This window comes from Ciconia boyciana, chromosome 9 (genome assembly GCF_034638445.1).
Source record: "Ciconia boyciana chromosome 9, ASM3463844v1, whole genome shotgun sequence".
NCBI classification, from domain to species: domain Eukaryota; kingdom Metazoa; phylum Chordata; class Aves; order Ciconiiformes; family Ciconiidae; genus Ciconia; species Ciconia boyciana.
Window position 1 is genome coordinate 32622396 of NC_132942.1, and position 144179 is coordinate 32766574.

Sequence of the window (144179 nt, forward strand, 5' to 3'; positions counted from 1 at the left end):
TTACTTTCACACTGGAATAGGAGGTGAGAGCTGATGTGACCAAGACCATGCAAACAGGCTGAGCCAAGAGCTACCAGACCCGCCTTCGTGGGGACACATACTTACCCTGCAGAACCTCAGCTCTGAGGTTCAAAGCAGCTCTCTGCCTCATCACCTTCTGGGCCCATTACCGCTGCTGGCGCGGTTCTCACTGCCTGCTGTAAACTCAACATTAGTCAGTTAATGGGATCTTAGGATTGTTCTGCCTGTACGATTCTTGTGCACTCTGGAGTCAAGGGGTCAATACAGGGAACCCTCTTCCACAGCGGAAGGATCTCACCAAAACCCTGCAAACCCTCCAGTTAATGGGAACTATAGCAACGAGTTAAGCAGGATCACGGGCACCGTGGTGTGCCGCCATGGTGCACCACCCTAGCACCCCGCTCCCCACCCTTACTTCAAGGTCTCTGTTGCAGTTCTCATGCTCCTCCAGAGGACCGAGCCTGGGAGCCTCTGTGATGCCATTGGGAACGGGACCTTTAGGAAGTCTGCGCTGTGACAGTGACTAGCAAAAACCAGAATTTTCACAGCCAAATACTCCAGGGTTCATGTGAGCAGCAGTTACACAGTCGTTTGTGAGAGGTGAGCACCACTCCAAAGGCTGCGCAGGTAGAGCTGCTACAGGTGCAGACTTGAAGGTGATAAAACTGAACAAAGAAATGCACCCTCCTGAAAACCAAGCGATTATTCTTTACTTTCAATTCACCAGTCTTTGCAAAGTGGCTGCTGCTCAGCTCACAAAACCCACTTGTCCTCCAGTGATCATGAGGGTGAAACCGCCCTCCTCTGCCTGATTGTGTATTTCCTCCCTGTAATTAAATGTGACATGCAGCTGCAGTAAATATTTGTGCAGTCATAGCTCTCATACGATAATCACCAAAAAACAACTTTGTCAGGGAATGTGTATGAATTCTAGTCTAGTGTGTAGCTAGGCTGATATTTGTAATCTAATACAAATTCATTAAAGCCAGGAATTTAACGTACTAAAAGCAAAAAATGAAGTTACCCCTACTTTTAATGGAAAAAGATAACTGTGTTAATACTGAGGCAGCCTTGATAGGCTGAATTTAAGAAATAATCTGATTGCCGCTAGATGGCACATCTCAATTACTAATCCGTGTTTGAATTCAGGATTGCCTTTTTTTAAAAAAAAGATATTCCCTCTTTGCTAACATAACACTTCATAATTATGCTTGCTTTCCATTTTTAGATCAGACAGGTTAAAAAAACACATAGAAAAAAAGAATTTTTAACTAAAAATACACCATCTGCCAGTGAAAATGTAGCTTGATTCTGTCACATCTACAACCAAACCAGGTTAATAACCAGCATCACAGATGGTTTCTTTATATAAATATGTACATCTCCCCACAGTGACTCTTTCAGCTGCTTCCCAAAACTGCTGGCACTGCATCACCTCGTTTCCTAGGCAATAGCTGTGCCTTACACGCAGCCTGGACGTTATGCAGCTGGAATGGATTTCAGAAGGTGCCATCCCCTGCCTGTGGCTATTTCCAATACCAACAAGGGATGCAGCGGTGGACAGCCATGTCTCAACCAAAGAACAGCAAGAGATGGATATTAATACATTCTCGTGCAGCTGGTCTCTTCCTCAGATGATCAAATCTGCTGAAGGGTTCTTTTAACTTGCCCAAATCCCTGCATAAGGCTACATACCAAATATCGTGGTGACCTCGATATGATAGCACAGGGCTGTAGTCAGAGAAATAGAGGTGGAACTTGATCTTTCTGCAGCATTCAACAGTATGAACTGACAGAAACCACTAAAATACAAACAACAAAACCATGGAGGGGTCCCATACTAATTCTCCCTCAGCAGCTATGTATCAGGGTCTCCTCAATCAGATTTCATTATTTCCTAATTCTCATATGTCCAAACTCACTTGAGATGACCCCTTGAGCTGGGTTCTGTTCTTGTTCTATTACCACCAGTGAAACGTGTTTCAGACCCAACTGCAAACCCATTGCTACCACTTTGAAAATAGGCACCTGCCACCTTCCAAGGAGTTCCACGAGCATCAAACCTGTTAAATAATGATACAGAGAACAAACAGGATTCAATTCACTTCTTCCTGGTTCTACTTCAGTCACCTAAAAACCTGTGGAAGTTAAATTTATTATAATGACTAAGAGCATGAGACTCTGGCACAGAGTCTAAAGCTTCTTGGGAGCTCAGGGGCAGCGGGGTTTAACATAAGCTAGACTGGCCCATGCAGAACTCTGAACTACTTGGACCAAACTTCTGTTGGTACCCATATGACACAAGCCCCCTTCATATGACAGTGAAAGCTGAAAGATCATAATTAAAATAAGTTTATAATTTCTAAGTGTATAATACAAAGCATTTGAAAGAAATGCCCTAAGAAATAGAGTAACACAGAGTCCAGGACTAGGACTCACATAGTTTAAGCTCCACTCATGGCTATGACACTTGATATGAGTGATGAAAAACAATTCACTACCTATGTTTGGGCTCAAATTTATGAATACCTGTAAAATGGGAGTAACAATAGATGTCTGAAACCACTCTGAAATCTGATAATGATCTGTTTAAATACTGGATACTATTATAAATTAATTGAACCCAACATCTTTCGTATGGTCTGCTTTACAATCAGATGTCAAGTTCTTTCATGTCTGGGTTCAAACAGCTGATTATAAGATGGCAGGCTCCATCCTACCGTATCATTCAATCATCTGCTGCTGTTAGCAGTGTGTTATTTTGGAAAGAGTGAATTTAATTTTTGAAATAACCAGAAAATTGCAAATAAAAGTAACTACCTTCATAAAAATAGTATTTTAAAATGGATATACAGAGTATGTAAAGTCATAAAAAGCCAGTTGGAGTGTGTGTAATCTGTCAATGAAACTGAACAAACACTGATTTCAGGCTTGGCATTATGAAACTATGACAGAGTAAGGAGTGCCCACTTACCATTCACTTCCATCTGTCTTTCACGTCACTGAAAAAGTGTTTTCAAATGATGAGAAGAAAAATCACTACCCTGCACTCCAGGCAGGACAGTACACTGAATTAATTAATGGCAAATTGTACCTGCAGAAGTAAATTAATCAAATGTATACAATAGCAACTTCTGAGTTTAAAGCTTCACCATTTAGAACTCAACTTCCAGAAACCTCACCGCACACACACAGATAAATCTTTATTTTAGGGGAAAAATGAAATTATCAGAGCAGTTTCATTTGTTTTTACATACAAAAGGCGGCACACCTGCACATTTTTCTACTTACGAACTTGTCTTACAAGTGCCTTGAAACAAATGGTGAACAACTGACCGGGATATTCGACAACACTGCATTTGGAGCTTATCGTGTTAACTGCAGCCGGCATGTTATCCCACACAACCACCACCACTACTGCCAACTGCTGTTGGACCAGTACAGGGCTGCCTTCTTCCTCAAATTTCAGTGCCAAGTTCTTAAAGAGTTCATTTACTTTAAAGCAAAACACAGGCCACTATGATGCTTCTCACAAATATTTTCATGAAAACAGAGGACCAGGTGTTCAGATTCAGTCAAGAAACCAATGCTGAAATGACAACCCTAATCCTAGGGACAGTACAAAAATGGCAGATTCAGCTTCCCATTTTTAATTTTTTTTTAAAAAGTGTATTCTTGCCATGCCCATTCTAGGACACCAGGAACTACTAATTGTGCACAGTTTGTTTACCTGTTGCTTTAGATCTTGTTTAGGCATTGGCTTCACTTCTTATAGAAAGGAATAACTAACTCAAGAATTACAATTAAAATGCAACAAAGAATAAAGTAAGGATTGAGATCTTTGAGTTCACAGTAGAGTAACATACTTTCTTTTGCAGGACTGAAACAGACAGTAGGTAAAATTCTTCAAAGTGCCCTAGCTACTTTGGCACCTATATGTCATTCACAGAAGAAAATAAAAGCACTTACACAAACTGGATTACAGTTCCTAAATAAAACACAAAGACTTTGAAAATTTTAACTAGTAATACATTAGTGTAAGAGAAGCATAATTCCCTTCAATGATTTTGAATTCAGTCCTAGTGCAGAGTAATTCAAAATTACATAGCAAGTCAGTGTCAGGATAATGCAGTCATCTAATACTATCCTTACAAAACAAATAAACAAAAAGCCCCTCCAACTCCAAAATCCAAAATAATACTTGGATCTGCCTACATTCATAGTTAGTACTGATAATTGCTATGTTGAAGAATCACAATTGTCAGGGTAAAATTCATTACACTGTAAAAAGCCTGCTCTGGAAAGGTTTATTCTCCACACTGTATATCTGCTCTTAGCTCATTGGTGAAGTAATTTCTCAGCACTGCTATCAACTCGTGCTGGAGACTAGCATTTCCCATTACAAGAGCAGTCAGCTGAACAATATCAGTCCAGTCTAAGCACCTGAGAATACCAATGGCTTCATCATAGAGTTTCTGCTGCTCAGCAGGAGGCAATTCCAATAAAATCTGAGCGACTGGCTTGAACTGTCCAGCAGACATCCAGGCACCAAGCAATCCACCAACTGCTCCTCCTAGAAAAGAGAGAGATGTTGCTCTTTACCAGTTAATGTTAAAACCTGAAATTCCATCTACAGCCTTCATCAACAATGTTCCCACCTTTATTAGAAAACAATGCAGAGTTGTGTATGTGTCTACTTTAACTGGGCTTATACGCGATGTTCAAAGCACCAAGAAGGATTTTTAAAGCTTTCTACATCCACAGCAATCACAAAGGAACTCTACACAATCAAAGCTAATAGCTTCAAGTTAGAAATCAGAAAAAAAAATAAGACTCCTTAGGGCGCTGGTCTCTTTACTAAAGCTCTACTACTAAATAAAACCATGCCCAGGGAAAACATCTGGCCTTATCAGTGCCATTAACACATAATCTCTTACTAGAGATTCCCAGAACGATCCAAGCTTTCCACTTCTAAAGTCTACCCCTCAGAAGGTGCTCGCAGAGACCAAACCCACCAGCTTTGTGGGGTTAGACACATTCATGCTTTCATCAACCAAATCAACACCCCACCTGCACCGCCCACCCCAGCTGGCCAAGAAATGCTCTGGTAATCAGTGGTTGTCATCAAGATAACAGCAGAGGGATCCTCTACAGCTAACGTGATGGTGGCTGCTGAGAAACCAGTGCCACACTCCTACGCAGTTGTTTTCTTTCAGAGAGTTACCAGTCTAACTTGCACCGCAGGCTCCCTGACAGGAATTCACCTGACCGACACCGCTGCCCAGAGACACAGACAGACAGACAGGAAGGAAGGAAAACCCTCACAATGGAGGGGCATCAGAACCGACTCTGCCTCCAAAATTCCCACCCCAGCGACTGGTCCTAAAAAGTCATTTATGCACTCACAGGGATGCAGTTTTTCACTAGACAAAAAAATCCTTAATTTGCACATTTTACTCAGTTGGCAATTCTTCCCGTGATACCACAGAAATACTTGAAAGCCTACGATGGCTGAATTAATCTTCAAGAACTTTTACGAGGACATCAATATCTGATTTAGGGGCACTTAATGCAAAAGCCACTAGAAGCATTGATGTCTGAGTTCCTAGTTTATTGAGACAAGATTTGTTACATGATCACACTTTTTCCCCCCAAGTGACACATCCACAATCCACTCTTCTCAGAGCAAGTCGTCCTTAGATCGCACTATAGGCTGCGAGTTTCTCCAGTGACCGCTGCAGATGGAAGGTAATTCATCCTCTAATTCTTGGTGCACGGCAGTGATAAAGACAATCCCTGCTACCCAGTCCCACACCTATCCAGGCTGTTTGTGCAAGTGAAAGTGCACCTGATTGCAAATGTTCCTGTAACTGTCCTAAAACCCACTAAAGACCCTGGGTCATTTACCTTTGCAATTTTTAAAGTTCAATGACAGTCTTCTGATTTAGTTGTACTGTAATCAGGACATGGCTTTTGGTATACTTAGTACTTATTATTCTTATTATATATAGTTATTATACTTATTGTTATATACTTTTGGTATATAGTAATAGGTATACTTGTTCCAGTGCCTTTATCAGTGGCTGAAGAACACCGAGCTTGACTGGGAGACATTATGAAAGCTTAAACAAACGCTTAAACAAAATGAGAAAACACATCCAAGAATAACTTCAGTGTTTCTCATCATCTCACTCAAGAATGAGGCCACTTACACTTTTACTTCTGATTTACAGCTTACAAATTTCTTACAAAAGCTTAATTTCAATTCTTTGTTCCTGATAACTTCAGTCATAAGTTTGTCAAAATATTATTTTTTGCTATTAATTAAGCTCTGTAACAGGAGTAAATACACAGCTTCATTTTACATTTTCTGTTATCACTCATCACATATTATTTGCTTATTTTTTGTAACTCAACCTTGCTAACCCTCATGCAGGCATACTGGTGTTCACTCCAATACCAATAAGCCCGTGAAATTGCTGGAACTGCTCACAGGAATAAGGAGCATTCAAGGACCAAGGCCCACATGACTTCAGTGATAAGGCAGCTTTCAAACTAGACAACTCTAAATTCAGGAGACATAGAAGAGACAACTCTCTACTATTAGACTCTGGCCTTCCTGTCATTTTCCATACAAGGAAAAAAAGCAAAGTGACAGGGAATAATGAATTCCGGAGGAAAAAAACAAGTTCACCAAGTGGATAGCAGGTACTTTTAAAATACAAAAATAAACATCATTTTTAATAACATCGTTAGGAAGATGATCCTGTCCCTTGCTAAGGCTGACTAAGAATACTTATTCACCCTTGCTTTACACCCAAATTTTTTTTCTTCTGTGCCACAAGGTACCCCCGGACTGCCACCATCGTGTCTCGTGCTCCTTCGCCCTGCCTCACCCCTCTCCTCTTCGCCCCCCCAGCGCTGGGCAGAGCCCGCACTACCGAGCTCAGAGCCTGTTACTTTGCTCTCTGTTTCGTCCCACACCTCAGACACTGGTGCACCTCAGCAGACAGGAAACAGGGCTCTACCCACCAAAAGCAAATGATTTATTAACAGCTTGTTCAAAGGGTTTCAAAGGTGCCGCTATCTCAGCCTCAGACCTCGGGATGGCTTCCCATTTGCCGCACAAGAGTCAAAGTCAGCAAGGTCACTATCACCCTCGAAGGAAACCCTGACATATGCCTTCCTGATGCACACCTCGTTTCTAAAAAGCTGACATATAAAATGCCATCTTATTAAAGCCCAGCTACATGAAATCCCAGCACTGCATGCCCCTTTCCTTCAATCCATATGTACTCCACAGACTTCCTAGTTTCTTCCCTCAGGGAGGTAACTACACTTCTTGTTCCTAAAGAAACACACGCTTACCTACAGCGACTCCAGGTGGACCTCCCATCAGACCCCCAACAAATGCTGTTGCACCCACCACCAGTGCTCCTCGACCAGAGTGTTTGACAGCAGCTTTTATCCCCTTCTTCTCACAGAGATGGCAGAACAGTTGCATCACATCATTAATATTGACAGGCATCTTGGCGAGTTAAAGTCCTGAAAAAGACGTTTTAAGTTATCTTTTGATCGCTGCAACAGGGACTAAATTTTGCTGCTAAACAAGTTCAGGTGTCTGTGAGACTACAAGGACAGAGGCACAGTCAATACGCAAAAAAAAAAAAAAAATCACTTTCTCTTTCATTTCTGGGAATACCAAAGCTATTTGCAAACAGCTAAAGGTAACTGAAACTGCAAATGAAACCTGAAATAGATCAAAAAAAATCTGGTTTTATGACAAATTCAGAAGACCAAACAAGGACAAGTACCAGCAATGAGAGACTTAAGAAAGTTTCTATCTAATTCTACAGTACATTGCCTTTGCCTCAAGCAATTGCAGCGTGCATTCAGCATCACGCACAGCTCTGGGAAAAAGACAAAGCAGAGCCTCACTCTACTGCAACTAGCAGATTATAATTGACAAATTTATCAGGTATTTTCTCCTTGTCCTAATTCTTGCCACAAATCAGTTGTTTGTTTTCACATATCAGTTCTCCCCGTTTTGTTATATGCTTAAACACTTCCACGCCAATTTCTGAAGGCGGGAGGTTCTCTGTAGCAAGCAAGAAGAGCCTGAGGAAGGGAACAGATTTCAGAAGGAGTTGGAATAGAGACCTGGGACTGGGAATAAACGGGGAGCTCTGGAGACAGGGCATCAGAAATGCAGGGGTGTATGTGTACGGCGGTCGGGACTCAGAGCAGACACGCGAGACAACTCTCGTGTACGAGGAGGCAGAGAGATGGGACCTCAGCCCCCTTACACACAGTGACAAGCCCCCAGCATGGGGCAGATACCTGCCCCCGAGAACAATCCCTCTGAGACCAAACCTTTTCCACCTTGTTCACTTACTGTTGCTGCCTATCTAAGCCCGCTCATTTCCATAGAGGCCCACAGAGAGCGTGGCTATGCATCGCTGCTGCTGCGGCCACTGCTGACAAAAAGGGAAGCACGGCATGCCCGGGTGAAGGTTCCAGCCCCCAATCCTGCAGGCACGGGAAGCCACGCTATTGCACTGAACACAACCCTGAGAAGAGGCACATGAACATGACCTAGTTAAAAAAAAAAAAAAAAACAACCACCTAATACAGGGCACCTTTTCGGAATTTCTGCATATTAACTATTCTTCTCCCCAGGTGGCTTGCCTTGTCACAGCAGGTAACTCAGGAGGCATAACAGAAGCAAATATGTGCCTCAGAGTTGCAGGTGCCACCAAGTGTAGTGAGCAAGGAAAGAGGCTGCATGAAGAAACAGCATGGCTTCTCTGCTTTAAAAAAGGAAAGATTCTACCTGAAGAAAAAGATTTTACCCCTTATTTTGCACCTAATGTTTGACTGCTGTTAAGCCAGCCACTTGAATCAAGCTTTTTAGAAATGGTTACTACGCTCTAACTTTTCCAGGCACCCATCCTGCAATCTCAGAGAGATATCTGCAAAAACACCGACCCCTCAAAATTACAACTGAATTCAAATGCAGCTCTGCTTGAGTACAGTGTTACACAATGTCAAGCACTGAAAAATCCATCTTTGGCTTTCCATTTGGCAAAGCAAGTGGATACTTTTGACTTTAACAACTATTTTAATGATAGGAGAACAGACAGAGATACTGAAAATATCCTCATGTTGCAAAAATAGGTTCAATACTAGTGAACGACACTGATTCAGACCAATGAGATCAGAGGAAAACCCATAAAGTGAAATTAAGAAATGACATCCCCATAGCAGAGTTGGAGGAGTGTTCAGTAAATAAGGCCCGAGGACTTAGCGCTGAACAGCGAGAAAAAGCTTGCTCATTAAGCAAATACCCTCCATTCTGCACACCAAGTGAGGAAAGGGCTTGCAGGGCAAAAAGAAGAAAGTATTCAATATGATTAAAAATATAATGACATACACACAGAAGGCACAGATTTATTGTCGCACATGTAACGTTAGCACTATCGAACAGATGAGTGTTTTGTTTTCAAGCCTCTAGAACACTTTTTATCCCAGTGCGTGTGCAATACTTTCTCAGCCCAAGTCAACTTGTCTTCAAGTCTTTCTTGAACAGATCTCCTCAGTGCAAAGTGAAAATGGAGTGGTATCACACAATTTTTCATATTAAAAATTAACTACTGTGAAAGTGAAAGCTTTCTTTTGCGCTAAAATGGCTGACTCCAACTCATCTGTGTCACTGCAGTATGCAAGCACTGCTGACGCTAAACAAAAATCTGGGGTTTGGGAAGGCACCACATATACTCCATAGCTGCAGAGAGGCACAGTAGGAAATTCATCAAATAGTTGCATTTCTCTCACTACTTCATTCATTTCCATGCCAGTCTAAGGAAAACATCAAAGCTCTTCATTTTACCACTACTGCTTTTGGGTTTTTGGCAGGCTTATGACACAGCAGTGTATCAGAACGCCAGTGCATGCTGGTTAGTGACAGCAGAGTGACACACTCTGCTTCCAGAGTTATATATTATCTCATTTAATACGATTCAAGCTCAAAGTAATAAAGAAATGGCTGCTCTGCTTGTCCTAGAGCAGTAGGAAAAAACACCCCAAAATATACAACTGGTATTTGTTTTTACCTTCTTAACAAAAGGTGAGCAGATTGCCACTCAGAGTAACATTCACACCAGCACCAAGAGGCCTTAAGCGCTGCAGGATTCAGTTCCTCCTCTCAGTGCGACGGGAATTGATTCATGCTTGTCCTGCACTTCCTTAGCATGACCTCGGACTAACCCAACCGCCTGAGTGCTGAAATGAATTTGCTGCTTCCCTTTGGGCCAAATCCAGCGAACGTCTCGTGCAAAGCTCTTCAGTATGAAGGCTCTGTGGCATGGACAGAAAACGTAAGTTGGAGAGAGCTGACAACACAATACGGCTCTCGTTGAGAGTAATATAATCTGTTTTCCCCCAATCAACCTGACTGATTTCCACAATTTCCTAAACCAATCCAACTGTAATATACGTGAAATGATATTTTGTGAGCTGAAGCATCAGGTTTCTGCAGTGCATAGAAACTGGCTGTCCACAGAAAGGCACACGCACTACTCCATCCACCACACTGCCAATACTAGGAAATCGCCTTATGGTGACGTGGCCATCTCGAGCACTGCAAAGGTGATCAGCTAATCTGGGGTTTCTCTGAATAAATAAAAAACTCTTTCACGACTAGATTCAAAGTGCAATTGGCTTAAGGGTGAAAAAAACCCAGACCATAATGAAAACAGGAATCACACTGCTATCTGGTGGCATACAAAGTGTAGCAAGCACACAAATTCACAATAACGTATTAGTCTCAAGATAAAGTAGAAATGTACTCGAACTCAAGCAAGTTGAGTATTTTTTCCATAGTAAATTATTTTACTGCTTTACTCCCCTCATAACTTCCCCAAAGGGAATTTCCACTCGCAAAGTTAACACTTATTTGTGGTTTTTGGCTTGGTTGAAGAAGGTCCCTGGCACAGCAGAGTCATTCCCGCTTCATCCTGAATGTGAGCGTCACACACAACATTCTCAAAGACATTACAAGGAGCACTCATTTTCTCCCAGCTCTTACAAGTATTTCTATGATCTCTTAGCATATTCACTATATTTTAAGTCCTGTAGTGAATACAGTAGCTGATGCACAGCACATACAAATTTTTTTTAAACTGTACATATAGAGCACTAGTGGGAGCCATTAAAATGTAAACCATGTATTACAACACATACACATAAAGTAATCCCAGAGATTCCTATATTCAGCACAAAGACACAGATGAGTGGACCAACGTTCCAGAGACCTTTTATAAAGTCAGACTATTACAAATTTCTTTGGCAATTTCAGGTTCTGATGAAGAATCAAGGCACTCAAGCAGACAATCTTCAGTGAGCATGTATTTTTTTAACAATACATTACAGGCCATGAAAGCAGGATATTTTAACAGTACATTAGCAAGTTGCCGCACAGAGACGCCAGAAGGAGTTTAACCTGCTACTAGGATAAGCAGCCCCAAAAGAAAAAAAACCCCAAACAAACCCCCAACCTCCCCCCCCCCCAAGTCAGCAGACAGACAGCTAGCTTTAGGCTGAGGAAATCAAACAAAAGGCTTATAAAGCTCTGCAGCTGCAAACCTCTAACACCTCACAGACTGCTAAGGTCTGCAGGAAGCCAACTGCAAGAATGCAGAGCTCAAATGTGGCTGATGCGGTTGACATCAACGTAAGGATCAGAACCACTGGGCGGGCAGAATAGGAAGATAAGCGTATTTGAAAAGGCCAGTGAACTACAAAGGATCAAGAATCCTACTCCAGATTAAAAGGACCTGTAAGTTTTATGTGTCAGAGGCAGAACCAGAAGACAGACAAAAATATTTATAAACTTTGATTGTCTAACTGACCAGTAAACAAATGTGCAATTTGATGCCAGCAATGAGTTATTCTCTGTGGAATCCACCCAGACGTTAAGAAACACTAGGAATGTAAAATACTGGATTTGCACTAATGAGGGACAGAAATGCCAATGACTTCCATGAAATGGGGCCCTGCCTTCAGAGTTGCTGAGCCTCCACAGCTCCTACTGACTTCACATGGCATTGAGAATATTCAGCACTTCAAGAACAAAAAAAAAAAAAACACAAACAAAAAAACCCCCCAAGAGTTTTGGAAAATGAAGCTGCTGAGAAATCAAACTTCATTGTATAACAGACCTTCCTTTTTTGTTCTACTGCAATTCAGTAGCTGTGTTGCTCTTCTCTTTGTGGTCTCCCCAAACACTCACCTGAGATGTTAGACTTTGTACTTCTGACTAAATTAGATGATGCTCTCTCTTTCACCCCAGGGACTGGGGAGCAAAGTGAGCAACGATACTGCTCTACCTATCCAAAGAGAACGATGGCATCATGTGTTTGTATCTCATCTTTGAGCCTACAACCAATGGGTTTTACTAAAAGGTACATTCCTCTCAGAACTAGTTTATTACTTCTTAAGAAGAAAAATGCCATAGAAAGAATTAAAACAACAAAAGAATCACATTGTGCCCAACTCACTGAAAGTCCTTTTAATGCAAACAGCTGGAAAGGGTCCCCACATTCATCTATGGCATGAACCTCACTTCAGCTCTTTCCTATTTAACATTCCCATCTCATTATCCTACCTCCCCCTTCACAGAATGATGACTTTAGACAGGCAAAAGCCATTTTATCCCCTGGGTTCACTGTCCCACTTATATAAAAAAATGCCCTCCCAAATGTCCATGCAGGAGATATTCTAACCAGTACACAGCCTGGCCCACAGCTGAGCTGTCCTCACTGCTCCTTACAACCTCCTATTAACAGAGTATACACTTCACTAGACATCTCTACCATGTGCGCGTTCATAGAACAAAAGTCACCTACAGGACAAATTCCAAACCTACCAAGCAATGAAGGCATAGGTCTAACTCCTCTTACCAGGAGTCAACTTTATCTTGGTGGACACCACACAGTGATAAGCAAGAACGTGGGGCGAGAATCTCCATACAACTGTTAGAAAGCAGACACATGAACTGTGTAGATCTTCAAACTGGAACTTCAAGACAACAGCAAATACTGCTACAAGCAGAAATGCCCAGGAGATAACGCAGGACAGTTTCTTCTGTCTCAACTGTACAGCAACAGCTCTATCGGTACTGCAACTTTTTATAATAAATATGAGATCAGCACTGGAGCAAAAACAAATGAAAAGTACTCAGCAACTGAGGCAGACTAAAGAACACAATTTCACAAACAACAGCGTGCACAAAGATCTGACTTGATGATTAAACAGGCCAGAAGTCCATTAACTATTTCAATAATAGCTGGTGGGTGGGCATGGAATCAAGATATTCCTATCCGCAAAGCAGCACTGTCTCATCACTGGTCCATATGCACACTGGTGGCTTGAGTAGCATTTCTGCTCCTAAATCATCACTTTCTGAAAATCCTACCCTTAGAGCCCAGCCTAGTATTTAAAATCTGCAAAGCAGGTGGCTTGATTTAAATCATGATTGGCATCAGCAGCCAGTAAAACTTCATTTAAATATACCAGTTTTAAGTCTGCTCTGCATTTGTAATTTTCAGTTCTTTTCCTAAGGCAGGGTTCTTTCCTACTTATTGGTGTGAAGATTAAAACATGTTGATTGCCACTCGTTATCTCTGTATTTGGTACTCTTCTCTCCCAACCACGAGGATTCACTACATCTACAAATATTTATTATAAGAATATAATCATGCTGCTGACTATACAAATCAAATGCTCATTTTTGTTTGAGTTTCAATTATATTAGAAGATGGTAAGAAACTCGTCTATTTGCTAGACAATCTGAATTCAATTGAAAAGCATAAAAGAGCATTTTAATATTGTTTTGTAAGAACTGTGACCTTAAGAGTATTGCTTACTTTCTTCTTTTGTGTATTTATCGAAGCATGTACATTTATCAAAGCATTTAATTGGTTTATTTAACAAAAAGAGGCAATAAATTTACTCATTATATAAACAAACTACTTCGAGGAACCAAGGAGCTGATTTTACAAGGCTCTTGTAAAATGCAGGTAAATATTCAGTGGGAATGATCTCCTTCCATCGAGATTAAAGGAAATTTGGGGCCCAATCTGTCTATGCGCTTAGGATATCCCGCTTACCTGGACTGGAAAGTTACTAAGTGTCTGCGAAAGACTGGCTGCAAGTCCTTCACCCCTTCAAACTTTTTTAGACCTACACAATGTCTTTTTAATTTATAAATTATGGGTGGAAGTTTTTTTTTTCATTTCCTAGCCAGCTTCTCCATTTTGAAAGCAATATTTGAAAAAGAAGGAGCTACAGGTCGCTTGCATCAGCTAGCTGGTATTGAAGCCAAAATGATCAGACTTTTGGTTAAGAATGAAAAAGAGCTGACACTTGGAAAACACATAAACAGCAAAGCTTGTTCCCCTGTAGAGATACCTGGCGCAGCACATTGCAGTGATATCTTCGAAACCTGAACTAAGCTTGAAAATTAAAGATGCTTTCCCAGACGCACTACAAAAACATAAACTTCAGCTCATTAAAATTAATCAATGTTCTGAATATTTTAAAATTTATTAAAATCTTTATGACTAAAATAGGCTGAGCATAAAATGTAATTATAAACTCTTTCAAACAGCTGAAATTTAAATTACACTTCAGATATATTTTTTATTTATTTTCCTACAACGCCAATTTCAGGTTTACTATTGCTGAAACGATGACACAGCCGCAACGGAACTCGGGGAAAAAAGAAATCAGAAGTTAAAGAAGAGTTCGACCCCCTCTGAAGGTTTTCAAGGCTCTTCTCACCGTATCCACACAACGCCTCAAATCCAGGGGCGGCCCCGCAGGCTGGCCCGGTGGTGGCCCGCCGGGACGGGGCCGGGGCCGGGGCCGGGGCTCGGCACGGCCCCAGAGGCCCGCCGGGCTCCCCCGCGCCCCTCCCCTCCCCTCCCCTGCCGCCCTCCCGGGCCCGCTCCCCACAGCGCCCGGCTGCCGCAGCCGGCCTCTTCTGGAATCTTCCCGGCCGCCGCAACCGCAAACCCCGCTGACGCCGGGCAGGGGTCGGGGGGAGCTCCCCGGCACGCGGAGGGGACAGCGGGGCCCGCCCGGCCAGGGGCACGCAGCGCCGCGGCTCCCGCCCCCTTGGGCAGAGCCGGCGCCAAGCCCCGCCGCGGCCCTTCCCTCCCTCCCTCCTTCTTCCGCCCGCCTGCCTCAGGCGGCAGCGCGCCCGGCGCACCGGAGGCCGGCAGCACAGGGCTGCGGCGCCGCCGGGGAAGGAGCGCGACCCGGCGGGCGACCCCGGCCCGGCCCGGCCCAGCCTCCTGCCCTGCCCGCCCCGGGCCCGCGGCGCCGCTCCGGCGTCGGCGGCTGCCCCGCCAGTGAGCGCCGCGCCCGCGGCAGCCCGCCCTCACCTCCGCGCCGGCCGCGGCACGCTGGGAGCGGGGCGGCGGCAGGCCTCGGGGAGCGGGCGCGGCTCCCTCCGCTGGAGCCGGCCTCACCGGCGGCTCCCGCGCTTGCTCCGTGGAAGAAGCGCGCAGCCCGCCGCGGCGTTCGGCGATTGGGGATGGTGTGCCGCCGCCCCTTCCTCCCGCCTGCCCCCGCGGCGGCACCGCGAGCAAAGCCGGGCCAGGCCCCCGAGGCGGGCGGTGCGCGCCGGGCCGCGGGGCTGGCGCCCCGCCCGGGCCGGCCCAGGCCGGAGGTCAGGCGCGGGGTAACCGCTCCCCTGGAGCTCGGTGCTCGCTCTGGAAGAGCACAACACGCCCCGGGGAGCATCTGCCGCTCCTGTGCGCGGAGGCGGCCTTAGCGAGGGATACCGCAGAACGCCGCAGCGTTTTCGGGTACAGGCTGCTGTGGAAGAGCAGGTCCCGATGCCAGCTGAGCTACCGCAGGAGGAGGAAGAAAGGGAGTGCTTACCACAGAGTGCTATTAGGACATGCCCGGCCCTAATCTGAGAATATTTTTTGCACACTTTTCATCCATGTTTATTTCAGTCATCGGCTCGGTGAAGCGCAGCGTTGCTAGTCTGGTACAGCACCATATGTAATCAAACAAGCTATGCACTGAAGCAGCGTTAAACAGCTGTGTCACATATGGCTCCCGAAATATCACACGGTTTCTTAACACCAGTGCAATCTTGAAAAGCTACTGCCTAATGTTAAAAATGCTGCCGTTTCCCAAGAACAGATTATTAACAGAGGTTTTTGGTTTTGTCGGCTAAGCCTTTATTATGATTTCATTTCTGATTTAAGGTAAACCTTCTCCCCTCAGTTCCTTGTTGAGAAGATGAAAAAGCAGGATGAGGAAAAGAAGGAGGAATATAACTCACAATTTTTGTCCCTTTCCTGTGGCTGCACTGGGGACTTGTTAACCTCCCCATGCTTTATCCGATGACATAAAATATCTCTCTGTGTAACAACTCAAAATGTTACAGGTCTACTGGTGCTCTTGATTTTTACGATTTGGATGTAAAAAGCAAATGTAATTCCTAAAATGAGCAAAGAACCAAAATGCCATGTACATTTTAAAAAGTAACACCCCAAATTCCAGCTGTAAGGAGCTTTCCAAGGAGCAAAATTAAAAGCAAAGAAGGCTGCCAACCATCGAAGGAGGGAATTTTTGTCAATCTATCCCAAACTGAATCATTACTTCACTACTCTGGTTAAAAATAAACACAGGTTATTAGGGCTACATCAGCAGGTATTTATTAGGTCTATTTTTTTCTATGGTAGAAGTTACTAAAATGAAAATGCAAGATAACAGTGCAGAGTGTATCCTTTAAGGATGTACGTGCTGCTGTAAATCATACTACACTCTCAGAGAAATTCTGACTTTGTTGAAGTCAGTGGGAATCTGGTTATTGTTATCAGCCGGATTAAGACTTGATTCTGTACGTAGTTACCAGCCCGCATCTGGTAGCATGTCTGTTACTCGCCTTGGTGAGCATTAACCAAGACACATGAATCGGCACACCAACATTCCACCAAACATTCTGTGAGTCTGGGCTACGTAACAGCGCAGAAGTCCTATTTTCGGTCTTCCTGAAGCAGCAAGACCTGCAACAGATTTTCTCCTGACCACGTTTGCTACCCGGCGGGCTCCATCTGGTGGCTTCGCACACCTCGCCATCACAGGGCTTCGGCTACAAGCTTGCCGTTCGGCAAAAAGTCATCCTAAAAGCGAGAAGGGACAGCTCTCCTGGCTGTATTCTCTTGTACAGGATCGAGTCTTCTGGCTGGATCTGTCACTAATTCTAGCGTGTATTTATGCACATTTCAACATCCACTCTTAACAAATAATTAGTACCTGAGATAAACGGTCACGTGCTTTTTAAATTCTAGGAGTGGAGTGAGAGCAGTTCAAGGTGGTCCTGCTGCAAATCGGATCCTGCCAATAATCTCACTGTATTCGCTGCAGTATGCTGGGCTCTTACAAGTACTAGATGTCATTGCTGTTGCTATATCGTAGTTCTCTTTGTCCCCTTTATCAGCATTGATTCACTATTTAATTTCCTTTATCAGGATGTTTTACATCTTTTTCGTCTTCTGTAGAGTCCTATATGGTTTAGTAGGCATGGAGGTGTTGGGTTGACGGTTGGGCTAGATGATCTTAGAGGTCTTTTCCCACGTTAATGATTCTATGATTCTATATAGGAACTCTATACTTTTACAAATCAAGAGCAGAAAAAAAAAGTTCCCTTTCACCTCCAAAAATCCTCAAGTCACCTGTCAAAAGCAAGAATCAGAAATCAGCTACAGCAGTGGTGCGTTGGCATTCTGGTTTGGTGAGCCACTTGGCAGATTTCTGTCAAGTCCTTCCCTAACATACAGCAGAACCCAGAATAACCACAAGCCGGCTCAGCATGGCCTCAGCATGCTGGGTTCACTGCATATTTTCACAGCTTTTGACATACTAGGAGATAGGCCAAGGGGTGCCAGGAACGATTTCAGCTGGAGATGGACTGTTTTTACCAACAGAATGACTCATTCTGGCTTTCAGCCTGCTCCTTATGGGGTCTCAAGAAAATGCCCATCAGGAACAGGCTCAGTCTGGAGGAACTGTCCAGAAATACCTGATGCAATTATCTGAAATACCTATAGCCTTCACAGGAAACCATGACAGATTTTTTTTAAGACAAGGCACTTAATCTTGTTGGACAGAAAAAAGCTTGTTTCTCTACATTTTCTTCTGCGCCAGATTCCCAGAGAAAACACAAGGATTAGGCAACTGTATGACAGACTTAGTTTCATCATTTCATCTAGTTGCACTTTTTTTTTTTTTCTTAAAATCTTTAAATTTCTTACTATCACAATGGCAGGAAAAAAACATTCAAAACTTGAGGCATGCACAGGTAATACAGATCCATTTGCCTAAGTTTGCAAGGCACCTAAAAATACTCTTGAGATTTCCCTTTCGTGTCAGTGTGTTAACTTGGATATGGGTGAGGATGGTTTAATTTACAACATTACATCAAAGCAAGAAAAGAAGAAAAAGGAAGAAATGCCATGTATTCCCCAGAATGTGTGATGGGAGTGGTCCACAGACAAGAAAGGGGATGGAAGATGTTACAAAGCAGGCTTCTAATCATATGCAAGTTCAGGAGGGTAAGAGTTCCCCCAGAAGTCTGGGAAACCCTATGCTGCAGTGAAGAAAAGCTGCTTTGCTTATCCCTGACTAATGTCTAGGGCTCTAGACAACCTACATCTCTCCCTAGATACTATAAAACCCCAGTATGCATGCTCTTATAGGGTCACGGGAACAACAGCATCTGTTCTGAAAGAATCTGCCACTTCTGCTTCATATTATATTTATAATTTGAACCTTCCCTTCTTGACAACAATACAGTTTTATAACTTCTGAGTTCCTGGTATTATACTCTGGATTAGCAAGAAAATGGTGAGCTTCTCAAGATCAAACAAGGCACAACCTGTATCAAAAGAGAAAATGAATATAAAAGTAATGCTATAGCATTTAAATCCTTGAACAGAGCCACTTAGTAAGGGAAATTTTGCAACTGCAGAATGGCTGTTTAAAAGGAACGGCGCTTTCTCCAGAACTCTCTGCAATGAGAAAAGGCAACATTTATAAAACCAGGAAACTAACTCCAGTTTTCATCTATTAACACTCTTCACTTCTGTGCATGCAGGTTAAATAATATAGTAAAAATGACCGAATCGCTATAGGAGGACACAATAGCAGCTTACAGAGATCCACTACAAGCAAAGCATATGCTTGATGGCAAATCTTTTCCCCATTTCCTACAATAGATATTCATCAGGGTCTGACTTCTAATTGAATGCAAATAAAGGATATAACAGGTTTTTGCATATGAAGTGAAGATATAGAACATCTGTCTCTCCACAGCCTTTCAATGTACCTTATGTGACATGAAGCAAAGAAGAGGTTTGCCTCATCAGCTGGTAGGAAACGGTTTGAAGAACAGTATGACTGAACTAAATCATTCCACCACTGCTGTAAAAGGTGCTTTTTTGGTCTCCCCACACACTCTCAGGTGATAAAATGACAAGTTGGGCAAAATCAGTTTCAATGCCAAAAAGATGGACTACTGGTGCAGAAGGTCACAAAACACTATTAATTGCCTTATATCATCTCAGTCTTGAAAGATGATCCAAAAATATAGGCTGGTGCTTTGGAATAAGGCACACGTTGCTAGCTAGTACCATCCAAGCGAGCTGTTAAAGATATTTAAGGCATATCCGTAACTGCAAACGGTTTACCTATCTTCTGCTCTTTTAGTCTCTTATTATAGTAGTCATTTACGCTGTTCTACTTCCTCAGCAGCCTAATTCAATAATTGTGTTTACTGGTACAGAGTAGCCATTTTGTGACCTTTTCAGAAAAAGCTACAGCAAATCTGAATGTAAAAGTCAGTGTCCTGAAATTAGTTTACGTGTTTATATGTTACAGCATGTATGAACACTGAAGTGGAAATAAAATCCTGGTTAAAAAATAGCTACACAAAATACCTGCAAGGTTTCCAGAGAGGAGCTAAAAAAGAGACAGTCTCCTACAACCACTTCCTCCACTCATCACTCTTTTGCAGAATGTGTTTAAGAAAAGTGCATCTGAGCTTTCTTCAAACCTCTAATTAAAGGGCATACATAAAGTAGACAAAATTCAAAATCACATCTAAAATGCATATTGTAAACTCAGTTAAGGAGCAAAGCATTCTAGTATCAAGGATGGAAGGATGACATTTGAAGGTGCCTGGAATAAAGTCAGTGATAGATTTCCATGCTTGATACTATTCAGTGGTATGAGAAATCTGTACCATAACCTGGTGCTTGTGGAGTCCAAGAATAGTAAATGTTCAGCCACATATAATTCTGGCCCCAAACATACAGTAGTTTGGAGACGCAAAGAGGAAGCACAAAGAAGCTGACTTAAGTCCCATCAGAGTCAAGGGTCCTTGGCTGACTTCACTTCCAACCTTACACCGATTTCATGGGTGCTGAATGACAGCCCAAATTTTACAATGTTGTTAGACTAAGTTTCCTGTTCTTCTGGAAACACAGAACAATTCTCTCCAGCCTTCTTGGGTCTGAGTTCTGATAATGTGGCAGGCAAGAGGGGAGCTCACAGTCAGCTAGGTAGTAGGGTGGAAGGGAAGAGGCCAGCCTGTACAGATTGCATTGCCTGATTTTCTTTTCTCATGCGATAGGTTGGACGCAAGAAGATGGAAAGGTGATGGACAAGATTCAAAGCTTCCAGAAGTCACTGCAAATACTCATACGTGTTACAATGGGATTTTCAGACTTACACAGTTTAGCATGTTATATTTTAATACTGCCTCCTGGGCCACCTCTCTGCTTCACTTGCAATCACAAGGGTGATTGGTCACCATTTGGGATCACACATAATGCCTATGCGGCTACAACAGGGTTGTCTAAAGAGCTATTGCTAAGCTAAATGAAGAGCAGGGCAGTGTTTATACCGTATTTATAGTTGTCCTATAACGTGATCTAGACTTTGGAAACAAAAAGAACTGGACACTCTTTGCAAACTACAGAGAGGTCCTTTGCTGGCTTTCTGCAGACCTCAATTTGGGAACCACTGCCTTAAAAATGTCATAAATTACTGTCTCAGGAGTAAAATGATGTGCGTTCAAAACCAGTAATGGGCACAATTTATAAAGAACAGCTAATATTGGGTCCAATACTCAGACCCAACAGCTAATACCAACAGCTAATTACCTACAACACCATGCATATACACCACACCACGAGAGACCAGTGCCACGGGAGTAGAGGGCATTGACCAAGCAGATGACTGGATGCTAGAAAGGGAAAGAACCGGGCAGCCCCTGCTCTATGATGAGTTCCAGGGGATCTTTCATTCTGCCCTAAGTAGACAAGCATTAAGTTCTCAAAAGTCTGTTGAAAAGACTCACAGCAGGATGTGCCAATCTCTATACCATGGAAGAATAAAAGGCTAAGATTTTGCTGCAATTAGAATAAACAACTTTCCTTAATTTCCATCAAACAGTAGATGTCTCCCTTTGCCAGTACTTGAAACGTGTGTAAAATGTTGTTAGGGTACACATCCACAGCCAGCATTATTACTCTTTTTTTCAGCCTATGTTCCCATCATGCCTTGTAGAAAAATCCATGGGGGACGAAAGATAACACTGAGTCCAAACCCTGAGAACAGAGCGCCATGAAAGCAACAAATTATAAACTCTACTGAAGAGATTTGCTTCAGAAAGATCACAGGTCTCATGCTTTAGTCATGGCCCGTTCCTTTGCCAGCAGGTTCAGAGAGTGATCTGTGAGAGCTAAGTGATTTCTTTCAAGTAAGCTGCTCACGATGACTACAGAAACCTCGAGGATTACAGTGCACAAACAATGGGAGAAAAGCTGCTTCAAATAATACACCCAGACAATGGAGTTGCCATTATGGTAGCAATGCAAAATATGGACACGGATTTAAATGAAACGGGTGATATCTGTATACTTTGGAGGGCTCACGTGTGCCAAATTTGGCAGCATGAGTGTTCATATTGCTTGTTGCTCCACCCCTTGAACAATGAGGCTAAACCCCATATGTGCAGGAGTTGGTAGAGCACAAGCAGTTTTGCTAATCACACTGCATGCAAAAGCAAAAAGACAAAGGGAACTAGTAATGCTTAGACTAGCATTGGGGAAATAATTAAGCATGAATGAAATATTGTATGTGGATTTGAAATGAATGTTCTTGGAAACAATTGTGCTGTTTCAGTTGTGCTGCTTCCCCCCCTAAGTTTCACAAAGTAATTTGCATGTCATTTAAATAAATACCATAAATTATTGCAACCTTTTTGTTTTTATTTACATAAAACAAAATGCTCATTTCCATTATTGTTTGGATTACCTGACAAGAGTGAAATGCAGAGGTCAGAGGAAACTTGTCTCTCCCCAAAATATTAGAGATTTCTCATGCGTGAGTGAGCCAGAAAGGAGGACCCCACCTTTAGCTTTGCCTTACGTAGACAATTAATGCTTTGTAGATGTAACAGAGGTACAGGATTGGATCTTTCAGTTGAGCCAAGCTGGAGCTGCAGGCTGGTCACGGGTACTGGTATATGTTGCCTTGCACTTGTCAGGGCTTCATGGCCCTTCATGACAATAAGAACAGCCTCAGCACTGCTTGTCTGCTGGCATGCAGTGTTCGCCGGCCAAACCTGCTTTTTCTGGGATAGCTTTGTTGTTTGGGGCTTAAGCACACACAGTGAACAATGACGACAACAACTCTATAGACATACTGAACTTGCACAAGCTGCTGGAGTGCTTGACAGCATCTGCAATGGATACTTGGTACAGCTTTCACATGCTGGGAGGTTAGGACACTCTTAAGTCGCATCTCCCTGATGAATTCTCTGTTTCTCTTTGAGAATTCATGAGATTTAACTTCAACCACTGTAACTTACAAGGCCCACACTCTTCTCTGATGCTCCTATTGTTTTCACTTCCATTCAGTGTTATCCACACATCACCAATTTGATTTCACCTCTGATAAATATTTGCCTCCCTTCTTGACTATAGAATTAAACTTCCTTCTCAGAGTCCTTCTCAAACCTGCTTTCTCCTCTCACCCTGTCGGGGGGGTCAACAGCATCCAATTCAGAACCCTTGTCATTCTGTGCATTCAGAGAATTAAAAAGAAATCCAATTATTGAAATACAAATCGTAATCCAGAAAAAGGTGAGTGCAAGGTAGCCTAAAAAGTTAGGTAGGTGCACATCCCTCTGCAGGATGACATGGGGCCTGTTGGCCACTGAAAACTAAATATAGATACCATCACCTGAAAAACCAAGTGACCTAACCATTTGCATAAGGAGGAATTTAATATCTAGCATAAATTTTAATGTTCTGGCCATAAGATGGTAAATGATCATGCAGGCTTCTGACCTGTGAAGACTGCCTGCAGGTTTCATTCACGATGCTTTATTTCACAGAATCACAGAATCGTATAGGTTGGAAAAGACCTTTAAGATCATTGAGTCCAACTGTAAACCTAACACTACCAAGACCACCACTACACCATGTCCCTAAACCTCATCCAAACGTCTTTTAAATACCTCCAGGGATGGCGACTCAACCGCTTCCCTGGGCAGCCTGTTCCAATGCTTGATAACCCTTCCAGTGAAGTAAAATTTCCTAATATCCAGGCTAAACCTCCCCTGGTGCAACTTGAGGCCATTTCCTCTCGTCCTGTGGCTTGTTACCTGGGAGAAGAGACCGACCCCCACCTCTCTACAACCTCCTTTCAGGTAGTTGTAGAGAGCGATAAGGTCTCCCCTCAGCCTCTGCTTCTCCAGACTAAACAACCCCAGCTCCCTCAGCCGCTCCTCATCAGACTTCTGCTCCAGACCCTTCACCAGCTTCGTTGCCCTTCTCTGGAAACGCTCCAGCACCTCAATGTCTCGCTTGTAGTGAGGGGCCCAAAACTGAACACAGTATTCGAGGTGTGGCCTCACCAGCGCCGAGTACAGGGGGACAATCACTTCCCTACTCCTGCTGGCCACACTAGTTCTGATACAAGCCAGGATGCCATTGGCTTTCTTGGCCACCTGGGCACACTGCTGGCTCACATTCAGCCAGGTGTCAACCAACACCCCCAGGCCCTTTTCCACCGGGCAGCTTTCCAGCCACTCTTCCCCACGCCTGTAGCGTTGCATGGGGTTGCTGTGGCCCAAGTGCAGGACCTTGCACTTGGCCTTGTTGAACCTCATACAGTTGGCCCCAGCCCATCGATGCAGCCTGTCCAGGTCCCTCTGCAGAGCCTTCCTCCCCTCAAGCAGATCAACACTCCCGCACAACTTGGTGTCATCTGCAAACTTACTGAGGGTGCACTCGATCCCTTCATCCAGAAGGGATGAAGGGATCGAGCAACCATTTACATACAGTTGCTCTCTCCATGCTCTCTCCAGTCTAAAAGGGAACCCAACAAATATTCTCCTCTTCTCACACAACCCTGGGCTGCTTTTCCCTGTGGTCTGTTGTAAAATACGTCCAACATTACAGATTGCAAACCAGATGAACTCGTTATACAGATGTTCTTTTCAAAGAAGAATATCCTGTAGTCTCAATTTCTAAGGCTGTTTTTTGTTTTATAAACAAAGAGATTCAATCTGCTTTCCCTCTTGGATACAAGGCATTTACTTTCCTGGACTTTGCTTAGTGGAGTCCTAAGTTTTGCTTCACCACAAAGGAAGTAAAATTGACTGGGTCTAACTTCACGATTTCCACATATCACTAGGGTGTGCTGTAGATCATGGAATTTCAGTAAAGCACAGTTAACAGGGAAAAATCTAGCTGCTATACTAAATATTTTAAATTAATTACAAACATAGAAGCAACTCAACACTGACTCAAAATCCTTTTAAAACAACATACACACTCAAGAGAGGTAATATAACACCTTAACAATTTAAAACATTTTTGTTACACAGGCTTGGTAAATACAGTGTGGTACACAACAGAGAACTAACTAGAGTCAGGCAGATAATCACATGCCTAAACTGCACATAGATAACTAAAATCCAGGCATGCAGTCTGGTTGGAATTGAAAAAATGGGACTAGAACCACTATCCATAACAAACCAGGTAACAAGCTGTAAGGGACTCTGTGGAAAACTTTCTTTGAAAAAAAATTATGAGGCTATTTAAGTCACTGGAACTCAGAAGGGTAAGGCCTGGAGATGCAGAGTGAGGGGCTGAATAGTAATTATTTATACCAATTAATGCATATAAACAACAGTGCTGAAATTCCCACTGAGGATGACAGTAGAACTGAGCCAAATTCATCACAGGAAACTGCACCTGTCAGGTATCAGCTCTTAGTACAAGGGTGCCCAGCATGGAGCGACACCGGGAGGGGGCCACAGCCTCTGGACGCTTCAGCTCCCAGCTCATGGCTTCCACCCACTTCCAGCCCCTGCAGGAGGTGGGAACCCTTGCTACAACCTACGCCTAGCCAGCTGCTCAGCTCTTGGGAGGAAGCATCTTCTGCTCTTGCACCTATACCCTCAGCCTAGGAAAGAAACATATATCCTGGCACACCGTCCTGTCAACTCCCAGTATAGTCATGGAGTGGTGGTGGGATAATGAACCCAGCACAATAAGGATGCTGAATCAGAAGAGTTTTTAAGCACATGCTCAACTTTAAGCATGTATTTACACTAACAACCACAGACTCAAATGCAGATTCAAAAACAAGCACCTATTTAAACACGAACAAAAGCTTAAATGGTTTACTGGCTGAGGCCCCAACTGTCAAGACATATCCAGCATGCCATAGTTAGTGGTAACAGCAAACAGAATTATCAAGTGATGCTTCAGCAGGCTGTATGAACTGAGTTTGGTAGTCTTACACCATGAACCACGTATTCATTATTATAACAATTTGTATTACTATTTGTAGCATCTAGGGAACCCCAATCAGGGCTCTATTGTGTTACAGACTGTACAAGCACAGAAAAATAGGATGGCTCTTATAATGAGTACATCACAAGCCCCACTACCATAATTAACATTGATTAGCATCGATGCAAACAGCATGGAAAGACAAAGATTGAGCCAGTTTGGGAGCTGAGGTACTCTCTCACCCTTTAAGGTGGCTCTTCTGGTTCCCAACTGCAGAACAGAGGGGAGGCTGTTTCAGTGGGGAAGGCTGCAGTCTCCAGCGCTCCCCCTTAGCAGCTCCCATGAGCACATTCTAGGACACGGGATTCAAAGAGGCATCTTTGTTACTTACTAATCCAGTCTCTATCACAGGCAACTACATCACACGATCCTGCCCTTAAAATTATCAAGAACCATTACAAACCAGTTAAGAGTGCTTTTTCTTCCTACTCAGTGCATACATCTCTCTGAAAACACACCAGGTTGGCTGGAACACTTGGATTAGACTGTGTATCTATGCATCAACCTACATACTAAAGAAAGCCTGCTATTTGCTGTCACAGATCAGTATTAGTGTGAAATGCAGTGGCTAGAATTGACCTAAAACAAGAATCAGAGTCAGACTTTCAGAGTATGTAAATCAACTGAAGTCAAAACACCAGTACCAAACCTGCTCCCTAATGTCTGAATGGGATATTTCCCCTGCTTCCCCAAGCCCCGCTTCCCAGCATTTGTTACTCTTCCCCAATACTGCTGCGAAACTGTGCTATTGCAACCACCACAATCAATTCTGATCAAAAAGGGCAGTTGGCAACCTCTGATCTACTTAATGTATTAGCAAAAGACCCAAAAAAGCCAGATCCACTTTAAATGAAATCTCAACAGAGTGACCTTAATGGACACAGGATGTGGAGCTTCCTGTAATAAACTTCCTCCCTCCAATATACAGCCCTTGCTAGATCTATAATTATCATATGCATCTTCTCATCCCAGGCCCATGGCGTTTTCCCAGGTTTGCCTTGGATACTAAAGGAGTTTTTCCTTTCCAACTGTAGGAAAGAGTGTCGACAGCTCTGTAATGCCAGCAAAAAAGATAACATTTTGAAATGGATAGTGTGAAATTATAGGGTTGAATATTTTGATTGTGTAATGAAACTACCTTTATTAACCAAATGAGATTCAAGACCTGAAACTTCCTTATGAACCACCATCTCCCAAAAAGGTTTCTGCATTTTTTTATTGCATAACCTAACAAAATACAGCCACCTTGATTTTCACTTTCATATCCAGTACCATAGAAAATATATTCACGGAAAAAACATTCACGCTAGAAATTTAGATCAGTTCTCCATGACATCGCTCATGTCACAACCTAATCTGCAATCTGGTGTATCCTCAGACTCAGTGCATATCTGAAGAATTCTCACATGCATTAAACTGAACACATACGTAAATATTTTCAGGATTATACTGTAGCCACAATTTCAAATGCAATCCAGGTATGTTTATGTGCTCAACTGTAGTTAGGTTCTGGTGTTTTGCTACTTTTTGCCATTCAGGTAAAGTTTCTTAATTTTTTTTAAGATACTTCCTACAATTTCACTCACAGGGAAGTGAAAGATAATTTGATAAAGCCTAAAAATAAACTTAGATCTGCTAAAAGATTCATCATTTCACTCCCAGGCTTCTACCAGCTGGGCTTGTCTGCTTTAGGTTTGACACCCCTGAGAGGTACAAGCACAACTTATAAAGATGAGCAAGTTTACATGAGAATGATGAAGAGATCCTTTTTTTTTTTAATCTTTGCTAAAATACTGTCTGGGGCACTCATTACTGGAAGACATTTATTTTTGGCAATTTCTTACTGACTTTTAATACCGTACTTATGTTATTTGCAAATTTGGAGAGGTAATGTCCACATACATACACTTCTCTACATGTACTTCTTCCAGGTTTGCTGATTACATTCATTAAACTATTTAATTCTCAAGGATCTACTGGAGATACAGTGAAGACCCCCTGAACACCAGTTAAGAATAAACTTGTAATGAGAATAAATTACACACACATATCAATTGCTACAAGTCCTGTAAGGAGTGAGACCTTTCTACATAAACATCTGCTGCAGAATTAAATCTGATACATTAATAAAAGCCCTCCCCACCCAAATCAAACAATGGAAGTACAACAGTTACCTGATCAGTTAAAAGAATAAACCTTTTAAATAAATAAATTTGTGCTACACCAATTTATGTCACTGTGGTACTTAAGGCAAAACCTTTTAAAGGAATAGATTTACTGTGCATACAGATCTCCACTGGGTATGTGTAATTATGCAAAGGAAAGGCATTACTTTTAAAGTGGATGAATGGCTGATACTTTTTGATTTACTGCTAGAAACAGAAAAATGGTAATGGCATGAAATAAGCATTTGCAAAACCGTTTTGGCAGACAGAAAATGTTTGATTTACCTAGGGCATCCATCAGGTTCTCTACTTTAGATCAAAGTAGATAAATGGAAAGGCAAATGGATATTTGGGGAAAAAAATCTACAGCTTTTCTGTCAGCCCTGCAAGTAAGTTAAATGTTTGGAGGGGGAAAAAGCCCAAGGCTCTTTGGATGGAAGGAAGTCATGATTCATCACTGCTCTGGCAACTACAGCTTTCTGTATTTACCTGGAAAGGTGAGAATGGCATGGAAGTAGTTGTAACTTTCTCATTCTGGGCCTGATTCTGAGAGGTGATTTGAAGGCGGCTGGCAAAGCGCAACATTTCCTTCTGATACTAGAAATGGATAATGCGTACCCTGGGTCATATTTTCCTCTCAACTCCAAGTTGTTCACTCTCTATTTCTCTCCTTTCCTGGCTTGAATTCACATTGGTGAGGAAAATATGTTCCAGTCAAGACACACACACCCCCAAAATAAAAAGCCACTGCCTTCTCAGATCCTTTCAAAATCTGTGCAATAGGAAAGCACATTGAAGGTAGGACAAGGCTTACTGGACAGTTACCTGTGACAAGTCAGGAGACTGTAGAACCAAAAGTCAGCTTCTTCCTATGGCAGAATTCTTCCTAGAGGTTCCTAGTGAAAAGCATGATTTCTGAGTGTGCCATGATCCTGTTCTGAACTCCTCCTATACTGAAATGCAATCACCAGGAGCTGTGTAGTGTATGCATCGTGTCAAACCCTTAAAGCATCACTAGACCTGTGGTACATGTGTTGCACAGATGGTCTGAACATGCACAGTAAATCCAAAATGTTTGGGACACATCCAATTTGTTGTGCTTGTGAAAATCCACAGGAGGGCACATGCACAAGAGCCCCAGCCTCATGAGATTTACTGCAAGTGTGCACACCACGTGCAGTGGGCATTTCCAGTGAGTGCTATACATGCATGGTAGAAAGGATTTGCTCCCGTGCTGAGAAAAGGCTGGGATTACTAGACATCTGGAAATCTTGACAAACATACATAATCCTTGAATATAACCTCTTGACAAAATGTCTGGCTGGGGAAGGACGTGTCTGGAGTAATTCAACATATGTCCCTCTGTCCGCTCCATCAGGAAATAATGCAGAATAGGGTATGGCCTTTCCAGCTTTCTCCACATCATTATGAACATGAGCAGCAAACCCATCAGCTACTTCTGCATCCATTTATTCTATGGAAGAGTTGCCCAGCTCTTAAGAGCCCAAACAGCAATCAAAACTCACATCTTGTGCCCAGATAGGTAAAAAAGCCAGTAGGACTTACAATTACACAGTAACAGAGAGCTGGCTGCTCTCTAGGATACTAATTTCATACATTTATCATAACAAAATTAGCACATATCTGCTCCTGCTGACTTACATGGCCTGTATTTTTAACTCAGTAGCTTATCCTTGACCACTGAAATACTGGAACAGGCTACCCAGAGAAGTTGTGGAAGCTCCGTCCTTGCAGATATTCAAAACCTGTCTGGACAAGATCCTGAGCAACCTGTTCTAGTTGACCATGCTTTGAGCTGGGGCATTGGACTAGATGATGCTCCTTCCAACCTCCACTGTTCTGTAATTCTGTGGTGAAGATCTTTCCCTTCAGTTTTGTAGATGCATTTGCCTTCCAAGAAGTAATTCATTGATCATACCTCTACCATAAGCCATGGTTATCACTGTATACAGAGAGTTCAAAGGTGCTGCGTTTGTGGAGCAGGCCAAATCCTCTGCAGTGATCTGCAGTTATCAACAAAAAATGACCAAAAAATATCAAGTTTTACCAACAAAAGAGACCAAAAGGACGATGCTAGCCCTCTGCTGCATTCCAATATCTGTGACTGGTAAACAGCCCTTATACATAAGGCTTTACATACACAGCTCCACAGATGAGATGAAAGCGAATGCATCTTCAGACCAGGCTCAGCAAGCAACGCCCAGCCCTTTTGTGCCTATATGCCCTCCAATCTCCCCTCTTCTCTCCCCAAGCTTATCTTCAGTTATGCCTCTCTGAAACAGCAACCCTGCTACAGACTTCCACATACATAAACTCTTAAAATCAAGACTCAAGACTGTAAGACCACCAAATGCAGGATGCACGTACACCTATAGCAGTCAGTGTACCTCTACGAGCTGAACTTTTGTGCACATCTAGGGATATCTGAAAGTTATACACTTTGGCTGTAGAAAAAGTCATTGCAAGCTTCCATGCAAGGAATAAAATAAGTGTTAAAATATTGAGCTAGAAGTAAGGCCAGCCTGTACTTCTCCTCCTGTAATAAATCAGCACTATATGTATATATTAAATCCAATCCCTTGATGTGTCCAGTTTCAGTGATAAAAACAGCGAGCAGGGCAAAAGTTATTGGGTAGAGATCGATATGATTGCTTGTTGTCCTTGATTGGCAATAATGCGACATTTTCTCCTTGACTGTAAGAGGCGCTTTTGTGATTTGGGAGCATAAAGAAATTCTGTACTTGACAGATTTATATAGTAGGAATACGCTAATGTCCTTTGACCCGCTTAAGAATAAATACGACCTACCAAATTGTCATTTTTATGGGTATTTACAACTGAGGCACTTTGTAAACCTAAGAACTAATATTTCCCAAAGGAAATCTGTGCTCTCGAATCTTGATAAATTATTGAAAAATACAAGCCACTACCAGCCCTACAAATTTTCTCTTCTATTTCTCCTATTTTTAGTTACATAGGAGTTGTCAAAGCAGATTGGACCACTGATCTATTTCACTGGGTATGTTGCTGCAGCCATGGCTAGTGCTTCAGAGGAACCCTATAATATTTTTGGCTATTTGATCAAGGCTGTGTAAAAAAAATTCTTTCCTGAAACTTGAAGGTTTTCAGTGCCCAATTGAAATATTAGTCATAAAATTCTTTAAGCTCTCAAATTACTATTAAAAAAGTATTACAAACGATAATTTCCACAGCCCAGATGCCACCAGCTGCCTTTGCTCTCATGAATGCTTCAGCTGATACTTTAAACAGACAGTGCAAGGAGCAAAATAAGCCATCCCAGTTCACCCAAACTCCAGCGCTCACCACCTCACGGGTGTAGTGCAGACACTCTGTAATTTAATACCTTGTTACTGACCAGCTACATCCCTAGTTTCTTAATTCTGCAGGCCAGGTGACCCAGGAAGCCTTCACTTGATTGCTCTATCTCAGCTCCACTTCATCTCACCTACCCACCCACTTGCAACATAAATTTCTTCCATCACCTTTATGCTGTCTCTGCCCACAAAGGCTTTCAGGAAAGACAAACTAACTACCTGCAGAGGAGAGATGGAAACTAATGAGATGAGGACCTCTGCCCTTCAGAATCTTCCTCTGGAAGATGACAGTGCCTGACTATATCTCTGTAGCTTGGTGTTAAGGAAACAGAAGGTTTTGACATGAAACTGGTTATTAATATTGTCATCCATAACAGGATGGTTGAAAGCTATTTCCTTTTATCCTTATTCTCCAGCTGAAAGTTGACAAAAAGTCAGCACTATTCAGGACAGTATCTAAGACGTGACACTTGCAGTATTTTTCCAGCAGAAGCTTATTGTTTCTCCTTTTGGTTATATCCTTGTACAACAGTACAGATCCTCTCAAAGACTTTCAACACATCAGATTTTGACTAAAGCATCATGACGTGGCACTCATCTCTACTTTTACTCCATTTCTAAGGGCAGCTGCTTTTCTATTTTTCTTTGCGCATCTGTGGACAACAAAATCTTTTCTCTATCAGAAGAATGTCTTCATTAAGTCAGTTTCTGCCTTCAGCTTATTCTTAGTCCTCTGCATACTATAATCTATGTATATGCACAAGAAAGGCTTGAGAGGGAAACTGAAAAAGCAGGAAGCTGGAATAAACAATGAGGCAGGAACTGCGGGAAACTTGAGCATCTTTTCTTGCCCTTACTGTGCTGCCTTCTTTTTCACCCTTGTTTACTGTTGAATTTGGGATTCCTCCTGCATTTGTATGAAACATGATTCCAGTGTCCTCTGTTTTGTGACCTCATTCTGATAGCAGTATGACATTGCACAGCTAATACAGTGACTGCGGCACAAAGTCAAACAATTCTAACTACTATCTTGAACACTTAATTTCATATCGGATCTGGCAAATTTAGATATTTAAAATTTCTTGTACACTTACCTTACACTTTTACGCTTAATGTTGTTCACTAAGTAATAAAAAGGTCCTAAATACCCACTGATTCATCAGCTCCTACCCCCTACACTGGATATTCCATCTCCCTTTGCACAGGTAGTAGGACAGGAGTAGAAGTTGTATTTTAATATACAAAACACCCAATAACCCAGTGATCCACACAACCAAACAGCATCTCTGTCCCATTCATTTAAAGGAGAGTGACATCCTCTGGAAAAAGAAATTATGAAACACTAACATTTGCTGTCTGATGCTGAATTTACTTTGTGAAACAATGAAAATTGGACAGTGACAGGAAAGAGGGAAGTTAAACATAGACAGAGAGTAGTAGTTTCACCCCAAATCAGCAAAATCCCTTTTTGATGTCTTGAAAGAAACCTACCTGTTAATGAGATCAACAGATTTTTAATCAAGATAATTACCCTCACATATCTTGTCCTATCCTTAAGTGTTTAACGAGAAACATCTTAGGCTCTCCTTACCTTTACTACTTCTAAAGCTTCAACCTGTAAGCAAAAAAACAGACTATGTTGTGAATTGCAGCCCTTTTGCCTCATGTGAAGGGCTTTCCTATTTGCATTGCAGAAAGACTTTTTTCTCCCTAAAATTATCTATGCATTTAAAGATTGGGGTGAAAAAGCATCTATTACTCTCAACATTTCATTAGAAACCATCTGGCCTTACTTTTAGTTCAGCTGCTGCCTCTGTTTCCTCTATTTGCTGCAGACCTACAGAGGCTCAGGGGAAGGAGCGATGGTTTTCTATCTGTGAGCAAAGCACAGGGGAGAAAGGGAGTCATCTATGAAGGCTGGAATACTTCAGTGCCCCAAAGGCATCGGTCTGACATAGTGCATAGGCAAGTAGTAACTTTGCCAGCCGAAGAATAATCCAAGGAAAGTATTTAATAGGTCTGTCTGGACCTGAGTGAGTGAGTGAATGAGTGTCAAAGTCTTTTTGACAGATGAAGTCAGGAATATGAATGCCTTCAGGAGACCATGCAACGTTTTCAACTTAATATTGACCAAGTATGGACTTTTCAATAGAAGATTCCTAACCAGTCACCATATGAGAACAATGTGACCAAAGTTATTAGTCCTAACAGAGGCCTTTAACAGACATCCTGAGGGAAATAGGCTTTTCATCCCTAAAACAAGTGTTCAAAGGATTAAATAATCCTTGTCACTAATAGTCAACAATGGTTAAGAGTAGGGAAAAAAATGGAGAGAAGTTCCATAATGCCTCAACATGAACAATTTCTTGCAAGCCCCAGTACAAGCACTGGTTCTTATAAAAGCAAGGAGCCAGTTGGGTAGGTTTCCCTGACACCTCTAAGGCAGGAATCCAGCTCTGTCTCTCTCTGAAGGATTTTAAGTTCCAATGGTATTTCTGCAGCAGGGACTGTAGAGTGGAGGGGAGGGTCAATTCTACTACACACCATTGCATGTTAACCCACAAAAAGAGTATCTCAGCCCAATTCTCCACCCTTTCTGAACAACATATTATTTAGGTCACATAGATAAGCACCGCAAACAGGCAAGAAAAAGAAGCCACAGGCAGTTCTGTCCCTAAGCTCAACTTCTAAGTTCCTCAGCACAGCAAACACTGACTGGATGTTAGGGCAAATGTGCAGGAATTAAGTGAAGTTTTTGTAATGCAAACCTTTAATGGTTTCTTTTTGAAGATATATATACATCTAAATCTGCTCTTAAACCAAGGAGCTGTGAATTCTGAGCCTGGATTTTGCTACAGATATCACCCCTTATTGCCATAATTGTCCTGCAAAACTTCAGCTTTCCTTTAGGAAAAAACGTCTCCCTAAGCACACATACCGGCAGAGGTGATCTTGGAAACATAGCCTAGGTGTGAACTCACAAAGTCTTAACTGGAGAGGCTGCAAACAACCTGAAGCTACAGCAAGCATCCCCATGCACTTCTCTCGAGAACCATGTAGTGTAGCAATTTGTCATGGACTTCAAGATTTTGCTAAAGCCAAATATTTTGGTTTCCTTCCCCCTTCCTGCTCTGCCAGGAACTGCCTGCAAGTCCTTTATATTCCTCAGTTTCCCCCCCAGTGAGGAGTTTGTTGGAATAGGTGCAGGAAACAAGAACTGGACTCCAACTGGTAATCAGGGTGTCTGCAGAGTCAAAATAATGGGATGAAAGAACAGCCTAGCAGCTGGATCAGCTGCCTAAATGACACAGGGAAGAAAATCTCTGAAAATTATCTGTAAATCTTAGAAGCTTACATATTTTCAGCACCAAAATAGGTAAAAAAAATTTGTCTTATTAGGTCCAGATAAAAATATTTAAGTTTTATGAATGGAATGAGGGTTTATTAAGATTTATACATTGATTTAGACCACAAAGTCTATTACCGGTGAGTTTTATTTATCTATAATTTCACTAAAGAGACCCCCATTTTACTAGGTATCTTTCCTGTACTAAAGGTGATATTGAATCTTCACATAAAGTCATTTTGCTACACAAACGGACACTTACATTCTCTCTGCTGGTTCATAAGTTAACAGTGAGAACCACACATGAAGTTCAGGTGGGCACCTTAGGGAACTGAGCTGTGGGCAATTACTGTTATATTTTCACAATCTATTTTTAAGTTTTTTCTGCTCAGCACAGAACGGACACGAGTAAGTACAGTAACTATGCAAGAGCAAAACCTGAGAGAAAGAAGAGATCCAACAAGAAAGGGAGGCCACTATCTGACATTTTAAAAGGGCAAATCGAAAGCAATCAACACCCAACAAAATGCTCAATGTAGGATGAGGTGATAGCTTAGGATATACTTAGGATACTGTAATGAGGCTAACAAGTGCTGTGTGTTTTAATGTAAATTAACACAAGATAATCTCTTCACATATTTAAGTGATGCACTTCAAATTAATTAATACATATTTAATAGAAGTCTTCTTGAACAGCTGTTATTTACTTCTGGAGTTTCTACACATTAGCACTGCCTGCTTTGTTCTGCTCTGAAGTTGTTCATGCTCCAAAATACTTTAACAACTTGGGCTGTATAAAAATTGAACACTCTTCGCAAAAGAGACAGCCTTTCTGATAACTTAATATTTTTACATTAAATATTCAAACACTTTCTGAACAAAAGGTCAAATTCTACTTACAGCATCTGTGTGAAACAGGCAAGCAGATGCTTAATGCTGCTAGACAAATACTTTCAGCACAAAGAATGACAAAGAGTTGGCGATCAGTCACATTTCCAGGCTTTAAAATCAGCTTTCTTTTACTTCTGTTCCCTAAATTCTGCACTTACCATTCATATGTAACAATACAGACCCAAATTATGGGCTGTTCCTTCCATAAATGTTACACAGTGGTGTGTTAAGTGAAATCCTGACAGTGAAAATGCTGTCTACAGTATTCATTGCATGTTATGAGTATTACACCAACTCATTAGGGTTTTTGTCTTACAAAGACTACTGTGTATGGCATTACTTCATTTAGACCTTACATACAGCATTGAAGTAGTTCTCACCACCCTTTTTATTCAGACGAAAACCCATTTGAGTCCCAGTCACTTCTGGTTTTTAGGATGTGAATGTGTAGAAACCAATTCAAGAAACATGCTGGTAACACATTATATTTTCACACTCACAGTGATGAATATGACTTTTAGCAACTGTAATCAGTTTCTTTAAGCATAGTTACTGTCCTGGTGTCATCTGGGATAGAGTTAATTTTCTTCCTAGTAGCTGCTATAGTGCTGTGTTTTGGATTTAGTAGGAGAATAGTGTTGATAACACACTGATGTTTTAGTTGTTGCTAAGTAGCGCTTCCACTGGTCAAGGACTTTTCAGGTTCCCATGCTCTGCCAGGTGCAGAAGAAGCTGGGAGGGGGCACAGCCGGGACAGCTGACCCCAACTGCCCAAAGGGCTATTCCAGACCATATGGCATCATGCCCAGTATATGAACTGGGGGAGTCGGCTGGGGTGCAGAGATTGCTGCTTGGGGACGGGCTGGGCATCGGTCAGCAGGTGGTGAGCAATTGCATTGTGCATCACTTGTTTTGTACATTCTTTTATCATTATTATTTTCTCTTCCTCTGCTGTCCTATTAAACTGTCTTTATTTCAACCCATGGATTTTACCTTTTTTTCCCGATTCTCTCCTCCATCCCACTGGGGTGGGGGGAGGGTGAGCAAGTGGCTGTATGGTGCTTAGTTGTTGACTGGGTTTAAACCATGACAGTTATCACTGAACAATCCTTATCAGTATATCAATTATAGTTTTCAGCTGACTAGTTGAAGATATTTACTCTTCTTATGGCACTAGAGCACTGGCTAGTACTCGTTGCTTACATGTCAGCCTTTCTAGCTTACAGGTTTACAGAAAATAACTTTCAAAGTTGGTAACAATTGTATTAGAAAATACCTGTTGGGACAACCGTCATTAAATCTTCTGTGCAATGATGTATGGAAATACATGCAACTTGTGAAAGGCCTGAAAACAGTCCTAAATACACAAAGGTGAAAAATATGTACTGATTTAAGCATACTGATATTACTGATATCTAAATTATTTCTTTTTTATTTAATGTGGTGGTTTTCTGAATAAAGAGGACATAAGATGGAACTCATTACTCAGGCTAAGAACTTAAAGACTAAACCAGATCAATGCTTTACCTGGTAAATATGCTGTGGGTGAATGAGTGTGTGGAAGACAGATTTAGAAAGCATCTTCATGATCCTCAAATAATTCTGCACTGCCTATACCAGCAGCTTGGAGTTAGAGCTGCAGATGCAAGGGATGAGGAAGATGACCTAAATCCCTCCCCCCCCCCCCCCGAGTGTGGCTGGTACAAGACTGGGTTAGCTTTCAGCTAGAATCAGTTTCCTGATCCCCACGAGGCCACACAAATGCTCCTGCTGGCACAAGAGAAATGGTGGGGACAAGTGGTTGGGACAGAACTGTTAGTTTTGATGGAAGTCCAAACACATGCAGATTAAAATGCCGGTGTAAATGTGGACTTTGAAAAAGTAGTGCCGGCCACAATAAACAGGCACCTGAAAGGATTTCTATGCATTGAAACTTTGTCAGCATATTTAGGAGGAAAAGAGAGAAAAGCAGAAGAATGCCAAGGTTGTCATAGGGTCTAAAGAATCTCTTTTCCAGGAGGTCAGCACACCAAAGACATTTCACTGGTTTTGATGGGAGTCATGTGGGAGACAGACTAGTCTAGAAAAAAGAAGCATGAGAAGACAATCTCATGCTGTGATGTTCTGGAATCACCATTATGTTAATGAAACTAAATTTCTTGAAAATCTTTTTGCGTTTGGAAGGAGGATGTATCTTTTGTTCAGAGAAGCATGGGCACTCTGCCAGCTGACACAAAACCCATGTTTGTATACTTGCTTTGATATCTACAGTATAACTTTCATTAGCATCAGCAGAAGCCTGATGCATAGATGTCAAGGAAAGAGAGAGAGAGATATCCCAGAGGACAAACTTATCTCCCAGTCCCAAGGAATAAAAACATATGCCCACATTTTATACAACCATGACATAACAGGTATTCTTGGGTTATTTTAAACTTCCTTAGAGCTAAAAGATTGAATTCAAGGGGAATCTCTACAACATACACAGTGAGACTGTCATATTTTTCCTCTACATTTTACAGGGAAAATGACAATCTGTGTTTACCTGTCAGCTTTAGTAGAAAGGTTTCTGTCATAATTACACCTTGTGTATTGGAAGAAACCTGGCAGTTTTTAACATCACTAATACTAGTCTGGAGGGGTACAAAGCTGTAGGAACTTGCTGAAAAATAACAATAAACCTTTATTAAAATTTCCAATTTTTGCAAAAACATTTTGACTAAATTCCAACTCTACTTAAAATGTAATTAAATATTTACATTTATTCTCTAATAAGTATTGTAAGTAAATCAATTTCCCAATTATCTTAAATTTTTGCATGGTATACAATTACTACATTTTTGTAATAAATGCACAATTCTAATGAAAAAATAATGATCTTGAACTTTAATAGAGCCCTTCATTTGAGGAGATGAAAGTGCTGTACATTCATTCATTTATTATGTCTTACAAACCCCGTGTGATGTAGGTACTATTATCATCATTTTACAGATGGGGAAACTGAAAGGCTAATTAACTTGTCCAATTTACAATACTCTTAGCTGTAAACTTAGAGCATCCTGTTGTACTCACAGGCAAAACAAAACGCAGCTCACCTGTGATGAATATTTACTACAAATTCTTAAACTCCATTTACTTATAGGAGAGAATATATTACACAAGCCTTCGGAGAGTTGGTTTTGCATTGGTGATGGCTTTGAGTGCCACAGAAGTGTGCTGCCTAGAAACAAACATCAGAGCACCAGTTTATTGTAAAGTGTCACCGTGTTTCCCAGCTAGTTATGGAGATGATGTGTGTTTTCATTTAATGTTATTAGCCATTCAAGCACACATTTGTGCATTAATTCTGTACGCTATATCATACTGCACTTATACACAGAAAAATACTGTTTGCTGACAAACTCATTCTCTCAGTTTACTTATGTGTTCCATAAACTTCTTTACTCGGTCAGGATCAACACCATTTGCCCAATAACCTTCTTTCTTGAAATACGAACCAATTATTAGAGCATTTGCATCCAAGTAATTCCTCACATTCTCCAAAGTCACTCCAGACCCAATCAACACAGGAATCTTCACAGCACGTTTAACCTCTGAAGAGAAGAAAAGCAAAATTAGGGTTAAGTCCCATCTTTGAAACTGTATCAAGACTCTAATTTGCGTAGTTTTTCAACAACAAAGAAAGGTGAGTATCAAGAAACTCATGATCACAGTATGTCTTGCTTCTACTATAGAATGAAACAAGTTCTCTGGAAAAAACACCTTTAGCTCTGAACAGCTGTTAAGAAAAATATAACTTTTATTTTATTTTGCATTCTATTGTATAAAGCACTGCAGAAGAATATTCCTGGCCACGTATCAGAGGATGGTTTCAGTGCTATGGAAGATATGAAAGTTGGGTCTTGTTACCATACCTGTACCCCTCTTTATTCTCAAGGAACAAGATTTAAGCAAGATTAAGTTGAGTTGGCTGGCAGAGAATGTACTGCATTTTACCATATTGCCTCATAAATTCATTTTTATTCCACATCCCTGGTAAGAAGAGATACTGGATGCAGGAAGTTTTTGTACAGCAGGACCAGACCCTTTTACTTAACTGTGACCGTTACCATCACGCTTAGAGGCTCCGTTCTGCTTGAGGTACTACACGTACATGGAAAGGAGCTATCGTTTACTACTGTGTTGCAGTAGCACACAGTATAGATTCCAGGCAAACCAGGTCCGTTGCCTTAACAAAGGATTTGCTGATGCTGGAGTGACCATGTGGACTCCCATGCCCCATGTGGAGTCTTAACTGTGTTCTCAATTTCCCTCACCTTAAGATGTGAATAATCACCTCCTCCGGTCTTTCCACAAAGTAATCAAAATACAGCTACAAGAATAAGATGCCATTCTTGTTTCCATTCATTGTATCAGCTCAGATTCTTTTTTGCAAGTCTGGTGAGATCATTACAGTCGCAGAAGTATTCAGCAGAGCTGTGCTCATTGCAGTTCTTCAGTCATCAGTTTAAATCACAATAATGGTAGTTGGACTGGTGTGTATTTCTGCCAGGTCTCCTTGCTGAATTTATGCCATGTTGACAACTAGTAGAAGATCTTCAGTGAAGAAACAAGAAGGGCCTTATTCACAGGGAATGGAAAAGGAATGTGCTCTCTACTTCATGATAAATTTCAAGGACTCGGAAGTAGGAAAGCAAGCAGTGGTCATATAGACTACATGGATAGCTCCAGCTAGTTTACCAGAAAGCAAAAGATAGTACTGATAAAGACTACTTCTCTTTCTATGAATGGCAATGGAACAAAAAAGCCAATTATTGTTTCTATATACAGTATGTGTTACTTAATTATCTGACCCTTTACCTGGCTCCAAAAGGAGAAATAGACAAGATATCAAAACAGGGCTCAAAATATTACAGATCCACTTCATCCCTCACGCACAGGGGTGGATTTCAGTCCACGGTTCAGGTGATCACGTTCACTGTGAAATGCATGCAGTCTGACAGACCTGACTGTGCAGAAACTGATCTATAGCTCACATTTTTTAGAATAAAACCAAAAGGGGATGGCTGTTTTGATCATGGAAAGGTTCCCAAAGATAAATAAAAGGTTATTAAGAGTATTTTCTGAAGAACTTGGGTCAGTACTAGCTCTGGAAAAAAAAAATTGAAAATCCCAGTTCAAGAACTACTAAGCATCCTTCTCCTCCTTTCATTTCAAACTGACCATCCTAAAAGTCACTCACAGGACTGGATGCTTCATCCCTTACTTAGAGAAAAGTTGTGAGGCATTATTTCTGACCTTTAAAAACATATAAATTGCTTTAATTGGTGATAAGCTGATGTTAGATGGTTAGAGCTTGAGGTAACTAGGGAAAGCATATATGCAACATATAAAAGTCTGCTTCAAAACACTTTAAATGAAGTTTCATCAGAAGCCTAACTTATCCATTATGCTTCAGGGAAGACTAATTATTTATCACCGTCCTACTTCACCAAAGAAAGGGGATCAATTAAAATGCTCTTGAACCTCTTTTTAGGTCACATGCCCTACCATTTTTCCATCTAGGAACAATAACTCCTTCTTACAAACATTTTAACACAAAAATAAAACCATTCCACATAGTCTGTATTGAAAATTTTAAACAAATCAGATGGATCACGCATCTATGATTAAAACTATAGTTATTTTTATGCATATTTTATATTCTTATAGTCATCCTGCTTACAACAACAAAATAATTCATTTTTAGTTATTTATAGCATTATTACTGAAATCCTGTTCTAGAAAAATCAGAATTTTATTTATATAGTATCTACATGCTCTTAGAAATATATCTGCTTTACATAGATACCAATGCATAATTAAGGTGCTACAACTGACCGGAGATTTGTGCAACAGTACTTTACTGTATTCCCAGAGGAACTTCGTTCCAAGTCAATATTTGTTTTTACGACAAGTGGTAAGGCGCATTAGCAGGTAGTTGTTTTACAGTTCTTTCACATCAGCAGGAAAAAAGAAGAGCCAAATAATTAAACAGAGCATGATCACATGGGTGTAAGACAATAGCTTAGCCCTACTAGGCGAAGAGTAAAAACCAGTGAAACCTGAGACTGCTGTGAAACTATGAAAAACCCCAAAGCTTTCCAAAGTAGCAAGGTATCCAACTCCTGCTGTGATCCATACATGACACATGGAGTCCACACGCATCTCCTGTGCTGGAGATTTATCGAGATTGACAATGTGAAGAATGGCAATGGGAGTGCTCAGTCTGCAATGAGACTGGGTTACCTAATTAAGTATGCTACAGATGCTACTTTTAAGTCATTTCCAAGCACATCAAGGCCTAAAGTTGATTAGTAGAAGGTGATTTGTCTATTGGCTGTGTTAATACAAATTCTAACTTGTAAAAGAAAATAAAGCAACAGCAGTGAGATATGCTTTTGCATGGCAATGTTCAGTCACTGTCAAGATGTCTCTAAACAGAGCTTTGCTTTAAATTTTTCAGCTTTCTTGGCTTTCTTCTTCTATGCTTTTGACACAAAGAGAAAAGGAGACAATTTTGTGATGTTACAGTAACAAGATCCTAAAGTTTACACAACTTGCACATTTCTCTATTTCAATAAACTGTAACTAGAGGGCAGTGTGCTCTTTCTTGTGATAGTACATCTGCAGACATGTCTTTAATAAAATCAAATGAAATAGTGCTTGGTTGCAAAGCACAATGAAAGCATTTGAACTATGGTATGCACAAGTTACATGAAATAAAGGCCAAATGCTCCTAGCTTGAAAACAATGGCAAAGAGCAGCATAAAAATAAGCACCACTGTGCCAATAACTTGCTCGACTACTCTTCTTTAACAGCTTTTTCATATGCAGTAATCACTGCAGTGTGCAGTACCGTACACAACACTGTTTATGGTAATGCTCCACTGTAACACATTTTAGTTTTTTAATTCAAAGGACTTTTTCTCTGTCATTAAATCTAGGGCTTACAAAAAGTACAGATCAGAGACTCACATCTCCTGTTTATCTCTATGAGGGTACTGCAAAGGCAGCAGCCTCTATTTTGACCTAAATGTACCATCAAAAGGTGAGAGGGTGAATCAGTCTTGATGCTCCTTTTATGAACAATAACTAAGGAGGGGACAGTCACAGCCAGCTGTTCAGTTTCATGATGTACCCCATTTTCCACTCGTTACTCAGCTGAGGCCATTTGCTTTGTTCACACAGATAACTAAGGAGTCATTATACAAAGCTTTGATCACTTAAAATACAGCCTGGATGTGAAGCAGGTATTTCAGCAAAGAGAAAACCTGATAGAGTCACTCTCCAACCAAAGAATGATTCACAATGTAGCAAACTGGAACAAACTTCTACAACCTCTTAAATGAAAATATGGGTTATTAAATAAATTAATTTAATTCAAAATGCTCAGCTATAATTCCTGCTCCTTAATAACCTGAAGTCTGATTTTTAGACCTTGTACTCTGTCAATCACTGGTGCCCAGTACACCCAGAGAGCCCCAAAGCAAGGCCTGCTAGCTGCTGCGAGGAGCGATGCTGATGGTTGCCTATGGGAAGGCAGTGGCACAAACTACTAACAAAATCCTACTGAACACAGTTCTCTGGCTTGACAGGGAAACACTCATTTTCCACACCCCATCACAAATCAGTCAATTCAACACAGAGACACAAAGGCAAAAACACTTCTATATTAGTGCACAACAAAGCTGAAAAAAAAGACATGACAAAAATCTCATCTGTCTCTTGGTTCTGCTTTCAAGAGATGCTTTGCAGTGTGATGAAAGGTGCCCAATTGTGTGTATCATCGTAATACTGCACTTCCAGGGCTGCATAAATTCGTGAAATGCAAAATTTCACTCACATCAACACCAACTTTGTGGACTGTATGTCTGATTCCTTTTAAGAATCTGCTGACATAGATATGCCTGATTTGTCATTTCCTTATACCTCGGAATATTGATATTTAAGTTCTTCTCTTAACTGTTTTAAGCCAACATCCTTCTTACAAGAGGGCTTGCTAACGTCTGAAATCCTGTGACTTAAGTAAAATAAATCCATGATCCACAGATTCTGGCTTTCATAGCAGAAACCCAAACACAAAATTAACGTGTGTACTTCATTACAGCTGCCATCTGTGATTCATTTTGTTCTTTGGACCCAGAAAGAGAACAAGACAGAGACTGACATGTTTGTTCACATGAAAGCAAAGCAGAAGCCATGGTGCTGTCTGGTTGGAGTCCTGTGATAAAAAAACCCTGTGGGCCTAGAGGTCAGGTTTTGCTCTCTGAATCGGGAAATCAATGAAGGTTGCATGTGCATTTGTGAAAGCAGAATTTAAGCTAGGATTTTGCCCTAAGTCTTATCAAATCCTTTTTTAAATTATTTAATCTGCATTAAGGGTGGTGGAGGCATTCATTGCAGGCAGGATGGAGCTCTAGATTAACAAAATTTTCTAGTTTTGAAAGTATGCCTAGGTTTCAGGGTCACCTGTTCCATGTATCATTTCTAGTTTACTGTACCAAAAGACCCAACTAATTCAAGAGTTCTATATTCACAACAAACCATCATTTTCTTTTTAACATTGGTGATTGAAGCATAGTAATTTATAACCTATTTGGCAAAAAGTTTAAGATGTATGAAATAAAAGCCCATTTTGACAAGCTCAACATTCCTTTTAAATGCTGTTAAGCGTGTATGATATAGGTAAACCCCTGAAAACACTGTATGATTTCATGTTATTTCAAAAGATGTTTGAGATCCAGGTATCTATGGCAAGTAAAGTATGGTTTTCACCCTCATCAGCTAACATAAGTTGAATACAATTCACTCTGCACTGGAACTTCAAAACATGCTACGTTTAAGCACGCCAGCAAAAATAAAACCTAAAAAAAAAAAATACACATTCTGTTTTATGCAGTGAGGCCCTCAAATTCAAGCCATTAATCTAAATTAAAATTAGTGATGAAAATCAAATGCCCCCATGATAGAACTTTAATCCTAGCATGGGAGCAATCCATTTTCATGAAGACAGCCCAAACTTATGCCAATATAAAAACATGAAGAATCACATAAAACTTTTGCAAAGGTTAGAGCTCATAGGTCAAATGACTCTCCCTTGATAAAAAGCCCACACCATTTCAAAATTATTTTGATATAATATCTTTCTATCTCCCAATGAACTTGTATTCTTTCTGAAAATCTTCTAGGCAGTATTTTCCCTGATATTCCTGTTTGGAATGTTGCTTTATCAAAATGCCTCTGTTCTTGCAGGACTTCCATTTTCATAGTGAAAGATAAAAATGCTTAACTCTTCAATGGAAAGATTTATAGTTAGTTAGTTTTCTAATGAGGCTATAAAGTAGCTTTTTCTTATATTAAGACTTTTTAGAAATGGAACAGTCTTTTTTTTTTAATGTTTTACATACATTTTTTACATTTTTTTTCATTTAAGCCTCAGCATCATTCAGTGTTATAAAAGCTTGAAATAATTTTCATTTTTGTCTCACCAAATTGTCATTTAGAAACATATGACAGCCAATCTGAATAGCACCTCAATCACATTAGTTCTGCTGTATCAAATCAAACCCTACAGCGAGTTACTTTTCTTCCCTCTTTTTTTTCCTTAAGGATAAGGAATATATAGATTTCTTTCTACATTAATCCAGAAGCTGATTCACTGCCTGTTGCTCGACCTTCGTATGACAGCTCTCACCTTTCAGCTCCTGAGGATCTGCGGGCAAGCCGGTAGCCGTGCCAGTCAGTACAACCCCATCAGCCAGGAACAGCTCAGCAGCCGAAGCCGTCTCGGCCACACCGACATCTGCTGTCAGGGCGTGAGCACTGTAAACAGCAGGAACGTACCCCGTGGTTACTGTCCACACACACATTCATTATCCATCTTGTTGAATGTTTAGACTGCATTTCTTCATCTTCCCCGCTGTCAGAACAACCAAAGGCAGGCTTTGTGAGAGAGGGTAAGTGTCCTGTTTTAAAATGGGAAGTAAAATTGCAATACAAACAAGAGGAAAAACCCCAACCTTTTCCATCAGGGAGCCATAACTGATCGGTCTATTGCTCTGGGTCTCCTGTCTCTAAAGAGTGATTGCTAAGCGTGAACTACCAAGTGTCAATTGAGACAGCTGCTTATATGTTGAGCACCTGTATTTCAGAAGTGTTGAGCACACACAGCTCTCTGACTTCAAGTGGGAGTTGTGGATGTGCAGTCATTCATAAATCAGATTCTGTTGCCTAGAACAGAATTAACACCCTCCACTTCATTTCACGAAGTCCAACTAACAGAAAGTATAGTTATTACCTATGATATAATCACAGGAATCATCTTACGCAGCAGTTACAAACATCAATTACCTGCAACCTAGCTTTGCAACAGCCGTCTTTGATATATGGGTGGCATACTTTGTCTGAAACCTATAGCAATAGCAGCTTTTAAATTAAACAGTTCTAAACTTTGAAAGAATTCCAGCCATTGCTGGTTCAACACCTGACTTTGTTGTTTCTATATTTCCATTTAAGTAGAAAACAATGGCTATGGCCAACATGTTGCAGTGATGAGTGGTGATGGAGCCAACCTCTTTCCTGGATCAGCCTGGATGGACAACGCTTTTGAGGGGGGCCGTGTTCTGGCCATATTCAGAGGCAGCATGTGTGTGCAGTGTGTTCCACTCATGGCGATGGATGCAAAAGGAAGTACACTAACTCCCTTTCTGCAGCTGGAGAGAGGCAGGCCTAAGTACCTAATACATACAATGAGGTTGAAACGGAACTTAAGAGTAGTAGGCACCCTAAAACTAGCACGTGGAGGGTAGCCGTAACACAGCAAGTAGACTACAAAAATAGTTTCGCCCCATTTAAAGAACAGAAGGCTAGCAGCTCTCAGTGGCAGGCATATTTTTCTACATTAAAAGACTCAACCAACAAGTTGTTTAACATTTCCTTCTCAGCTTATGAATCTGCCTGAAACAAAAACCTCTCTTCTGTTCTTAAAAAGCAAACCCTTTGAACAGGAAGTACAATTCAAATATCAATTCATCAATTGTCAAGACAAAGAAAAAAAAAATCACGATGCAATCAATTTTTTATAAAAAGTCTAATGCAATGTATTTTTATTTATATATACAGACATATATATATAAAGAAATCATTAGAAAGAAAACACTCTGAAAGGACCTTAAAAACTTAATTTGACCACGCGGCATTGTTTCCTTTCTATTTTGAAATTTATTACCTGTTTATTAGGTATTTAAAATCTTCCAGACTTGGTTATTCTCATGATTACCCACATACTACACACAAACATTTTAATTAGGTTATTTAACATGTATAATACATAATACTCAAGCAGTTCTTCTGGGGAAAAAAAAAAACCAAAGAGTGACATCTAAATAGCTGAAAGTACCATGTGACAGTTGTGATAAAGTATCAGCAGAAAAGAAACTGGATTCATCTGTCATAAGTTCCTTCTGTTTGATAATCATAGAACATAATCCGTACATAGACAGCACTGATTTAAGTAGAAGAAACCAGTATTATTGGCAGGAAGGAGAAAAAAGAGAATAGCTTTTTAAAATGCCAAAATATGATTTGGATGCTTTTATATCGCAACTGCTTGCATAACTAAAAATAACCCTGGGTGCCTAGCCTCCAGAAACAAAATTTCTTTAAACATAATAGGCATATACACAAGTATACATATCTGACCTAATACCAGATGCAAAACTTCTACAGTTTGCATTTATAAATCCTGAAGGTTAAACAACTGCAAACTTCACAGATGCAGCAACCTGCAGCTTACAGGTGCAAATTTATTTTTAAACATATGCCCTAATAGCACTGCAAGACCTTGCTTGAACAATAAAGTTCTCCCCTATATTATTAACTTTCCTGACACTAAATAGGCATTTTAAAAAAAATCAGAAAATGGAGAAAAATATAAGATAATTATTACATTCATATTTACATAAACTATTGCTTGTATTTACCTATGTTTCTTTTTGATATCAGCAAAAATCTGAATGTTCTCTGCTCCTACTTGTTTTCTGTATCGTAGCAGGTTACCTGCACAGGCATTTATAATCCCTTCATCAGCAACATGCGAAAACACAAACCCTTCAGCCCGGATAAAATCAAGACCTGAAAAAAAAAATTAGCAATATCTTAGCTAAAACTTAAGACTGAAAAACAGAAATACTAAAAACAAACAAAAGCCCACCTTACTGCCCCTCTTACTTGATCCCAACACAAGTTGTTCCATATAGGTTGCTCTAGGACTAACCAACCTTGCTTTTCCACATATTTAAGTTTTACATTCTTTATTTTCACCCATATTCTCTCTGACTTCTTCTTTCCATCTTACTACCTTCAACTCCCTTCTCTCCCATAAAGCCCACCAGTTTTCTCCCTATCCCCATGGTTCCCTTCTCTTTCTCAGCCCCTATCAGTCTCTTCCCGTGTGGCTCAGAACAGGCGGCTGCACACCCTGCCTTGCCTCTTGCCATGACGTGCCAGTGGGCACCTGCCGACAGAGGAGCATGTAGGTCAAAACACAGCTCCTTTGTCCTAACAATGTGTCTTCTCTCTAAAAAGGGTCATTAACTTGGGTCTCTCCCCTCTTTCCAGATACTCTTTCATTGTATTACTTCTTTCCCAACATCTATTCCCCTGTTAAATATGCCTGAAGTTGGCCATCAGGTCAAAAAGCATCAAGGACATGGACACAGACAGAGGAATAGCATTAAGTCTTCTTTCTTTAGGAAACTAGGCAAGAAAACACAGCCTGCGGCATATTAACCTGTTGACTCTGCATCTGAATGTAGCTTCTGTTTTCTACACAGCACCACATCAACAGGTTACTTCTAGAGCTGTGCCAAAGGTACAAAAAGATGAGGTTTGGGAAGAGTGAAACATTTTCCACTCTACTCTGAACTTACTCTGACCATCAACTCTACCATGTCTTTGCAATGCAGTTTCCACCATATTCATTCCTTTTTTGCACTAGGAAGGTTTTGTGGGATGGATACTTAAGAGGAAGATTACGAATAGCAATGACTTCACACAGGCCATTCATCTACTCTCAGGGACCCCCTATGCGGCCTTGAAATATCTGTGTTGAAATACTGAAGCCTTGGGCCATGGTGTAATAAGCCCACAGCTGTGAGGCACAAGATTGAATTATGGACTCCCTTTTTGTACTCTCCTCTTCTCTCCAGTCTTTCATAGCCTTAAGTTTATTTCACCTGTCACTTAACATACATGTAAAAGCTCTGCACTCATCTTGTGCAGCTTTTGCTGTTCTTCCAGTTTACTTTAGAGGTCTCTTCCAGGCCCTTCTGAAGCTCTGCTGCTGCTCCAGCTTTGGAGTCAGCTGCATATTTAATTAGAGCTGACATCATACCAAAGAAACCAATGCATGTGAAAGCAGCCATCAAGGATGCAATCCCACCCACCAGAGAACTGCTTAGGCAAGAGAGGCCTCACCTTAACACTTTTCAAATATAAACATAAATGATCTTTAAAATGTATTTACCAAATTACAAGGTGCCTGTTTATTTTAAAATTCCAGTTTCATTCCAAAAGCCCTGAAGTTGCAGAAACAGAAGCTTATGCCTGATAGAGAAGAGCCTGTATTGCTTAGCAACACAGACTCCAGCAAACAAGAAACATCACAGATGGATGCCAAATCAAATACGAGCTGTCCTACGCCTTGAGATTAGCGGGTGAAAAGCATGGAGTATTCTCAGGATCCAAAGACAAGAGTGTGCTACAAGTATAGTTACAGGTGCTAGCAGACATTGGGTAGTAAACACAGTGCAATAGCTAGATTGAGATTTCTGCGTCTAGGAAAAAAAGCTATAGGTTCTGTTTAAATCACCCAAGTTTACTGTACAATTCACAGTTAAATAAGAAAAATTACTTCTTCTCTAATCATAAGACTGTCAATGAGTCTAGAGATATGTTACATTTTCATAGCAATCCTAATGTCTAACTCAGGACAGGGGCTAGTCATTGAGTAATTTCATTTATTGAAGTTACTGCTTACATGTTGTTTGTTGATGCTTGGTTTGTGTTTCCTTAACTTAGTAATTTAAGACTTTTTGCTAAACATTAGAACTGTACTTAGTTTAACAAGGCTGCACTCTCTATCTGGGTTTTTGGGGGCTATGAAAATACAAATTTTAACCAACTGTAATACGTGCAGGCACCAAATCATTACCCTTCTGTTTTATGAAGCCATAATCACATTCTGCTAATGAATTCATTTTTATGGTCATGAAATTGTGAGAATGATACTATTGCTTACTTTCACATTTGGCAAGTTGAAAAGTAATAGCCGTTGAATAGTTAATAGGCAGTCCCATTTCTGACTTACATGGGAACAAAAAAATTTTGTAATCTCATTGGAAAACAAGAACAGGAAATTTCCAACAAAACCTAACAAACAAAACTTCAAGACTATATTAAGAACATGGATTCAAGTAACCAGCTGCTGCAGGGCCTGTTCAAGGAACTAGAGCTTGTCTCTTTCAAAAGTTAATGTTACTCCACTTACTTTAATCCTACTTAAACAGCTTTACCTAAACAGCTGTGGAGGTCTATCAATTGTAGAGAAAAGCTTTATTTTTTTCTTTCGATCCCATGATAAATTATTATTAAAAGGAAAAAAAAAATGACAGACTGAAACACTTCTTTTGCTGGGTGAGAAAATACTGCAAGACTGAGTTGATGGAGGGAATGGTACTTCTACTTTATCCATCTTAAATGCTGCAAATGTGCATATCACTGCATTTTAACACCACAAAACAGTGAATTGGATGCAACCATTGGATGCCCTTTCTTAGGTATGTTCCTTCCTTGAGTTATAAAGTCAAAAGGAACTGGGAGCTAGGATTTACTGCTTTCACAGAAATGGGATCTGGCCTCTGCAAGGCAGCAGCTCCTGGTTGCTGCTGAATTTTGGACTTCAGGCAAACATCTTTGCCTTTACACAACAGCAAGATGCTGCAGGTAACTTTACTGGTGATACCTTGTTTTGTATGTGTAGTAAATCCTGGCTCCCAGCTCTTTTTGCCTTCCTAATTCAAAAAGAATCTCAAAGACTGATTTTGTGCTGAAAATTAAAACTCAGAGGAGTATTGACTTTGCCTGCTTTGATTCTAGAGGCATACAGTCTCCGTGCTGCAAAGACCCTTTACTACTCAGGACATCGTCTTACAGCAGCTCTTTCCACCCTCCGCAGGAATTGCTGGCCTGGGAGAAGCGTCTCCAGCAGAGTCTGCAGCACTTGCTGCCTTGCTCTGCAGCACCTGTGGATGCTCCCAAGGCATGCACACCTCTGCTGCAGTTCTCAGCTTAGCTGCCTTCCCTCCACCACAGCATTAATATGGTGGCAGTTAAAAAGAAAAACAAAAAAGCAAGATACGACTCTGCCCAATTCTATCTCACCTTAAACAGTATCATGGGCTGTAGCAAGTAAATTCCCGTGGAGGATATCTGTGCCGGTGGGTGAGGGAAAGGAACAGTCTCAGACAGCAAAGCTGTATTTATAAAAGACAGAGATATCTGGGTACCTGGGATATCTTCTGATATGAATCCTCACTTAGTCACCTACCAGCTGTGTCATTATCATTGATGAAGACTACTTCAGAAATGGGATTTCAGTAACATGATCCTTAAAGGAAAAAAGGGCAGTTTCACAGTGAGGTAGAGATGCAGTTGGACTAGATGATTATTTTAAGTCCCTTCCAGCTTAACTATTCTATTCTAAATTTATGAGCAGAGAGAAGATAAACTTAAAAACTGAGCCCTGATTCATGACGAGTGTAACACAGGCTCACCTGGGTGTAGGGAAGTTGCACTCTACAGTAGACCCTACACTCCTTGGTCCCAGGCACCCAGACTGAAGCTCTGTCCAGAATACAAGAGCATAACTTGCCTCTGGACCACGTGCCTGGGTTTTCCATCCCGTGGAGTCAAGATACAACAGGGAGGGGCACCTGGAGTATCAGAAGCATTCCCGTGCATCATTACAGAGATACAGCTATGGGGACTGTTTTATGCCTCCAAGATCAGCAGATGGCCAGGCCAATGTTCCACAATGGCAATATTTCTTGAAATCCTTCTTCTCACTTTGTCTCCATTAGATTAATGATGGGCCACTTATTTATTTTTTCTCAATCGCTGCTACGTGTTGGTGATGGAGAGCATGCAGAATGTGCAAAACAATAAACAGAGTATCACCAGCATTTACTCCCTGTATTATAAAGGCTCTGCATCTCTTCTGCAAAGACCTACACTGATAGATTAGAGCCAAGCAGAACATCTCACTAATGCAAGGAAAAACACAAATAGCAGCTGAGGGCTTTTGGGCAATTCCTTTAGACACAACAGTCCCTTCTAATATGAATAGTGCTTTATAATTAGCAAACTTTCAATAAAAGAAATTCCATGTAATTTGGAAGTAGATCAACAACAAACACCACGAGTACATAAAATTAACACAATGGTTAACTTCAGGAAACAAGACACACTGATAAATAAGTAAGGAAAACCAAACATTATGCCTAAATCTGACCTAGACTTAGTGAACATATTGTGGACATTCCTGAGCACTGAGAAATGATAACCAGTAATATCTGCTAAACAAAAATAAATAAGGGAGCATTTGTATTTTTTTCCCTCCTCTACAAATGCTCACAGAACGTGCTTATATACATCATTCTGTTTCAGCCTCGAGCAGATGTAGTTAATTAAATCAGAAACTACAAACAGGAAATTATACACCTCTAAAAACCACATGGTACCCCTGTTAATAATGAACCAATTGAAAAGTAACCCTAGCAAACAAATTCTGACTTGCTTCTCCACAAAGAGCATTTTAGGAAAGAAGGAAGATAATACAGTCTTTGGAGGATGTAATCAAAATGAACTATTAAGAAGGGTTGTTTTTCTGAGAATAAATATTTGAGATTAAGATGGCTTCCAGTCAAAAATATAAATACAAAACTATACTATCTGTATTGTCTCTATGTTTTGCAGTCTACGGTTCCTTAGGGACATTACTGTATTTTAAATTAAAATGCTTATACTAGAAGAGTATAAAAATTGAGCAGCAGAGGACTCTAATATTAAAGAAAGGTGTGACATGAATCTCCCCCACTATTTGTGTATATAATGACACTAATTTTTGAGTGGGCTAACGTTGCCATATCTGCCTTTAGGAACAGAGGGAAATCTGGCAGCTCTCAACATGACCTCTTGAAGTCAAAAGCGAAAGCAAAACATCAGACACAGTGACAAGGGTTTGTGGGGCAGACGGAGGCGGAACACGGGCCCTGCAGCGAGGCCCGTGGCAGGAGAGTGCCAAGGCCTGCCGCATGGATGCCCTTGGGCAACTGCCTCCTTCAGCCCCCTGCGGTGGACCTGTCGGTGCGCTGAACCAAGAGCATTCAGCACTGGTGTAACAGTCTGCAATAACCCTTTGGAGCTGGGAAGATGTTGGCAACAACTGTTTTGGCTCAATAGTTGTTTTTTGATAACATGAAGAACTGCTTGTTTCTGTCAGAAGAGTAGAGATGCAGTGGTTCCCTTTTTCCTCAAGATCCCCCACTATTTTCCTACCACTGCCTCATACCTGTGCTGAAGCACCCAGCATGAACACGTTTTTGCTGGCATTCCTTCTTTTAGGTGCCTAATTGAATAAATAAATGTTTCCTAAAGAACAAAAATAAACTAAAAAAAATTCTCAACCTTCTCAGATGCCTCATCCCCTGATTTATTACTGTTATTTTCAGCTTTATCCAATACCTTGTCAATATACTAGGAAAACTCAGTAATTGCATCTGTTACTATTTGGCTACCCACAACATGTTTATTAGCATAACCACATGGTGCTGATGTTGAGGTCCTTCTAGTCACATTGTAACCCTGCTGACTTTTTTCCCCCTTTACAAAATAAAATCATTACCTTCACCTAGAGGCCACTTACGATTTCCCTGTGCAGTTCTCTTCAGAACGGTTATTTCTACCCAAGATAGGAGTTTCCATAGGGAAAATGAAATGACTGCATAGTAGCAGGAGATGCTACATATGCTTTTTAGCTAAAACACCTTCAGCAAGTATTTTTTGTAGTGAAAGCATACAGGGCTTGCTTTATTAATAGCCACCTATTAAAATTGTATTGATGTTAAAGTCACTAATAAGTTGCTACTGAAGAACTGCTCAAAGATTTGCTACCTACAAAGTAGCACTCACTTCACTATGGCTTTGCTTAAAGTTATTTTCTTTTATTTTTGCTTTCCTGTTCAGTGAACTTGAGAAAATCATTTTTAGAGAAGTGCACTGAAATGCGTTAAACACAGGCCTTTCCTAGCTGGTGTTCTCCAGTTACAGACCAAATAGTGCAGAACAGTAGTAGAGCTGAGCAAAACCCAAGCCCTCCAGGAATTCTCTCCCTCATTAATAATTGCTGAGAAGTAAGAGAAATACATTGTTCCCACACTGTATCCCTTATTTAGTGATCAATTTTGCTCATAAGAGGATGCATAACTCACTAACAGTTTGACTATTGCTTTTAAAAATAAGATGTGTAAATATCTTTGCAAATGCCTATGTACCTCAAGTATCCTACATGTGTACAATCCTTAAAAACTAAAACTGGATTCTGTTAGCATTTTTATTTTAGGTTTTCATACAGGTTCTACTGCAGCAATAAAAATCAGGTTTTGTCAGTTTGTCAAGTAGCTAGATACCTTGGAAGTGTCAACTTCTGATTTTAAAGCACTCAAACCAAATCTGAGTTCAAAACACATCTACTAACAGGAATTCCCCCAAGAAAAAAAGGAATTTAAGACTTTTAGAACATATTCAACATAATTAAAACTGCCACTGCAGATAAGTTAGCCTACATTATTTCACCCGAAGTATGATTTTCAATTAACACCAGCATCTTCTAGTTTTGCAATCTTTCAAAATTCTAACTGTTTATAAAACTTGTACATTCAAAAATGTGCTACCTCACTGTAATCACATATGCAATTTGGGCAAAAACCAGGCATTAACCCTCAATTTATTAAGTATTTAGGAAGTACAAGCCTTCCACATTAAACCAGCCTCCATCTTTAAATCATGGAATGTTACATATGAAAAACTAAAATTGCTTCAGCAAGCAGTAGGAGCAGAAAGGTTAGCAAGTCTAGGATTCATGCAATAAAGATAGATTAATTTATATTTAATTTCCCCAAATGCAATTTAATTTTAAGTAGTTTGGCTAGCTGTACACTCAATTTTTTGTTATTATATAAAAAGCTTCATTCTATCCACTCATTAAAAAAGGCAATGAAAACTTAGTTTTAATGGATAACAGTAGTAGCAACAACATATAATTAGATGCTGAAACAGGATGCTTAACCACAGTGGGTTAAATTGATCCTCAAATATAATTTAACTGAAGTAAATAGAGTTACACCAAAGGTGGCTTTTAGACATGAGTAGGTTTAAACTAATCATTATATTTAGACAGGTTTCACCTAGAAAGCTGCGGCAGAGGCCTTGGGATTTTTAGCTGCCTCCAACTGAAGCAGTGCGCAAGTATCATCTATTATAATCAAGCAGGCATCTTTCTCAAAATCTAATTTCTGCTTTTTCAGGGTACAGTGAGCTTTTCATGTCTCATTTTTCATGGTATCTATGTTAGTACAATGCACAATTTGCAGAGAGTAAATGCCATAGCAAACAACAGTAATAACTGACGAGTCATTTCTATTACCTGCAGCAAGAGCAACTGCTATCGCCTGTTGATTTGCAGTACACAGGATCTGGACACCCAGTGCGAGATGGGGGCAGGTTTGTCTCACTGCAGCACTAATGACTGTCATTGCTGCAGTTACTTCAGGCCCAGGACACACCGTGTAAGGACGATCATGCATGTTTTCTACTATCAAGCCATCCTGTGGAGATTATTATAAAGACATATGACTAAACTGGAAAAAAAGGAACTTAAAAACCATGGCTAGTTTACTATTACACTGTTTTGTATTAAAAGGCACAGGAGTTTAAAGGTTTTCCTTCAAAGGAAGGATTATCTACAGTAAATTGTGTTGATGCATACAACCACTTATAGAAGTGCTTTCATCAACAGCATGGTATTTGCAGGGAAATCATGAAGAGAAATAAATGTGATTTTAATTATACATTCATCAATTTGGTTTCCTTTGATCCATCCTAAAATGTGAACTATAGGCGAATGAGTTAAATCTTATACTTCATTAAAAACAGTGTAAAGTCAAACTTCAATTATCCAAGTGGAATATAGGATATTGAGTATGTTTGGATAACGGAGGATTTAGAGATAATCAAGGCAATTTTCAGTTCAATTAATGTCAGAAAATAAGTGTTATTTTGGATAAATAAAGGAATTTTTTGCTTGACTATTATTGTGCCTAATACCATAGTATTAATGATTGATATTTCTCCCATTCAGAATTCAGAATTACTTGAAGAAAGATATTGCTATTTATTATCTACTATACCTCTCACTCCACACGGACATACTCTTAGCAAACAATGGAGTGATGATAAAATACTCTGCTGATATAATTTATAGGATTTATTGAAAATCTTTGTACCTCATCTGGTACCTTGTACTTTTCCAATCTTTGTATAGTATATACCGGAAAGTTTTCAACAACTGCAAATCATATATAATTTTGTCAAGGACTAATAACAAGAGCAAAAGTATAGCCTTGAAACATATTTCAAGCCTGATGTTTCACATTTGCAGTGAGAATGTTAAAAGATGCTAGAAATTTCTCACCTGCTTCAATCTAAAAATACAAAAAGTTTAATAGACAAATTAATTGTATATATAGAAAATAAATTCCGCTCTCTCTGGAGTTTTATCACACATCTTAATCCTTTAAAATGAGAGCTTTACATTTCAAAGATATTGTAACTGAACCAGAATAGAACGAAGAACATTTGGGGGGAAAAAAATACAGTTAGACATTAAACAAAGAAGTTTGGTTAATAATAACATAGAGAATCAGGAAGGGAAAAAAGGTTTCCTTTTTAAAAAACTTTCATATGTAATGCTTCTTTAATCTTTGTTGAGGTGTAGAAGCCCTTTTGGCAGTAAAAGATAAGACAGTATATAAAACGCAGTCAGCACTTAATGGCTAAATTACAGGCTAAGCCACAGACATCATAAATGAACACCTAACATGGAGGATGGGGAAAACTGAGAATGAAAATAATCCGGTGGAACAATATGGTCAGTCCAAGAACACGACCCACATAGGTTCAGCGCACCAGGGTACAGCTGCCTTTACCAAACGACTTACAGCTGAGTATTTAAATACACAAAATACATGCTGCCTTAAAAACAAAAGGACACAACCTATTAATGGAAAAAGTGATCTAATATTATGAGCACTCAACATTAGACCTACGCACTATTTGGTTCCATTCATCAGCATATTTAATTACAGAATTCCAGTCCAAGAAAACCTCAGCTAGACAAAGGAAAACCAGATATGACAACTAACCAAAACATCTGTCCCTGATTTTGTTTCTATGTCCAATTCAATGTATAATTTAACATCCACACTTCTCTACCTGTGGTGGGAGGTAGCCATATGACTAAGATAACAACCAGTCCTTAGAAAACCCACAGCATTTTCAGAAATTAAAAAAAAAAAAAAAAAAAAAAATCACAAACGTTCAGTCAGTTTCTCTGGAATGAGGTCAGGACTGTTCCAAACCTGAACTGACCAAATGGTCTTGTACCTCAGGCACAACTACTGAATCCTTTGTGGTACCAACAGAAAGAAAAATCCCTTAGCCTTCTGCCCTCTGTACACAAAAATATATTAGGTCAGTCTAAGCAAGAATGCAAAGTTGGTCAGTAGTAGTATGTGGCAAAAGGATTAATGTAGAACTATAATATTTTAACAAAACAAAACAAACTCAAAAAACGCAATGAACCCTCAAAACCAGGTAATTCCTTGAGGCCACAAAACGTGGAAGCCCTTGGTCCTTGGCTCAAGAATGCTCTACTTGGCAGACTTCACCAAAACCTGGATATCTGGGAAACTCTAAGCTTATCATAAGGGCAACGAGCTAAGACCTGCAAACCAGAAGCCCCAGGCTTTCAGGCAGTGAAGAATCAATAGGACATGCAGGAAGAAAGGCATATGGGAAGGGGGCTTCAGATGCTCAGCTCCTGAAGAGCCACGCTAGTAGCCGAAAAAGCAGGAGAACAGGCTGGGAGAATTCCACAGGAATTCCTCAGTGAAACTGAGCTTTCCCTGAGTTGCTACTACTTTGACAGCTCAAGATTTGCATAAAGTAAATTATTCCATTAGATACATTAATGAATTAATTAATTTAAAAATTAATTAAAAACCCTAGCCATACTACTGTGCATAAAAAGTATCTGATTGAATTCTAGTTCAAAATGCAGGCATATGGGAGGATTCCAACATTTCTCTCTTCTGCCTTAAACTTACTATATTCACTTTTCAGCAGTTGTCTCTTCCTATGGCCTCAAGGTCCACAGTTACAGTGAATATTTTTGGTATTACTTTAATAATGTGTTATTCTTTTGGTACCATCCGATAGACTCTGTTCTTTTGCATATTATGTTTTGTTTAATTAAAAAAGAACAACATATGTTCTGCAATACAGAGAATTGAATTACAGATGCATTAACTCAAAGCTTTCTTTCATATTTTATATAAAAATATAACACCACAGATTTCTGTGTTTACTGAATTGATATGTATATAAAACAGACTTCAGTACTATCAGACAGCTAATTAAAATGGTGGAAAGAAAACAGTTATGCTAAATTAAAGTTCTTGGAACTTAAGCTTATAGTTTAGAAGTCTGCGGGAACAGCTACTGTATTACACCCTCCAAAGCAGAATTTATTTGGATAGTATGAGATAAAACTCTAGCAAATACCTTTTGTGTTCCTTTTCCATTTAATATTAAGATGATTTAAGTGTCACTTAGATATTGTAGCCTTATTATAAGTAGTTCTCAAACAATATATTTCCTTTTTACTTTGAATGACTTCTGAAGTGCTACATATGCACAAAGTGCCTCTTGTATCACAGTTAGCTACTGGAAAATAGGTCATTTAAATAGCTCTCCCATTATATAGAAAAATAATTTCCTTAGCTTTATTCCACTTATAGAAGTAACCTCTTAAAACACTTCAGCCGCATGCACACATATCACAGCAGAAAAGCCTCAAAAACAGTCACAACACTATAAACCACAACAGGTATAACAATCATACAAGCTTTAACTCAGCATCTACCTAATCTTAACTTTTACCTAGAGCAACTTTAACCCCACTGTTTCCCCTAACAGAAAGGCTTTACCTACAAACACATACATGCTAATGCAAACCTTTGCAAGCTTAAAACAGCTACTCTTTCCTACAGGAAGAAAGAGGGTTTTTGCACCATCCCCATTATTATATAGGCTCAGGTACACACTAAGACAATTACAGGCTTTCCTACTACTACAGTCATGTGCCGCTTACAAAGGAAATCAGGTGCCTTTGTAGAGCATTTATTTGCTGTGTCTAGGCACAGCTTCCTAGCAATTCCTTTAAAAACTCTACCTCCAGAGCAAGAGATTACTGCCTTAATATAGGTAAGTAGATACCTTATGTTCTCCTGTATATACCATATGAGGTAGTTGTTGGGAGGTTTGTCTGCTATTTTATTTTACTGTAATATAGCTAAGATTTGAAATGTTAACCTCTGTAATCCAAGTGAAAACTGCCTACATGTTTCTATGCAGAAATACTAGTTTATTCTGTCTCAGCTGTTATTAAACTCTAAGTAATTTGAATTCCAACTGTCATTGTAGTCATAAGGGTAATAAGCTTGAAACTTTTCATTTTTTAAAAACATCAACGTAAAACATGTACTAGCAACTACCCTTCCAGGTACAGAGACAAAAGAAGGGTCAGGAGGATCTGAATAGCAATGAATGCATCTCCAGAGATAGCACTGGTAAAAGAAGCAAACCTAAAATTTTGTGTGGTAAGCACCATAATATTTGCAACTAAATGTATCTTTATAATTTGGGGCTTTTTTTTAAAGAAATAGCTTTACTTATGTATCTCTAACTGTCTTTAATGTCGGCTACTCAAGTACCTACAGCTACATAACAGCAACTAGTAGTAACGTGATCTATAACAATTAAATTAGTAGGAACTTGTGCTCTATTTTCTGGCTACAAAGTAAGCATCACTCACGGTGAATGGAATGAATAAAAGTTACTTGAATATATATTTTGCATTTTTCTTAAACAAAAGCAGATACAAATTACATAATGCCTCATAGCTTGCTGCTTATAAAATCTTGTCTAGGGAATTTCATTGTTTAGCAACACACAAGTACAAAGCATATACATTTTGAGCACAGATGGCTTCCTAACTGAGCACTCACTTGTTTTCATTACTGTGCTCTAACATCACAAATCTTTCATATTTATTATGTTAAGCTGCTAACGTGCCAGACAAGTCATCTTTTTCTGAATATACTAGGATTTACTTCCAAGTGCAATGCATATTGAGTGAGCAAGACCATATACTTTATTTTTAAATGTTAACACCAATTCAAGCAACTTGAGACAATATGTAAACATCTAGTAGCAGCAAGATGGTTACATATCTTCTTAAAGGCTACTGTAGCCAGCATTTGGAAATACTGTCAGTAGAAACACCAGTGGAAAAAACCTTTTCAGTCTCTAGCTCTTCTTCCACAAGAAAAACAGACAGCTTAACAGTTCACTTGGAGTACTGCGGGGGAAACCCAAATATATTCCCATTACAGAAGCAGGATAGCTAGTTTGGAAGAGTGGTGATCTCTGTGCAAAAGCCAGGAACCTCCTGAAGTATCTATCATGAAAACTTGCATTTCTCTTAATGCAGGAAATGCAGGAAAAACTCAACAAGTGAATTGCAAAAAGTGTTAGGCAACCAGACTGATATTTATGGAAGCTCTACTGATGATCTCTGGCCTTTATGGCATTAGTAAAGGATTTGTTTGTCATATTGCTGTAACACTATTGTGTACAGACCTTTAGAATGAAGACTGGGGTGGAATCTATACTGATGTTCTTGTGACTTCTACAGGAAATAGACTAAGCATAACTTTAAGCCCTGAATTTGTCCAAATGTGTAGAGAAATTACTTAATTCACTGCATCTGTCTACCTGAGAGGCAGGTTTAAATATATATTCAAGTTCAGAGACTGCAATGCAGTAGGAGAAAAGGTAAACCAGTTAGACCTGGAACAGCAGAATTTATTACAACTGTTGAAAAGACAATAAAGTATAATACCCAAATTAAAATTTTGTGTTAGTACTGATTTTAAAGCTTGTCTTAAAACTGTTCCAGCTTTGTGCATGTCAGCAGTAAAAGTAACTGCTTCTGTACCCTCCCTCACCTTTAGGTATACTTGGTGTTTTCTCCCTGCTGCTAAAGGTTTCAATGTGTAATTAGTACGTAAGGGAAATGGGTAAACAAGCACTGGAATATGGGGCAATGGCTTTAAGAGTTACAGATCACTTGTGTAAACACTTCCTCTAACACAGGAAGACAGAGACTAGTACTTGCCACTCTTCTGATGTAGATCAAATCACATTATACCTCACGTTGATACTGTAACTGTAAAGACAAAATATAAAGTCACAGAACAGAATACAGAGCTGTTGCACACCTGTTCTTTCAACAGGCATGAAAAGGAAGAAAATGTGCTCATTCTGTACAACTTGCGGTTAGAGATTATTCTAACTGGGTGGACATCTTGCACATGCTCATCTGGTTCATAGGCACTGAAGCCCGCCTGTGTAAACGTCATTCTTCTGCACTGCGGTTTATCCTTTCAACAATTCTGTTCTCAGGATTCTTTCCTAATTTAGCCTTACTAGTGCTCTGCCCGTAACCTACTTCATGTGACTTGTCTTGCATTTTGGCTTCTTCTATAATTTAGACTAAGCTCTTATATTCAATTTTGTTCAGTCTGTAAAGTATCATTCTAACTTATACCATTAAAAAGGTTTCAATTGGCTTGTTATTAAAGTTTTGCAGAAAACAGTAGCTCAGAGCAGTGACTACTTGTTCATTTAAGGCATTTTCAGACCTCAGACATTAGGACACCACCTTACCATGCCAGAAAACGTACATAATACTGTAGGCAGGTCAAAGAAAAAGCACATCAACACCTGAAGACAAGGTGCAATGAAATGTTTAAAACATATCTGACCTTTCAAAAGGACATACACTCTGTCAAAATCTACTGACCTATGAAGATTACTAAACCACTTTATGTCCAACAGCAATTCAGTCAGTAGTACCTGCCTCTTCTTGCCCCTGGCTGAGACTGGCCTTTTGGGCCTTCTCTTCTAGATGCACAAAGCAGGCATGCTTGCTGCCAGGGGACTAGGATAGAAGGGTTAAAGAGGGCAGAAAAGGGCCTAAGGTTTTTTTTTTTATTCCCTGAATAATATGTGCTATTGTGGTACAAACACAAATGTGGGGCGATCCTGCAGCCTACAAGTGACTGAAGTATTTATGTAGCGCCTCAGCTGTGCACATGGCATTCCTCCATGACTTCGTGAAACTAGAGTGTTGTACAGAGCTAAAAATATAGTGGCTTGTCAGACTGGATGATGAAGCATTCTACGGCCAGATACCTAGAATGCCAGCAACTATCCGTGTTGCAGTCAGCTTTCCCTTTTTTTCCCCATAAATTGACTTGATTCTTAGAAATTGATGGTAATCTAACTTAAGCAACTGGAATTGCACAATTTGAATCTAAGTTTTTTCAGTTGTTTTGGATGCATGTGATGCTTATTTTAGGTTTTGTAATCTAGAAGGCCTACTTACTATGTCAAAATAAAAGATGTGGATTTAAACATCTTCCTAAACCATGTGGTTTAAGATGCTTTTGATTAATTATAGACTCAATTTAAAATATTGGCTATGCAGAAGCAGCTTTGTGTAAATGCTGTCATGGGAAGAAGGAAACCAAAACTTACAACTCCAGCATCCTTGTAAACTTCTGCCTCTTGACAAGCTTGATCAATGATCTGGGTCAATGGAAGAGAACTTCCTGGTGTTCCTGCAAGAATAATGCTGCTTACCCCAGGGCACACACAAACCAAAACCACATACAGTAACAGCTTTCAGGTAGGATAACTATAGTGATTGGCATACTGAAATAGGGAAAAACGGGGTAAACTTGCTAAAAGGCTGCTGTATCTCCTTGTGACATGCCTTAGTGGCATTTCTTTCCTTAGCTGAACTTGACAGATCTGCTGTAACCATTCAGCTCCTAAATCTAATTCACAAACTTGAGGAATATCTGCTATAATCTCTTATTGCATCAGGTCTGTTCTTAGCTTGTTATTCCTGTACTTATTATAGCTTATCCTGCATTAGTGATGCTCCACACAATACAACCTCTGGCAAGACCGACCTCTAGGTCTGCAGAATAACAGTCAATTTTAAATTAGTTAAAGCTATCTAAAACTCTAATCTGCAAGGTGGATTGTATGTGATCTTCCGTATAAGTGCTCCATGGCAGAAATGAACACACATGGATTTTGTTGGAGTTCAATGAATTTCCCTTAGGATCAACTCCAAAGTCTTTTCTGATACTTGGGCTCCTTAAGCCAGGCACTGAGAGTCTGAAAAGGGGACTGTGAAGAGCCCTCTGACAACTTTGTTAGATGGTCTGATTTCACAGTGTGGGGAAAGCTGCCCATAGTGCCTGGAGGCTGCTTCTGGGAAAAAACGTGGAGCACAGTGAGCTCCGGCACCAGCCTGTCAAGGGGAAGGTCAGCAGCTGTAATCAGCTCTGCTTACCCGGAGCCCCATGAAAGGTGGATGAGGAGGTCAAGGTGGAACAAACCCTGCCTGTTTTCTGAGCTTCCTATTGCCTCTCAGGAGCTGCGAGAGCTCTATCCAACATCTATCCTGTCCCAACGCTCCTTTGCATAATTTCATAACCATTGCCTCTGAAAACACAGCAGTGGAGAGCTCACTGAAACCAAACCCTTGTTTTCTCCGTCTAGCTCCCTATGTGGAAGCGTCTCCTGCCTCTTTTAGCTCTAGAAAGGCGAGATGCCCAAACCTGTGGCACTTCATGGGGGCCCGCAGCGGTGGTTGAAGGGACAGGCTTCCAGGGGCGCGGGCTGTGCTCTGGGGCCCGCAGCCGGGCTAACGGGCGATGCAGCCGGGCTAACGGGCGATGCCGCCGTGCTCGGCGGGCGCAGAGCTCGCGGGCCGCCCGGCCACCGCTTACCTGGCAGTGCTCCCACGTGCACCACCCCGATGACCGCCGCCTTCAGCCGCCCGAAGAGCGCGGGCAGCCGCATGCCCTGCGGGAGAGGAGGGGATCAGGCCCGGTCAGTGGGGCGAGCAGGCCCCGGCCGGCCATGGCGGCCGCCCGCCTCCCGCCGCGGACAGGCCGGCCCCGTTCCGGTTCTCGCGGGCGGGGCGGCGCGGCCCGGCCCGGCCCTTCCCCTCCCCTCAGCTCCCTCTCCTCGGCTCGGCTCCGCTCCGCTCCCCTCAGTTCCCCTCCGCTCCGCCCCGCTCCCCTCACCTCAGCTCACCCCGCCGCCGCCTCCGGCCCGGCCCGGCGGCGTCCACCTGCGGCGGCCGCGCGCGCTGCTGCCGCTGCCGCTGCCCCTGCCCCTGCCGCTGCCGCGTCGGCGCCGCCGGCCCCGCCCCCGGCCCGGCCCGGCCCCGCCCCGCCGGCCCCGGCGCGGGATCCCGCGCCCCGCGGCGCCCTGCGCCGCTCCCCCAGGGCCGGCCGGCGGCCGGCGGCGCCCCGCCGCGCCCCCCGCAGACCCCGCCCCGACGGGCGCCGCCGGCCCCCGGCGCTGCGCGCGGGGCCACGTGTGCGGGCGGGCGGGGAGGCGGCCCCGCGCCGCGCGTTTAAATGTCCCGCTCGGCGCGGGCCGCGCTGTGCGCAGGGACGGGAGCGGCCGCGCCGTGAGGCAGGAGGCGCCCAGCGGAGCCCGCCCGCGCCGCGCTCCCGCCCTGCCCCCTGCGCCCCGCCAACGCCGCCGGCGGGCACCCGGCCACCCCTCTCGCCCGGGAAGGTCCGGGGCGGCCGGCGCGGCGGTGAGCGCGCCAGTGCGCGGGCAGGGGGCGGCGGGCGCCCCTGCCGCCTCCCGGGGTGCCCGGCCGCGGGGCGGGGGGAGCCGGCGGGGCCGGCCCGGGGCTGCGGCCGCCCTTTCCGCGCCGTGCGCCCGCGCCTCTGCGGCCCTTTGTGGCGGCTGGGGCCCGGGCCTGCTCGGCCGCTCCCCGCACGGCGCTCCGCTCGCCCCGACCCGGCCCCAGGCGGGCACCATGCGCCGGGAGAGGTGAGTCCGCCGGCCCCGCCGTGCGCGGGGCCCCGTAGGCCGAGGTCTCCGTCAGGCACCCCCTGAGGAGGCTCCCCGCGGCCGGGGCTCCCTCAGCTTAACCTCTCTTGGCAGCGACTGCGCGGAGGAGAAGGCTCCCGCCAAGGGGGACGGGGGCGCGGAGTGCGCCATGCGAGCCCGCAAGAGGAAAGCCGATGTGGCCACGGTGAGTGCGGGCCCGGGCCGGCGCGGCGGCCCAGCCTGGTGCCCGCAGGCCAGCGCCTGCCCCGCCGCTGGGCTTGGCCTCCGGGCCCTCGCCCCCTTTTGTTGGGTGACTGGGGGCCATGTGGTGGTCGGGGTGTTGGGCGGGCAGCGGGCTGCTGCGGGGCTGTGGTCCTGAGGGCCCGGGTGCACGACACAGTGGCCAGCGGTCGCTTGTCCCGTGGCTTGTACTCCTGGAATTATGTATTGCTTTCTGTAGTTCTTGCAGGATCCTGATGAAGAAATTGTGAAAATGGAGATGACTAGGAAAAAACAATATGAAAACCAGGTAACCGATTTGGCTTTAGATCACACTCCTGTAATCTTACTTAACCCTACTATTATTTTGCAGTACCCCATTATTATTACAAACACGGTACGGCAGATGTACAGCTACCACATGCTGTATAGCAATGGGCAAGGGGGACTATCAGCCCTGGCTGATGAAGAGTGCAAAACACTTCAAGTCATACAGGTTGCTTTGGAGTCTTTGGCAGAGATGAGGCCTGTGTTGGTCTAAAACATTATGTTAATACTTCAGTCTACCCAACTGTCCTGGGATTGCAAAGGGTGCACCTTACAAAAGCCTCAATATGCATTTAGGCCTACGTGGAGGGACTCTGCATTGACCTCTCTAGAGAGTTGCAAGAGTACAGCCATGTGCTTATGTGCTCTACCTTGCAGGCCAAAGTACGAGACACTTAAGCATACGCATTCTGTTTGCAGTCGTGTCTCTACTTACATATCACCTGGCAGAGAGGAAAGATGCCCCCTTTCCTTCCACTGTCAGCTCCATTCCTATTGACAAGTGTCATTATCAGACTGACAGAGAGTACGAGGTTCTTGATTAGAACTTTGACGTTTATACTAGATACTAATGCAGTGGTAAATTAGGCTTCATTTCTCTGCAGAACAAGGGGATAATTTCTGTAAAGTCACTTAGCTGTGGAAATCAGGCCTGCAGTGGAGGTTAGTAGTGACCATTGCCAGTTTTCTCAGTAAGGCAATTAGAATGATCCGAGTTACGAAGTCAAAACGAACTTTATTAGTGTCCTCCAGATCCCTTAGCGCCCTTCCTATAATCTTTGAACCTGAGATGCTATTGGTATCCATATTGGATGCTATGTTGGTATATAGTATTGAAAGCATGATGCTTTTGTACATTGAGATGCCTGCTCTACATAAAACAAGGAGTAACCTGTTTCCTGAAATAGGTTTATTCCCCTCCTTTTTTTTTCCTGCACGCACACACGTAGCTTGCTCAGTCACTATCACTAGGACTTCAGCCTGTTAATGCACATGCAGGGTGATACTTAAGCTGCAAAAGTCATGATCGGGGAGTACAGACCATACTCATTTGGTACACAAGGCTATGCATAATGTGGCACATCTAACCAGAAGTGGCAGCTGGAAGTTCTAAGACTAAAGTGCTACCATAACAGATGGGCATCATTGTTTGGAATGGCCTCTGCTTGTTGCAACTGCGTATACTAGTTATCAGTCAACATATTAAGCAGGGCTCAAATGGTGAGCATTTAATGAGGGGATCTCTCCTTCCCTTCTGTCTTTCTTTTGTGCAGTATATTAAACTAATTTCTCACTTCTGACAAGGAAGAGCTGCCTGTCCTTCACCACAGCTCTCTCCTTCACCAAAAGATTCATTCTGTTTGAGCTGAGCAAGGGCTTCTTGTGCATGTTTATTGCATAATAGTAGGGTATTCTTAAAAAACCCTCAGCAGGGACCCAATTTTACCTTCTTCCGGAAAGACAGCGGAAATAAATTTAAAATATATTTTGTGTACATTGACCTGCAACTTTGAAAGTAGATAAAGACTTCCAATTTTTTGTTCTTGTTTGTGTTCCTGGCCTGGTAGCCATTCAATGTTACTTCAGGAATGATCGGTAAATTAAAATTTAGGTAACTTAGGCAGTAGGCATCCAAAATATTTACTTGGGAGTTTTTCAAGTTAAGTTTAGGATACTGGTGGGATTTGGCCCTTTGATTCTGTAAACCGTAAATAAAATGGGTACCTGTGTATCTGTCCCTACATATAGAAGGTTATTTGTTGTGACAAAGTAGCCAGATTGTTACAGATCTGTTTAAAAAAAGCTAACATTTGGCTGCACAGCAGCAGCTCTTCAGTCTATGGTGTGACACAAGCTATTCTCTGATATAAATTGCCATGGGCCACTAATGAGAATATGTTTACGGTTCCAGCAGCAGTATAGCAGGCTTGTATGATAGCCAGTGAGATAGTTATTCTGTTGAGGCACAACAATTCTAAAATGCAAGTAGCTATAAATCCACTGCAGCCTATACCACATGACTTCTACATTAAATAAATTGTTTACTGACACTAGTTTATGCACAAGGCAAAATATCATAGTCACATCCCACTTTATGGCATCTTCATAGTCAATTCATTAGTTTGCTTCTGTTGAACATAAGGCCCGAGTTCTTAATTAGGATGCCGTTACCCATTATGTGATGAAAGGGTGGCTATATCATCAGGTTTGTGACAGCAGAATATTGCATAAATTCTGTGCTTGATTTTAAGAACTGGCACTGCTGTAACTCTGCTAGCAATTCTCATATTAATTCTGGCTGCTTTCTGTGGACAGATACACTTCCAAGGCTCCGTGTAAAACAAAATTCATCTAACTAGATTAGAGTCATCCGTGCAATTGTGATACAAATTACACGGTCACCTTCATCTAGAGTGGAGAATTTAGAAATTAGTTTCTTTAGATGAAACTACCTAATGTTTTCAGGTGAAAAGAAGATGGAGTAAACTCTCAGGAAATAGTTTTGATCAATTTCTCACTAGACATTTTTCCAGAATCTAGTCTTACTGTTGTAAAAATGTTCCACCTAACTGGTTTGAAAATATCCTCCAGAAAGTTTCTTTAACGAGTCTAGGTTATCTTTGGAAGATCCAATTTAAAAACCAAAACAGAACCCCCAAAAACCAACTTAAGTCTTCAGACAAATAGATAAAGAATGTAAACTATATCCAGGTTGAGAGCTTGACTTGCTCCAAATCTGGAGCAGGACAGTATTCAGACTCTTTAGAAAATTAAGTCATAGACGCTCCTATGCTATTCAGAAAGAAGTGGAGCAACTTAATAATGTGAGTTGCTCTTCTCTCTCCTATTTATTAATTCTGGAATACCTTTCTGATGGCAAAGAAAAACCCTATACTTCAAACTAATGTATCCTGTGAGTGAAAGATGGCTAGAATCTTACTATTTTTGGGCAAATTAAGGCTGCAGTCTAGCAGTTGGTATCAATGTCTCTCTGTTAGAAGGTACTGCTTTTTAGGGTGAGACAAACAGGCCTATCTCCCTCCTGTTCCTCTGCCTTTGATTTCCATGCTGGAAGTCCTCTGACCTTGCTGTTTGAATGCAGCTCTGGGTCACCCTCTTCCTCTACTTTCCTGCTGCCCTCCTCACCCTAGATCTGTGAAAGCTTGTTCTGGTGGCTCCCAGCTCACATCGAGATGCATGAGTGTCTCGGCAGCTTCTATTCTTGGACGTGGCTGCTTCACTGAAGGCTCTGCCTGTAACCAATAACCCCCGCAATGGTCGCTACCTGTTCCATTTTGTGTCTGGCCTATATGCCTGAAGCATGTCCAAAAGATCTGTTTAAATGAATGTTTGATATATCAGTGAATGATGACGTGCTGCAGAAAACTGAGGTGTGGGAACATTTGAGCTTTAAAAAAACCCTAACCTCTGAACTCCTGGGTTTTCTTTGGAGCTGTATGGGCTTGACTGCTCTGATAGACTTCTTTGGTCACCTACCTTCTGCCCTTCTTGGTGGGCCTTCTTGCCCTCCTTCTCCAAATGAGCCTTCTCATGTCCTCAGTTCAGTTTCTCCAATCTGTATCTAGTTCTCAGGTCTGAGACAGATCTGTATCTCTGATCAATTGATCATATTTCTGTATGTGGAATATTACTGTGGCTGTCACCCATATTTCTTGCTGGGCTCCATATAAATTTCAAGAGGCAGTTTTCCCCACTGATTTTTGGCTTGCATCCTACTTCAGCTCCTATTTGCCTCAGAAGTACGCTCAGGACTGTAGGATTTCCTCCATTAGGCTGCACAGATTCTCTCTAACATCTGTCGCTTTTTGGCAGCTCCCTGCTTTTGGGTTGGCTCTGTGCAAGCCCAAAGGAAGCTCTTCATGGTTTCCTCACACCCTCCCCACCTTAAACTGTTTCTTTTTTCAGTGGTGGCTCTGATTTCCTTACAGTTACAGTGTGATGTGATGCAGTTTCTTGGTACTGTTTCTTAGTTTTGGTTGAACATCTTGCTAAATATGCTTTAAAGACTCAAGAGTCTGATTAATATGCTCATTCCCTCAACAAAAATCCATGCCAGAGCTATGGTGTTCCCTCACTTATGCTAATTCAGACTCCTGTCTCCCTTCCTGGTAGCTTCTTGCTTTTTGAGGGCCCTACGCATTTGTTTCCTTCTTGCCTCTAGCTAAGCTATATGCTTTTTCTGTTGCTTGCATCTTTTCCCCAGTCGTCTTGGTGAGTGACATTATCTAGTCAAAAACTTTTATTTCACTTCTTAAAACATCGAAGAGGCTCTTGACCCTTGATTTATTTCCTTATAGAAGGTTGGGGGTGGTGAAATCTCCTAAATCAATTGTCGTTGCTGCTGCCAGGTAGTATGCGAGGTGTCTACTTTGGTTGAGAACTCTGTGGAGCAGATCCCTTGTCCTTCAGAAGCTACTGGTGTAGTAGGCACCTTTAAATAGATATTATATAATCTACTGCTTTTCTGTTGGTTTGCTGATTAACTGATAAGGCAGCACTTCTCCAAAGGCTGTTGGCAGCTGGGCTTGCCTTGCAGTTTGGAGGACAAAGTGTGACTAAAGTCTAGTTTTGAGGGAGGACAAAAATTAACTTAAAGCAGCACTGATGTGACACTTTTATTCAAACTTTCAGTTCATAAGGAATCTGTAATTTTTTTTAAGATAAAGATACTACTCCCTCTTTTTGCCTTCCCCCACCCAAATTAAATTGTGGCATAGCTGGGTATGTAGCTGTGCTAGATTTGCATGTAGAACTCCAAGAAGAAAAACTACCCATCTGTGCGTCAGTAACTCAAAGTACAAAGCAGTCTTAGCTGTGACTGAACTGTGAAATGTGCTTTTTGTTTCATCTCGGTGGTTTCTGTTTCTGAAGCTGGTGCTAGGAGGTAGCCATTTTGCTGGGAAGTGATGTCATTTGTAGTAAGGACAGTGTAAAAATCAGGTGTGGAAGCTTTTTTACGAGAGGCAAAATTTCATGTAGAGCATTTCACTTGTTAGCACCTAATGATTCTTCTGATTTTTTTTAAATTTTTTTTTTAAGCCCAGTAGGAATCTTGTTAGGGAGTTCTGTCCTTTTAGAGCTGCAGAGAAGAGATCAGTTTGCAGCAAGATGGCAGACTTCGCTGTTAGGCAGAAATGCCAAATTTTAATTTGCTTAGGCATGATGACATGGGGCTGGCTTTGTGTTCTACTGCAAAATAAAACAAGTAGTATTTTCCTGGGAAACTCTGAAGCGTACACCAAGATCTTGTTTAACAGAGTTAGCCAGGAGAAAAGTAAACCTAAACTTAAGTTCTGGTCCAAATAAAAGTAGAAGGATATGACAGGTGAAATGTCAGATGTCTGATGTTTGCAGACCTTGGCAAAATTCTGTATATGCAATGGTCAACTTGATACTTTAGTGGCAATTGCTTAACATGTACTTGCTTTGTTCTGAAAACAATTGGATAGTAAATGCTTTGGGTTTTTATCTTAGCACTGCAAGATGAATGAGTAACTACTATTTTGCTATGTTCACTGTCAAGGTTGCTTTGCATGGAACCATGACTTCAGGTGTTGCATCTACATATTCCTTACCAGAAATCCTGACCTTGTATTTGTATAATTATAATCACAAACTGGGTTTTACATTTCTGTCTGCTTATTCTTTACCTGAAGGCAAGCATCTTGCTTTCACGCAAAATATTTTTGGTAAAAACAAAATGTAATGTGACAATAGGAGACTGACTTGGATATTCTTCCATGAAACAGTTATGGTCCTTCAAAAGGAGAACAGGGTAAATGTTCTTCATCTTTAGTGGCAAACTTTCTCTACTGTGAAAATAAGCAACGCCTCTCTACTCAGCACTGGTGAGGCCACACCTCGAGTACTGTGTCCAGTTCTGGGGTCCCCAGTACAAGAGAGACTTGAACATACTGGAAAGAGTCCAGCAAAGGTCCACTAAGATGATTAAAGGACCAGAGCATCTCTCCTATAAGGAAAGGCTGAGGGAGCTGGGACTGTTTAGCCTGGAAAAAAGAAAGCTTAGGGAGATTGTATCAAGGTATATAAATACCTGAAGAGAGGATGTAAAGAAGACTGAGCCAGGCTCTTTTCGGTGATGCCCAGTGATGGGACAAGAGGAGATGGACACAAACGGAAGCACAGGAGGCTCCCTCTGAACATCAGGAAATACTCTTTTTAGTGTGAGGGTGACCAAGCGCTGGCATACGTTGCCCAGAGAGGTTGTGGAGCCTCCATCCTTAGAGATACTCAACAGCCATCTGGACATGTTCCTGGGCCACTGGCTCTAGGTCGCCCTGCTTGAGCAGGAGGGTTGGACAAAATGACCTACAGAGGTCCCTTCCCATCTCAACGATTCTGTGATTCTGTGCAGTTAGAGGTAATCATAGTTTCTGTCATAGTTTCTTGCCAATGTCTTGTCTTCTATTTACAGCTAAAATGATTATTTAAAAAGGCATGGTGTAAAATCTTGTATTTCATTTAACAGCCATCCTGGAATAATGTTCACAAAAATGCCCATATGCTGATTCCTACTCCAGATAAAGATGATGATCCAGTTGGTGTTGATTACTCTCACTTTATACATCTAAGTGTTGTTCCAACTAGAGCTTCACCATTACCAGTTCTAGGGTAAGTGTGCCAATTTGCTGCTGCTTGTCTGCCTTCCTTTTGCCTTATGGTTCGAGACTAAGCATATTGATCTGTCTTAGCTGGGCAAACAGAGATGACGTATGGAAAAACATGATAAACAAAGAAGAGACGTATGTGAGGGATAAACTTTATATGCAAAGGCACCCTCTTCTGCAACCTAAAATGAGAACAATCCTTCTAGACTGGTTAATGGAGGTAAGCTTTTCTGTACTTGTGAGTATTTCAAGTGTGCTTTTGTTGAAGTGTACTAATAACTGTCATGAGTACATTTCATGATTTTTGCATAACCCATTTAGCACTAGACACTTGTCTTCATCTTAATGTTTGTCAATTAATGGCACCAAACTTAAAAAAAATATATAATAGATCAAGTTGATGGTGTACAAACTGAAAATATATTTTGATATTCATTTAGATTGATAGTGGATAATAAATTTTTCCCTAAAGCTCCACGATGTAGGCTTTTTAAGGTCACAATGCAGATAAAAGCTGCACAAATGATTATGAAAGTCACTGTAAAAAGGAAGGTGTGGTGGCTCAGACCAGATGCATCTCGCAATGTCTCTTAATTATTGGGATGTAGAATGTGCTACAACTCTTCTGTCTGTATGAGTCTTTTTTGCTGTTTGGATGACTTGGTGGCATAGTCTCTGTTCGTAATTCTAAAGTATTTGTGAGACTTTTCTCTTTTGAGGTGCTGGAATGATGCATCTTTGCAAAAATGAGGAACTGATGTTCTGACGTTGTTAGAACATGTGCTTGCATTTCCTAACAGGGTTTTCCCTCTGATCTCTTCTGTTTTTTGGGAGTTACTGCAGTGGCAGTCATCTTGTGTCAAAGGAAACTGTTTAACTCATGCTCTTAGTTCACATGTTACTTCACAACAGCAGTGAAGCAGAAAGCCAATATGAATTTTATGTCTACCTCTTGTTTTTTTAATACATCTGTAGCATCTGTTTTTGACTCTAACACTGTTCTTGACCTTTGTAATCTCTGATGTCTCTCCAGGTTTGTGAAGTCTACAAGCTTCATAGAGAAACTTTTTATTTAGCACAAGATTTCTTTGATCGGTTTATGGCAACACAACAGAATGTTGTAAAAACACTATTGCAGCTTATTGGTATCTCTTCTTTATTCATAGCAGCAAAGCTTGAGGTAAGTATCTCCAGCTTTACTTAAACATAAAAATGTGAATGGACAGGCAGCACACTTATTGTACACTAGATGCATTTTGGCAGTCTTTATGGAGTTTGTTGCTATGACTTTTCAGCTGGGAGACAGAAAAAAAGATCCTTTTTCTTTTGAAAATTCCTCTTTTTTTTTTTAAGAAGTGGCTAAAATTAAGACTAGCTAACATCACAGTATCTCTCTAATCTTAAAAGGATAGTCTTTTCAGTGTTAGAATAAATCTGAAGTTTTTAATTGCAGTTGCTAAATGAGTTTTTGGCTGGCTGCTGTATACAGAGACCACTTGTTGCAATTCTGTTGTCAGTGGAGTACCTACTGGATGATAGTCTGAGCTATTTTTTATTTACTGGAACAAATTGAACTATTAAAATACATAGTGCTTTTTAAGTTCTTACTCTTTGTCTTTTAAGAGGGCTATTATTCTTCAATCTGTTCTTCTCAAGCAAGGGATAAAAGGCCTTTTCTTTAGGATGTATAAAAAAATGTTGATGTCAATTATGATAGCGTCTCAGTGGTGCTGTAGTCAAACATAATGCATGTTGTACTGATCCATCAAAAGTGAAAGGTGAAGGCTATGAGCAGGAAGGTTGAACAAGAAATCTGTGTATATTAAAGGCAGAGGAGAACACCATAAGTTATGATGGGGGTTGGTTCTTTTCTTTTTTTCCCTCTATTTTGCAATGCTGAAGTAGTGGTGGGTTGTTCTTTTTTATCTTTTTTTTTTTTTAAAGCACATGACACTAGTTAGAACCTATTCCACAAATTAAATACTTGATCTCCTATCTTTCAGGAAATTTATCCACCAAAGTTGCACCAGTTTGCCTATGTTACAGATGGAGCTTGTACAGAAGATGAAATCCTCAGTATGGAATTGATCATTATGAAGGTAATCTTTCAAACTGGAATTAGTTCTACTTTAGTTTTTAAAAATGTATAGCATAATCAGACTAAAAGCAGAGAGCCTCAGTTAATCTTATGTGCTGCTAAGAGGCACAATTTCTCTTTCTAATTAGAACAGTGTTCTCTAGGTAAGAAGTGATTTAAAGCATCCACCAGTCTGTGCGTATTAACAAAATGAATCGTTCCCCCACCCTATCAGCAGGAGGAAGTACAGGAAAGGATCAGATTTGCATGTTTCAAAGATGCCTTGACCAATTGGAATTACAGCTTCTGATCTGGAGTAAATAAGTAGCATGGTTTAAGTTAGGAACTCGTTATTAATACTGAAGTCTTGTGCATGTCTACTCTTTCAGGCTCTTAATTGGAACTTAAATCCACTGACGGTTGTATCATGGCTAAACATTTACATGCAAGTTGCATATTTAAATGAGCTTTATGAGGTATTGCTGCCACAATATCCACAGCAAATATTTGTACAAATAGCAGAGGTAAGACTGATTTCTTCTTTCAAATGTTTCACCTGGGAAAATAAGTGGTCTTGTGATAGACTTATTAAACATCTGTTGTCCTGTAGCTCTTGGATCTCTGTGTGCTGGATATTGGCTGCTTGGAATATACGTATGGAGTACTTGCAGCTTCTGCTTTGTATCACTTCTCCTCATCTGAGCTGATGCAGAAAGTTTCAGGTATTGGCATTTATAAACTAAGTTTAATGTGTTTACAAACATTAAGTCTTCATTCAGGCAGATAAGCATATGTCTTGTCTTCCAGGTTATGAATGGTGTGAGATAGAAGAATGTGTAAAATGGATGGTTCCGTTTGCGATGGCTATAAGGGAAGTAGGAAGCTCCAAACTCAAACACTTTAGAGGTATAGCTCCTGAAGACTTGCACAATATACAGACGCACATAAACAGCTTGGATTTGCTGGTATGTATGTGCATAATGAAGACAAAATCTGCCTGTAAAATCTCCTAAATCTTGTTTCTTCTTTGGTTAGAACATACAGTAAACTTAAGTGAAGCATTATCAGATTGAGACTGAGTGTATTCAGATGATAAAAGGCATAAGGTTGTACTCCAGTTCCAAAGTTCTTGGGACAGAGACTTGTCTTGGGACTGACTTGTTCAGTATTTAGTTTAAAAAGGTGATTTTGACTTAAGCCTCTCATCTCAAATGACAAATAATTACCCTAGAAATTTTAAGCATATTTCTACCCTTTGGGATACTTCAAATATTGTATGTTAGACCTTTCTCTATAGGAAATACAGGTAATACAACCTTGTCTGATGAAAAAGAGAAAATAAAGGCTGATCACTTGAGACAGATCTTGTGGGACTGTTATGTGACAGTGGTGGTTGACAAGAAGTTGAGCAAGAGTAGTTTTTAGCATGAGAAACTTGCAGAGGATCAAAGTCTTGTCCAACAAATTGTAGTCAATCTAAGCTATTGGGGTGGGGGTTTTTTCCTATTTAGGTTATTGAATTGTAGTAGAAGTTAAAGCTCTTCCTGTTCAGTTGCTTCTGAATTTTGCTTTCTTGAAGATACAAGTACCATCATGCTGATCATCAGATTCCAAAAGTTAATACTGATCTCTTGGGGTTTGTATTCACTAGCTATTGTGTACGGCATGATTTATCAGTTACTGTTAGGGGGGTTAGATACAGATAGGCATTTCCAGATTAGCAATCTATCAAGTTATAAAACACTGAATTATATTGATCTATTGCATAGATATACCAAAGTAAAGATTTTTTTTCTCCTTTTCCTGTGCTTTCAGGACAAAGCGCAAGCAAAACAAGCCATATTGGCTGAGCAAAATAGGACTTCACCTTTCCCCACTGGTGTCCTTACACCACCACAAAGTAGTAAGAAACAGTCTTCTGGAGTGAAGCCAATATGACCATAGAAACTGTTGACAGACAATTTTGCTGAAGTGCCTGTTCTGCTGGTTCTAACTCCTGCTCCATTATGGAAATGCTGCCAGTAAAGTTCATAAGCTTTTATGGAATCTGAAAAGGAAACCTTACTTTTTTCATGACAGAAGAATTTTTCTATTTGAAATATTTTTATTGAACATTAAAATATTTTAAAGAAATGAATCAAGTACACCAGCCACTTAAAAGAACACCGAAGAGTGCTCCAAATGCTGCTACGGAGGGTGATGCTTGATGTGACCAACTGTTCAGAAAAAGGGCTTGATTAGTTACTGTGCCTGTTTGTCCTTTGGATAATCTGCAGTCATACTGTCCCCTGGTGACAAATGGGCAAAAAGTGCCGTGGAAGACAACATTTCAAAGCCTCTTTTTCAAATGGTTGGCTTACAACTTGATGCCTTTTTAAAAACTCTTTATTGTAAATGCTGCTATGTCTCTGTGTATCCATTTTAATAAAAATGCTGTCTAAGACAGCTGGTTTTATGTATATTCCTATTTTGCTTTTAATCATGGTCAGCTAAGGATTTTTAGACTGTGACCACTAGTAGTGTGGGAGTTGGGGATGAATAATGTAGTTAACTGTCGCTTTATTTATTTACCACTACTGGCTTATCAATTAAAACTTCCTTTTTGGATACTAAGAGAAAATTGTCATGTTAGGCTACTTGGATTTCCCTTAGCCAGATGCAGGTGGCTAGGGAGGGGATAATAAACATGACAAGTATATGGGGAATCTTTCCACAACACACATTCTAATGATAATCATTCTAATGATTCTAATTCTTGAATCAGATTGTCTGGATTGTTATGCTTAATAGCAAGAAGTGATCAGTAGGAAAAGCCTACCTTTTCTTAAAACATAATCATTTAAACTTTGGGATTTTGGTGTAGTCTTTGACAACTCATCTTCTGTGCAAAATTGAATTCTGGAATGGTGTATGCCTTTTTACAGGAAGAGTTGTCCTTGACCTTTGCAAGGTCTGAGAATTCATAGTAAGATGTTTTCTGGAAAGTCATGGTTCTGGAGAAAAGGGAAATAGGGAAATAAATGTAAAAAAATGGTTGCTTGTTTTTCTCATGATGTTCACTTTGAAGGACTGTTCAACAATGCTGAAACTTGTGAGACTACCGGGATTCATCATGTCCTCCTGTAGAGAACTTAAATGCTACAACACTTACATTGCAGGAAGCTCCTACTCTGCTGTTGGTTAATTTTTCTAAACATTAGCAGCAAGGCTGCTTTTTTTTTTTAAGTTATTCTCCCTTTTGCTCTTCCCTGACCCAGTATTCTGATAAATGTTAAAGCTTTAATGTAATAAAGATGCCTATGGTAACTAATGGTAAGCAAATTATTTGGTGCTGCTGGCTTTTTTCCCCTTTCAATGAATGGTTATAAGTCCTGTGCTAACAAAACAAGTGGAAATGTTAGCTGAAGAAGTTTGCTGGTGCCAGTTCAGAGAGGTTTTAATTTCTCAGAGAACTACATATCCTAGACAAAGGAATGTTATACTTGCCCATTACTGAAAAAGCTTGTAACATTGGAGGAATTGTCAAGACACATTTTGGTACTTTGTCCTTAAATTTAGAACACAAAACTGGGGTGGTGGTGGGAGGAACAATAACACTGCTGAAAGGTAGTCTCTACGCTTAATTTCTCAATCACCAGCCAAGCTTCAGTCCTAGTCCTCTTGCTGTTACTTTTCAGTACTTAGTATGTGTTTCATCTGTTTCTAAACAAAATTAAAAAATAATTTTAAAATGGTATTTAAACTGTAACTGGCCCCTCATAAATGGGGATTGCATTTTAAGACTTTTAATTGTTCAAGAAAATATTCTGTAATAACACTACAGATATGATGAACTCTAACTTTCAGTTTAAGCTAAAAATAACTTTGCGGTTAATACCCATTCAAGAGTGAATGCAGGTGTTCCATGTGTTCTCGGCTGTGTGGGAAAGCTGTATCTGAGAGATATATATTTATCTATGAATGAAACTGTTCAGATAACAAGCCTCTTTCTAAACTGGATCTCTGCTTTAGATGGTAATCCTGCTAATCTTTATATTTTTTTTCTTTTTAAACTTTTTTTTTCCTCCCCCTTCCTGAAAGGTCAGCCTGCTTTATTTCAATGGGAAGCAGTCTGTTCATAGCGTGGAGATCGCAGCTTTGCAGCTTCCCAGGTAGGAATGCAATCACGTGCCAAAGATGCGGTACTTTCCAGCAGGAGTGACTTACCTTAAGAGCTCTTTTCTTACGTTCTCATCTTTATCTCATGCTTTAAGAATCTTTGTTTCTGGTTGTCTCACAATGCATGTGGATACTTATGTCTGAGTGTGCTGTCTTTCTAGGGTAGCTTGAAAAAATGATGCACTGGTTGCCACAGGCTGAAAACCATTTTAGGGAGGAACAGTGCAACTAATTTTAAGGGAGAGAGTTGTCCCTATTTAAAAAAAAAAGGGGTGGGGTGGGGGTGGTTGTCTCCATAGTTCTTTGCCTGAGGATCCTATTCTCCTAAATTCTCTCTGGTCCTGGATCAATCTGGAAACAGATTCATGGCAGGCAGGGGGAAGCGAGTGGGCAGCTCTGCCTGACCAGGTAAGAGAGAAAGGTTTAGTGTGTTTACATGTGGGATGAAGTTTGTGCAGCAAAGATGAGCTAATATCAAATAATATGTTCCCGCGAGCTGTCTCTGACTTTAAGCGTGTTGCCCTGAGAGGTGGGCAGAGGGGAGGACGGCCCCGGGGCACTGCACGAGGCTGCTGATCCTGGTGCAGGAGTGCGGGGGGCTCGAAGGCGCTGGGGAATGGCAAGAAAGCAATTTAGCTGTGCATTGCTGCACGCTCCTCCACTGGAAACCGTCTCTCCCTTTAATAGCTACAGACCAGCATAAAGCATGCTGCAGAGTAAATTGAATTCTGCAGTAACCCTGGTGGCATATGATTATCTTCCTCCTTCTGAAAGGTTTGTCATAACTATGTATCAAAACCTCACCTTGGTCTGAAAGCTGGGGGCATCGGAGAAACTTTGAACAAGAGCAATGAATCCAGTGCTAGTTTTCTATTACTGCTACTATAAAATTGAAAGTTGGCGGTAGCTGTGACTATTGAAAGAAATAGCCCCAAAGGAGTGAGTTGAGGCTGCAGTCGTGAGCTGGGGTTGGGGAGGAGCAGTGCTGGTGAGCAGAAAGGATGAAGATGTGGAGGTCTGCGCTGTGAGTCTGCCAGATGCTAAGCTGCTGAAAATGCTGTAATTACCTAACAGTTGTTGACAGAAATAGTTCTGCGTAGCTTGTCTCCCATAAAGGAGTAGGGTGGTCTGCCTGTGGCTATCAGTTTCTAGGTCTCGGGTCAGCATCTCCTCTTGGTTTTCAGGAATTGTGGCGCGAGAGGTTTTACGACATCCCTGCTTGCACGAGGTGGAGGTAAGCAGCTGGCGCAAGTTCAGTGGAGCGCTCCCACAAATGTTCAGCCAGGCATCCCATGGGAGCTGCAGGCCCTGTAAGCTCTTATAGCCCGGCCTGAGTTTCTCGCAGTTCCTGGGTGCCGTTTCCTTCGTGTACAGCGCAGCTGGCTTGTCTCACAGCAGTAGCAGCCTGAATTCAGGCAGCTGGGTAAAACGCTCTTCAACTAGGCTGTGAAGTCGGACCTTGGTGCGGGTGTACGAGGCTTACCGTAGCATTGCCTCTGGGGGTGGCATCAGAGCACCTGGACTTGAGCTTGGGAATGGCCAAAGGCTACAACTGGCTTTCCTCCAGACTGTAATGGGCGTAACACCCAGTCAGGGCGCTGCAGGGTTAGGTAAAGTGTGTTAGGAACTAGTCAGGGGGCCAGTGTGTACTGCGGTGGGGGAATTGGCAAGTGCACAGGTTGACATTGGATGGACCCGCTTTATCTTGTTTGTTGGCATAAATCTTCTCTTATTTTGGGAACGTGCTTCCTCTAGGTATTTAACAACATGCATTTAAAGCACCAGATTACTCATACCCTCATCTTCTAAACCTTCCTCCCCACAACCCTCTCCCCTCAAAAAAAGGGAGACGCTAGCACATACCGTGAAATGACAGGGCTTAACCCAGACTCCGTCTGTCCTTGAATTTGCTGGGGATTAAGCACAGCTCCTCCTTGCTGTCAAGGTTGAGATCAGCTTGACCTGGGCTTTTGTAATCTCTCTGGAGATCTGCTCAGACTTGGCACGTAAATAGGGAGTGCAGCTCTGTCGTGTCATGCCCAGGGCTCTTCCTCCCTCTTCTCCTCCTGCCCTCGCCCCTGCCAGCATCGCCTGCGCCGCAGGGTGCAGACCTGCCGAGGGTGGGGCGGGCAGTCAAGGTGGAGTAACTGAGAGGGTTCTTCTTACATTTTTTTTATTTTTTTGTGTCTGTGAGATGGCAGGAGCTGACGGCTATGTACAAATGGTGAGAAGACTTTAATGTCCATTTCTTGCCATTACAGAACTTGTGAAACTTTTGTGCTTTGAAGTTAAGATTCCAGCAAAAAAGTCACTTGGCTTGGGTTGTTGAACAGTAAGTGTTTTGGTGACGGGCTCTTTTAGCCGTGCTACCTGCAACCGAGTCACATTATGTCTTACCTTTAAAGTACAAAACCTGTTTCTCTCAAGTTTTGAATTGTTCACTACTGACACAACTTTATAATTAATCAAACATTTAATTAAGACTGCAAAATATTGCAATACTATGTCATCTGTCTCCTTTCGGTCTCTTGAAATAATCAGTTCAAGCCAAGGCCCAAAAGGGTAAGATTGTATATGAAGCTTTTTATTTCTGTTTACAGGGAATTTGAGATTATAAAAAGAAATGAAGCATTCTTTGCAGACTGAATAAAACCAGGGTTTTCAAAACTCTGCGGACTGGCGTGTTTGAGGGCAAATTAGATTAAATGGCTATCAAGAAAGGAAGGAAAACCTTTCTGATCCCAGGGGGCTTTGGTCCTACAGCTGCTGCAGTTCAGAGGAGCTGACTGTCTATTGGAACTGCGTATCTATTTGCAAACTGGTTTTGTTTTACTGAGCTGAACATGCTCTTGTGTAACAAGTATAGTAAGAAGGCAAATGTATTTTATAACGTACTGTTTTTTTAAGTTTCAGCAGGGCTGCAATAACATTCAAGGAGGAAAAATATGAAAGGCCTATTTCTGCTTGGCTTAGGATATGTGATCACCTGGGATATATGGAAAAATGATGCACAGAGCCTCACCCTAACCTTCCTTTTGCTGATGGACCCTGGCTGGGTAGACCTGTTCTTCCTCTTCCAGGAATTTCAGTTAAATATCTGCTTGTTTGAACTGAAGAGACTGCCACCGACATGTAAGGGGGGTGAAAGTCCCCTGCTCCTCAGCATGAGACTAAGGCCTTACTTCTACCGCCTGGTGCCTGTACTCCCAGACGTGTGCACCAGCCCCTGCGCCCGGAATGGAGAAGAGCTGCAGTCGCCCAGCAAGACCTTCTCTTTCTTTGAGGGGGATGCATTTATCAGCATGTTGTCCTGTGATGTATTACGAGTCTCAAATGTTACATTTCTGACTTGGGCTTGGCTAGAGAAATAAGTCTTTAGTTGCTTTCTTAAATTTCCACAAGCATTAGAAAGAGGAGGAGCTAGTGCATTTACAGACAGTGGCTGTGGTGGGGAAATGGTTCTCGAAATCTAAATGCATTTAGTGTCTTTCTGGCAATATTTCAGTTGGTCTTCACTTTGTTTAAAAAAAAAAAAAAGGTATTCAGCCACATATGTTAGGACTCCTAACCTATAAAGGCAAAATCAAATGATCAAATGTTTGTTGTATACTGTTTGTAAAAAAGCAAAGTTCCTTGAAACTGAAATGATACTGGTTTTAATTATGAGCGAAAAAAAATTTCTGACAGAGAAAAGCAACAAGCCTAAACATTTTCTGGAAAATCATGCAGCTAAAGGCCACGCCACAGACATTATTTTCCTGGTGCTAAAAGCATGTCTTGGTATGTTGTATTTTCTTCCACTGGAGACAGATTCTTTTATTTTCAGCAGGGTCAGCAGTCCCCGAAGTAACTTGTGTACAGATGTGAGCTTTCAGAAAGAAACCACCATGCACATTGATGGTGTAAGGATGCAAAATCCACTACAGCTGAGAGGGTGAGATTGCCGCTGGTTAGCATGAGCAGGCAGAACACCACTACGCTCTGGATCTCGGATCGTTGCTTTATTTCTTAAATATGGATGGAAGAGTCCTCATGTAGAACTAAAAATAAGTGGCTTGGCTGGAAATTAGGCACTTGCTGAAATGACAGTAAAGATGTAATAAAGCTGTGTAGGAAAGGCTTTGAGTTTATTTTCCCCTCCACAAGGCAAAAGAAGAAGTAGGGACAGCTGTGATTTGCCAGGTTATCGTGTTCAGACTCCAGTTACATGAGTTTACCTATTGCGTGCCCTGCGTGTAACTAGGATAAATGGTTTGAGCATTCTTGGATTGAATCCCAGAGTAACAACATCAGACAGAAAAGAGTAATATGGTGCTTTATTTTATAATTCCGTGTAAGGTGTTTTGATCTGGGGGGTGGGGGTACTCTACCAAGATGCCAGCCTCTGCAGCTCAGTGCCTCAGCCCAGTTTTTCTGTATGTTAAAGAATTATTGACCATGACAAGAATTAAAAGAAAACCTTTTTTGGGTTTGTTTTTTTTTTTTCTTTTCCCACCCCAACATTTATCTTCCAAGTTCTTATCAGATGTCAATGTAATATTTGGACCATACAGCTCACAGTGAGTTTTGGTTGGTACACTTTGGTTTAAGGTTGGTCTGAGAATAAACAAGTTGCTCCCACCTCAGCCAGATCTGCAAAACGTTGCTTTCTGATGTTCGTAAAGCTGGTGTTTCTGGCCTCACAGGAGGCATCCCCTTGTACCTATGCCAGAATGATGTTATTTGGGGACAGTAGAGGGCAAGTGAAAACCTTTTTACATCTTGGTTTGGGAGGTCTGGTTGTCAGCCACAGGCTCGTGAGACTGAAGAAAAATGTTTTAATTTTGGCCAAAATCTTGCAGAATGAAGAATGCACCAAGGAAAGGTTAGCTTACCCTGCATGGCTTTATTAGTATTCTGGGCTTCAGTCTGGAGATTAATAATGGCCACAGACAGTGTCTCTTCATATTAAAGTGTCTTCACATGAGTAGCTTGGGTGAGTGCAAAAGGACTGCAAGGCACAAGCAAGCTGTCTTGTCTCGCCCCAACTGACAATGAGTCAACACTTCAACATAAAGAAGAGACAGTTGGTAACAGTCATTAACATAACAAAGTGCCCTATAGATCACTCCAAATTCATCTGACTGTTTTTAAGCAAATGTTTTCCCCTGAGAAGTGGCAACAGAACAATTTGTTGAACGTTTCGCTGCCTGGGCCACCCTGTTCTGCTGGGAGTGGGAGAGGTGCTCCTGCTGGATGGCTGGTCCTGAAACCTCCTAATAGAGGATGGTATTTTCTTGCAGTGACAGTGTGCTAATTTTTTTTTTTAGCCTGATTTTCTATCAAAACTGGACTCGTGGGGGGTTTTTGTGGTGGCTCCTTCCCCCCTCCCCCTTCCCTCTCTGTTGGCTTCCTCCGTTGGACACCTTCAAGAAGGTCTGACTTCTGTTAACATAGGTAAGAAGAAAAAGGAATCAGACAGGCTGCTGATCCTCCGTGGGAAGGAGAGGCACAGGCTCAGCCACCGTGCTCTTGCTTGGCCGGACCCCTGGATGAGTGACAGCGGGGGCTCCGTGCTGGCAGGACGAAAGGTGGGAAGCAAGAGGGGAAGAAGGAGTTGGGGGTGTAGCACTGGCAGCCGTGATGTACATCTGGTATTGAAGGGGGCTGAGTAGAGGCTAAGAGTAGCTCCAAGGAGGGAAGAAACTCCATGCACAAGAGCAGGTCTGTTAGTCTGGTGCTCATGGAGAAATTTGCTTGACTCCTCTATGTACCATTGCACTGGGATGATGCAAGAAATGCATTGGCTGAATGTACCAAGAAGCCATTGCACGTCTGCCCAGAACAACCTGGTTTTGTCATTGCTCTAACTTGCACGTGCCCTTGAACTATGGCAAGACTACAGGTTTCTCCTGCAGTTTCCGAGGGCTGCCTGCCGGCAGCAACAGGGCTGGGGTGTGCTGGCAGCTGCAGAGGGTTTGGATCCTCCTGCTGCCAAGTGGACTTTGCTCCCCAGCAGCCTGCCTGAACAGAAACCCCGTTTCCTGGGACTGACCTAACAGAAAGGTTCGACTCCAGAGAAGGTAAACCATGGCAGTCTGGGACATGTCGCTGGCTGGCACCAAGGGTAGAGATACCGGAGCAACCCAGGCAGGGGGTAGTTTTGAGAGGCATCAGTTCACCGCTTATAACTGTGTACCTGACTTTGCTGCGTGCTTGCAGATGGGTCATCCCCTTGAGGGCAGCTGCAGGCACGTCGGACGCTGGGTTTGGGACGGCTGTGTGTGTTCCGGCACCTGTTGTTCACGAGCGTGAGAGAAATCCCTGACTCTCCCCCAGCTGTTGGTGTCGGAGGGAAGCCAGACGGAGCCCTTCCACCTCCACCTCTGCCCACCGCGGCCGGGGGAGCCATGTGTGCTGGGCGTTTGTCTTTCTGGGGTGTGGGGGGAGCATGAATGCATCCCTTTGTGCAGGGCTGCGCTGGGGGTCGCGTACTCCTTCAGGGATGCAGGGAGTGGGTTAGAAGATGTCTGGGTGGGACCTGGCTGGGAGAGGGGCTGTGAGGATAGCGGGAGCAGCTCAGCAGCCCCACGCTCATTGACTTAATTGGGGCTGCGCTGCGGGGCTGGAGGAACGCAAGATGGCCGGGACTCTCACGGTGTGGGGAGGCTCGCCGGCGATGACCAGGAACCGGCCAAATCATTACCGTCAATTAAGTACAGAATGTGTAGATTACTGACATGTTATTGTTAGGGCTCTAAAGGAAATATAATTAATAAAACTCCCCCACCCACACCAAGAGGCGGCCCTTTGTGTTCCCCGTGCTTTCCCCTGCCGGCAACGTCTATCTGCTCCCGCAGCCCCGCGCTCCTTTCAGCAGCCGCGGACAGCATTAACATTTGAATTAACATGAAATCACTTTCTGAAATCTGTTAACATTTATAATGTTGCTGTACTTTGCCCGATCGTTGCATTTTTTCTGTCGGTTTGAGCTCGGTGAGTTTTTTCCAATGATACCAAACATAGACCTATTATGCTGCAAAAATCGCATATTTGTTTAATGATTTCCCATTGGTATCTTTGTTGCTATGAACCAAGGCATTAAATAGAAGCTAGCGCGTTAACACTGTGTTGTTCTACATAATAAATTTGAATATCCCCAGACGAATATTTTTAACAGGGATTTTCTGAATAAAATGCATACGTGCCAGGGTATTAATAATTACTTAAAATCGGGTTTTGACATTTAATGTTGACGTCTAAAATATTTCCTTTAATTTTTGGTTGCCTCTGCAAACAGAAATAATGGCATTCGTCCTAGGGAAGGCTGGGTGGACAAATAACACTTTTACTCATAATGAAATGAAAAGCAATAAAGAAAATGTGCTAAATGTCAACAGTAAAGCATATCTTCTCTTCACGTATTATGAGGAGAATATACCCCAAAATGTGCGTACACACAAAAAAATCCTTTAAGTGACTTGATATGTTCGAATATTAATGCTCTGAACGTTAATCCATTGCAATGGTTCCATTTTTTGAAAATTGGCTATTTAAATACATTATTACCTCAATAAATTCTCTATGGTCACTGTGGTAGCCATAGCATGAAAAATAATCATCATAAATCTGAATTTACAAAATATCTCCAAAATTGCACAGTTTTGCTGAGAGAAACAAAAGATGAAGTATATATTATTTAACTCGATATATTTTGTCCTTGCAGGAGTCGCTTGTCTAAAAAACCAGCAGATGGAGTCTGTTGGAGGACACGAGGGTCTGGCAGTAGCCTAAGAAACCAGCTCTATTTCGTAAGCGAGCGATGACTGAAAACCTTTACCATGTGAGACGCAGTCTGGAAACCTCTGCTAAAGAAGTTAGTTGATGCTGAAGCACCTGCATTTGCAGAGGGCAGCTTTGCTGGGAACCTGGGTGAGTCGGTACGGGATCCTGTGCCCCTGGTAGACGGGATTTGGCTGGGAGCAAAGACAGCTTGTAGCATCGCTGCCACTTTCTGCTGAACGCTGGAAAAACCAACAGGCTTCGGTTTCAGCACAGCCGCCTGGTATTTTTCAGCATTAGCGGCTTTGCATTCCGCTGCACAGAAGTACAGGAGTGAGGATGTTGGACAGGGTGCAGGCAGGCGTGCTCCGACGTGGCAGCTGCCCTGGGACCTGCGGAAGCTGTAGCCTTGCCGGGCAAGCATCGCTGGCCTGGGGGAGCGGGGCTGTGGTTTGGGGGTGCGGGAGGGCTCCGGGAGCTGCCCTGCAGCACAGCTGCACTGCAGAGCAAAGCTGCTGGGGTGGTCTGAAGGGAAAATGAATGTCCTGCTCTTATCTTTCCACACGAGATGCTGCTCAGCACTATAACATCTGTCTAAAGGCAGGCTTGTTTCGTGTCGGAGAGCATCTCTGCGGAAGCTCGGATGCAGGAGAGGCCAGGGCAGAGCCCACGTGCAAGGCTTGTGCGTGCAATCAGGTGGGCTGGGAAAGCCCCTTATCCCTTCTTTTCTTAGTTTTTACAACTTTTTTGTTAAAATAATTATGAGGAAAATCATGAAGGTCCTCCACACTTTGCATCCCTGAGTGTGTCTCATTATGCACAAACACACACCTTTGTCCCTGAATTTCCTGGGGTTTTTAACAAGAAGAGGATTGTTATTTGCAAGTGTCAGTGATCTCTGGGATGTTCTTTGCACGGAGCTGGCCATTTGGAGAGCAGCGTAGAAAAGCAGAGGGAGAGGAGAGGAGAGGATGCCTGTGGTTTCTGAGTGCTCCCCTGAGACTCTGCCATAGCAGAAGGAGGGTTGCGATCAGGGACTTTGCAAAAAGTAGCGGCCAGCAGGGCCTGCAGGAGAATCACAGGCATCACTTGTGTCCCAGAACTGCAGCACTTGCGAGGTTATATTGTAATAACAGTAATTATAGGCAGAAGAGGGAAGACTGCTCCACCTCTGACTTTATCTGTTCCCATGACATCTATTCCTCATCATCATTTTCAGCTCCTGCCGCCCCAAGGCACCTCTCATCCACGCCTGAAGATCCTTGTGTGAGCATCTGGAAATGTTACTGGCTTTTGAATTTTTTTGGCTGCGTTGTCACTCAGCTAATAGCCTTCGACAACAGTAGACCTCGGTGAGGCAAAACTTGATAAGGCCGATAAAACTCTGACCCATGTAAATCAATGAGAAGTTTTGCCATTATTATCTTCTTTCATTTGAACTCTTATGACCAGAGTAACCTGTGCATACTGTCTTAGATAAATGATGTATCCACGCTGCTCAGCCACACGTGTTGTACAAGGAGAAGGAAAGAAACCAAATGACTCTCGAGTCCTTCACAAGCCCTGAGAACGGGGACGTCACAGCAGCATGCGAAGGAGCGTGCCCGGGCAGCAAGTGCAGCGCAGATACCCCCTTTCACAGGGTGCAGAGTCCGAACCCGTGTACGCAGGGACTGATCCTGGGGTGCCCTTGCTTAGCTCAGAGTCCGGCGTCTCTGTAGGTTTAGGAATATAGCAATGGGATTATCTTTGCTGCTAAACCTTCAAAAAGTTGAGCACCCTAACTATGAATTACAGCCTTTCCTTTCATATCTGCAGCTGAGTTTGACACATGTAGCTGCAGCTGGCCCTACCTCTACAGTTTTATTTGATAAATCTGATTGATGAGGGTTTTTTAATTCCTCTCAATCTCTTTAAATTAAAAAAAAGAGAGAGAGAGAAGTTGAAAAGAGCTGTAATTGCGAGTGAGCACTACAGAAACCTACAGCCAGCAGGCATGCTTCAAAGGAAACAGGGCCAGCCTGGACCCTTTAGTTCCTGGCTACCAAGGGCTTCAAATGTGCCGGCATGGTGACTGTGTTTTAATTTTGATCCATACCAAAAGAACTTAATTGGAAGATACTGGGGGTTTTGATGCATACAGCCTCTTCAATTCGGTGAGCAGAGGCCGCTGTTAGGGCAGACGCCAAAGGTGGTCTCTAGCGTGACGGGGTGGGTGCCCTGGCAGCAGGGAGCTCGCTGCCAGACTCCCCCGGTGCAGGCAGCCGCAGCCGTGCCTCCTCTCCTGCCCGTGGAGCTGTGGTTTCTGTTTGATCAGTACCGAGGAAAAGTTTCCTCCTCGAGGAGCAAGAGACCTGCTTGGTGCGTTTAAAGCCCCGATGCTTACAGAGCAGCCTGGCTGTGCTGTGTGCTCTGACCTTCCTGGGCAGCAGGCAGGGACGTGGCTCTCCCCTGCGCTTGCACGTGAGTAACTTCTCTGTGCCCTTGTGTCTGCTCGTGCAGTGATGCTCCTGGGCACGCACAGCCAGCTGCCTGCACGCCCTCCTGCTGCTGCCTGTCTGCATCAGCCCCCATCCCATCCCATCCCATCCCATCCCATCCCATCCCATCCCATCCCATCCCATCCCTCCACGCCCCAAGGAATGGGGTGCAGAGAGCAGCAGCCTTCCTCTGCTTTCCCACCACCTTCTCTGGCACCCTCCCCTGCGTGTCCGGCGAATTAAGCAACTAATTTTCATGAGTGTCAATGCACCTTGCACCTAACTAAACTACCGGTTAAAGTCATTGATTCTGATCAGCAACGGTACTAAATTCCAGTCGGAACTGAAAAAGCAGGTACTAAACTTACAAAGACAATCTGTTTAATGCAGCCGTGGATTAAAGCAACTGATTTATCATCTTTGTATCTTTACAAACACTAATCCTCAGGATGTGGGTCTGGACCAACTCCTGTGTGTTTGGAGTCTTCTCATTTTGTCCGACTGGGACAGATTTGAGCTGTGAACCTCCAGCTGTTGCCCTTGAATAGCTATTTCCTCAAACAGGTTGATTTTTTGGTTCAGCTGATTAATTCTACAGGATGATTGATTATTGTGTAAAGATAATTTTGTGTTTATTGGTTTGCGACATGAGAATTTATCTCTTTACTTCCTGATCCTGCAAGCGCAGACAGTAGCAAAGGGTTATTGTTTTTCACCAACTTCTGCTGTGGATTCTCATGTGGCTTTTCTCAGCCTGCTCACTGAATTTGGTCCTTAGCTCGCAGTGCCTTCGCAAGGCATTATCAGTCCATATATCTGCGCTCTGGAGAAGGTATTTAACATTTTTCTGTTCTAACTTCATCTGACTGAAGGTTGCATCCAAACAGTCATTGATTGTTAGGATAATTTGTCCTGGAACATACAAAAAAGATGCTTCATCCTCTGTTACTTGGTCTGAGTTGATTCAAGAGGCTTGAATGTTGGCATTCCTCTGCAGCAGGAGTGACCTGTGTCTGCTCAGTGCATAGCAGTAGTTTAAAAAGCTAATAGTATGTTTGAACTAAGAGTGAGAGAGAATATGAAAGAATATTATAATTGTGCATAACAGAAATTTCTATAATTAAAAATGGAATTCTCTGGCATTGGAGCAGAAATAGCAATTTTCTACCCAGTGAAGCTCCAAATTATTTTAGGGGGAATTAGATGTATTCTCCTGGACTGTGATCACTGAAAGATTTTTTGATGCTAAACTGTATCTGAATATTGGAAAGAGCAAGCTGTGTTGTCCTCTCACCTGCTGCTAGCTTGGAAGTGGAAACATCAGACACAAAAGTGTCATAACTGTGTAACAAATCCAAAAGCTATGTTCTCTCTTCACGTGATTATAACGTGGGAAATACCTTCTACAACCACTGTGTATTCTCGTGCACACTTTTTTTTGCTGTGTTTGAGCCAAGAAGGCTGTTGGCTTTATATGCAGTTGCATCCCGAGAAGCTACTTTTATGGGTTAGTTGAAAGGTGCAGGAGGTTGCTGCTGCAGGACAGACAGCTCTGTGTGAAAAGAGACCGGCCGAGCAGGCTGAGCATTCGTGATGTGACATACCGGTGTGCCCAGGAGCTGCGTGGCCTGGGGATTCCCAGATGTGCTGTTTCAGTCCCTCCAACGCAGCCGCAAAACTGGAGAACCCTTTTTTTTCTTCTTCTTTTTTCCCCCTATTTGTTCAAAATCGGCTTGTGCTGTAATCAGCTGTTTCAGCATAACCCCCAGTGCTTCTGGCTTTCCCAAACCTGATCTTCCGCATGCCAGAAGGGTGCCTACATGGGCTCTGGAGATAACAGCAATGAAATATTTGGGATATTTGCATGTGCTAGCACTGGCACTAGGTTGCCCTCTAGTTTTATTTCCACTGCAGTTCACTCAAGGCTGTTGCCATCTAGCCCAGGTTTGTCCGAGCAGTGCTCCCATGCATCTTCCAGGCTGGGAGCCTCGTGTGGGCTCACATCAAGTATCAGCCCTAGGGTAAACTACATTTGTGTGATTCATTTTACTGAATGGGGGGAAAATTCAAGTGAGCACTTGCTCGCATGAGAAGACATCCTGGCAGGCTGGCTCTAGCCCGGTCCCATCGGTACGGGGTGCTGGTGTAGCTCCCCTGGCCACGGCGAGCATCCTTTGGAAAGGTGGTGGAGGGGCTGGCTCCTCTGGCTGAGCTTGGCTGTGGCATGTTCGGTGTAAATCATAAGAAAGCGATTGGTGTTTGCCTCCATTAGCTCCAATATAAATACTGCTGCTCTGCCCCCGCTATTGACAGCGAGTGTTTTTCTGCTCAGCAGCCCAGTGCCAGGCGCTGACAGGCTGTTCCAGTACGGAGGCTGCCTGACCCAGCCTCTGACCTGGTGCTGTGGAGAAGAAGGTTGAGTTTGTGCTTAATGTACTGGGCGGGCACCCAGGGGAGCCTCTGCAATTCCCAGTTCTGCCACAAACTTCTACTGTGACCTGCGATAAATCATTTAATCTCTCTTTCTGCAGCAACTCCCCTTTTGGGGAGAGAGGTGGGAGCAGCAATAATAGCCTCCGTTGTCTTGTCTGCTTTAGGGCTATATTTTTAATAAAGCGTGGCACCAGACATCTTCTATTTAAAGGGCTGCCTTCCCAAAACAGGTTGGTTTTTGCTTGGCACTTAAGACTTAAACCCACACCCGACCAGGGCTTGCACCTAAGTAGGGGTATTAGGGCTTTGCTGTGATGCAGCAGGTGATAAAGCACGTTGCTGCAAGAGCCCGTTGTGCTTCTCGTCCCTCCACCTCTCCCCTTGCTGGCTGTGCCCTGCTTTTCCCAAGGAAACTCTCCAGCTGTCCCCTGATGTCTGTGTTAAAGCAAGAGACAGCCAAATGCTGCCCTACCTAGCAGCATGGGGAGGTCAGGCAAGGGAACATATTTTACTTGCAGAGCTGACATAATTGTTTAAAGCAAACAGACAGCTCAACATTTTCGCTAACTTACAAAATCTGGCATCTCGGGAGAACGTGTTTGGACTCAGCAAGGCCATTTTCACAGGCAAAGCATTGTCATTAATCTGCGTGTTTGGCATTGCTGCTGGAGAGCCTCCTTTTTGCTTTGAATGAGATGTATATTCATGGACTGAAAGTTGCCTGGTTTTGTTTTTATGCTGGCCGTGTGGTTTTGATGGGGTGGGATCTCCGTGTGCAGGCACTCGGCTCTCCCAGCTGCACTGGCACAAAAGCTCTGGTCACCGCTGCTGGATTGTTGAGCAGAGTGCGAGCTGTGATCGTATCGAGGCCAATGCAATCATATCACCTGCCAGTCTGGGGAAAAATAGGGTCTAAAGAAGATGACGAGTGAATGATGTGGTCAGAATTAAAAGGATAAACAGCATCTTTCACTTAACGAGCTCTGTTTAACATGTGAGAAGCCCACACATGCTTTATCTGTATTCTGACCAGCAAGGAGCCTTACCCAGACTTCATACAACAATTCATCACGGCTGATTTGTGCAAGGCATATTTGAGATGTAAGATGTGTGACTCAACCTCTTTTATTCCCTCATTAATTTTCTATTCTGCCTGAAATGGGTTCTTAGAGTGCTCATCACCAGGGTACGAGCACTGGTGAAAATGGGGCGTCAGGATTTCTGCTCTTATTTTTGTCACTGTGGTTGGATAAAGGGGCAGATGTACAAACACCTGGGCTAGGCAGGCTGGGTGTCCTGAGTCACCAGCACCTACTTCCACCTGCGACTGCTCCTGTGCACGTGCAAATCTGATAATAAGGGCTGATCATTGCTGTATCGTTGACAGCGTTTCTAAGAAAATTGATGGCTGAACAATTAGAGTTTGAAGTTTTTAGCTCATGTTGATACTTTTGAAGACCTCACCTGAAAGAGCTTGGAGATCTGGTTTATTTGGTTAACTTACACAGTTCAGCAGATGTGCATGCATCTCGTGCAGATTTGCTTTTCTGCTCCAGTTCTTCTCTCCTTTCAATGCTTCTATACGTGCTTCTCGCTGTGTATTGTGTGCTTTATATATCTTTCTGCTGTGATATGTATTAACTACTCAGACTCCCAAGGGCCTCAGAAGATGAATGGCTTTATCTATAAGATTCCAGTAATAATCCATTTGTGTACGAAATGTGCTCTTCAGTATTAGTGCATTGCAGAGGGTTGGTGTTATCTGATAGCTGCAGAGGGGGCCATGGGCAGCAACTGTGTTCTGAGCTGCACCTCGGGCTCTCCCGATAACTCCTGACAAGTCACTTCTTAAATTCCTTGCAGTTCACTGTATCCAAAGGCAGACATTGCTCAGCTCGCTGGATGCGTGGGGTGCTGCCTGGCTTCCTGAGCCGACACCTGCAAAGCACCCCAGCCTTCGGGGAAGTACAACCGGTAAGCACTTACACTCCAAGGAGTGAATCCAGGCACCTTCCCGGGAGATGTGGTGGCAGCGGTGTGAGTAAGAGGGCTCGGTGACACCAAGCGTGCTATGTTGGGGTGCTAGAGAAGAGCCCCCCTCACCCACCCTCCTGCAAATCCCCACCTCTGATGGAACTGGGCTTTTCCAGTCTTTTCAGGTAATGCATGTAGCAGCATGGCAGCTCACTCCAGCATGCAGTGGTATTCTCAAAGCATTGTCCACTGGCTTCTGATTTAATTTCAGATGATCTTAGCCCAGGCAAAAAAATGCAGTCTGTGCCAATCAAGAAGTATAGAGCATGCAGTAAGTACAGTTCAAAAGCTGCATTACCCTTATCTATTAGTAATGATCAATTAGCATGAAGGTCAGTGGACAGCTTGGAAATGAGTCAGATAAGAAGGAAGGAAGATTTGAATGGAAAGGAAATTCTTGATTCATATTCAGTGTTTAAAGCCATAACTCTGTAACAGTGGGGGCGGAGGGTAGTGTTAAGTAGTCCTGCTGTCACACTGACTCAACCAGAGTGTAAATCACATGGAGAGAGTGCTGTGGCTTTTTCCTGGTGCTAAAGCATCACATTGTACCACCAAAGGGACTGGAAGTTGCAAGAAGTCCTCCTTGCCCTCCAGCCCATCCTGAAAATCCCTGGCCAGTTTGACCCCCCCGCATGGCACAGCACCACAGGGCTGGTGGCTGCTGTCAGTGCCACCAAAAGCTTAAAATTCTGGTCCCTGGCTTGCACCAACATGAGTGGGATTGGTGGTGCAGGATGGAGGAAGGGGGCTTCTGCGGTCTCCTGAGCATCATCCAGGCAGGAGGTACCGTTCAACATAATGTGTAATGTTTTTGGGGGAAGCAGACGACTTGTAACCGATTAACTAACTTGAAAATTTTGCACAGATGATCCAGGTGTGCCACGTTAAACAGCAATTGGCCCTTCCCAGTGTGTATGTGCACTCTGAGATAAATAAAAAGGTATTAAAAAACGTTACTGAAGTTACATGTGCACCCCCAGGGTAGTGCGGGGCTCTCAACATGAGCATGTGCTGGAGTCCGGTTTCTGTTGCAAGCTGTTACAGTTCAGGCAAAGATGACAGGGCACATAGCTGTGCTAGGCAGCATCGTAACGCACTGCCTAAATGCTGTCTTTACCCTGTCAGCTGCTTTAAGTAAGTGTGCTCAAAATGATTTTTCCTTCACCTGAGCCTCCTTCTGTGAAAGCAGCCAGCAAGCTGCTGAACAGACAGGTTAACATGGGTAAGAAAGAGGTGAGCGTTTTGGTGTAGCCCCCATTAGAAGGAGAGGAGGTGCAAGGGCATGGAGGGACAGCGGGGTGGTTCTCCTTGACTCCCACGGTGGCTGCGGGGAGAACAGGTCCCTTTCCGCTGCCCATGGCCCTGCTGCGGCAGCCACCGCTGCCTCGGGAGCGGACCTGGCCCCAGGCACGGGAGGGAGCCTCCTCCCCGGGCCAGCTAGAGGGGAGCTTCCTCAGAAGATACCCTAAAGCTGCTCCCGAACGTAAGAACTGATGTCTGAGGCAGCTTCTCTGGATTAAAACAGACGAGCAAACTGTGGCGCTTGCCACAGCTTTCAGACAGTATGGTACAATCTTCCTTGTTTTCTCAAGTTTACGTATCCCAGGTTTTCACTGTTGCTGTGGGGCAGGTTGGTGGATGGGTGAAAATAAATCTGTCACGTTGCGGTGCATGAAGTTTATTTCTGCTTATTTCTCCCACGCATACGTACGTATGCACGCATGCCAAGGCTTAACAAAACACTTCACCTCCTTCTGCGCTGGGTGTGTGAAGGAATACACGTGCACTGTGCTTCCAGCTTCTGTTCCTGAAATACCATATGTTCTGGCCTGTGAGCTTAAAATATCCCAATGAAGTGATGTTTTAAAGCATGAGAGCGCTACACTCAGGGTTTCTTCTCTGTTCTCTGGAGGCTAATTAACCCCCTTAAAATAGAGAAATAGTAGTGAAATAGGTGCTCTTGGTACCGAGCAACTGCACTGCCTGTTGCAGATGATGAAACGTAAGTACAAAAGAGAATAGGTAGGGGTAGGTTAAAACCGGTGTTCCTGCCTCTGACAGTTTACTTTGATGAATGCACTCATTCACTCAGCTTCACCATTTGGATCCTGCATAATCAGAGATAACAGGCGGATGGTTTGCATGAATAACTAAGTTTGTCATGTTTAATTTTCTTTAAAAAAAGAAACAGCAGTTGCTTTACCCTCATCCTTCAGGCCCAATACATATTTATAAATTGTCAGGAAATGAAAAGCCTTTTAACAGCGCGCAACAAGCATGCAAAGCTACCAGAAGAAATAACTGGGAGAGCAGTGAGCACGGGGAGCAGAGCAGCCCGCCTGCAGCTCGGGCGGGCTCACCTCGCTTCGCCGGGGAAGGCGGTGTGGGCAGAGGATGCTGAGCAGGTTGTCTGAATTATTAGGATGTGTAGCACTGATATTTGTTTGGTGTTCTGCAGACGGTGTCTTCTGACAACTTGACATTGTGCAACAAGAAACATTAAAACTGAAAAATCAACCTGCGTTTGGCAGTCAGCTGGTAATTCAGCAACTGACTGTGCTGCTTAATATTTGATAGGGTGCTTGCTTTATAGTGCCTATCCCATCACTGACAATTTCTTAAAACATGCAGAAGGTGCAGACGGAGTTTGCATGGAGCAAAATGCTGGAGGAACGTCTCCTGCAGAGCACTGCTCCCGGCAGCCGTGTCGTCCCCTCCAAAGCCGGTCCCAGCTGCCCCGGGAGCTGCGTGCGGTGGAAAATGAAGGTGAAAGGACTGACTCACTCCTAAGATGGCTTTGATCCAGGACCAGCCCTTCCCAGCCTGTGCCAGGCATAGGTGCAGGCATCGTGGCTGCTATTGAACACTGCTAATGTTACAATTAAAAAAAAATCCAGTCTTTTTATTGAGCAAATGATTTCTGCAGAGAATAGCGTGATATATTAAAATGTCTGTGTAGAAAGCTCCCAAGGGAGAAATTCAGAAGAAGAAAGATTGGATCACTAAAACTGAGAGAGAAACCAGGAGTCGCTAATGTGAGGCTGAAGGAAGAAGACCAAATCTAGTTAGAGGGTCTTCTAACCAGCATGGCTTTTTTCATAATCAACCTATCAAGATGATCTTTGCAATAGGCGACCTCTGACTTCAATACCAATATATATGTCACCAGACACAAATCCCTCAAGAGCTAACTCAATGATATTTCAAGTAAAAACTACTAGGCAGAAGTGCAATCTGATTATCAGCGTGTATGCAGCCTGGGAGGCACGGAAGATCTATGAATGCTGAAGCCGGGGAGAAGCGCGGGGCAGGAGCACGCTGAGCCCCACGCAGCGGTCCTGCTAGCTGGCCACCGCTGCCCCTCCAGAAGTCCTGCTGATGGCACATGGCACGTTACCGCAGATCCCCAAAGAAAAGGAATCTTGACCTGATTAGGGATCCCCTTGCTGGGTTTTAATTTGACTTTAGTATCATTTAAAACAATCTCAGAGTTGCTTTAAATTGCAACCAGATTATCACCCCCAGAAAAACCCTGGGTCGCTGGCAGGGCGGGTGCTGGGATCGCCCGCCCTTCCCGGGGAGCCGAGTCCCTTGGTCGCAGCCTGTGCGGGCTGTGAAACCGCTGCTGAGCGAAGCGGCGCTGAAAGGCACTGCAAATGCGTACTTGAGTGCGGTATTTGGACTTAATGGTAAAAATGATAAATCTTACAAAAAATATCACAGAGATGAAAAGTATGAAGTGTTTGCCACTAGTAGTCGTCTAGGGAATAGAGAATAATGAAACAGCAAATTCAAAACCACAAGGGCCTGTAAAACGTTGTTTCCCTGCTAAAAATATCTTACGGAAAAATCTTTAAAGCATCAGTCCCCCTCTTTTTTATAGACCTCACTTCATCCAAGTGCTTATGCATGTGCTTAGTTTTCGGCGTGTGAGCTGTTCTGCGGATGCTATGGGAAGAGCATGGGTTTAGAGCGCTGGCATGTGGTAACGTTTGGCTGGATCAGCCCGTGGCGAACGCTTGTGGGAATCTGGCAGAGGGTGTGTGTGCGGAGCCTGATTCTCATTTACGCCGAGGCGGCTGTACACAGCTCCCCGGGTGAGCGGGGCTCTTGCAGCGAGCATAAGCGTGTGCGAACGCTACACCATGTAATTAATTTAAAATCCCCTGAAGTTAACCCAAAATAGTCCCATATAGACATTGTGGGGCTGGTAGACCACAGGCATCCGAGCGCCGCACCCTTGTCCTTCCCTGCGAAGGTGCCGGCAGGCGTCCCACGGCTGTGGTGGGCTCTCCCCAGTTGCTGCCTTCCCGCCCCGGCTGCCCCCCCCGTACATCACCTGAGGGGCCGCATCCCACCCCTCCGCTCTGAGCATCTCATCTGCTGTCTGGACTGGAGAGCTCGGTCTCAAACAGAGACATTAACATTTCCGTTAATAGGGATCTCTGTGTTGCTACATAGTCTGAATTGGCCTCTATTACTTATTAATGAAGATCCAAAAGTGCATGTACTTAAGACCTTGCTTAGCTAAGGGGAGTCTTCTAGGGCCAATTTGAGTCCTATTTAATGACTAATGGCTATTGAGACATAATGTCCACTAAGCAGATATCACATCCTATTTAGTATTTAATGTTTAAATATTTAATTAATTAAACACTGCCAAATATTTAATTAAACACCATCAGAGCCATCCTGACACTTCCACTATGCATAATGCAAAGGAAATCAGGGCTTTCCTTATCGGCCCCACAAGTAATGCAGATTCAGCCTTACCCAGAAATAGCTGGGGTCTGTGTAGCCAAAATACCTGCAATCATACACAATAGAGAGGGCTGGTTTTTAAAAACCACTTTTTTTTTTTTTTGCAAAATGAGCTGAGCTAAACGTTTTGTTAGTAAATCAGGCTCTGAAGTGACATGTAGGCAGAACAGTGGTACCGTATGCCGCACTGCAACAAGAATGCTATGCTTGTATATTGACTTTTAATTATTTAAAAGTAAATGACTGCTACTTAGCATGGCATACCTGCCAGCCGTTTACGCTAGTTTTGCTTAAATATTTACTCTGCTATTCAATAAAAAATGAGTCTACTGAAGCAAAAAATGAGAACCTACCGTACCACGTGGTCCCTCTCCTACCTGTAGCATGCCAACTTCACAAAGATTTATTCACAAAGAGATGCTAGGTTTTGATGGTTTTCCTGGACTAAGCCAAAACACAGGTTTAAATTATCCAGTCAGACTTCCAGCTACAAACTGGGTCATAATTATCAGCTTCTGACATTTGGTTTCATATTTACTTGTGGAAACTTGGCACTTAGAAATATAAAGATCTTCAAATCCCAGTTTCAAAATCTGGACACCCAGCAGGTACAGAAACATTTAGGGCTGAATTGCTTATTTGAATATTTTATTACCAAGCTCCATCCTCTGATGCGTGCTGAAGCTGCTAGGTCGTGTTTCATCACTCCCAGCCTATGTGGGGATGTCTTATTTTAATGTTCCCGCATGGGATCTCTCACTAACAAGGAATGTGGCTACCAGTTGGAGAAACCATTAAAGTCACATCGTTTTTATGCTTGGATTCAAGCCATTTATTAATGAAACGAGGATACATATTTTGGGCTTTCTTTAGAGCATCTTACACGATCTTATTGGCTGCTCCAGCCAAATTATCTTTCACTGTAAAGAGCTGATGCTCCAGTTGCTCAAATTGGGTTTTACTTATATAAACAGGCAAAAAAAATTGGACTCACACTGTAGAAAGCTGCTATTGTTAGGACCTTTATCTCTCAAGTTCAGTGATGCTTCGCTTTGTCCGTTTGCATTTATTGAACAATCAGTTGCCTGAACAGCCACGAGTTTGCCTACATCTATAGGCTGCTGGGATGTTTTGAATTTTCATGTTCTCCTGCCCACCCAAGCAATAACTTCAAACTACATTCATTCTTTTCACTTCTCTGCTCCTCACAGTCTTTTAAACAAAGGAATATTGCCACCCAAGGTGGGAGCAAAACGCCACCGTGCCGACGCTTTGCCCAAAAATAAATGCTAAAACTGAGCAGGATGGAGGACTCATCCACCTCGTTTAACATAACAGACAATGATGGTCTTGCTTGATGTAGGTCATATATTTTAATTAACTTTTACCTTATTCTCGTATGTATACATATTTACCCCGTAACTCATTTAAAGCGGGCAGTGGTCCATGTATTGGAGATGCAAAGGCGGCAGGGAACTGGCAGCTGTGAGCAGAGGTGAAGGACGGGGACAGTGGGATGCCTGGGTCTTTGGGCCTGGTCCTTCCCGCCGGCGCTGCAGGCTCCCAGAGGCTGGGTGGGACAGGCAAGGGAGAAGGCACGGGCTATGGCGAGAAAGCTGGGCTCTTCGGAGAGGAGTTTCCCTGGCAAAGCCGGGGGCTGTGAGTGCTCTGCCAGCGCGGCGCGCACCCGCTGCACTCGCCACAGTTACCCGGGGACTCGGTCCCAGCTGCAGCCGAGGCCTTTCTGTGCTCATTTATTATTCAGCACGTCTTGACTGCTTAATTGAGGAGATGTGTAGCAGTCTCTATTAGCGCGTGAGCTCTTTGGGGGGAAAAAATCAGCGCGGACAGCAATTCCACGTTTGCATTTTCAGTTTACAAAGAAAAACCCCTTCAGCCATCTGCCATCACCCCGCAGGTCCCCAGACACGGTTACCAGCCGCTGAGTTTTGATGGTGCCCTGTCTGGGTTCGCATCGCTGATCGTGCCTTGTAGCTGCAGCTAAAAGCAGCCCCACTCGTCCCACCCTGCTGCGGGGGCCTCCTGACCGCCGGGGCCGTGACGCCACCCGGTCCCCAACAGGCCCACGCCTGTGGCGCCCGAGGACGCGGCTCCCAGAGCAGGGCACTAACGCAGGGCTCCCTGTACACTGACGTGAGTGCACACCTCGTGGGAGGTGTGCACACCTCGTGGGACACACCTCGTGCACACCTCGTGGGACATGCCCGAGTGTCCCCCGCGGGCCAAGGACCTCTTTCCGCCTGCGGCACGTCGGGTGGGCGAGGGACCTCCTGGGCTCCGCGCCGCCCAGCTTCGCGCTCGGGCTGGCGGCCTCGCAGGGTGCTCCTGCCTCCCCCTGCCTCCCCGGAGGACCAGTTCCTAGGAAGTAAAGAGACCTGAGGCACAATTTTCTCCTGGTGTTACGTTTAAAAGATCTCACCAGCCTGAAGTTTCCTATCGTACCGGCAGCACGCCAGCAAGCTGTGCCGGCTGCGGCAGAAAAGAGCGAGCGCTACCGGGCGGACGGCAGAGGTGGGCTTGTAACGGGGCAGCGCGTTTTACCTGCGAGCCCCGCACACCTCGCAGGGAACCCCCCTCGCCGCCTGGAAGTACTGCCCTATGGCCCCAGCCCTGCCAGCGGGCGTGTCGGCGGCAGGCCCGTCCGGCTGCACTGCGAGGCCCACGCGAAGGCAGCCCACCCCGCGGCAGCGCCTTCGCTCTCCTGCCCAGCAGCGCGGGGCCGGGCTGTCCCGGCGCAGCCCCCGCCCGCCCGCCCCGGCCGCCGCATTGCAAAGGGTCTGCTGCCACCTCGTGGGCCGCGCCGCGCCGTCCCGGCCAGCCCCGGCCGGCCCCGGCCGGCCCCGACCGGCCCTGCCCAGCCCTGCCCAGCCCTGCCGCTCCCGACCGGCCCCGGCCAGCGCTGCCCAGCCCTGCCGCTCCCGACCGGCCCCGACCGGCCCCGACCGGCCTTGCCGCTCCCGACCGGCCCCGACCGGCCCTGCCGCTCCCGACCGGCCCCGCCGCGGGGCGACCGCCCGCCGGCGCCGCGCCCGCCCCGGCGTCCTCCCCGCCGCTCCCGCAGGCCCACGGCTGCCCCCACGCCGCTGCATCCCCGCCGCCCCAAACGAACAAGTTTCCCTTGCGGGAAAGTCCTCGCTGAGGAATCTGGCCCCGGAGAGCCTCACCTGCCGCTGACCAAGGTCCCGCTGTGCGCCCGCATGGACACGGGGAAACTCCTGGTCATCTCACGGGGTTTTGTTTTCCCCACGAATAAAGTTTGGGTTTCGGTCCCCACGGAGTGGGAGCACAACCAACGTGTCCTGTAAAACAGCTGGTGCAGCTGTGGATTAGGATTCTCCGCATTACAGAGACTAAACTAGCTCACTGTGTTTAGCATCAACATACAAAGCTTAAGAACACTTCACTTGTTTGGGGTTCATCTTGTGCCCCCCCGGCCCCCCCCCCCAGGAATGTGAAATGCTACTGGAAGCACCATGGTTTTGGCCATATAGGTTTATGGACAGCGATTTTGTGCTTACATAAGGACTTGAACCAATGTGTAGGTGGGCAAGGCCACTTTTCTCTCCATACTTTCAAAATGTACATATTACATTTCATTGTCTCACATAAGATTTTATCAGGCATGTTGTTTTCACTGCACATCCCAACTTAACGCAATGTGGCCTACAAAAATTAGTCATAACACAGTACATCAGCCAGGAAGAGACAAACATTTCCATAAACTGCATGTTCCATCAGCGCGTCGCTGCAACCTATGGGCAGATGGTTTTGTCCAAATTCAGCGGTATCACATGTTTTCCAGATGGCTCCATGCTCACAAATAATGTATTCCCATACAACTCTGACCCAGACACGGGTCAAAGTCAGTCTTGAAGTGAAGGTATATTAGTAACAAATGTGCCGCTCTTTCTCCCTGCCCCATTTCTGGGTGAGCACACTACAAACCGTTGGAGAGAAACCTCCTTAATTCTAAAAATAGGCTCTAGAATAATTGAAGACCCAGTGGCTTTTATTTTGATTTTGTTGGTTACTGTCTGCTGTGATTGAGCACAGCCCCGACCACGCCGGGCAAGCAGGGAGGACCGTGCCACAGGGCCTGTGCTCACCTCGAGCTGCCGCAGCCCTGGGCAGCCCCGCGAGCTCCAGGGACACAGCGAGCGCTTGGTGGGACCTCGGCCAATGTCCTGCTCCTGCGAAGCCTGGCCGGCCACGGGCTCCTCTTTGCACCAGGGCAGCGCTTTCGGTGCACGGTGCTCATCTCCCGGCAGGTATCTTCGGGGCACTCACCTGCTCTCCAGCCTTGATCCCCATTTTACAGAGGCAAAAAACTGAGCCAGTGAGCTGCTCTGGTCATCACACAGCACTGCGTATCCCATTTCCCAAGGAAGCTGGGCTGGTGCCTTGGCAGGGCCGGTGGGACCTCCGGGCGATGCTGGGAGGGGACATGGGGATCGGTGGCTGGGGCCCGCCGTGCCTGCACCCCCTGCGCTGTGTCCTGTGGGTCAGCTCTGCTCCTCGCCGCAGAAATGATTGTCAGTTGATCCTTCACTACTTCACCGATGCTGATCAGCTTTTGAACTGCTGTAAATGAGGCCAATCAGCATTACTTTCGTTTCATTACTTCAAGAGCTTACTCATAAATTTCCTCTTATCCTGCTTCCCCTTTGGTCTGGAATTAGCCACAGCACTTGCTACGAGCTGCTGTACCCAGTTCTCCTCCACTGGAGCCGTTTGATCTTTCCTAGGTTTAGTAATCAACGGGCAAACACGCCTTATCTTGTTTGACTTAAAGCAATACACCTTCTTGCCCGTTTTTCTCCGCATTGCACGCGCAGTGCTGCTGGGGAAGCAGGGGACTAGGGGCGGCACTTAACTGACCTCTGTATAACACGGGAGAGAATGAATTGGCAATGAGTCCGTAAAATAATTAACAACATCTTTCATTTAGCTGTGTGAATTTTATTACTTGGATGTTAAAAACGGGGAGGATGGATTTCATTGCAGATGAAAGGGTGGTTCCCCCCGTTACTACCAAGCAGCCCATGGCTCAGTGCACAGCAGGGATGGGTTTGACAGCAACGCTCTTCTGGGGTGAGAACCAGCATGTTCCTGAAAAGGTACAACAGGAATGTAAAATATTTTCTATTTTGAACCTTTTCATTGGCGTTGGGGTAAGTTGAAATGAGTTGAGGTCTGGCTCCAGCCACACTCCTGCCCAAAGTGCCCCAAAGTGTCCCCAACTTGGATGGCTGGTCCAGGGAGCTGCAGCAGCTCTTCCAGCCAGAAGCAGTTAATTAAAACCAGTGTGGGTGTAAAATAGTTGCAACAAATGCAAAGCCCTTCAGATGTGTTTCCCTGTCAGAAGAGAGACGAAAAGGGTAGTTCTCAGAGATGTTTTGCCTTGACTTTCCCAATAGGTAAAGTAACCCAACCTGCTTCCAGCAGAAAGTGAGCAGCAACTGTCTTTCTTTTTAACAATGAATTTTTCATAAAATGCAAGTTAAAAAAATCATTTGCTTTCTTGATGTTAGAATTTGTTTTCAAGGATTGATGAATAAAGTGAATATTGAAGTTGTTGAGACATGTAAAAGGCGTTGGCACAGATTATTTGTGCAAGCGCCGGTGCTCAGCCTGAGCCTCCCCAGCTACCGTGCGCAAGGCTAGTGCTTGGAGGCACTTGGTCCCTTCCAGCCTCCATCGACCTGCCCTTTTGTCATGGGCCGTTTCCTAGCTAAACACAAATGGCTCCACCTGTCATCAATTACAGATTTTTCTGGGGATGCTTAAATTCATGGCACCTGGAAGAAACCAAAGCTGCCTATAAAAGAGTCCTGTGCTCTTGTGAGCAATTTTGGGGCTTGAGCTCTTGCCCTGCACCTCTTTGTTTTGCAATCCCTGCCTTGGAGTAGACCCAAGGCAAACAATTATTGCTCCATGCTGTGCTGGTGGCTGGAGAGGTAAGGTGTGATCTCATCTTTCCTCCGTGTGGCTCTAGAGTCCTGCGGGGGTCCTCTGCAGCAGGAAAGCAGCAAGTGGGAGCCTGGTGCTTGGTGTGTGTGAGGGCTGGCTCTGGTGGTATGTCATCATGGCTGGGGAGTTTCCCACCCTTCTGCTGTTGTAGTGTGATAGTCTTTCCCCAGCCCCTCTTTTTTCAGAGTGACATTATGTGCATGCAAAGCGAGAGCTGGTGCTGGAGTGCAGGCTGAAGGCTCTGCCCAGCTGAGGCTTTGCTCTGGCTGCGCTGCAAACTGTGCACTCGAGGCAAGCAGCAGCATCCTGGTGACTCCCGTTTATCATGTGTAAAATGGGGATAATAATAACAACCTACGTCACAGGGGTGTTGCAAGACTTAATTAATTAGTATTTGCAAAGAGCTTTCAGATAATTGGATTAGAGGTGCTATATTAACACAAACTGTTATTGTTATTATTTATTTATTATGTACTTGTACAGTTCATCTGCACAGGATGTTTTTGCTGAGTCTAGCTTGCAGATGTAAACAGAGGAGATTGCATTGAGTTAGAAGGAGCAAAAGAAGCAAGTTCTCATTCCAGCTCTCACTGGTGACCTCCACAAGGCTAATGCACACCCAGAGGCTGAGCAACGGTTACAGGCAAGTTTTGAGTGGTGCCTCCTGCTGAAACTGGGAGGATCTCTACATTTCTGGAAAATGACTGGAAAATGGGTGGGAAAAGGTCCCACAGTTTGGGAGCCTGTTGTGCAACACGGCCCAGGCTTATCTTTCCTTTCCAAGCACCTTTCAGCCCCTACCATCAGGCACAAGATGATGTGGAAGGAGACTGATGTGGGATCCCAAGACCTGTGTGCCTGTCCCTGGGTGAGGTTTGCAGCCCAGGAGTAGGGCATGGGAAATGTGCTGCTGTTATGTATGCAGCTTATTGAGGTTGGGTACTCTGGATTTATTTTTTAAGTTGCAATATATTTTTAGGACTCACCTAAAATGGAAAGAGCTGAGAATAACAGAAATGGTCAGGTGAAGCAGTACTGTGGGGATCTGGTGCTATGGGAATGGCTCCTGCCACCCCAGGTCATGGCACAACGTGCACCAAACCTGCACTTTTTTCCACAAAATGAAGTTATTGGTGAATATGTAAAATAACCTTCCTAAAGCTGCGAATGCTTTTCCATCTGACTCCAGCTTCTCTAGGTAATTCACCCCTGAGGTGAATACTTGGGTCAGAGTTAAATACAGCTGCTTTGGGATTTTGTGGGTATGAAAACAGACTAATTTGGTGCATAAGTCATTTTTAGTGCACTAATTTCCTGTTTTACATGCAGAAATGGTCCATAAATGGCACAAAAATCTTCAGCAAACTAAGCCTAAAGCATCTTGTTCTGATAGACTGAATGCTAGAGTCTTCCTTAAGAGCATATTATATGGAAACTCTTGGTGCTTCACTTCTTACTAGAGACCAGCAAATCTTTATCAGTTTATAGCTCTGCATAGGTTATTAGTTGTCTCAGGCTTGTATAGCTCTGTTTTTCTTCATTAATATAAGGCTTTTATCCTTTCAATTTTTTTTAAGAGCTCCAAGTCCACAGCTGAAGATCTGAAGTCTTTCTTCATTAAAATGGACAACAACAAACAGTGTGCAAATGAGATATTTAGGGGAATGGAGCAGGAGCGGCTGTGTCTGGAGCCAGTGGCTCTGGGATGGCTCTCCTGGAGTGTCCCCAGGTGCTGCTGCTTCAGCATCTCCCCCTTGGCCCTGACAATGGTTGCCCCAGGCAGGCGCTTGGCTCTGAAGAAGGTGAGGTGCTGCCCCGCAGTGCACCCGTGCCCCAGCCGCCCTCCTCTGCCACCAAAAATACAGTTTGAACCCACAGCAAGGATTCTTTTGTCTGAATTACTGTTGCATTTGCAATAATGATTGATAGCATTTGTCCTTGTGTAGTTTTGTCCCATACACAAGAGCAAAGCTTGAGTTAATGACATAACTAGAGCTTGCTGGGTGCACTCTGGACAGGAGTGAGTGTGCCAGACTTTAAGCCCCTCTGGCCTCCTCCAGGCCCTGGATGGAAATGCAGCAGTCTAGGTTCAAATCTAGTGAGTCACCTTGTCTTGAGGGCTCAGTCTAAACTTCCATACCTACAGCTCAGGGTTTCCATTAGCTGTGGGAATTCGTTGCCTTGAACCAAGACCCAGGAGGGAGGGACCATCCTGGGGGAAAGGTGCTGAAGTCTGGAAAACTTGTGAAAATTCTGAAGAGCAGCCAAGTCTGTAAGAAAAACTTTAGTGTAAAGTTTGCTTCTAGTTGCTGGTGAGTTATCAGCACAGGCAAGCCCTTGGCAGAGGCCTGGGTTAGGATTTCACATGGTGAGAGAAGCAGCCTCCTTGGAGAGGTGCTGGCTCACCCTTTGGGTTGCACCCCCTTCCTCTCACCTCCCACTTCTTGGCTGTGCATCACTCTGTGCTTTCCCTGCCCATTGCTTAAGTTTTCAGAGACATTTTACAATAGTCTGTGGTATTGATTGTGATATGAAGCAGTTGCTGTGTTGATGGGATCCGGAGGGGAGCACCAGCAAGGTGCAGGTGTGGAGTTTGGGGGCTGGCTCATGCACCATGTGGGCAGAGCGGCAGTGAGTCCGCAGCAGACTTGGTGTGCCCAATTTATGGTCATTTACATGTGAAATTGCTCTGATCTAATTTGCATATGCAGTCATAGTAATTGTGGGCCAATTAAACTTGTAGTTCACAAAATCTGGGCCTGAAACCTTTACAATTCTTATGAACATACTAATCTGAGTGTATATGTCACTTCATCAAATTCATGAAACCATAAATTGTTCCTGTCTGGCATCACCAGCTGCACGCGGGAGTCACTGGGGCTGGGCTGAAGGAGCCATCGGCCCCATGCAGTGACTGGGGAAGATATTTTTAATGAGCTCTTCCCTATTCAAGGATTGAATCAGAGCTGTTAGGATGTCAGTGTAAGATTCATTGCAATATCTGTGGGAGATTTATCTTTACTCTTCCATTTTTTAAAAAATGTTGTTGTCCTGGAGGAGTTGTTACAATGTCAATAAATGTGTCGTCTACATTGTTAGTGCAAATGCAGTTATAAAATGTCAGAGATTTGTCTCAAGTTTTTTATTTCTACCTTACCATTGAGGAACAGAAGTGGCTTCAAAATGGGTGGTGTGATGGGCTTGTGGGTGGGGAGTGAGTGAGCCTCTGGAGACCCCATTTCCCTGCTGAGGCTTGGGCAATGGGGTGTTTCAGGTTTCCAACCTCAGGATGGGGATGGTGAGGGAGTTGTGGAGGTGGTTTCCCTGGGCAAGTGGGCCAGGTGCTGCATTGGTCCCCTCCCTGGCATGGCACCATCCCACCAGCTGCTCCCAGGAGCTGCTGCCTCCCCAGCTGGAAGCATCTGTAAGTACCCAGAGAGGGTTTGACCCCTCTGAGAGCAGACTTTAAAAATTTAGTCTGTGTCTACCCAGCTTTAATCCTCTTCTTGACCCGGTGAGGCACAGGCTCAATACCTTATCCAGCCTCCTCAGGACACTTACTGTACCACCTATGTACATTCCAGCTACCCCTTTATGCAGTTCAACTTCTCAGCCGCATCCTGCTAATTTAGCAGTGCATCTCTGAATAGTTGGTGTTGGAGCAAGGCTTTATCATAGCCAGATGCTGTTGACGACTTGAGGTTTGGCTTTTCTTCAGTGAGAAGAGCTCTAGCTATTGAAGCACTGAGTCTGGGGCTGGCTATTGCAGAGCCAGATGGTTTTGTTCCAAATGTTTAAAATCTATAAATCTTTAATCTATAAATATTGTTGTCACTATGAAAATGATAGGTTAAACTTTGCAATCCTCACAGATAGTTACCCTCTGAGTAGATATCATCAAAGATTAAAAAGTCATTATTTCTTGGCTTTTTATATATTTTTTCCTTCTTTGTCATTTTTGTGTAAGTTTCTACAGGGGAAAAAAGTTATTCTAAGCTCTGTGTTGAAGAACATCAGAAATCAGATTCTCTGAACTGGATTTGAAAGAATTTTTTCCAATGTATTGCTCCTCTTTGGTCTAGCTGCAATGTTGAAGGCCTTGGTGTATTTGTGAGATTTGTTATCTATATTCCAGCCAACTGCAGATTTTATTATCTCAATTATATTTTACACATTTTGCAGAAAAGTAGTTACTCCATTTTTACCTTTGTATTTCTGTTTTTAGGCCTGTAAGCAGCAATATTTTTCTTCCCTCTTAAATGTTAGTGGTAGGGGCTTTAGCGTGGTGGCTCATTGCCTGTGGCTGGCTGACTGAGGTTTAAGGGCACTGTGCTATGCCTATCTGTCACCTACATCATTTTTGCAGAACAACACAGCTTAAACCTTGCAGAAGTCATGTTTCTGCTCAGACTTGCTATGCTGAGAGGCTTGTGGGGGATGACACGATGGTCTGTCTGCCCTGCTGAAGGGCTGAGCTGCAAACTGCTGATATCGGGATATGCGATATGGATAAGGAGCTTGTGGTTTTCCCTGCCAACACCGTGCTGCCCTGTCTGCTTGGTTTTACCTGGTCCGTGCCAGCAAGCGTGTGGTGCCTTGTACCAGTGGGATGGTCCCTTCTGCAGGGATGGTCCAGCTATATACCATAGGCTGACAGAATGTATCTCTGGCTGAAGAACACAACCGAGAGCCAGGAAACCAGATGCTTTTAAAGCAATCTCAATGTCTTGCAACAAATTTTATACCTGATCAGTTATGGATTTGGGAGAAGAAATATACCTGAGGATAGATTTAGATTAGATATATAAGGAAGAAATTCTTCCCTATGTGGGTGGTGAGGCAGTGGAACAGGCTGCCCAGAGCAGGTGTGGATGCCCCATCCCTGGAAGTGTTCAAGGCCAGGCTGGATGGGGCTTTGAGCAACCCGGCCTAGTGGAAAGTGTCCCTGCCCATGGCAGGGGGGTTGGAACTAGATGATCTTTAAGGTCCTTTCTAACCCAAACCATTCTATGATTCTGACACCTTTTTGAAAACAGAAATACTGGCTTTGGAGGTTGCTGGGGGAGCCTGGAGTAGGTGGACTTGCAGATCTGACCTAGATGCTTAGTCAAAGGGAAGAAAGATTTGTTAGCCTGCACAAGTCCAAATCTTCTCCCAGTGTCAAACCACATTTTTGTGCACACCTGAACTATCTACTGCTCAGTGACTGCTGCAGGTAGCCTGGGGCTGATCAGCACCTCAGGGACCTAATGCTGGGCTCCAAAATATGGGAGTGAAACAATAATTACAGGCTACTCTCAAAGTCTGAGCCTGAGAACCTAGCTGCAGTCATAAAACAAGTCTGGGCTCTCTTATTCTACCACCAAATGATTGCTTTACTTCTCATTGCATGAAGTTACATTTTTGGCTACCTAGCAGTGTATAGTGTTTTGCATACACACATACACATGCGCTGAACTGTAGCCAAGGATGTGCGTGTTTTTCCCAAGTGTGCTGCTGGGGCAGGGTCAGGCCCTGCTCCCATGCCCATGCTGCCTGTCCAGGTCGTACCATCTATGGAGAGGAATACTTGCCCGCTTTAACCAACCCCTCCAGGCAACTGCTTGCAATGAGCTCTTGACGCTAGTGTTTTGCTCCAGCATAACTTTAAAATTGTTAGGGACAAAGCTTTCAATGTATTTGCCTGAGTTTATGCAAATTTATTAAAATTAATGCAAATTGCAATCTATTGATTTTTTTAAATTATATTGGCAGGCATGAGTGAGGCAGAAAGACACTGCACTGATTTTTCACTATTTTGCATCTTTTCAAGCACTTTACTCTTGTGCACAGTGAACGGAAGTGACTGAAACTGTTTTATGCTCAGTTCATAGAGGCCAGAAAGCTAACACACACTGCTGATAAATTGAGCCCGAATTCATTAACTGTTTTGAAAATAAAGAGGATTACTGTCACCAGATCCATGTATTGGTGAACAGAAAACACATGTGGAGAGGAGCAGTTTGTGCTCAATGTGTGAGAACCAGAACAGCAGTAACTTGTGTACGCTGGCAGGAGCGAGCTTGGGAAAAATCCCAGGAGGGGAGCAGGCATCAGACAGGTGGGGAGGCTTCTGCAGAGGTGCACGGAGAGCCAGCCGCTAAGGCAGCAGTCACGGTGGGTGGATGTGGGGAGACCTGTGTGCTGGGAATGCTAGCAGCTTGTTGCAAGGCTGGGAGCAGTGGTGAGGCAAGCTGCTGTCGAGGAGGCAATGGGTAAAGGCAGCCTGATGAGTTGCCCAAAACTGGGATGGGCATCTGAACCAGACTAAAAGCAGCAGGCAAGCCCGGGGATGCAGGGGCTGTGCACCCCAAAGCTCTGCTCCTCCTTGGCTTGTGCAGGGGGAGGAGATGTGGTCCTGGCCCCCAGCTGTAGCTGGCAGCAAATGACTTGGTAGTTTATTTTTTAATTCCTTTTTAGTTTATAATAACTGGGCTAAACCGTGGATACTGCATATCCTCTGTGTTGTTTTTTTGAAGTCTTTGTTATAGAGTAATAGTGTCTATCAATCCCACATGGTTTTTATTTACACGAGTTTGTTAAAGGATACACAAAAAAGGTGACTCTTGATATTGTATATAGGATCGGCAGGTTGGGCGGGCGCTGGCGCGGGAGCGATTGCTGCCGTGACTTAGCTGCATGCTGAAGGGCATCAGCCCTGTGCTTTGCTGGTGGGTCAGTACACAGGGACATGCTTAAAGCTATTTATAATTTAACTGCAGTTTCTTTCTGTTTGTTTGAAAAATGGTCCTGTGTTTTCTTTATAAGGTGGAAGGAGTTTCCTTTGCAGTTGGTTTGAAGCTGAGGGCTGGAAGGCTTGGGGAGGTACAGAGCAACCCAGCCTCTCGTGAGGGTCCTCTTGAAAGCGGCAGTGAGAAGCCAGGCAAGTGTGGGAGGTCACTGGCAGAGGCCGTACAGCAAAAACCTGCACAGCCGGAGCGGCTTCAGGGCTAACGCTGTGCCCAGAGGCTGAGCTCGGCGTCCGGTGTCGGAGGGAAGCAGCTTTCTGTGACTTTCCCGTTATGTGGTGCCTCTCACCTTGACACCCCCGTTCAAGTCCAGCTTCTGCCAGGCATGGCCGGGGAGTGCTGGCCAGATGATAGGAGCTTGGCAACCTATGCAAGTGTTGCAATTTTAATACATTCCTTGATGGATAAATACCCACATTACAACTTGAATTTGGTTTTTTTCGTTTTGAAGTCCTCATAGCAAGGCTTCAGGGGGAATGGGCACAGAATTCAAACCTCTTTCATCTGGGAAATTGCCTTTCAACATCAGGGGCACTAGGGGAAAGGGAGGCTTGCCCTCTTTCCAGGCTGCACAGATGCCTGTCCAGGAGTTTCCATCATCATTAAACTTCTGTGGCAAGCTGAACTCAAACATTGGAGGGGGGAAAAGCATGGGAAGCATGTTTGGTGTCCTCAGTGTTACAGATAACTGCCAGACATGGTGAAAATAACGTGATGAAGATGAATTGATGACCTCTATCGGAAATGTTAATGGAACGTTTCTGTTAGAAGGGAATTACATGGTCATGTTTGTATGGCTTTTCATAGGAAAATATTTCATATTAATTGGCTACAGTACAAATCTTAGGATAGAAAATGCCTCCTCATGTCTGCTTCTATATAGAAACCAACGAGGTAGAGCAAATTTGTTGCTAACCTGCAGCTTATATAGTATTTCATTTATTGGAGAGTCTAGTTAAATCCTAAACCTGCTGTTATATACCCATTTATGGAGCAAACACTCGATGCTCTTCTACTGGTTTAATATACTATTTGCTTAATGGGCCATTGACATAATCATTTGATATAGATCCCAGTCATACCACGTTACCAAGCCATGATATATTAATATAGCCACGTATTAATGGTGGAGGGCAAGCATGTTATATTATTATCCATGACCAATTAGTTTCTGTCTATCTTAGGGACACAGTTGTCTAGGTGTTAGTCTTTACGGGCCTGATTTTTAGAAGTCTGAGTACTCCTAGCTTCCACTGCAGTGAATTGTGTTTCTTGATGGATCCATTATTCAGGGTTACTCGTAGCCCTCTGTCTGATATAATCTGTGAGCATGTCACTGTAATTGTATATTTCCCCTTGCAGTTGGAGATTTTTATGTTTAATTACTGTTAACTGTTTTCTTCCAATGGATAATCAAACAAGGCTTTTCTTTCCCTTTTTAGCTTTCTACTTGATCAATCAGAAGATGGCCTATAAAGTCAGAAGGGACTGCTTATGTCAGGAAAGCATGACACTTTGCAGAGTTTCATTAATATAGATACATTTAGTTGCTCACAAACAGGGTTATTGTGCTACAGTTACGATATCTAGTGTAGAACTACAGCAGCAAATATGATCTTGTCTCTTCTGTCTTTCACCCCCCTCATGCTCAGATTATTAATAACAATATGAAAATATGAGGGACCAGCATGCAGATTCTGCTCTTTGTGGGATGCCTGCAGAATTAAGTGATCATTATAAATAGGAGGCGAAATTGGCATTTTATCTGTCTCATATGCTGTAATTAAGTAGCTGATTTCTTCCTGATGTGGCAGCAATACTGGCTATAGAGAGAAGGAGAAAGGGTAATAGTCTTGATCAGTTCTGGGAGGCTGCCTTACGCAGAAAAATAAAGATATGAAGTATGGAAAGTGTAGGTGACAAGGGAACAGAAGAGTCAATTATAAGGACTAAAGAGGTTTGATTTGCAGAGAGATTGAAAAGGATGGGATGTTGAAATGTTTGGGTGGAAGAAAAAAGGGTGGGACATTCCGGATACGCAGAGCACTGGAGGCAGCGTGCACGAGCCACAGGGAGGACAGTGCCGGAGGGGAGGAGAAAGGAGCTCAGATGCATGAGGAGCTCAGCCGGCGGTTTTGGAGTAGCTGTCTTTAATATTCTGGACTGGTTTTGACATCAAAATTCAAATGCAAAAATAAAGGAACAGACTTCTTGAAGAAATGCAGGCAAATTTTCTTGGTAGCTGCTGAACCACTACCACAGAAATCACCTGCTCTGATGGTGATGCTTACAGGGAGCACACAGGCTGCTCTGTGTAGCAGTCTCACGCATAGCCTGGGTGATGAGAGGCACCTCCTGTGACTCTTCTGCAGTGTGAAGGCTGTCCTACGTTCCCTGCTGAAGTCCTGGCTGTTTTCCCTAGGGTTTAATGGGGACTCATAAGAGCATCTTTCAAAGAGGCTCTGCTAAGCATCTTAAATGGTGTACTTGGATAATGTCATGTGTAGATGTACATGTTTCACGCTTGCTAATTCAGAGAGCGCTATTCATGCTGTGCACTGGATAATGTAAAATTCTGTAGAAAGTGTAATATGGGAGAATATAATTAAAACTATATGATGTGGCTGCACCAAGTAACCGAACTGAGGTCTTGAAGGAAACCTCAACTTCGCCAGTTTTTAACTTTCTGTACTTGATTTTCGTAGCACTATCATTTATTTAATGTTGGTGTTTGTAAATAACTTCCTAAGCTTTTTAGATGGAGGAAATCCCCCCTCCCTTCCTTCCCAAGTTGTTCTGCACAGATAATGTCGGAGGAAAATGTATCAAGCAGGATCTGACAGCCTAAGAGAGGCGAGGCTGCTGCAGCTCTGTGCTCCCAGGTCCAACCAGCAGCGAGGCTGAAGATGTATTCCCAGTAGGCACTTGCATACACCACAAATATATATATATACATGTATACACAGATCAGACCTGTATAGAGCGGTTGCACAAATGCAGGCACCGCCAACAGCTTCATCCTCCTCCCCTCTCTGCCTAAGCAGGATGGAGGGCTGCTAGTGAGGACGAGTGTGTGTGTGTATACATATATATATACACACACATATATACAGACAAGGTGCAGCAGTAGCTACAGTAGCTGTGCTCAGACACCCAACCTCCCCAGTAGCTCCCTTCCTCGGGAGCCCTTAGTTTGGGTTCCCATCTACCATCCTGCCCACGTGCTCCTCTGGGCTTGTGACGGGCTAATGGCCCAAGGAGTTGCCATTGCAAAGAGGGAGGCTTGGCACCCTGGCTGACTCACAGAGGAGACGTTGAGGACTGTCAGCTGCTGCTGCGCTCAGCTCATGGGGCTGGCCAGGGCTGCCAGGAACGCCTGCCCTCTGAGGTTCTTCCCTGTACTCCCTGGAGCGGATGGCATCTCCCCTGTTCTCCCCGAACCCTTCAGGGGGTCCTACCTGGCCGCTTCACTCGCAGAGTCCTCCCAGACCTGCTGTGGGATGGAGCAAAGACAGTCCGAGGCCGCCTTCAAGGCTGGGGGAGGAATAAGGATGTGCACGGATTATCCTGCTTGAACTTAGACAACTGGCAGCCATATGTGTAAGCAAACAAAGTTTTACTACTTCTCTCTAAAAGAGATCGTTTTAAAAGCTTTATTTTCTTGCCAGTTGGCTAAGAAGCGAGCAAGGAACAATAGATTCAAGCTGAAATAATTTGCATTTATGATGAAGACAAGGAATATCTACCTTGCATTTTCCTAAAAAAGAAAAATTAAACCCCATTTTTAATTAACTGATAAACTATTAATCAAATTTTTGCAATGTTAGGTGACACATTATTCATTTAGATAGAATGACTGTGAACTTAAACTAATCAAATCTGATTTGCCCACATATGCTTGATTGAAATACATTTTAACTAGCATATACAAAGAGAAAATCTTGGATTTCTTACCTAATCTTCAGAGTATACTGCTGAGTTAATAAGGGCAGTTTTTTTTAAATGAGACCACCATTTCTTAATCTGCATATCAAAATCAAGAGCAACTTAATTGCAAAACACATATTCCTGAAATCTAATCATTATACTGCTTTAGGGTATTTTATTGAAGCATGTTAAATTATGGACAGAATATTAATGATGAAGCTAATCAAACCCAATTAGTCACTTCTAACAATAGTCACATAAATATACAAGTCAGGTACTAAAGTACTGTAGGTATGGTTTTAAGTTTTTTTAATATAAAATTTATGTGGTATATATGAATTAATACTTGTTATTTTTAATCTAAAAATCTAGGACAAGTCATTTCAAAGAAAATGCGATATGCCAGAAGACAATGGGACTTGTCCCTTAGCATTAGAACTGACAGTCCTGATTTTTGAATATATAAAGGCTGCTCCGATGTGAGGTTGGTGGGCACATGGCTAATAGGACAGAAGGGTGGATCTGCCCGGGCTCCCAAATGCGGGAAGATGGACATGCACGCGCAGTTTTCTCCTGCCTGCGTTGATTACCATGACCGCACAAACTAGTCATTTGCATGAGCAGTCTAGTCTCATACTGCAAGGTACAAGATTTGCATATGCTGCTATAATAATTGTAGTATATAATAATTACAGATGTATTGTGTCTGCGTTAAAAATCAGCATCCTCCTTTAAGCTCAGATACAGCATCTTGTAGAGATTTAAGCGTAATGCTTATCTTCGTGCTGATTCCATTTCAGCGTACTTTGATATTGAGATTTTGGGTGGCTTTCAGTTTCTTTCAGCTTCCTACTTGATAATTATGGGAGGGCAGCTGTCATCTTACTTTAGGTCTATCTACTCTATCGGAAAAACCCACACAATGCAGGGGTCACAGATGACCTTCTACTGATGTGTCTTTTGAAAGATGATGTGTTTTGAAAACCTTTTAAATTGCAACTCTTACAGTTCCCATAATTATTCAGGTCACATAAAAGAATGACTTAGCGTATTTATAACCCCTTTTTGCACTTTCAGATTTAAGGACATGTATTTTCTAATTTGTAATCATCTAATTTTAAAAAGGGGTATCTGTAAATAGCAGGTATGGTTTTAGTGCCAGACAGGGAAGCCCTGACAGGATTTGCAATGCCGTCGGTGCCAGCGGTTGTGCTGTGTGTCAGGGAACCAAGCAGCATTTTCCTCCTACAAGCCGTGATTACCGGTGGCTCAGTCACGTCACTGCTGCGTGGCCCTGCGCAGGGCTGTCACAGGCCAGGTGTGAGGGCTAGCGAGGCTGCTGGGTGCTGGGGAAAAATGACCGGGAAGCCTCCCCCTGCTAGATTTCAGGGAAAGGGGTCTCGGGTGATGAGCAGGGAGAGCTGCTGTCACAGGCAGCAAAGTGGGAGGGGAGGCGGGAAGGGGGAGAATGGCTTTTGTATGGAGCTGTCAGGTATAGCGCGAGGGGCCGGAGCCCCACATGGGTGCCAGCGAGGGCAGGGGGTGGATTTGGATAACCATCGCATGGCTCTGCGGTAGCGAGCAGGTCTCTGTGCGAAGGGCTGGCCGGGAGCGGGTCTGTGCAGCTGCGCTTGCCCCGCAGCAGCGGGCTCCCAGGAGGGGACGCTGAGGCATGGCTCCGGGGACGCTGCATGTGCTGCCGAGGGTGCAACTTGCTTTTCCACACTGATTCCTTCTCTAATAACAAGATCATATGCAGGTGCTTGTGCTAGTCACCAACCAAAACACGCTGGCTCTTGTGTTCAGAAAACAGCTCCATATCAGAGATCCAGGCAGCCCCTCCAGAAGATGCTGAGGGGGGACCAGCCCCTGTCCACCAATGACCATCTTGGCAACAATCACAGCAAGCCCTTGCAAACAGTCTGTACTGACACTGGGATCTGCAAAGGGTTTTCTCAGATCAGTGTAAGATTAGTTGAAATCCACTTCTATGAAAAGAAAATACTTCAGTGAAACAAAAGCTGCTGTTAGAAGTAGCACTAGAGCTTTAGATTTAGACAAGATTTAAATTTCTACCTACTGTGCAATTCTAAACTGGTTTATCATAAACAGTGCTCATGTCCACAAAAACAGGCTGAGAGACAAAGGGCTATCTGAACTGATACATGCTTACTTTTCAATGTGAGTATATAGCTTTTTCCAAAAGGAATCAAAAGCTTCTGGCAAGTTTGAAGAGGGAGATGGTGACTGATACTGCATTGTAAGTAATCAAATTAAGACTTCCTCTACGCCTTCATAAACTCTTCTGGAAACCTGCCTATGCTCTAAAGGCTACAGACTATTCTATATTTCATTGTAAAAAAGAAGATTGAGAAGTGACTCAATTATAACGTATAAGCACCTTCATGGGAAGAAAATACAGGATACTAGAGAGCTCTCTCACCTAGCAGGGAAATGTGTCAGAAGAACCAATGTCTCAAAACTGAAGTTCAAATTGGAAATAAAGCAGCTGTTTCAAAGTATCCACTGGAACGCTCTGCCAGGATTCGCAATGGGTTCTCCCTGTCCTGGTGTCTTCAGACCATTGCAAGATGTCTCTGAACGATATTCTTTCATTACGTAGAAGCTATTAAAGTATAAGTATTAAGCTTAATGCAAGGATATTTTGTAGTAGTAGCTTTTGCTGTGTAAGTTAGGATAGATGATCTAACAGTCCTTTTCTGCCTTAACACCTCCAGATTTATGTATTGTATTTCCTTGTCCATGGCAGTTGAACTTCAACAAATATTTGGTGCTGTCTTGTGAATGCAAGAGGAAACTACTGGTTCCTTGATTTTCCAGGGTTTCGGATGCATAACAAAGCATTGTCCCCAACAAAAGAACCCTTGCAATTAAAGAATTTAGTATGTATCTCCTCTCATTCCCAAATAATATCTGGTTGCTCCTACTGTTGCTATATTAAGAGTTAGTTTTCTCAAAAGTCTGAATTTGTGCAGCATTACAAATGCACTCTGAAGCTCAGTGGTGGCTGCCTTCAGCCTTGCCTTTGCAAAAGGGACAGCGAGTGCCTGTGCAAACCCTTGGACGAGGGCATGTCTGTCTTGCGCAGACAGCCGAGTGTCTGTAGGTACTGAACATCTGCCTTGGTGGGAGGGAGCAAATCAGATCATAGTGTACAGCAGTTTGGGGGAAGATCCACTTCAACCATAGCTTACTATAATGTTCTGTAAGAATAAAATGGGACACTGCTAACTAGTTAAAGCTTATGAGCTGGGTGGTTATTACATCATGCCTATACCGAAAATAAAAAGATCCTCTGCTGTAGCTAAACTACTTCAGCATGGCTGAGTACAGCTCTACACCTGCTGTGTGACTTTGGACCCAGCAAGCTGCATATAGTGGTATTTGAATTCATCAGTGTTTCAAAAGAACATTAAAATTTAACAAGTACATTTAACTAAAAAATCTATATCTAAATAGCATGGAGGTAGTGATAAAAAGGAGGTAATTCAGGCTAAGATACTGCATTAACTTCCCTGTGAATGGACCTTTCAGACAGCGTGGAGCCGGGTTGAAGTCACTGAACTAATGCCAGTTTCTCTACTCAGAGCCTGTGGAGCTTGTGCCTTGGTTTAGAGGGGCGTCATAGCCTCCTCTTTGGCTTTAACATGATCTTTTTTGACAAATAAGGTTAAAAACCCCAAAAAACACAAACCCAACCCCCTGCTTCTTAGGGCACTGAATTCTTTGCTAGTAATACAACGGTATTTTGCTACTAGAATAATCTTTCTGGAAAGCTTTTTTTCCCACCCCAAACAGGTCCATTGAACCTGGGCAAGAGCATGACCAACCTATGTATTACTCCAACTTTACCAGTGACTTTATTAAGGTTAGCTTCTATCTCTGTAATAAGTGAATTTTGTGTAACTTAGGTGGGGTACAAGTTCTGAAATATTAGAAAAATATTAACTCCATGTAACTTTGCATGATTCCTTAAGTGTCTGCTGCAACAAGAATGACAGTCTGTCCGTTGCTACCGTCTTCCCACCTCATGCTCAAACACCTCCAAAGGGCTAAAGGAACAAAGCCCAGATCCCTTGAATTCTTTTAATCAAGGATGAAATTAAAGTGCTTACACAATATTGCAGAGTACTCTGCAAATACTGAGTCACCACAGTGAGTTGTCAGTTCTCCTATAAAAATTACTGAAAATCATTATTGTGTGATTTATCTCCCTGGCAGTTTATCTAAAAATAAAAATCGGACCCAGATTTCCTCAAAGCCTCCACTTCTCAGCTGTTTCAAAACTGAAAGTTAATAGCAAAAGCTGCTGCCTGACAGTTTTAAATCCCTTCTTCTGTGCAAGCCAGGGGTATGCAGCATTAGCGGTTCCCGGGGTGCGTGGGAGCGGGTGAGAGCTCCAAGCATGGCCATCTGCACAGACCGTTCCTACCTAGCGGTCCTATATTGCTGTGTTTCCACATGCCTTTCATCTCAGAAAAGTACTGCAGAATTGCAGGTGAGGTATCTGTAAGAGTCTCCTACTTGGCTTCAGGATGATAGCAAGGTTAATTAGGAGGGTTGGCTATAAAGAAAGGCTGGAGAAGGGTTTGTTGCTGCTTGGTATGCTGCTGTTTACAGCTGTGTGATGAATGACATATCCTCCTTCTCAGAGCAGGGAATCAGCAGATGTTTGTACCTAAGTTTCCAAGCTATACAGGTCAGGGCAGACCTGTGGGCTATGAAGATTTGTGTGCACTCTTTTGGGGACACATGGGTTAAAGTAGAGACTCAGAATAAAAGCCTTACTCTATTGAAATGAGTGGCAAAACTCCCACTCGCTCTGGATTGTCGAAATGATCTGTAGAGCCCCCTAAGATTTGTGTTCTGTTAATAATTATTACTTCTACATAAAAGTAAACTTCTATATTTAAAACTTATAACTTGGCAACCACAAAATGCACATGTCTATAATGAATAACCGTGTGAGCCTCTTACTCCAACTCTCATCCATTCTCATCCCTTCCTATCTTTTACCTGCTATTCTTCTATCTAAATTTTAGACTGTAAGGTCTTCTGGGCAGAGACTATTTTTTTCTGCTGGCAGAGCAAAGCACCTCTGTGGCTCTGTGTTAAATAAGGCAAGTATTTTAAATCTGAGGAAACAAATGTTCATGTTTGACAATTTCAGAACATGAATGCAAGTGATCAGGCATGCGTGTCTAGAGATGTGCTTTCTACATACACATATTGTTTCCTTTTAAAGACATCTGCATCTACTGAATTCAGTCCAGAATTTGGCCTAGAAGTTTACCGTTATTATGCCTCAATCCAGCAAAGCGTGACTGTAGAGAGACTTAAAATTAAGTATATATGTGCTTTGTTGGATGGAGGCCTTTAAGATTTTGTGCATTTGTGCTCTTGTAATTTTAAAATGAAACATATTATTGAAAGTCTTCAGTTCCTTATTCTGTCATTTCCTCACTTATTTTGATTTATTATATATAAATACGTCTCGTAAATTCTAGATGCTTTTGAAAAAAAAATTCAAAATACATTGAAATCAAATAGTAAAAATAGTATCTGCTCTTCACTGAACTGCAATAATACCCTCTCTGTTCATCAGCATCGCTTTTATATATCAACAGCAGCTCCCCTATCATGGCCCTCATGTCAAAACCTTGCTGTAGAAGAGAGCCTGCCTATTTTTAGCCAAGAGCAAATGTCTGCTCCAAAGTTGGGGGTTCTTCATGCAGAAACAGCCCTACCTACTTTGCTTCCTGAGGATGGTAAACGTTGGTGCATCTGCCCTTCGTTGAGCTACCACCACTGATCAAAAATCTTGTTGAGCGGGTGTTTGGAAGTGCTGTCCTTCCAGTCCTGCCACCATGGGCAGTGATGCTTTGGCTGTTGGTTGTGCTTTCCTTTGGGCGAGCTATAATTTTCCATGCAGATTTTAAAGCATGGAGATGCCAGCTCAAGGATGTCTGCTAGCTGTTGCTGGAGCAGAGTGGACAGGTTTGTATGGTACTTCGAAACAGGAATGAGCTAAGATGGCCAGGCAGTAACTTTCTTGCAATGTACCACAATAAATTGATGTAAACAGACATAGATTAAGGCTCATCTTGTAAACTGATACGGTGCCCAGTTCAGGTTGATTAAAATAGTTTGAATGTCTCAAAAACTATTAGTCAACTAGATAATTACATTTGATATGCTGAAGGATGTGGAAATACCTGTTTCTTTTGCATAGAAGGAGTCTAATCAATCCTAACTTGTTGTATAAAACCAGATCTATTTGTACATGTGTCCTAAAAACACAGATGGCATCTTTGGAACCATTCTCCTCTTTGGGGCCCATGACTGCTAGCCTAAATGGCTAGGGTCATCTCACTGAGATCAGCTCAAATATTTGTAGTTTACATCATTCCACACAAAATATGCACTTAAAGTCTTTTTTTTTTTTTTCCTTCCTCTAAATAATGATCATAAACGTCTAGTGGAAATCTTCAGGGGTCAGAAAATACAAAGCTAACTGACTTTGTTACATTTTATTTTCTGAAGATGCCGTGTGAATTCAACAGTGGTAAAAAGGGCTGGATTTACACCACTGAGCCTAGAGACCTCCATTTTAAGTGCCACCTGCAGTGGTGGTTTATGAGATGAGGTTTGCTCTCCTAGAAGTTATAATGAGACCACCCAGCCCTGACTACATATGCCATGGATTAGAATTCAGATGGTAATGATTTCTCACTATTACCAAGGCCAGATTTGATCTGGTGACGCAAAAAAGAGTTCAAATTTTGCTATGAGTCTCCTCAGCCCAGATCCTCCAGAGAAACTATTTTCTTAGAGAAGTCATCTGAATTCTTCTCCCTTGAGGAGAGTCTGTGATCATGTAAGTACTTCCACTGAAGCCACGAGGGATTAGATGTTTAAGAAAGGGCATGCAGGAGTGAATCGTAATGCTTTTGGTTTTGTAGCAGCATAAGTAGAAGACAGTGGTTTCTGGCTTCCTTCAGTTTGTCATAGTCCTATCCCAGTTGTTTTCTTAGTAAAGATCAATGTAGTGCTCAATAACATTTGGGATTTTACTGAGCGGAATTAAACAAAACTGGTAGGATATCAGGAAAGCAAAGATGTCTTTAGCAACAAAATGCTGTATTTTAGAATAGAATAAATGTCAAGAAACAAAACGAAAGGGGAAATGAAAGGGAAATTGGATGATAAGAAAGCAGGTTTAAGCTTGTCAGGGAAATGCCCTGTTCTCATATGACTACATTTGTTAAAGTGTATAAGTAAGTATATGTAAATATATGTAAATAGTTCCCTGAAGTGAATAAGAAATTACAATTAAAAGGAATGACAAAGTTATTAATTGAAAGTAATGATAAACCCAACCTTTGTAGTTACAAGCTTTATTTCAGCCCTAGAAACTCAGGTAAAAACTTTGGGAAGAAATTTAAGGCTGTGATGCTGGCTTGCTGCAGTGTAGAGAAGAGAATCCACTTATCCAGGAGAAATGCCACTTTATCACTTTGAAACAAGACAGTGTGAAATACCCAATTAGCAGGCACACCTCCTTTTGGGCCTTCAAATTGGAAACCAAAGGAACAGCTTTCTGAGAGTTTAACAGTGTCAAACTGGCTGCCTCTGCTACAGCAAAAAATAATGGTGTATAACCTGCTCTTGATCAATAATTAGCAGAAAAATGTACCTAGTAACAGTATTTAACAAGGCCACTTCTAGTTGAGAATTCTTCATGGGTCTGGTCCAGGTACCTGGATGTGACGCACAACCTGTATTAAACACACTGTAATGGGCTGAAGTCTGACAGCCTTATTTTAGCTTGTGAAAGTGAAATGCAGACCTTCATACAAACTTTATGTGCTACCAGCTTTGGTTTGTGCGTGCAGACTGTGTGTGTGTGTTTGGCTGGTTCCTGTACTGAAAAGAGTTTGTGTGTCCAAACACTAGAAAAGAAATCGTGCATTTGCAGCGGGGAAGACCTCTAAATCTGCTCCCTGGGTCTGTATTAAGCACTGCTCTAGCTCTGCCACCCCCATCATCACCTCAGCAAATGATTTTAGCAAATAGTTTGGGAGAAAGACACCCTTAATGTCACAATCTCTTCTTTAATGGAAATGTGAATTTGGTACTGTCTGTTTAACAAGCTAAAAGAACAAATTTCATAGTATCCCTCATAAAAACCTCAGAACTTGCTTCTCCTTTCACTAATGCAGGTATAAATCACCACTGAAGTCAACAGAGTTATACCAGCTTTAATCCTGGTACATAGGAGATTGAGGCCCTTAAGGTATTCAGCTATCTAGGCTATCTTTACTAATACACTGCCGTGATCAGAAAGCTCTCCTCCTTTACAGAGAAAAGATGAGGGGGAAAAAGCAAAGTGACACTAATCTTTTCTGAGTCAGGCTTTCCTCTTGGGTGTGACTACACGCAGAAAAGCTGGGATTTCCAGGTGATACTAATCAAAGATGGCAGAGGCAACTACAAAGCATACAAATAAAGCATCCAAGTTTCATGTATTCAACCAACCAGGACAGCGCTCCCAGTATAAAAGCTAGGATGCAGCCAGATGTGTTGCTGCGAGAGGCCTGGAGCTTTATTGCATGATAGTAGCATAAAAATAAATTATATTATTATTATTAGCAAACACATTATAAGATTAAAACATAAAGCACGCTAATAGTTGGCTATCTTGCCTTCCGAAGATACCATGTATTTTACATAGATACCTTTTGGATCAGGAAATAGAATTTCTATAGATGGTCCCACCAGGAAGCTTATTGTCTGTCCCAGCTTTTTCTTAAATAGCTGTTCCCAGATATGTGTGGTAATGTGTATATGTGTGTGCATATGTATGGGTAATTTCTGACTATTTTCCATATCTTGACTGAGTCGAACATGCAAATTCAGGCTCTTCTTCATCGCTACCAACATAGAAACGCAACATACTGTACTGATGGACTTTAAGGTCCAGTAGCTTCAACCTTAATGTAACAGAAAATCAGCCCCCTTGTGCTCCCTGCAGAGAAGAAGCAAATGAACATCAACTTACCTAACACATGATCCTGCTGAAAAACTGAACCTGAGGGCGCATCAGCTTGGTTCTCAGATATCACAATGTTAAACATGGGATAGTTGGGTGGATGGATGGCAAGGGAGAGGATAAGTTGGTGACACTGATCAAATAAATACTTAGCTGTCGCCTAGTGCCCCTAAAACTACAATTTAAGCATGAGTTAAGGTGTTTAAGTACGTAGCTGACAAATGAGTAGCATGTTGGTGTCATCCCTGAAGCCTCTTATCTTTCTCTAATGAGAAAAGGTGGGAGAGAGGAATATGCTAATGTCGGTACTATGTGCTGATGTTTCTGACCAACAACCATTTAAAAACTTTACTTGTTCTACACCTGGACAATGAAAGGCGTCTAGTAGTTTGACTCCATTGTCATCATCCAAACACAAAAAATACTGGCTGTTTCACACTGATTAGACTGAAGGAGATGCAGGCTTTGACCATGGTTCTGCAAGCATTGCATAGCTTCACTCCTCTAAGCAGTTCCACTGAGCCCAGAGGGACTGGGTCTCCTTCCAGGTTTACCGGTGGAGGGAGACTCATGGCCATAATTCTTTTGCAAGAGAAAGCTCCAAAAGGAGATATCTGCAATCTTAAGAATATTAATTAGGAAAGTTAATAGTGGTCTTGTTCAGAATAAAACTTCTGCTTAGGAAAAAATTCAATTATTGCTGGTGGAGCTGAGACAGTTATTCTTAAATATTTGCTGGTGCACTTATCCTCCTGGCAAGTCATAGCAACAAAGAAAGGCTTTTAATCTTTAAAAGGAACTTGAATTGCTAAAAGTTCAAAATGAACATGCACAGTGAGTGTTACAGCCAGAATTATATAAAATTCTAAGATGGACCTTGTCTTATGGCATTTTGATTATAAGTTAGCTTTAACATGAGGATACTGGGGGCTTTTCTTGTTCCAACTGCAGCAATATATTTCATAAACTGTCCATTAGAATTAGTGCTATGCCTTGATTCAAGTCTTGTAGTCAGCCCTGTAGAAGGCAGGTTGTCTACAACCACGGTGATGTACTATGCTGTAACAGTTGTGGTTTAAAAAAACAACAACAAAAAAACCCAAACCACCTGAAAACATTTAGTTCAGAGATGGATCCAAGAAAAAATCCAACAGTTCTAGCATGTCCATTTCATGCCAGAAGACTGAGTATGAAATTTTCCTAAAGCAGATCAGGGACTCTGCTGTTGGCCTGGGGAGTTCATTCACTGTTCATGTTATCAGACTGTCTCCATGTGCTGACAACAGAGGTGGTCTTTGTAGGTCGCGTTGTGTTTTCCAAAGATGCATTCCTCTCACGGGAGGTCTGTCTCAGGGTAACTTACTCTCCAACTTGATAACAATGAGCTCCTCTTTGTCACTTTTCCCCGGTACCCATTTTCCAGCCAATCCAAATGCAACGTTGTTCTTTGTGTAGCTCTGCATGTATATGTGCACACATGTGAACTCCAATGATGACCTGGTTCTTCACGCTCTTGTCCTCATCCATGACTTTTTGTTGCAATCCATGTTTTTAGACCTAAGTTTCTGGTCTCACAAAACAGAGGTGTCATGGTTTCTCCTTTGTTTCTCTCGGCAGAAAGACTGGCTGGGGCATTTTCCTTCATCTGTCTCCTCTTTCTGTCCTCTCCTTGTTTTCCTCTCCTGTTGTGCCTGCCCTCTTTGCGGAGTGGTGGTGAACGACGTTTAAGGAGTACAGGGGAAGGCACAGACTTCTTCGCCAAAGGAGAATGTCTTTTGACCCAGAGCCCTGGTGTGAGGTTCTCTGTTGCAAACTTAACTTGACCTCTCCAAAACTTTGCTTCTAATCCTCTGCTCCCACAGGTAGAGCTGACCTGTTTACACCAAAACCAAAAGTATGACACTGATTTCTCATTGTCAAAGGCTCATCCAATCTAGCTAGCTTGGGTTCTGGTAGGAGCTCTGCCAGCAGCCACATCTTTGGCTACAGTATAGGCATATCTGCTGACTGCTAAGCCATCCACTTGCAAGAGAACATGTAAGCTTTGCTTATTTGCCGTTCCCTCACTTAATTACAGAGATTTCTCCAGAGTTTTCCCCAAGGTTTTATGAAAATCATCTGGTAGGGCATGTAAAAGATTTAATGTAGTAAACAAGTAAACAAAAATCTGCAGCTTAGAAGGCCAAATTTCAATTTGATTTATTTTATATTCCATAGAGCTTCACTGGTGACAATGGTTTTGTACAGGTTATAAGTGCAAAAGAATGTGACCCAAAGACAGGCTTTGTGCTCCTCTTTGGCAAATGCTGTCTCCCATCTGTTTGTCACTATGAGAACATTTCTCCATTGGCAGATGAAAAACAAAATGTACAAAAGGATCCAGTAAACTATTCCATACTATCGTCAGTACAACCAAATGCATACAGTCATTACTCTGATAATGATGTAGCCTCTTATTTTGGCCAACTGTCAGAAGTCTTCAATGCAATACATTTAGTGACTGAACGATGTACTAGTGGCATGTGAAATGGCCAAGTCTTTGGAACAGGAAACAAGAGAAATGATGGCATGGCTTTACATTCTACTTAGAAAATAGTGTCCTGTGATATAAAATTCCTACTTTGTGGCTCCTCTTGTTAGTTAAGTGCTTTTTTATGTCAGGCAAAAAATTAAAATCTTGAATAAGATATCTTTATGTTGTGCATCTGGTTTGTCCTCCAATCGAGTTGAGATGAAATGGGATCAAACTAGAGCATTTAAAAATGACCTGTGTTTGTAGTATCTCCTCTGTGGGCCCTGTTAACTGGAGAAAAATTTAGAAGAGGTTCTAAGCAGACCGAAAAGGAGTTATTCACTATGAGCATTTAGAAGGATCACAAGATTTGTATAACCTGTTTAAACTTGAGATATTCTTTTGCTGGTGAGCTATTTTCTAATGACAATGTATAGGCATCTCTTGTCCATTCAGAGGATCCAGAATCCCTCGGTGACAAATACGTACCAGAGATTTCAGCTAACTTTCAATTATTCTTGAAGATTATGGATGTATTTTTTTCATAAACCAAACTATCCAGCTGCAGTTGCAAATTTTTATTTGCAATATTGGAAGCTGTATTAAAGCCTGGCTAAAAGCTAACTTCCAGCTTGAGTAACCATGCTTTGAAAATTGTTTCTAAATTCCTCATCTGTAGAGCTTTAACAAGCTCTTTAAGGGGGATGGGAACCTGGATTTAGAAAAGTGCACAGCACATACTACGGGATGTATATAACATAAACAGTTGTTTTGTGGTGTATACAGGGTTAGTTCTGCTCATGGAAAGGAAGCGTCGTTTCTTTTGCGGGAGAAGGAAACCCCTGACCTAAACATAGGGAAGGTGCACCTTTGTACCTCCATCTTATGACACGCCTGCCAGTGCCTGTGGGGAAGACAATATAAGCCCCTCTACTCCGCTGGCAAATACATATGCTGGGTGTTCACAAACGCCTCCTCGCTCAAGGGAAAGGTGCAGCAGTCAACACAAGGTCTATCTATAACCGAACCCACCTACGTGGTGTTTAGTGTGTAGAACTTAAAATACACCTGCTAGAATTGCAGCAGCCAATCCAGCAGCATGTGAAGTTACTCAGGTATTCAGCTGTGCTGTGATCTGGCATGCCGTTGAAGTATGGCTCCATTCCATTACCAACATGTTACTTTGGACGTGTCTAATGCCATTCACGAAATTAGCTAATGAATTTACTGCACGTAAATTACTCTGTGGTAGTCCAAGAGTGGCTGTCTGCCACTCGCTTCCCATGCGGTAACTTTTCCACGCAGGCAAGTCCGAGTGCTGCTCTAAGCGATTTCAGTGACTCCAAAGATACTTTGCAGTCCTTCAGGTCACAGCAACGTACTGTTTATTCACTGTCAGACGTCCTGACAATGTAAACTCTACCGAGCAGGCATTCTCAGATCACTGATTGTGACATCACCTCCCTGCTATAAGAGCCATGCCGCTCTGTGTTTACGCACATCTAGGATTGCTGTAGGCCGATCCAAACACTCCACAGACGACGGTTCGGCTTGCTGAACCGAGGCCTACGCGCCCTGGGCCTGCGCTCCGCACAAGCGCAGGACCGAGGGCGCCCGGGCCGCAGGCACCGGAGAGGCCGAGCGCCGCCAGGCCGGAGCGGCGCCGAGCCCGGGTCCCCGCGCGGGCGGCGGGCTGAGGCCCGGGCCGTGCCCCAGGGGAGGCCGCCGACCGCCCCCGGGGGGCCGCCCGACCCCGTCGCGGGGCCCGGGAGGCAGCGGCCGTGCCCCCCGCCCAGAGCCCGCCGCGGCGGCAGGGGGGGGGGGCCGGCGGCAGCGGCGCCGGGCCGGGCAGGGGGTGGGGAGCGCCCGCCTCTCGCGGCTCGCAGCCGGGTGCCTCCCGCGGGCGCGGCGGGCCGCCTGGCGGGCTGGCTGGCTGGCTGGCTACCCAGAGTGCAGCAGGCAGGCGGCGGCAGGCGGCGGCCGGCACCGAGCTGCCGGCGCTCTCCCGGCCCGCCGGCGCAGCGGGAGCCGGGCCCAGGCGGCGGCGCGGCCCAGAATGCGAGTGTGAGATGCTTCCCCCGGCAGCGGCGCCCCGGGCCCAAGCGGCGGCGGCCCCCGCGTGGATGCGGCTCTGGAGCCGGCGCTTCGCCCTGCACAAACACTTCTATAGGACTCATTCGCCCTGCTGAGATCGGCCCGGCCCGGCCCGGCCGCCTCTCCCCCTCGCCGCCCCCTCCACGCCGCGGAGCGGCTCCCTCAGAGACTGCCGGCCCGGCCCGGCCCAGCGGGCATGGAGGCCCCCGGCGGCGCCTCGCCGCTCAGCCCCGCGCTGGTGGGCCGCCTCCGCCAGGAGCACGAAAAGGTAAAGGCCGCGGCCGCCGGGCCGGGCCGCAGCGTGAGGAGGGGGGCGCGGCCGGGGGGCTCGGGGCGGCGGGGGCCGGGCCGGGCCGGGCCGGGCGGGGGTGGGGGCGGGGAGCCCCCCCGGCGTGGCGGCCCCCCGGCGGCACGCGCCGGGGCCTGCGTGCGGCGGGCGGGCACGTGACGGCTCTGACGTCACGGGTGGCGGTTGAGGCGGGCCGCGGCGGGGTGACCCGGAGCACCCCCGGGACCGGGCCGTGCCGGGCCGGCGCTCCCCCGCCAGCCCGCTGCGATACCGCCTCCACGGGGAGAAAGGGCGCCGGGGGGGGCGCGGGGCCGGGCACGGGCGGGGCGTGGAGCGGCGCTGGCAGCGGCGGTGTTGCCGAAATGCCCTTTAAAACGAGACACGCGAGGCCGCTGGCCGGGAGCTAGCAGGAGTGACAGCCTGGGAGATCGCTGGGGAGGCTCCGGGCCTGCCCGCGCACACCCTGCGCTCTGCTGTCGGAGTACTTGCCCTAACACGCCTTGGAGACCGTTACAGTTAACGTAAGCGTAAAGCGTGCATACGCAGCTCTCTTAAACGTGTGCTTTCCAGCCCCTTTCCGCTTCTCTGTGGTTCCTCCAGTCGCAGGGCCAGTCGCACACCTCTCTAAAACACGGTCCTGCAGGGAGGCCCCGTGCAAGGCCCAGCGGGTGTCTCTGAACTGTGTCATCTCATGGGCCGACTGGAAGAGCGGGTCTATCAAAAATTAATTGCTCGTGACTTGCCTTAAAAGACATCGATTACTTTTGAAATGGGCTTGAAAGAGCCAAACTCCACTGCAGAAATGATTCCTGAGAATATGGAGGTTCGTTCCACATGTGGCCATAGTACAAAACTCAGCGAGACCTTTTCCTGCAGATTACACTCATGATCTAAGGCGAGTGGGCCCTGCTAATTGAACGAGTGCGATTTTGGGCTCGTAGGGCCGAGCCTTGCAGTGAGCTCTGTGTGGGTGCAGGAGTCACTGTGGAACTCGTGGTCATGTTCAGTGTATTACTTGTGCCAGTAATTTCCCAGTGCCAGATTTCCCCAGATCTGCACGCCTTTCAGTTTTTCTGCTCATTTTTCTCATATGATAACAATCTTTTAAAGCTGCTTCTAAGATGCACATTAGAGGTCCTCAGTTATGACGGAGGACTTTATCTTCAGTGTGTATTGCTTTGTCACATGCGGGTTTAGTTAAGAGTAAGAAAACTAAATAACACGTACATGGTGTAAAAAATGTGCCTTGTCTGGAATACTGTGTGCAAAAATGTGTCTACTTTTGAATAGCACACTAGATCGTTAGTAAAAGATCTGTGTAACCAACTGACCATTAATGTGGATGAACAGTAAGAGGATCTGCTGGAATACTCTGCGTCGTCCGTTCTGCACGAAGAGTAACCCATTATGCCGATAATTGGTGATAGTAATCAGTCTGCTGTGTAAGCGGATGTCTGTCGTAACTACATAAAATTATTCCCAGTTCATGGTGAGACCCCTCTGTAAGCAAGTTTAAGATTCTTCTTAAACAGATCTGCTCCAGTGGAAAAGAGGCCCAGGAGACCATTAATTAAGCCTCTGTTAGGCTGATGTACCAAAATCATATTTTATCATAGGGAAACTTTACATAATTTCTGCAAATTGACTAAAAAAAATTGTATGCTTCAGCTTCAATATGAAATTATACTAAAGAACTACATATCTTGGTTACAATGGAGTGTCATGATGAAGATATAGTAGACTTTCCCTCTATGCAATGAATATATATAATTGGATTACAACAGTATTTTCAGTTACGAAAATATTGTATTTTAAGATGGAGGAGGTCTTTTCATTTCAGCTGCCTCTTTTCAGAGATTCATACTTTTCTCACAAAATTACTGAAGTTGAAGGCTCATGTTTTGGTCTTGGCACAAAGATGAGGGAGAATTAGTTATCCAGTGCTTTGGTAAACTAGTAATTGTAGTATGAGCTTCATAACAAATAGTAAAGTTATTTAGCCAGCACTATATATATACTGGCATTTAAGCAGGCACATATATTTCTTTTAGTTACTGTGATGTTGTGCTGTCCCAGTGACACTTGATTAAGTATAAAGCAACCTATTTATTCCCATTAGTCTGAAGGCAACCGTTAGTGTAATAGTGAAATACAGCGTTATCTATCTGCAGAATTAAAGATAATATTTGATTCACGGTTGATTATTTTAACACCTAGGCCATTGTACAACCCTGGTTCAGCTACAAGTCTGAGCTTTTAAGTGCTAAAGAGCTACCCTGGAGAACACGTGAACTGAGGCTTCCTTCCTGTTTAAAAATATTAAAAGAACAGGATGTTCATGACTTTCTATCTTTAATCTGATTGAGGCTGCAACTTCCAGGTTTAGACCCCTGGTGAAAAGTAATTTTAATTCTTGTTTAGGACTGCTTGCCTGTTGGACAGATTTCATCTTGTTAATTTGTAGTGATAGTAAGACCAAACTGTTAAAAGCAATTTTCAGTGCTCCCACGAAAGGCACTTTGTATAAAAACATGACTTAGAATGTGTATCTTGGGGATAAATTATAGAAGAATATCTAGTAATTTTCATGATAAAGACCATCATTGGAAGCACAGTGCCTGCGTAAAGTTTTGAATATTTCTGTAAGAAGAATATAATGTATGTATCATGGATTACTTGCAAAAGCAATATATGTTAGCTGAAAATACTGCGTTAAATCTATTGCAAGTTAGTACAGGAATTATAAAATGAATATTTAAATAGGTGGATTCTCATGCTATAGAGCCTGCCTTTAAACATAATATTTGACATACATTTATTCCTACAATCAAATGGGTTGGGATTACTAACTGATAGGAAGTTGACGAGTCGGATCTGTGTGATTTGGTAAGACTTGTGTAGACAGTGAATTTACAGTGGGCTGATATGTTCTATAGTTTCTGAGCAATGCAATGAAGATACGCGTAATGGGAGACGTTACAGCACCAATTAGACCCAAGAGACACTTGTAGAGTGCAAACATAGGCATGGAGAATCTAAAGGATTCCAGTGTTAGCTGGCAATATGATTTTTTTTTAATTTTTTTTTTTATTACACTGACAGACACATTTTTTTATTTTTCTTTTAGGAAAATTAGGACAAGGATGTGACTCTCCTGTCACTCATCATGACAACAAAGCACAACTAGGTTTAGTGCAGCTTTTACCGTAACTCATTGGCCACTGTCTGTTATGACATTCTTAATTTTTATGAATTTAAATGGTGGAGCTGTATGCTCTGTAATTTCCAAATTGTTTTCAAGATCCTGGGTACTTGCAGGTTTTTTCACAGTTGAACAACTTGTAGGTGGGTTATAGGGAAACAAATCACAGAATCATAAACTTACATACTTTTAAATTGTTTTTCTTCTTCCTATATGAATTACTTCTGGGGCTGTCTGTTTCTAAGTCTTTTTCAAGTAGTATCTGCTATGAAATCAGCAACTTGGCAGTTTTAAAGCTGTTTCTGCAGTCTGAAAAAGAGCAGCGAGACTGAGTAGGGTCTTGTACACTTCACGCTGCTGCAGGAGCCACTGGAAATCCGGAACTGCTTGCTTGCAGACTCAGCAGATGAGATTCAGTGTGCTTTCCAGTGCAGTGTCTCCCAGGGTATTGCACTTTTTCCAGCCTGCATCCAAGTTAACAGAATCTAGAGAAAGCCTGGGTACGAGACACCAGTGCAGTAGGACTTCATTTTGCACAATAACTGTTTGAGAAAGGTTAACATAGCATCCGAAGCTTGGTTTGGCATGCTCCTTTTAAAAAGGACCTGTCTGAAGCTTCATTTGCCATATTCCTTTTTAAAAGGTACCTGGACAAGTACCTCTTCAGAAACCTGTGATGGCATCCACTCCACCCTGTCCAGTGCTTTTTTGTAATAGTGTGTTCCAGTAATGTTTTCTCATGCGCTGCTTTCAAGTAAAAAGGGCTTGAATTAGCCCTCAGTCATTATCTGCAAGCTTTCAATGTAATACTTACTGTTCCTCCGATATTAACTGATGATTACTTTTGCTTTTTGTAGTGAATATTTGTCTATGTTCTTATTAGTATGAATTAAATACTCACTAGTTTATATAGTGTCAAGAATTGTGAAATAAATTAATGTTTTTTTAATTGTAATTAAAATCAATTCACAAAAGAGTTGAAAGAGTGTTGCCTTTATTCTGGAGTGGGCAAGTCTGTATATGTCCTGCCTCATCAGTAACTAAAATGTGTAGATGAGATTATATCCACAAAATTTAAATGTTACTGAATTGTGCTGCTACTATAGACGTCTACAGATTCTGTGAGTACATGCAGTGACCAGACTACTGTTTGGGAATCATCTTTAGTATCTCTAGCATCTTTGCAGGTCTCCATTCCAGAAGTTATGCTTCTAATCTGTCTTCTCAGATTGACTCAGGTACCCCTTGCGTAATGTATTTATTTGCTCCTTTGAGGCCATGAACTTGTATTTTGTTTTAATTTGAAGTTCCAGACTTGCAGATGGATATGCTGGCTCGGAGCTTGCCATCTTGAGGCCCTCAGAGCAGCAGCTGCACTGAGACTTAATTTTTTTGTAGTGGGGCATTAGGACATGGGGCTGCACTGTGCAGTTGCTGGTTTTGCGGTCCCTCTTGTCTGTTAGCATAGGCTGCGGTTTCACTGTTAGTGTAAGCCGAGTGATTAGCTGACTGCCATAGAAAGGGTGAATCTGTCCGCCGCTTTTGTACCAGCATTTGTGATCAGACTGCCATGGGGTAAGAGGAATCCAGTAACATGTGCCAAAATAGTCGTGTCAAATGCCAGCACGAATGTGGCAGGGGAAATGCAGAGCCAGCGATGGGTGAAACTGGACTGGCCCTTTGGGCTGTGGCCGTGCTCATACCAAGTGAGAGCAGTTGTGTGCAACTGTCTCAGTTGCTTGTTCAAAAATTTCATTAATGATCATGCGAGTTATCCAGGAAGGAGATGACTTTAATTTGGTGAACAACTTTTTAATCTTAGGTTTTATTGTGACTGCTTGCTTCTGCCTTTGAGCAATGTTAGGTGGGCACATTTGTGACACTGCTCAGTGACCTGGGCTGGGATCTGGCTTAAAACCAAACTTTGTTGTTTACTTTTTGCTTCTTTTTTCTTCCTGGATTATTTTTCAGCCAGTGTGGTTCTCTAACGTGGTTGATTGTGCAGCATCAGAAATGTCTGCCAGCAGATTGTGTTGGGGCTGGAAGGATAAGATGGTGGAACTGGGTAGCTGGAGACAGGGAGGGGTTGATGACTAGTTTACTCAGGACTGTGGCTGAACGTTGAACCACAGCCTGAAGGTATGTCTGTGAGGCAGGTGCCATGGATCATGTCAATTTTAAGCTAGTTAACTCAGGTATTGCTTGCAGCGTAGTTGTTGTGCCATAGACAGCATGAAAACTTGCAAAACCTGCTTGAGATGTTTGGTAAGTTAGATCATGGGAATTCTATGCTTATGTTGTCTGCTGCTGTCTTGGTACGTGAGCTAGCTCGGATATGGTATAGCCACATGAATATGTTTACCCGAAGTAAGCTAAAATACTAAGTTACAAGTTCCTTAGCTCTGTCTCAAGGTGAGGTTACATGAGATGGATACTGACTTGCTACCAGGGAAAGAAGAGACCTTACTCCAGTTTGTTCCTCGTTTGCACCAGTTCACTTGGTTCAGAGCTAATTAAACTCACTCACTTAGGGAGACACGTCCTGCTGCCGTTGGGATTTTTGCTGGGTTTGTGAGTTGAAATGACTCCCAAAGGGGACTGGCAAACAGCAAAACGGCATAAAGGTGTTGGGAACTCGTGGTTGGAAGCGAGGAAGAAGGGTGCTGGCTCATGTGAGCTGACAGTGCCTGCCTGGCTGTCAGAGGGGAGCGGGCTGCCACGCTTACGTGTGCGTGTGCAGTTACTGCAGGGTAGCTGTAGGTTGTTTGTCTACGTGACCTATAACAGCAGCAGTGGTCACAAGGTAAAATAGTCTTGAGAGGGCAGAATTTCCCAGCTGGCAAAGAAGAGATGAGGCATTTTCTGTCTGCTTTATAATTCTTAGATGTTTCCAGTAGAATTTTTAAGCCCCCCAAATCATTTTGGTCAGATGTCATGGTTTAGCTTCAGTCTGCAACTAAGCACCACACAGCCGCTCGCTCACCCTCCCTCCCCCCCACCCCACCCTGTGGGCTGGGGGAGAGAACCTGAAGAGCAAAAGTAAGAAAACTCATGGGCTGAGATAAGAACAGTTTAATAATTGAAATAAAATAAATAATAATAATAATGATAAATTGTAATGAAAAGGAAAACTGTGAGAGAGAGAGGAACAAAACCTAGGGAAAAAACCAAAAAAACCTAAGTGATGCAACTGCTTACCACCCGCCAACTGATGCCCAGCCCGTCCCCGAGCAGCAATTACGGCTCCCCAGCCAGCTCCCCCAGTTCATATACTGGACATGACACCATATGGTCTGGAATAGCCCTTTGGGCAGTTGGGGTCAGCTGTCCTGGCTGTGCCCCCTCCCAGCTTCTTCTGCACCTGGCAGAGCATGGGAAGCTGAAAAGTCCTTGACCAGTGTAAACATTACTTAGCAACAACTAAAACATCAGTGTGCTGTCAACATTATTCTCCTACTAAATCCAAAACACAGCACTATAGCAGCTGGTAGGAAGGAAATTAACTCTATTCCAGCCAAAACCAGGACATCAGAACTTAGTTTTTATTTATTGATAAATAATAGTTATGCACTACTTTTTCTGCAAAGCTGAGAGACCCAGTTGTGTGTGCACAATTAATACAAAAATAGTAGATCTTCACTTGTTTTCTTGTGGAGAAAGGTAAAAATTGTGGTTATATTTTTAAATAAGGCTTTTTCCTTTAGAAAGAAATGTTTGCCATGATTCAAATTTTTTTCAGTCTCTCTTTTTCTGCAGTATTCTTCCCAAACACATTTCTTCAAAAGGCAGAAGTTTCCACCCAAAGGGGGATTTATGTTAATAATTTGTTGAAATGTAGTGTTTTTGAGTAATATGATTTAATAAATGAAAATGAGAGCTGAGAAATGCCTTCTTCCTTTTCCATTAGATCATACAGTGTGCCAACAGACTGAAGAACTTTTAATAGTTTTATTTCATTTTTTGATTGAAAATGGGGCTTTAGGAAAAACAATTGTGCAAATGTTAATTCTGTCTTTCTCCATCAGTGATTGCTGTGTTTTAGGCAAGTACTGTGTAGTTTCCTAGAGGGAAAAATGAAAATTCATTTTAAATGTTTATTTTGCGTGTGGCTTGTTACATCCTTGTTACCAAGAGATGGTTAAATATTTGACCACCCGTTAGTGTTCTTCTGTAATGTAAAGTCGTATTGTGAACTGGTTATTTCATCAGTAAACTTCTAGGGTTTGGGGGTGTGACAGAGAAATCTCATGCATGAGTTGCATGGCAGAATGGGTCTTGATACTGCAAACATTTGCAGATGAAGGCAGCTCGTGTGCATGTATCAACTGCAGTAAATACTTGAATGCACAAGGTTAAGCAGTTAAAACTGTGCAGAGTTGGAGTCATCTGAATTAGGTCAGTAGTGGAAATTATCTTGGATTTATCATGAGCCTTGCAAACATGGATCTGCATTTCAGAAAACCAGCATACGCTTCCACTGTAGTTCGTGGAAGGTTCTGAACAACAGAACCAAGGTCGAGACTGAGAGCTTTACGCAGTCCCAAATGGCAGGGACAGTGTCCTGAAGGCAAGTCATTGGTTTTCGACTTTATTAGACCCTTACTTTAATTACCACCTCATTACTTGCGCTGCTTCCACAAAAAGTATTCCATACTGTCATTTTCCCTAAGTGACTGGAAATGTGATTGAAAGGGATGTTTAAAGTGAGACTAATTCAAGATTAAATAGTCACAAATTATATTATTGCTACAAGTAAACAAATTACTTGCATATCTGATTTTATTCAGATTACTTTTCAAGTGGTAAATAATGCTTTATCACTTATATAGTGCTCTTACGTCTTTAGAGTGCTTTTCTCACATTAATTAATCATCATTAAACACTCTGAGGTGGGTAGGTTAATACTATTATCCCCATTTTGCAGATGAAGAAATGTAGACTGAGAGGTCGTGATTTGCTCAAGGCCATATAGAAGAAAGAGAATCAGAGCTGGGATTAGATCTGTGTCTCTAGCTTCTAATTTCAGAAGACCAGCCAGATTGCGAGCCGCAGTTTTGAAGCAAAATATACAAGTATGCATGTAGAAACAGCACACATTTGCTTGGCTTCTTAGATGCCTAACCTGCAATTTGTTTAAAGATAAACTTTGCTTTGTGCCGTGCTGCGTATTTCCAGCTTTATACCGTGTTTATACACCCAAGCGTGGAAATAGTCTCTCATTCGTTTAGGAACTCTTCCTAATCTGATGGGGCATTTTTATTTTCATCATTTTCATTGAACTTTCATCTTAAAGATACCAGTTTCTAGTTCTTTAGACTTGAACATAACTGTGTGACTTGGATATAGCAGGTTTGGCATTGGTACCCAAAACTGTCTACAGATGATACCAGTACCAGCTCTGTTGCTTATAATTTTTCATGAGCTGAGACATAAATAAAATTCTGACTTGGCAGCTTGCCTTACTGCTGTTCAGAACAGATGAGAGAAGAGTTACCCTCAGTGTGCTAAAACCATCACCTTTGTAGGCAGTGCCTAGCCGCTTAGTAGAGACACTCACATGCATACACTCCACCTTGGAGAACTACCTAAATAAAACAAAATAGTCTTGCGCTGGAGAGGAGAGCAGAACTATTTGTGCATTGCTGATGATAATCAGAAGCACCACAGAGAATTACGTTCAGCTGTTAGTAATGGGAGCACATGCAGAAGCAACAGGTAAAGAAAAACAAGGTGGAAGAAAGAGGTGCCCTTGTATGTGAGGGTGAGGACCTGCTGGGGGAAGGTGGGGTAATGGGGAACAGGTTAGAGACCCATGGGCACGTACAGGTAAGAATCAGCTTTGTGCTACAGCATCCTTCTCACCTGTCCTCATACCCCGGGAAACATTGCAAGTGATTGTAGTGCCTGGCTGCTGAGTTAGGAGATCTGGCTCCTGTTTCTAGCCCTGTTCCTGACCAGCGTTAGTGGTTAAGTTACTCAGCCTGTAAAATCAGTGCAGTGCTTTTCCAAAATGCTGTACGCTTTAATTCATGGAAAAGTTTTTGAGCTCTTCAGATGGAAGATCCCAGAGAAGGTGTAATATAAATAGATAGACTGGAAAGAGAGAAAGTGTTGAAGATAAAAAGAATTTTCTGCCTTCAGACAGCTAACAAAGTGTTTGGCTGTATGATACGAGTTGTTTGGGGGTGATTTGGAGTCACTAGCCTGCAAGCTGCTCTGTGTTCAGATTGGCACGATGGAAGTGGGGGACGCCTGGGAAGCGATCACAGGTCTAAAGCTGATCCTTCAGCTCTGCTGTGACTCTGCTTGTGAAACCTGGAAACAAGACATTCCCTGAAAGCAGCAATTTAGTCTTGCAAAATAGCAGCAAATAATCTCAATCTGGTAGTAATGATAGAGAACCAAGATGTAATCTCCTGCTTTAACAGTTTGGCTTTTAATCCAGAAGGAGTTACACTTTGGGTTACAAGGCACACAGAGATGTGCTCTCCCAGGGCTGTCCCGCGTGGCCGCTTGTGGAGCTCCCAGGTATGGCTCTGTTCAGTCAGGGGCTTGAGAAGCACTAAATTTTAACAAGTTGCTGTTGGAGGAAAGGAAGGAAACAAGATATTTTCCCATTTGTTTTCTTTTAAGACTACGGAATGTGTTTTCCGACAGTGGATCCTGTTTTAATAACCAGACCCATGATTAGGTAACGTTAAGTTTGCTGCAAGAGTAGTTTAATAAATATTTTAGTATGCAGATAAGCCATTGATAACCGCATGCATTCACAAACTCATACATTTTTATGCCTAAAAGGGGACAATTCAGAGTTTATTGATACCAATTCCACTACGATGTCTTAAAAGTAATGCATAGTTGGTGGCACTAGGCGTCCAGACAAATTGAACTCAAATGAACAAACAAACAGGTAATTTATTTTATTTACCCTGAAAGGAATTTTCATTCTTTAATTGTAACTCTAGACATAAATTATGTGTGGAAGATAGACTAATGATTTTCCCATGTTTGATTAAAGGCAAAGAATCAAAGATTTGTTTATATATTTATCTATTTGTTTCTTTGCTGTGATAAAACCAGTTGTTATCCAAACAGTGTGACTGACCTAATAAAGGACATACGCATAATTGATCTCCATCTGTTTTTCAATATTTGTTCTCTCTATTTTTTAATAGAGTTCAGTTCCAGAAGTGCAGCCGGAAATATTTTTAAGGTGGTATAATTTAGCACTTCTGTAAAAGGTCTCATTTTATGCTGGCCACTGAAACGAAAAGGTTTGTTGTTGGTTCCACCCTTTAGTATCCCTTCAAGAGAGATTATATCAAAGAAGAAGAATTAAATTAAAATTGATTGGTGTTATTGATTTTTCTTTTTTTTTAAAGGGGATAAAGGAAGAGCTATGGAAACAGCATATGCCCCTATACTGTTTTACTGATGGACTATTTTTTAAAAACATAAAAATCATATGTGCCCAATTTACATATTTACTAATTAAAAAGGCTTCCTGGAAACATTAAGTAGACTGTCGTCTGTAACCTTTAACATTGTAGCTAATGGATATAGCCTGGAAATTTTCATAGAAGGTCCTCTAAATAATGTAAATGATTATGAATATGTAACTAGTTAATATGCAGCTACAAAAGGATTATCATGTAGAGGTTAATGAACATGCTGCTCTTATGGTTTGCAGGGCTTTTCTTTTTGTGCTTTTAACTCACTTCATGCGTGGAAAGTCATGTATTGGGAATGGAAAGCTTCCTGCCTTTTCCATCTTCATCTGTAATGGGGCAATTAAACTGGAACTTTCTTAAAGGATTTCATAAACATTTTTGTATGCTTAATTATGTTGTGCACTTCACAATCACTACCAAATCTGAAAGAATGAAGGATGTTGATAGGATAGGCTCTGATTCTTCTACTTGTTAGTGGTGGTCTCCATTGTGTGTTAGCATTGTTGCCAAATGTGGCTGCGCTCTCTGATTTATACCTTTTACAGAAACTTTACTCTTAAAATGGGCTTAATATGAATAGTATGAATTAGATTTCTGAGTTGATGTCGTACAGAAGTCCGTACATTTATTCTTAACCTTAAAAATAGTTAGCTTGCACATGAAGGAAAATATTTGGTAGGCATTTGATTTATAGGAGTTTAAAGCAAATGATAAATTTAAACTTGGCTTACGTGGGACAAGTTACCTGGCTGAATTTCCTGATGGATTATGAAATAGCGTAACCACAAATGTAGAGCTGATCCTTTTCGTTTAAGTACTTTACTCTGTTTAAAGAACTATTAGCTCACAAAGTAGTCCCTTTTTTTTTTACTCCTGTATGAGTAGAAAGTGCAGGGTCTGAGATCTGTTCTTCAATAGCTGCACATATGCTAACTAAAAAAAAATTGTCTTTCATTCTGTTGTTTGGAAAAAAAAAAAGAATTATCTGCTCCAGTGATTTCAGTGGTACTTGAATGTATGTTATTGTTTTCTCTGCAAATTTTCTCATTAATTGCTTTCAAATGTTAGCATTATTTTGGCTATAGGAAAAACGAAATTTGTAAAAAAAAAAAAAAAAAAAAAAAATCTAGAAAGTGCTTATATTGTGAAGATGTCTAGACATATTTAATTGCCTGATGGCTTCATTGCATTTCATATAATTGAATGAAATTGTTTGTGTTATATTTTTGGTAACCATTATTCAGAGATCAGAATATGTTTTGAAAGACAAAATCTCCACGTAATTATGGCAGAGGAGGTCACAGGTTTCAGCATCTTGTCTGTTTGCTGAATCCACATAGTCTAAAAAAATACAGTTAAAAAAGAAAAAGTATTTCATTTTAACAATGTGCTTTATTTTGCAAATTATTTTGGATCTCTTGGGAAAGCCTGTGGTGTAAAGAAATAAGTGAAATATTCAGATTAAAACTTCCTTTTTTTTTGACACCCAGAAAGAACAGAAGGGAAGCCAGCAGTCCATAAAGGTGTCAGATATCCTTGTATTTAAACGCTACAAAATTAATTTGTGCTTTTTCAGATTAAAATGGCCAGCGGAAACATTTGTTGATGTACTGATAAAGGAAAAAATGTTTTTGGTGCTGTGGGGTTCATTTGTTTTTGTTTTCTAATGAATGAGTATGGAAGTTACATTGATGTCTTGTTATAAGTTATGTTGTTTTCTTACTCTGCAAACATATAACACTGAAAATAGATCTCCAGATTGCACAAACTACTACTTATCTTATATCGTGTGTCACCTAATAGTTATGGAGCAGGTATTGTACCCAAATATGAATTGAGAAGCTGTAATTTTTTCTGTGGTTATCAGTCTGCATTAGTGTGTGATAAAGTGTGCTGCTTAAGAACTACCATTCACATGCCTTTGCACTGACAAATAAAAATGTATATAGAGACACCACCAAATCTGTAAAGCTACTGTTCTAGTTTCTGATGCATTGACATTGCAGCTGTGTGCTTAGCCTTGTTTTTTCATGAGTAGTTATCTGTTTTAATGACAGGTGGTCACTAGCTGCCAAGAAAAAATCCAGCACTGGTAAGTGAAAAATGTTTGATTACATGCCTAAAATACTGATGAGTAACCTGGTTATATTTTAGTAAAGTACTGCTATTTATTCTAGTGATAGCCAAATCCTACTAGCATGTTTTGGGGATTACAGTTAGCCATAGCACAGAATTATTGCAGTGTACTCTCTTTAAACTGTATGTCTTTTCCACTGATATCATTACTTTAAATCACAAATACACTGAACGTCAGTGTTTATACTTCTGTTTTAAATACCCAGCTCATTCGTCATTTTTCCCTGAGTAACCTTGTGGGATGAATGCTAAATTTGCTTGATTGGTGAAAAGGTACTCCCAGGGTAGAATTAATTATTCTTCTTGTTTTCTTTTTAACTATGGAGCAAGTAGGGAAATTCTGCTCCCCGCCGCCCCAGATGTGCTAAAACAACATGAAAGTAATGTTTTCCTGTTTTTTTTCCCCCAGTAAAGTATGTGATAAAGCTTAGTTTGTAATACTTAGAAAGAAATGGTTTGTTATGTAAAAAAATTATCTCTGGGCACTTTTTTCTCTGTTGGCAATCTATGGTTAATAGAAAACATGCTTAGTAAATAATAGTTTTGTATGGCATCTGAGGAAAATGTACATTTAATGGTGAATGAAATCTTATATTATGAGTTACTGTGAGATATAACAGTTGATCTTACAGATATCAAATTACAATATATCCATGCTGTGTTTACCATGATTTTACTGAGAGAACAACAGGAGCTGTCTTGATTATTGTCTGCAGGGTTATTGCAGAATCACAGCAACTGCCCCTTTAGTGGTGAGATTAAACCTTTGGTTATACACCATCAAGCATATAATATTTTAAATTTATTTTAAGAGGCTTTTTCTTCATGCCTGAAAGATCTCCAAGCAAATAATTTATATTTAGTGTGTATCAAATGTTTTTAGTTTAAATGCACATAGGCTGCAAGCACTGGATAAGAGGAAAAAATTCAAGGCAATCTATACACATCATCATATTAAATTCTGACTATTGGCTCGCAAAAATCATCTAAAACTAATATGTTTCATTTATGTTTAAAATTCAGAGACTGCATTAATTTTCAATAAGGGAAATAATATTGAAGTGCCTACTGGTGCTGCTGTGGTGAAGTCAGGCAGAATATCCCTAGCACACGTACTTTCTCAGGAGCTTTGCAGTGTCCGTACCAGTTTGGTCCTGTGTGAAATTCTGCATGTACGTTCTTTCACTAGGAGATGGTATTTTTCAGAAATGAACTAATTGACAGCAAGCCTTAAAATTTAACAGATTTTTAGAAGTTTGGAAAGTTGTGACACTTACTTCCTCTTATAAAAACGGCTGAGGTTTGTGGAGCGGGGTGGGAGGGTTGGCTGAGGAAGGAGGAGTTGCTCGGGTGTTTGCTTTTATGCAAACTCTGGCCATGGCCCCATGAACTTGGGGGTTTTGGGCACAGAATGACAAAAGGAAAAACTAACTTACTGGTATCTTTGATGTAGAAAAGCAGTTTCTACGGCATCCATACAATCTTTACTTTATAAAAAATTATTTAAAATTTAGGACCCTTATTTAGATCTTGATTGTGCAAGAGCTGAGTGCTCTTGTTTCAACTGAGTAATTTGTTCATATAAGACCTTTTAAGTAGTCAGTGACACAGAAGAATGTTAAATAGAATGGGGTGAATAACAATAGGGTTTTAAAATGCTCAGCTTCAATATATTTCCATTAGATTATTTTCTTTCTCATTTTTTAGTACACTTCTTGAGGTATATTTCTAAAGCCTGGAATCCAGTAATGGGTCTGGTATGGGATTAAACATCTAGACATGCGTTTCCCCTTCTAGGGACGTGTTCATAGCTGGAGTCCCAGTATTCATCCTCCCTGTTCACTTTGGTTCTTCATTGCCTATGGGGACTGAGCTTAGCGCCGGCACACCCCAGAGCTCGTGTGACCATCAGCTGTAGGTGAAGAGCGGGGTCAGCTTCCTTCCTTAAGTAATGCTGTTTCAGGCCAATTAATTAAAAGGATTGATTTTAATTTTCTTTATCTCGATGGTCCAGTTCAGGATGTGGCCACACTTTTAGAGATTCCCGTGGTGGGTTTGATCAGCAAAGGGCAGTAGTCCCACTGAAAAAAGAAACATACTTTGCTCTGTAAAGCAAAATAGCTTTTGTAGCAAGTGATTTCTGCTGTACCCTAATCAGATTATTCAGTAACAGGCAGCAGTCAGACCTTAAAGGCAGTATCTTCTTTTCAGATTAATGAAGAAATGTTGAGTGACTTTCAGCCATGAAACGATGGGAACGTTTAATCCTGCTGTGAGTGGGGGGATTTTCATACCATTCTCTTCCCACGGAGTCTTGTCTTTGCATTTGAGACATGGGCAAGACCTTCGGCTGGGGGGTTGTGTTTGTTTTTCAGCAAGTAGTTGGAGTGCATCAGTGTCTATTTCTCAAATACAGATCTCTGTGAGGCAAAGGCTGGATTCTGTAAATATCATTAGGTAATTGATTGTTATTGTTGACACCAAGTTGTCATTATATTGCTTCCCCCCAAAAAAACATCTCAGTGAATTTTGTTAAGATTCATGAGTTTGTCCTTCCTCTTTGAAGGAACTGAATTATATTTTCACTGTGATGTGGACAATGGACAGAGAAACTGGCGTAAAATGTCTGGGAGAAGTCTGCTG

At 42.8% G+C, this 144179-nt stretch overlaps 4 protein-coding genes across 13 annotated transcripts in view; 2 read left to right on the forward strand and 2 right to left on the reverse strand.

Moving 5' to 3' along the window:
* Positions 1 to 3198: 3198 nt before the first annotated feature.
* C9H19orf12 (chromosome 9 C19orf12 homolog) lies at positions 3199 to 7549 on the reverse strand. Its single transcript, XM_072872430.1, has 2 exons — positions 7390 to 7549; positions 3199 to 4594 (listed from the first exon to the last, which is right to left on the reverse strand). The coding sequence occupies exons 1-2, from the start codon at positions 7547 to 7549 to the stop codon at positions 4329 to 4331; spliced, it is 426 nt and encodes a 141-aa protein (XP_072728531.1). The 3' UTR covers positions 3199 to 4328.
* Positions 7428 to 64520, reverse strand: LOC140656552 (uncharacterized protein F13E9.13, mitochondrial-like). Of its 8 annotated transcripts, none has more exons than XM_072872426.1 (8): positions 64405 to 64519; positions 64105 to 64180; positions 62837 to 62919; positions 55539 to 55719; positions 47758 to 47908; positions 45471 to 45598; positions 39232 to 39327; positions 7428 to 7566 (listed from the first exon to the last, which is right to left on the reverse strand). In XM_072872426.1, exons 2-8 carry the CDS (start codon positions 64175 to 64177, stop codon positions 7559 to 7561), a joined length of 720 nt encoding a protein of 239 aa, XP_072728527.1. In that variant the 5' UTR covers positions 64178 to 64180; positions 64405 to 64519; the 3' UTR covers positions 7428 to 7558. The 8 variants fall into 8 exon arrangements, with proteins under 8 accessions (XP_072728527.1, XP_072728526.1, XP_072728525.1 ...); XM_072872425.1 differs by lacking the exon at positions 7428 to 7566 and adding an exon at positions 10277 to 10377; XM_072872424.1 differs by lacking the exon at positions 7428 to 7566 and adding an exon at positions 18882 to 18979.
* Positions 64521 to 64785: 265 nt separating this feature from the next.
* On the forward strand, positions 64786 to 77735 carry CCNE1 (cyclin E1). The gene is made up of 11 exons (XM_072872419.1): positions 64786 to 65170; positions 65285 to 65375; positions 65631 to 65699; positions 72228 to 72370; positions 72451 to 72586; positions 73400 to 73546; positions 74370 to 74465; positions 74833 to 74967; positions 75054 to 75165; positions 75251 to 75408; positions 76259 to 77735. Exons 1-11 carry the CDS (start codon positions 65157 to 65159, stop codon positions 76379 to 76381), a joined length of 1224 nt encoding a protein of 407 aa, XP_072728520.1. The 5' UTR covers positions 64786 to 65156; the 3' UTR covers positions 76382 to 77735.
* Positions 77736 to 128216: 50481 nt separating this feature from the next.
* Positions 128217 to 144179, forward strand: part of URI1 (URI1 prefoldin like chaperone) — a 43826-nt gene continuing 27863 nt past the window's right edge. Inside the window, exons 1-2 of one of the 3 annotated variants that reach the window (XM_072871995.1) lie at positions 128217 to 128726; positions 141458 to 141492. In XM_072871995.1, the coding sequence (XP_072728096.1) occupies positions 128655 to 128726; positions 141458 to 141492 (107 nt within the window). In that variant the 5' untranslated portion in view covers positions 128217 to 128654. Of the gene's footprint in view, positions 128727 to 129153; positions 129269 to 141457; positions 141493 to 143231; positions 143809 to 144179 lie in introns of those variants that run through there. The other 2 variants (XM_072871998.1, XM_072871997.1) reach the window with 2 other exon arrangements.

Coding starts and splice junctions, on each gene's coding strand:
- C9H19orf12 (XM_072872430.1), bottom strand. CDS start 7,549: ATGCCTGTCAATATTAATGATGTGATGCAACTGTTCTGCCATCTCTGT. Junction 4,595..7,389: donor TCCACCTGGAGTCGCTGTAG/GTAAGCGTGTGT, acceptor TCTCTTTTCTAG/GAGGAGCAGTTGGTGGATTG.
- LOC140656552 (XM_072872420.1), bottom strand. CDS start 64,177: ATGCGGCTGCCCGCGCTCTTCGGGCGGCTGAAGGCGGCGGTCATCGGG. Junction 47,909..55,538: donor AGCAGTTGCTCTTGCTGCAG/GTAATAGAAATG, acceptor TTTTTTTTTCAG/GTCTTGATTTTATCCGGGCT. Junction 39,328..45,470: donor AGATCCTCAGGAGCTGAAAG/GTGAGAGCTGTC, acceptor TCTTCTCTTCAG/AGGTTAAACGTGCTGTGAAG.
- CCNE1 (XM_072872419.1), top strand. Junction 74,968..75,053: donor TATTTGTACAAATAGCAGAG/GTAAGACTGATT, acceptor GTTGTCCTGTAG/CTCTTGGATCTCTGTGTGCT. Junction 75,409..76,258: donor TAAACAGCTTGGATTTGCTG/GTATGTATGTGC, acceptor CTGTGCTTTCAG/GACAAAGCGCAAGCAAAACA.